This window comes from Aotus nancymaae, unplaced genomic scaffold, assembly GCF_030222135.1.
Source record: "Aotus nancymaae isolate 86718 unplaced genomic scaffold, 86718_ANA_hifiasm-v0.15.2.pri h1tg000029l, whole genome shotgun sequence".
NCBI lineage: Eukaryota > Metazoa > Chordata > Mammalia > Primates > Aotidae > Aotus > Aotus nancymaae.
Window position 1 is genome coordinate 75,484,466 of NW_026988442.1, and position 129,480 is coordinate 75,613,945.

A 129,480-nucleotide genomic window follows, 5' to 3' on the forward strand; every position below is an offset into this window, starting at 1 on the left:
CTGAGCATGTTTAAGTTAGGCTGGGCTAAACTGTGATGATCAATAGGTTAGGTTTATTAAATGTATATTTAATAAATATTTTTGACACAATATTTTCACCTTACGATGGGTTTATCAGGACATTCAAGACATAACCCCATCATAAGCTGAGAAGCATCTGTACTATCTTATTCTTCAACTGTGTCCCTAATTATTTTAAACAAACAATGAGAGAAGCCAGCATGGCATTGATGATCTCAGCATCAGGTCCTGTGGGCTCCTGAGATGAAGAACAAGACAGAGCGAGCTGGGGGAAGATGGAGAGCTCTAGACTTCCCTCTGTCACAGGCCTGTGAAAGGAAGAGAGAACAATCAGACAGGAAAGAAGAAATGGGACAGACAGGAGCAATAATCCATACTGGAGCTGGTCAACCGAGACCTTCTAAGACTGAGTCAGCTTCTCTCTGAATTGTTCCCAAACAAGTCTGCTAGCTATAAAACTCAGAGTTCAGGGATAACAAGTATTATTGACAATAATGTAAAACACATGATACAAAAGTGTCCCACCATAAGGGATGGCTTAAATAAAAATAGTATATCTATATATAGAATACTGGAAGACATTTAAAAGGATGTTAAGAGGGCTATTAAATAACATGGAAAGGCATTTAAAGTCTATTTAGTTTAAGGGGAGTAAAAGGGGAGAACCAAAAAAGGAGAGTGTACAACAGCATGTACAGCATACCTTTTGGTTTAAAATTATATATGCAAAATAGTAAAACTATATACATATATATGTGCATAGAAAAAAGACTGGAAGAAAACAGCTAATAAGTAATATTTAAATTGTCTGTATTTTTAAAATGACCTACAATGAACACATATTCCTTTCATAATAAGCATAAAACAATAAAGGGGCTGCTGTTATTTTATTTTAATTTATTTTTAGACAGGGTCTCACTATGCCACCCAGGCTGAGTGCAGTGACATGATCATGGCTCACGGCAGCTTCAACTTTCTGGGCTCAAGCAATCCTCCCACCTCAGCCTCCTGAGTAGCTAGCACTACAGGCAGGCACTACCACACCTGACTTTTTTTTTTTTTTTTTTTTTTTTGTAGAGAGGGGTCTCCCTGTGTTGCCCAGGCTGGTCTCAAACACCTGGCTTCATGCTATTCTCCTACCTCAGCATCCCAAAGTGTTGGGATTACAGGCATGAGCCACTGCACCCAGCCTTAAATTTTTAATTAATAAAATGAAAGGTACAATCATAGGTGCATCCCCTCATCTTCATTCCTGCTTCTCAGTCCCCATCCTGTTACCACTTAGGATAGAAGAAAAGGGCATGTCTCCAGTAAAAGATAAATAAGGTATAACAGTTAATTATCCCAGCCACTCCTGCTGTGGGATAAATTGTGTATCGCTGTCATGGTTACTCAATTTGGTAATATACGAAATGTCTACCTGCATTTCGAATTTCATTGCAAGCATTTAAATTACAAAAGATTGACACATTAAAAGAGCAAAACTATCATTTTTATTCAAGTTGACCAACCTCTACCAGAAGAGCTTCAGGAGTTGTCTTGATACCACATTGTTTTAGTAACATTCCAAATTTGGCCATCTCCTTCTAAAGCTGTCAGACAACGAAACAGACATCCAAATGCAATGTGTGTCATGTGTATCAAAATGCTGGTTTCTAAATTAAAAGAGAGCTCTGAATATGGACAACATAGTGGCTAAGATCAAAAGGAGCACTCCCTCTTCATCAGGGTGAATATAAACTGGGACAAACATTTTGGAAAACAATTTGTAAATATGTATTTCAGCCTCAAAAACTGATCCAGAGGCTGGGCCAGTGTCTAAAACCTGTAATTCCAGCACTTTGGGAGCCCTAGGCGGGTGTGTCCCCTGAGGTCAAGAGTTCTAGACCAGTCTGAACAATAGGAGAAACCCTGTCTCTACTAAAAATACAAAATTAGCCGGGCCTCGTGGCACATGCCTGTAGTCCCAGCTACTCGGGAGGCTGAGGCAGGAGAATCACTTGAACCTGGGAGGCGGAGGTTGCGGTGAGCCAAGATCACATCATAGCACTCCAGCCTGGGCAACAAGAGCCAAATTCCGTTTCAAAAAAAAAAAAAACTGACCGAGAGATTCTTCTTCTGAGAACACAATCTGAGAAAATTGTTGAAATGCAGAAAAAGACATTGAAACATTATATATAATGCAGATCAGGTAAAGTGTTTAATCCCAAGGGTGGGATATTACACAGACATCAAAAAATATGTTTTCAAATAATTTTAATGACACAGCAAAATGGTTATGTTATGATTGTCATGAGAAAAGGATACCCAGTTGTATAATCTCAATTATTTAAACAAAATGCATAGAGTAAGTGCATTTTGGGAAATACATAGTGTAAGTGCATAGTGAAACTTTCCCCTTGGCCCTCCAAAGTCTCACTGAAAAATCAACTTACAAAAGGCAGATCAATTGGAGAAAAGGCATACAGATTTATTTAATGTATAGACACAGGAGCCTTCAGAATGAAGACGCAAAGATACAGGAGAAATTGTCCATTTTTATGCTTAGGTTCAACAAACTAGGGACAGCCTTGTAGAAATATGATTGATTAGACAAAAAAGGTATGAGCTAATGCTAATAGACTGAGTGGGGAAACCCAGCAAGGCCTGTCTGTCTAGATTCTTCTTGGCCTCTCTGAGCAGTATTCCTTCCTTCTGGGCGTGGGCAGGATCCTCTCTGGAATGTGGTCTTACGATCTCCACCAAACAAGGTAGGTCAGATAATTTATTTAAGGCCAGTTTTTACACAGAAACAAGTGGGGAAAGTTAAAGTAATATTTTTAAGTTTTATGGCTGGCTTTGGGGAGAAGGGGTGCTGGTTTCCATGACACATCTTGGGACAGAGGGATTCTAGTTCCTATGGCCATCCTTGGGGGAGAATAGGACTGAGAGACAGGAAGGCAGAAGAAGGTCAGAGATGAACTTTTGCTTCTGAGGCTCTTTCTGAGGCTCTTTCTGAGGCCTTCATTTCGGGGTATTGTTTTATGAGCCCCCATATTGGCATATGTGATGGTTAACTTTAAGTGTCTACTTGACTGAATTAAGAAATGCCTAGAAAAGTGGTAAAGCATGCATTCTGGGTGCGTCTGTGAGGATCTCTCTAGAGAAGATTGGCCTGTGAGTTGGACTGCATGGGGAGGATCTGCCCTCAATGTGAATGGGCACCATCTAATCACCTGGGAACCTGGAGAGAACACAAAAGGCAGAGAAAGGGTCTTTCCTCTCTCTCCTGGAGCTGGGATGCTCTTCTGTTACCTGCCCTCAGACATCAGAACTTCAGGTTCTCCAGCCTTTGTACTCCAGGACTTAGACCAATGGCCTTCCAGGTTGTCAGGCCTTTGTCCTCTGACTGCGAGCCACACCATCGGGCTTCCCTGGTTCTGAGGCTTTCAGATTCAAACTGAATCATGAACCAGGTCTCCAAATTGCAGATGGGCTGTTGTGGGATGTCTCAGCCTCCAGAATCTTGCAGGCCAATTCTTCTAACAATTCTCCTATCATATATTTATATCTATATCTATATTTAGATCAATATATAGGTATCTATCTCATTCATTTTGTCTCTTTGAAGAACCCTGACTAATGCCACATGAAAGGTGAGAAATTCATCAAAACATTAATCATAGTTTCATTTGAGCGGTAGAATTATGGAGGATTTCCATTCTCTTATCTAGACTTTTCATGTCTTCTGAGTTTCTGATAACTGAGAGATGAAGTGGCATTCCTTAGTTCATGGGAACCAGCGAGTGCCAATGTTCTTAAATTTATTCATTCAGAAGTGCGGTCATAAACTGATTCTCCAGAAACAAACAAAATCTTAATGTATAATATTTACTGTTTCCATGGTGTAAATGCTCCCACTGTGTCCAATTCCATGCGTCAAACAGGAGGCCTCTTACAGATGGGCTGGAGCAGGGCAGAGGTGGCGAACACCCAGAGCAAAGGAACCGAACCCTAGGGCAAAGGGAAGGAAGGAACTGGGAATAGGTTGCTCACTAAGCACGCCACCCCTACCCCCAGGTTTCCTCTTCCACTCTTGCAATCCAGCTAAGAGTCACTTTTACTTGTAGCTGTGACAAAGAACACTGAAAAGTGAGATTTTTCAGTCCTGAAGGTAGATTCCAAAATGTTGGATGGTACAGAAGCCAAACCAAGGACCATGTGGGTCAAAACCTATGATTAGCTGGGGTCACCTAGAGAAAGTAGGTAATTAACAAGGAGTCAGTCACGTGTGAAGTTCAGCTGCCTCCATTTACAACTCTGAATTCCAGAGTAGGGGATGGGATGGGGGTGGTTTAAGCTTGAGGTTCCACACTTGGAGGAATATTAGAATTGCCTGGGGTCAGGAGGGTGGGACTTGCTAAATGCAGATCACTGGACTCTACCACCATGGCTTCTGATTCCTAGTATGCCTGGGGCTGGGCTGAAGAATGTACATTTATGACAAGCTCCCAGGTGATGCTTATGTGCTGGTCCAGAGCACACGTTGAGAAACACTGCCCTGGATGGTTCAAATTATCAGCAACAAAGGAAGAGGATTCCAGTAGGCGAGTGAGTGCAAGGAGTCCAAATATAGATTCAAGGAAGGAAGACAACTTCTGTTCCTTCTCAACACACAATTAATACAGTGGTTTTCAGTTCATGTCTTAATAATTTACAGGCCTCTAAGACAGCAGTTCCCAATCTTTTTGGCACCAGAGACTGATTTCATGGAAGACAATTTTTCCTTGGACCAGAGGAGGGGGAATGGTTTTGGGGTGATTCAAGCACATTACATTTACTGTGCACTTGATTTATATTGTTATTACATCATAATATATAATGAAATAATTATACAACTCGCCAGAATGTAGGATCAGTGGGACACCTGAGCTTATTTTCCTGCAGCTAGACAGTCCCATCTGAGAGTGATGGGAGAGTGACAGATCATCAGGCATTAGATTCTCAGAAGGAATGCGCAACCTGGAATCCTCACGTGTGCAGTTCACAATAAGGTTTGTGCTCCTATGAGAATCTGATGCTGCCACTGATTTGACAGGAGGCTGGCCTCAGGCAGTAATGTGAGCCACGGGGAACAGTTGTAAACACAGATGAAGCTTCGCTTACTCACCTGCCTCTCACCTCCTCCTGTGTGGTCCGGTTCTTTTTTTTTTAATTGCATTTTAGGTTTTGGGGTACATGTGAAGAACATGCAAGATTGTTGCATAGGTACACACATGGCAGTGTGATTTGCTGCCTTCCTCCCCATCACCTATATCTGGCATTTCTCCCATGCTATCTCTCCCCAACTCCCCACCCCCTGCTGTCCCTCCCCTATTTCCCCCAGACAGACCCCAGTGTGTGATACTCCCCTCTCTGTGTCCATGTGTTCTCCTTGTTCAACACCCACCTATGAATGAGAACGTGCGGTGTTTGATTTTCTGTTCTTGTGTCAGTTTGCTGAGAATGATGGTTTCCAGGTTCATCCATGTCCCTACAAAGGAAATGAACTCATCGTTTTTGATGGCTGCATAATATTCCATGGTGTATATGTGCCACATTTTCCCTGTCCATTCTATCATTCATGGGCATTTGGGTTGGTTCCAGGTCTTTGCTATTGTAAACAGTGCTGCAATGAACATTCGTGTGCATGTGTCCTTACAGTAGAATAATTTATAATCCTTTGGATATATACCCAGTAATGGGATTGCTGGGACAAATTTCTATTTCTAGGTCCTTGAGGAATCGCCACACAGGCTGTTACCAGTCCATGGCCCAGGGGTTGGGGATCCCTGCTCTAAGGTAATTTTTTTTTTTATCAGACTGGACATATATTTGGGAGTTACTGTAAATCTCCAACAGCCTCCAGCTTAGCAAGAAAAATAATTTGAAGTCATTTTGAGAAATTTACACTGATAGGATGTAGTTGAGCCTCCTAGAAATAATGAGGTTATTATTGTCACAAGTAACATCAGCACACGCAGCCTCAGAGAGGGCCAGTCATCCCAGATCACTTAGCGAGGCAGTGTGTGGGTCAGGCTGGGTTAGCTTCTGTGTCCCTCCTCCCTCCACCTCCATCCTTTCCCCCACAGGTCCCCTCACCCCCACTGCCCCACCAGTCTCACCGATTTTAGAGAAGGGATTAAGCTTTTGAGTCTTCCATGTTTTGTGTCCTCTGGCATTCTGGAATCTCTGAACTTCTTCTCACCGTAATGCTTTTCAATGCCTGAAATAAAATACCCAAGATTATATAGGAAACCAACTATATTGAAAGATTGTTATCAAAATAGTATTAGAAAACAAAATTTTGATATAGGGATGTGTAGCAATGGCAGATATTACCGTATATTAAAGTACTAACAACAAGACCTAGGGGCTGGCCCAGTAAGTGTCAGAACTCTGAAGTACTGAAGTCAATAATAGTTTGAGGTATCTGTAATAATTTCAATGTGCTATGGAAATAGCTGTGGTTTTTATTGATGGCAACATTATAGGTTTGCTAATGTTACTGTGGCTTGTCACCTACCTTCATAATTAAAGGACATGCCAATTTTCAATTAGCGGTGTAATTATTTTTTCCTATACAAGTTCATGTGCCCTCTGAATTCTTAACACGTACTCCTTGGGGGACAGGGGACCCATGGACACCAGTTAAGTCAGATTCAACAAATCTAAAGAAATCTTTAAGACACTAAAATTTATATTTCCGTCTTATTTCTCATATTCTTTTAAAAAATATGGCTACATGATTCCTTGCTTTGTTTTTTTATTTTAAAACTTGGAATGAGTTATTCTTATTCAGTAATTACCCCAGGATCCACTACATGGAACACAAAACACACTCATATTCCTGTCTCAACAGGACTTCCAAATGTCATCGATCCAGCGTGCTTCCTAAATAATATAAAACATCACTGGCTAAAAAGAAATCGCATTTTGACTCACAGGCCCATCTTTTCAGAATCATAAACTCAGAAATCTTGCCTGTAGGGTACTGCCCAAATCAGATCCAGAACTAACAGCAAAACATTTTTGGCTTCTTAGAACACATTTCATTTCATTCCCTAATGCATCTTAATTAATGCCCAAAGTTTTCCCCACCCCCAGAACAAAAACATCACACAAAAAACTTTATTCTCTTTTGGGAAGCCAAATGCCGAAGTTCTCTATCATAGCTGTAAAGGTAAGAAAAAAATAACAGTGTTTATTCTTTTCCCACACTCCATGACTCCACACGAACACATCGAGGTAACTGGAAGTTAAATTTCTACTTTTTAATAGTCTTGGGCATCTCTGCAGAGCATGCAATGCCTGGGCATTCACATTTCGTTTTTTTTTTTTTTTTTCATTGCATTCCCCAGGCTCCTGCCCTTTCAAACATATATGTAAATGAGGGGGCCCACAGAGCTATGCATGCAAATTTCTTTAAATAAGAATCCTGAAAACCAAAAGGCTGTTGGTGGTTTCAGAAAATATCTTGCAGGAAAATGCTGTGTCCATAGTGAACTGTCACTGCATGACCCTGGGAAAATTAACTTGTGTGGAGGGAAAAACAAAGAGCTGTGGTTGGAGCAAGACACCTCCATCAGTCTCCGCGCACAAAACTGCAGCTAGGCTGCTGGGGAGGAAGGTTTGAAATGGCGATCATTAAAAACTCAGGAGACAACAGATGCTGGAGAGGATGTGGAGAAATAGGAACACTTTTACACTGTTGGTGGGAATATAAAGTAATTCAACCATTGTGGAAGACAGTGTGGCGATTCTTCAAGAATTTAGAATCAGAAATACCATTTGACCCAGCAATCTCATTACTGGGTATATATTCAAAAGATTATAAATTGTTCTGTTATAAAGACATATGCACACGTATGTTCATTGCAGCACTGTTTACAATAGCAAAGACTTGGAACCAACCCAAATGTCTATCAACGATAGACTGGATAAAGAAAATGTGACACATACACACCATGGAATACTACGCAGCCATAAAAAACAATGAGTTCGTGTCCTTCATAGGGACATGGATGAATCTGGAAACCATCATTCTCAGCAAACTGACACAAGAACAGAAAATTAAACACCGCATGTTCTCACTCATAGGTGGGTGTTGAACAATGAGAACAAGTGGACACAGGGAGGGGAGCATCACACACTGGGGTCTGTTGCGGGTGGCTAGGGGAGGGACAGCGGGGGATGGGGAGGGTGGGGAGGCATAATGAAGGGAGGAATACCAGGTATAGGTAATGGGGGGGATGAAGGCAGCAAACCACCTTGCCATGTATGTACCTATGCAACAATCCTGCATGGTCTGCACTTGTACCCCAGAACCTAAAGTACAATTAAAAAAAAAAAAAAGAAAAGAAAGGGGATTAGGAGGGGCACCGATTCTTTTCCTTTCCATAGACTCGAGTATTATTTTTTAACAGAAAATGTCTCTAAACATTGTGCTTAATAACATGAATAAATGTGTGAAAGGGTCTTTCATGGAGAGATGAAATCCCTCCACCTATCATTGGAACCTGAGACCACTGTGCTAATATCACTAGAAAGCCCTGAAACCAAAGGTTTCACTGGATCAAAGATTTCACTGGCCTTGCCCCACATCTGAGCTCTGCCTGCCACCAGGAAGCTGGTTCTGTAATTTGCATGTCAGAGCCACTTCATGCCCAGGGCTTTTCCTGCAGGGCAGAGGGACAGGGCTTTGTCATCACGTGGAATCTGTTGAGAATTTGCTTCTCCCTCAAAACACAATGTATTTTCACATCAGCATATCCTTAGATCAAGAAAGAGATCTTCTGTAACCAAGACATTGGGAATCCAAGAGAAGAGAAACTAGCACTGGGTGAAGCAGGCAGGCCTCCGTGGCTTAACCTTGCAGTACCTCTGTCTCATTTGGGAAAGGACGGATAATATTAACAGTACTTGCCTCACGGGATGTTACGAGTAGCTTTCAATGCAGGGTTGAGAAGTGTCTGGAAGAAACCAATGAATTTTATGATGTCTTTTAACCCATCCCCAAACACCTGAAAATACATACCTTTATGGAAAATTATTAATTTTGTGAACATGTATCAATTGCCTAGAAAGTATAGGACCTCGTCCATTAGGACCAATTGGTCATTTTTCCAGAAACCTGCATTTCAAAACTTTTCGAAGTGGTAGAAAAGGAGCACAAATGCTACTGGGAATCCTCCCACTTGTCTGTAACCACAGGCAGCTGCCAGCCTGCAATCCCAGCACTGCCAGGCTGGAAGGGGTCTTGGGGAACCCACCTCAACAACACTCTGGTTTGTAGATGAGATGCTAAGGACCAGAAACACCTACCTGTCCACAGTCACCCAGCAGAGCCCACTCCAGAGCTCAGTGACCCTCACCCCCAGCCCAGAGCTCACTTTCCGCTTCACAGGGCCCTCAAAACTGCGAGGTGACCCTGATTCTCCACCCTCCTTTCCAAGTGCATTCCAGAGTTGCTGACAGTCGAAGACGCAGTTTAAACTTCTGAGTTGCCTTTGAATTTAGTCTCTTGAAGCCATCTGAACTCAGAAGCTAGAATTAGAAACTAGAAAGCCAGAGGTTTGAGGGAGAAATTTTTCCCTGAGAACTGTCAGCACGCATTTATTATTAAGGTCCAAGTAATTCCCTTTACCTCTCTCAATAGGTTTCACTGCTCCATTAATTTTAGTACCTTTGAAAGGTCTAAATGCAACCCTAGATCTCAACTCCAAATAGCCCTTTAAGGAACAGGAACCCTTAGAAGGCAAGGTACTTAGCACAGTTGGCTTCGACCGTATGTTAGGTACATATTCACAGGCAGCCTAAACCACATGTTCACAGCTGCCAACCTCTAAGTTCACACACCAAAGCCCAGACAAATGCTTAGGGGCCCACCACATATATTCATACTCTACACACTGGCCTCAGACACATGCACACATCTGGCACGCTCTGCACACACAAACCCTACATACACATATAAGTACCATAATCAACCTACCTAAACATGTGCTTACACACACACAAATGTGTGCACACATATGCACACATGCACATACATTCTCTTTCTGTTTCTCTTGCTCTCTCTTACTTTGTTCCCTGTCTGATTGCTAATCCGGCAAGTCTTGGCTCTGTGACCCTGAACTTCAACTCCCAGGCCTGGTGCTATGCATTTCACATTTACCCTTGGATCCAGCTTTGAATATGAGCTGACTCTAATGGTCTTTAACATAACTTGCTTCAGTTCTTATGAGGTCTGCAACCTGAATCTGCAACATCCATGTTCTAGCTCAGACCTCTGAGGAATCCAAATTCTGACACCTCCCATTTAATCAGAGATCTAACCCAACCCAACCGGACCCAACCAGCCCAGCCTGGGGCAGCCCCTCTTTTTCCATCACCACCTTGCTCCCAAAGCAGGAGGACAAAGTGAATGGATCAGGCAGCACAGTCCCAAAGGACATCAGAATATAAAACTTACCTACTTGAGTCAGATGCTCCATTCAGTTAACCTGGAATTCCACATCTACAGAGTGGCTCTGAATGATCTTGCCACAGGACTACGCAGTCACTGCACCACTTCACCCCTTAATGAAATCCATAGGGAATTGACCCATCCTTGAATGTCTTGAGTTTACTTCAGACATTGGGAGTTTTTGTTTGTTTTTGGTTTTTGTCAGAGACCAGCTTGGCACCCTCACTTGCCCTTGGCATGATCTAGAGACAGTGGAGTGGGGCAGCCATCCACAGCAGCCAAAGAACAGTCTGGCACAATCCCTCCCAGTCTCCCTGGCAGCACCTGCCACCAGAACTACTGAACAGGAAGAGTGTGGCTGTGCTGGGCATGCCCTTAAGATACCCACTGCCCATCCATGTCTTAATTTTGTCCATATTTCCCAACCCCATCGTCTAGTTCCAGGCACTGCACATAATTGAGGTCTCCAAGAACATTACCAACTGAAGTTTGGCTACTTTTTCCTCTATTGTTTTCACACAGTTTTGCTCCTGAACCCAGACAAGGGGGAGGGTAGAGGCAGGGGAGTGATCTTGGATCCCACACAGAGAGCATTCATTTCCAATGACGCCTCTGCTGCCCACTCTTAAACCCACTCCCAGAAGAAAACAGAGACTGGAGTCCAAGTTCTACAAAACAGCCATGGGCATTTCACATGCACACAAGTGACTCACCCTCCCCCACAGAATCCACAGTCATCTTAATAGCCCATGACCTCATTTTAATTGAAACCCATCCATTGCTGCAATGAATGAAAATGGACTTGGGAAGAGCAGCCCAATCCCATTCTCCTTTCTTGCTCCTGCCTCTGACCAGAAAGAGGTATTGATGCAGGTCAGCCACAGTGGATTAGTGAGCAGTTAGCCTCCAAGACAAGCAGATCCTATCCCCAGACTCCTAACCTCTAGGTGAAATGTGGGAACCCAGGGGAGACTCGGGACTGGGTATATTGTTGAATTGATACTTTGCCAAATGATTAGGAAACAAACTTTATTATCTAAGCTCAAACATAATGATAATATTTAATTTTTGTTGATTGTTATATAGAATTGTACATGCAGCTATACATACATAAACATATGGATGAATTTTAATTGCCCGTGTTCTGCCTATTTACAAAAAGATTTGAGATGGCTGAAAGCTATATACAAAAGTATATATATATATATATATATATATTTTTTTTTTTTTTTTTTTTTTTTTTTTTACTAATTTCAACTTTTGTCTTAGATTCAGGGGTATATGTGCATGTTTGTTACCTGGGTATGTTGCATGATGCTAAGGTTTGGGGTATGAGTGATCCTGTCACCCAGACAATGACCATAGAGCCCAGGAGTGAGCTTTTCAACCCTTCTCCTGATCCCTCTTTCCCACCTTTAGTAGCCCTAGTGCCTATTGTTGCCATGTTTATGCCCATGAGTACTCAATGTTTAGCTCCCACTAATAAGTGAGAACACGCTTATTTGGATTTCTGTTCCTCTGGTAATTTGCTTAGGATAATGGCCTCCAGCTGCATCCATGTTCTTGCAGATGACATGACTTTATTCTTTTTTATGGCTGCATAGTATTCTATGGTGTGTATGTACAACAGTTTCTTAATCCAGTCCACTGCTGATGAGCACCTAGGTTGATTCCGTGTCTTCGCTATTGTGAACAGTGTTGCAGTGAACATACAAGATGTGTCTTTTGGTTGAATGATTTATTTTCAAAATTATATGTTTTAAAAGAGTAATGAAACAATTCAAATGTCTATCCACTGCTAAATGGATAAACAAAATGTGATATATCCATCAAAGTGGAATATTGTTCAGCCACAAAAATCTGTATAGTACTGATACATGCTACAACATGGACAAACCTTGAAAACATTATACTAAATGCAAGAAGCCAGACATAGATATGTGTATGATTCTGTTCATAATTGACAAATAGGATCTAATTAAAGTGCTTCTGCTCAGCAAAGAAAACTAACATCAAAGTAAACAAGCAGCCTACAGAATGGGAGAAAATTTTTGCAATCTATCCATCTGACAAAGGGCTAATATCCAGAATCTACAAGGAACTTAAACAAATTTACAAGAAAAAAACAAACAAACCCATCAAAAAGTGGGCAAAGGATATGAACAGACACTTCTCAAAAGAAGACATTTATGTGGCCAACAAACATATGAAAAAAAGCTCATCATCACTGGTCATTAGACAAATGCAAATCAAAACCACAGTGAGATACCATCTCACACCAGTTAGAATGGCAATCATTAAAAAGTCTGCAAAAAAAGTCTGGAAACAACAGATGATGGCAAGGCTGTGGAGAAATAGGAACACTTTTACACTATTGGTGGGAGTGTCTGACCACTGTGAAAGACAGTATGGTGATTCCTCAAGTATCTAAACCCAGAAATACCATTTGACCCAGCAATCCCATTACTGGATATAAACCCAAAGGATTATAAATCATTCCACTCTAAAGGTATATTCACATGTATGTTTATTGCAGCACTATTCACAATAGCAAAGACTTAGAACCAACCTATATATCCATCAATGATAGACTGGATAAAGAAAATGTGGCACATATATACCATGGAATACTATGCAGTCGTAAAAAATAATGAGTTCATGTCCTTTGCAGGGACATGGATGAAGCTGGAAGCCATCATTCTCAGCAAACTAACACAGGAACAGAAAACCAAACACCACATGTTCTCACTCTTAAGTGGGAGTTGAACAATGAGAAGACATGGACACAGGGAAGAGAGCATCACACACAGGGGCTTGTTGGGGAGTTGAGGGCAAGGGTAAGGACGGCATTAGAACAAATACCTAATGCATGTGGGGCTTAAAACCTAGATGACAGGGTTGATAGGTGCAGCAAACCACCATGGCACATGTATACCTATGTAACAAACCTGCACGTTCTGCCCATGTATCCCAGAACTTTAAATAAAAATAAAAGTCCAGAATAGGCAAATCCATAGGGATAAATAGCTGTTACTGATTGCTGAGGACTTGATGGGAAGGGCAAATGGGGAGTGACTGTTTAATTGTCAAGGAGTTTCTTTTCGGGATGACAAAAATGTTCTGGAATCAGATACTAGTGACACTGGCACAATATTGTGAATGTACAAAAAGCCACTGAATTGTATGTGCCCTTTGAAATGGTTTAAATGGTAAACTTAATGTTATATGAATTTTACCCCAAAATAATTTTTAATAGTCATCAGGCAAGACAGAGAAACCAAAGGCAAGACATTAACATGAAGCCTGGAAGAGCGGGGAATAGTGATTATTATACAAGTGCAAACCGTAGTTATAAGGAATGGGCTGCACCGATTTAACCATGATTCCTGGAAGAGAGAGCAGACCAAGAAATCCAATCAGTTAGGAGACCCCCACTTTCCACAAGACAAAAAAGCAAACCAGTTAGTGAGGAGAGAAGCACAGGTCTCCCGGAAGTGGGATACAAAAGACCTCCTTCTACGAATCTCTAGAGAGGAAGCTCTGTGATGTGTTGGGCTGGTCTTCCCCACACCCTTCAGCAAACACAACAGCAAGTCTCACCTACATCTCTCAGTGCAGGCTTAAGGCAGAATGCCAAAGCACTGTTGAAAAAAGACACGCCCATTATCAAACATCCATACACTGTGGCTTACGTCCTTTGGACTGTCTTTCAAGCCAGTGTCTCGAAGGATCTTTTCACCTTTTTCTTCCCTGTATTTTTTAATACATGTCTGTAGTGTATGTATCTTTTCAGACACTTTAAATGCTGTATTAGTAGCACTGAGAATGCTTATGAAAATGCAAATTTCAGGACTTTCTGATAAACTAAATGTAGATTCAAAGTCTTTAAGGATAGCATCCATGAATATGCAGCTTAATAAATTCTCCAGTTGATTTTTATGGACACTAAAGTTTGAGAACCCACTCCAGTTCCTGAGGACCCTGAAGAAGGCCACACTACACAGGCAGCCAGAGCAAGCCATGGTACATCTCCCTCCTCCTTCCCTCAACCCTTCTCTCCAGCCATCTAAGGTCTCCAATTCCTGTTTAGAAGTAGAATAATTTTAGGGAAAACCAGATGCATGTGGTATCTTCCAAGATCACCTCTTGGCCCCTTTCAAAGTCTCCTGCTTTGGGTCAGTCACCCAAGGGGTCTCCAGAGCTCTGCCCTCAGAGCAGAAGGATGTTGATAGGCTCATCTACCTTAAAGCATTAGGACTCCTTCTGGGTACTTTAACTGAGCAAAGAGGAATCATCTCCTCACTCCCAGTTCAGCCCATCTACCCACAGAAGCAGCTGATTTTCAGTGCAAAGTCCAGCCTCTCTCTCCCCAAGCTATGAGGGAAGCCTTGGTCTGTGTTCACCACTCTGTGCTGGACAGCTCCAGCCAGAGGACCCCAGGGCACCTTAAACCCAACAGACCCAAGCTGACCTATATCCTACCATTAACTTTAAAGGCAGAATGGAGTGAATCTCAAGATTCTGCAGGTAGGCATTCCTTCTGTTCCTTCATTTAATCTGTGCCAGTGCTTCTTAAACATTACGGCAAAGGCTTGTATGCACAAAATCATGTACACTTTACTTAGGGGACTTAAGATATCTATTAAGGATAATTTTTTTTTTATTTTAAAGAAAGAAAGAAAGAAAAAGAATGTAGAAGAGGAAGAAAAAGGAAGAGAAAGAGAGAGAGAATGGAAGTATTGCTTTCTTGCCCAGGCTAGAATGCAGTTCAGTAATGGGTATTGAAAACCTCTTTTATACCAATAATTATACTTGATGTGGACAGGAAGGAATAAGGGAAGAAAATAACAAACAAGCAGCCAACCAATATTTCATTTAAACCTATGAAATGCTATGCAATTACTGAAGAGTGATTTACTTCCAATTATGTAGTCACTTTTGGAATAGGTGTGAGGTGGTAATGTATGTTTTGTGTGTTTGAAGTGGAGAGTTCTATAAATGTTTATTAAGTTTACTTGTTCCTGGTCTGAGTTCAAGTCCTGGATGTCCTTGTTAATTTTCTGTCTCGTTGAATTATAAAATCGTTAGCTCTTCTTGTTACATTGATCCTTTTGCCATTATGTAATGTCCTTCTTTGCCTCTTTTGCTCTTTGTTGCTTTAAAGTCTACTTTATCAGAGGCGAGAATTGCATCTCCAGCTTTTTGTTTATTTGTTTATTTTTACTCTCCGATTGGTTGATAAATGTTCCTCCTTCTCTTTGTTTTGAGTCTTTGTGTATCGTTGCATGTGAAATGGGTCTAGATGCAGCATACCGATGGGTTTTGGCTTTTTATCCAATTAGAATATATATAAGTTTAATACTGGCATTTGACACTAGCTGGCTGTTTTGCCCATTAGTTAGTGTAAATTCCTCATTGTGTTAATGCTCTTTTCTTCTTGATATATTTTTGGAAAGGCTGATATTGGTTGTTCCTTTATATGTATAGTGCTTCTTTCAGAAGCTCTTGTAAAGCAGGCCTGGTGGTGGTGAAGTCTCTAAGTACTTGTTTGTTCGCAAAAGATTTAATTTTTCCTTCGCTCATAAAGCTTAGTTTGGCTGGATAGGAAATTCTGGGTTGAAAGTTCTTTTCTTTAAGGATGTTAAATATTGGTCCCCACTCTTTTCTGGCTGGTAGGGTTTCTGCTGAGAGATCTGCTGTAAGTCTGATAGGTTTCCCTTTATGGGTAACCTGACCTTTCTCTCTGGCTGCCCTTAGTATTTTCTCCTTCATTTCAACCCTAATAAATCTGGCGATTATGTGCCTTGGGGTTGGTCTTCTTGAAGAATATCTTTGTGGTGTTCTCTGTATTACCTGGAGTTGAATATTACCCTGCCTTGCCAGGTTGGGAAAATTTTCCTGAATGATATCCTGAAGAGTATTTTCCAACTTGATTCATTCTCTTCGTCACATTCAGGTACACCTATCAAACGTAAATTAGGTCTTTTCACATAGTCCCATATTTCCTGGAGACTTTGCTCATTCCTTTTTATCCTTTTTTCTCCAATCTTGTCTTCTCGTTTCATTTCCCTGAGCTGGTTCTCGACTTCTGATGTCCTTTCTTCTACTTGATCAATTCGACTGTTTAAACTTGTGCATGCTTCATGAAGTTCTCGTGTTGTGTTTTTCAGCTCCATCAATTCACTTATATTTCTCTCTAAATTGTCCATTCTCATTAACATTTCGTCAAACCTTTTGTCAAGGTTCTTAGTTTCTTTGCATTGCATTAGAACAAGTTCTTTTAATTCACAGAAGTTTCTTATCACCCACGTTTTGAAACCTGCTTCTGTTATTGGAACACACTCGTAATCCATTAAGCCTTGTTCCGTTACTGATGAGGAATTGCGATCCCCTGTAGAGGGAGAGGCATTCTGATTTTGAGTATTCTCTGCCTTTTTACGCTGGTTTCTTCCCTTCGTTATATATTTATCCGTCTGTCATCTTTGTAATTACCGACTTTCTAACTAGGTCTCTGAGCAGACGTCCAACTTGTTGATTCCCAGCGCCGAAATCTGAGCAATCCGCTGTGCCGGCCAAAACAGCGGTGTTAAGATTGAAGGTGCTTTTCTGCCCGGGAATCTCCGGACTCTGCACCAAGAACTGGCGCGCTAAGGCACCAGCAAAACCGCCGCACCAGCCACAAGAGTCGCCCTGGCAACCTGTGGGGCTCCTCTGCTGGGCATCTCCTGGTCCATGAGCAACAAATATTCATCTAAAAGTGTGGCGTCCTCTCATTCTCTGCGCTTTCACTGGGAACTACGAGCCCGAGCTGCTAGTGATCAACCATCTTGGATCTTCCTATTAAGGATAATTTTGACCCAGTTGTCTACCACCAAACTAAAGAAACTAACACAAGAGTGATGTGACACCTTCGTACCTGTTTTTGTTTGCTGCACTTACAACACTTATAAATGGGTTTTCCCACATTGCTAAATTCTGAATGCAAGCCAAGGACCAATATTTTTTCTGGGAATAATCTGGTCCTCTTATCTACCTATTTTTATATGGGATATTTTTTGTTCTTATTGGTTTATAGTGCTTTTTACATATTATGCATATTGAGACCAGTTAATTGGCATGTATGGTACAATTATTTTCTCCTACTCTACTGATTAATTTTTAATGTTGCTTGTGCCACCTTTCATTATAGCAACACTGTTATTGTTTTCATTGTTGTTGTTAATGCTACAGACACTGTTCATCTTTTCATTCTTGTGCTCCAACCTTCTAGAACAGTGTTTGGCATGTAGAACACTCTCAGTAGACACCTGTGGATTGAATTAAATGAATAAGCAAATCTGTGCTGATAACAAGGACAGGAGACGGAAATTCTGGGCAAAAGAGGGTGGTTTTCTGGCAAGGGCCCCACCCTCAAGCCGAAAAGCCTAATACCAAGCCCAAAGTGAGAACATACATCCCTATTTTCCTGCTTGAGTGTTGCCTTTTCCAAAACCACCTGTGGCCCACCCCACCCCTCATCCTGTGCCCATAAAAACCCCTGCCTCAGCCAGCAGAGAAGAGAAGCAGCCGGACATCAGAGACTACGGTTTGACGTCAGAAAGAAGCAGTTTGACTTTAGAGAGACAGCTTGATGGTGTAGTTTTGGAGGCGAGTCCAGCCAGGGATCGCCAGACTCCAGGGGAAGATTACTTTCCTACTTTGTCCCCTTTTCAGCTCCCCTTAGCACTGTGAGCCACTTTAATCAGCAATAACCCCCACCCCCATTTACCATCTAATTCATTTGTATGACCTCATTCCTCCTGGATACCAGACAAGAACTCAGGTGCCATGAGTGTGGGTGCAAAAGGTTGTCACACTGACCCTCCACTGAGCTGTTAACACTTAAGCCACCTGTGGATGGCAAAGCTAAAAGGGCATTGTAACACTCCTTCTGGGGCTTCAGGGGTCACAGCACCCATCCTAGATGCTGCCTCACAGCCCATATGGAGTTTTGCTCCTGCTGGCTCCCAAAATCACTCCCCCTGGCTCCTGCGCCCACTCACCTGTGCTGCTTCACTGATAAGGGGCGAAACACAGTGGAACCCAGAGAGTGGAGTCCACTCCTTCTGGCACCAAAGAAGCCAGCTGGTTCCAGCACCCGTGAACTCCAGTTCCTGCCCATGAAGGGGTCAGGGAAATATCCTGCTTCCCTGATGGGAGATGTCTAAACATCACTAGGAAAATTCTCATGTTTGGAGGTGAAAGTCTGAAAGAGGAGACTTTCAGCTCCAAACACTTAAGTCTGCTCTGAGATTTTTGTTCTTGTGAGCTCATGGGCTGCTGCTGTCTACCTCCTCTTTTCACAAAGTCTCAGCCTCCAGGAAAGGTGCAGAGTAAACAGATGCCCACTGTCTGGCACAATTGCAGCCTTTTCTCTCTGAACCACTTACTCATGGCTCCCTCAGCCACTAAAGAGCACAAATGAAATTGCTCAGGTGGCTTGGAAGTGGCAGCATGTCCTGCCTTCCTGCCACGATCTCAGAAACCTACAGAATTTGGTTCGAACCACACAAACAACACACACTGCGACTTGAATCCTAAACTTACAAGCCATAGTTTTGTTCTTTCCCCTCCTCTGGCCAGTCCTCTTTTTCTAACCTAATTGGAAGCTTACTGAGGGAAATAAAGCCCACTATCTTTATACACACATACCACACTTAGTTTCCAAGGACTGCACCAAGAGTATAGTGCTGAGAGCATAGCTTTCAGAGTCATGCAGACACACTTTCAAGCCCTGGCTCTGCTGCTCTCGTGCTATTTAATCCCAATGTAGCCTGACTTCACTGTGCCTTGGTTTCTTCATCTATAAAACCCTATTTTATGGGGTGGTAGAGAGGATTAAGCAAATACATATCTAAGTGCTTATGGTCCTGGCTAAGAAAAAACCCTTGAGACTTTCAGATAATATGAATATACACTTGTTGTCTTGAGTCTTATCTGGAAGGGAAGCTTTCAGGGGTGGTGCAAGAGGATACTGTAAATTAAATCTTCCATTCTAAAAAGAGATATGGTAGCTGAACACATACCTGTGCTCTCAGGGCTAATTTGGCCTTTTTGTTTTGTTGTGTTTACTTGAAGAGGTTGTTATCATACATCCTATTTCCTGAAGCTCATTTCAGACCAACTGGGAAGGAATAAATGATACCAGGATTTAACCTGGGCTCAAACAGGAAGATTGGCCAGACCTAAGACCACCTGGGGAGTCAGGGGTTGGAAGATCTGGCTTAGTCAACAGCTGTTCTGGGCAGTCAGATGCTAGAACATCCTGGGTGCTCCCTGCTGCAGGTCTGGAGTTGGGTCCTGTGGTTGCTTTTTTGCAGTGGTTTCAGCCATTCCCCTGGGGTCCTTGCCCCCAAGGTAGAGAAAAATCCAGGCCTGATTTTACCAGAGCCTTTTTCTCTCCTAGGTCAGAACAGAGTTTTCTCTCAGTTTTATCCATTTTTCATTTAAAAGTTGACATTCAACTTAACACAGCAAAATCTCACTCCCCAGAGAATTAGAAAAATAAGCCACCCAAATCCTATTCAATAGGGTAAATATTGGGATAAGATAAACATCTGAGCTGCCTTAAAAAGACCATTGTATTCAAGCAAACTACCATTTCCTTATCTTAAGGAAGGCTCTGAATTCAGAAAGCCTGAAGCTCTGAGGAGAGGACCCAGCTATGGTAAAAGAAGGGTATTTTATTTTTTTAATTTTTTCAATTTTTTTTAGAGACAGGGTTTCACCGTGTTGGCCAGGATGGTTTCAATCTCCTGACCTCAGGTGATCCACCCACCTCAGCCTCCCAAAGTGCTGGGATTACAGGCATGAGCCACCACGCCTGACCAAGAAGGTTATTATTACAGTCACCTTTAGCCAGAGCCGACTAGTGACAGGTTCCAATTGGTTTACCCATCCATTTAGGAACCCTACAGAGTTCCGATCTCTATCCCTATTTCACAAAGCCCCCACTTTCACCCCCTTTTCACCAAGACTTTGTGGCTGCCTCCCTCTCATGCCCGATGGATGGACCAAGTCAGAGGAGCTGACACCATCTTGGTTCAATCTGCCTTGACTTGTGTTGGGGCTCAGAAAATGACACCCCAAAGTATGGCGCTTGGGCCTGCTGAGTACTTTGAACTGAAGGAAATTGGAAGGCTTCAGAGGCAAGGATTCTCTGACCTTCTCCTGCCCTCCTATCTCTTACCCTCTTTATTTTCCCCGCCAAAGCAAGTCATAGAAACCAGAATCCCTAAGGTGGGTCATAGAAACTAGAATCACTTTCCCCAAAAGCAAGCCATAGAAACCCAGAAAGGTCACTCTCTGCCTTCTCCCTTGAAGACCCTCATTTCAGAGTTTCCTGACTTATACCCCATGGGAGGGAATGTTACAGAGAAAATCAAAGAAGAATCTGAGTAGACCTTGCTGGGTCTCCGGCTTCACGACCATTAGATCACACCCTTTTGTCCATCACATTTCTATACATCTGTCCACTTTTCATGAAATCTAAACATAAAAACAGAGTTTTCCCTAGATTTTTGGATCTGCGTTTCTGAAGGCTCCCATGTCACATAACATTTGATCAAATAAATTTGTTATGCTTTTCTGTTGTCAGCCTATCTTTTGTTATGGTGGTGACCCTTAAGACGGGTGAGAGATCACACCTTTCCACCCTACACTTTGCAGCATGACCTTAGGCTCATGGTTCCTCCTTTAGCTTCATTTTCTCCATCTCTGTCTTTGTATTTGCGGCCTTGTTTTTGGGCTGATAAACAGATCAACAGTAACAGTGCTGGTTGCATTTCACTGAGTAACTTCCCACGTGGTTCTAAACCCTTTGTATGTATTTATATATAATTTAATCCTATAAATTTGTTACTATTAGGTTGGTGCAAAAGTAATTGCAGTTTTTGATATATAAAACTAATAGCAAAGACCACAATTACTTTTGCACCAACCTAATAGTATTAACCATGTTAATACTATATAAAGGCATAGGAGGTCCAGTAACTTACCTAACATGCCAACTTTAAATCCTGTATTTTTAATCAAAATCGAAGGCAGACAGCAGATAGGAAGGGCCAGGGAGCAGTCTTGGCTTCTTTAAGACTGAAGGGTGAAAGTCTGGAGCAAAGTACTTTGAAAGGCTTGAGATGTTAAAAAGGCCATTTGATCTCAGTCACTAGAATTCCAGAAATTTCCTTAGGGTGCAAAGAGGGGCAAAGAAAGAGGAAAGGAAAGAGAAGGGAAGGAAAGGGGAAGGGGAAGGTGGGGAGGGAAGAAAGGAAAGGGGAAAGGGGGAAAGGAAAAATGAAAAAGGAAAGGGGAAAGGGAAAAAGGGAGGGAAGGAGAGAGGAAGGGAGGAAGGGGAAAGGAAACGGGAAAAGAAAAAGGAAAGGAGAAAGGGAAGGATGAAGGGAAAGAGGAAGGACGGAAGGAAGGAAAGAAAAAGTCTTCTATTGGTTCTGGATAACATGAAGGTACTTCATGGAACGAGCTGGGTGTTCAGAAGCCCCAGTCGAAGGCATAGTCCCAAAGGGGCCAATGGGAAGTGGCAGCTTCTCTATGAAAAGTGAAGTAAAGTACAGGCTAAGGAGGTGGAGAGAAAGGTGACAGTTTTATTCTTGTTTTGGAGGTTGGGTGGTGAGTTTTGTTTGCACTAGTTGTTGGGTCTTTTTAAGTTTCTCCTGAAGCTTGTGTTTCCAGATGACTATCTCCTGAGCAGTCAAGCAAACGAACAAACACATTAAGGCAAAACCAAACATTTACATAGCCAGGGAAGTCATTTCTCCCTATTCCCCTAATTCACAGGACCATATCCATTTAGGAATTAAAACAAGCTGACTTTTTTTTCTGAGGAGAGTGAATTCTTTCCAGAATTCCCATACTCTAGAGAGCAGGAAAGGAACAAACTTTAATGACATGGTTCTTTCCTTCCTTTCCACAAACGACCCAATTCTGATGAGTAATGCACTTTTTACTGTTTGCAGCCTCATTATGATCCAGCAAATTAACCCCAACAATTAGCCTCTTCATTTCCATTAGACCATGTCCTGAAACTCCAGAAAGCTGCTATGGGAGGCAACCTTATATATATATATATATATTTTTTTTTTTTTTTTAATTAATCTAGCTGGGCTCTGGCCAGTCATTAAAACTAGGAGGCTAATCATTCCTTCCTTCTTCTTTAAAACCATATAACCCATGTAGAATGAAAATTACAGAAAGTTCAAGCTGATAGGCTTCTTAGGGATCATCTAGTACAGAATTTTCGAATAGAATCATTAGGATCAGGAAGTCAATATAATGAGTTATAACCAGCATTAAAAAAAAAAAAAAGACAACACAGAGAATTTCGTGTAGTAAGAGTAAGCATGGCTTCAAGAAACTTATGTGTCAATTATGTATATGGTTCTGAGAGTAGCAATGTAAAATTGTGGACGCTTCTTACTATGGATCCTGGTCTAAAAAGTTTGAAAATGCTACCTCCCTGGTCTTACAGATGGGAAAAGTGAGACCCCAAGAGAGGCGGTGACTTACCCAAGATTCTGTTGCAAATCAGCCCTTCTCCACCCACTTCCTGGCATGCCAACACCCATGGCTGCCTCCCACCCCTTAGCACACAAATCAGTGTGCATCAGGTCCTGCCTAGCGCTGGGTCCATCCACGTTTAGCTCCTTTCAGACAGCAGACCCTCTAGAACACCCTATGATACCCCATGTTTTTGTCACCCCATAGCACTGAGCACAGTGCAACGCACCTGGCAGATGTTGTACGTCCACCTGGTGAATCAGCAGAAGCAGTCTCAGGAAGAAGAAAGGGTTAAAAAAAAAATGCCCAGAAGTGAGAAAAGCTTTATGGAAAAGGCTGCCATGTTTTGAGCTCCCGAACACTAATGGCAATGACAACAGTGGTTCCAAAGACGGCTCACTACCAGCTTTCCCAGGAGCTGGGCTGAGCTCTGTGTAAGCAATACCTCATTCAGTCCTCACAACAAGCTAGTAGAATGCTACCGTTGCAGGACCTACTGAAGTTTAGAAACCAAATCATTCAGCTAATCAGGATTCAATCCCCAGCGGTATTGTTTAGATGCGGTTTGTCTTCACCATAACTCATGGTGAAATGTATTTGCCGATGTGACAGTGTTGAGAGGTGGCGGAACTTTTCAATGGTGTTTGGGTCGTGAGGGGTCTGCCCTAATGAAGGAACTAATGCAGTCTCAAGATGGGGGGAATGAGTGCGTTCTTGGTCTCTCGGGAACGGATTTGTTACCACACAAGTGGGCTGATATAAAGCAAGGCTACCTCTTCTGTTTGGTCTCTTTGCATGCACCCATTTTCCCTTCCACTTTTTTTACCCATGAGCAGCACAAGACTTTCACCAGATGGGCTGCCCAGCCTTGAACATCCCAGCCTCTAGAATCATGAGACAAATAAACTTCTTTTCTTTATAAATTACCAGTCTCAGGTATTCTGTGGCAACACAATAGGGACTAAGACAGGAAATCCCAAGCAATCAGGCATCCGACTCCATGTTTTTAACCATTCCAACCCACACCTCCTCCTGACGAAGCCCTCACAGAATGTTAACTGTTGCAACAATGATTAAGCACCTAATGAATCTGTTGAAAGACTGAATGAGTAGATGAAGGCAGAAGGGACGCAGCACTCTGCCTTGCTAAGAAGCTGAAGGCTGAACAGAGAGCTGCTATGGGAGAGCAGGTCTAGCCTGGAAGAACAAGCTAGCACATGATAAACATTCTTCAAACGGGGGACAGATGCTCCTGGAACAGAGAGGAATCTGAACCATTCTCAGCCTTCCTTCCATCCTCCTGTTGTCACCCTTTGTGCCTCCATTGCTGACAAAACCAAAGGCTGCAGCCATGTCCTCAGTCTAGTGGCCTGGAGTATGGGTTTATAACCCAGTGAAGAAATCTCATGAGGCTCTTCCCTAAATCAACACCTTTCCAAAATTCCTGATTTAAAAAAAAAATGACTTAATATGAGGTTGAGCTGGGAAGCAGAAAACCAGCTCAGCTTTTCATCAGCTTAGACTCCTGGGATTGTCAAAGACAGAGTGTCAATTAAAACATACTGCAAAAATAAAGAAAAAATAGAAAGCCTGTCTCTGAGAGAGAGAACCTTTTCTTCTTCTTCTTCACTGTCGAGGAGGCAAAGCTGGTTTGGTTATTCTTTTTAACTCCCCTTGAGAAATTCTCAGTATGATTGGCAAGAAATCAGGAATAACAAGATAAAGTGGTGATGTAAATGCCAGTGGAAACAGTAGATCCTTTGTGATGACCTTGTCTGAGAAGTCTCAAAGTGAAAAGAAAAGCTGGGATCTGGGCTTTGAAGCAGAGCCCCTGCATGTAAAATTTCCAGTATCCTTCCTATCGGAAATGCTTAAATACTTTCCCTACAGGTATTTACAATCTGTCTCAACATTTGGCTGACTCCTGGCAATTTTCTGTTTCATTCACATTAAGTACTTAAAGGAAAACTCCAGGGTAGCATTTTGAGTAGCACGTTGAATTAAAACAAAGGATAAATTACCAAAGAAACATTGAAGGGTTTGGAATGCAGTCATCATCTAAGGAAAAAAAAATCATTATTCTTCACAAATACAGAACAATGGCAACACATTGACAGGGACCTAGAAAGCTGAGAAAACTAGTCCAGGCAAAACTGCATTTGAAACCACAATACCCCTCTCTTTAAAACTTCCAAAGCTCTGACATTCCATTGTCCTGCCTCCATTCGAATTTAGAACCTCTTTAATAATCACAATAGACACAATCCTTCCTGTGTCTGGCTCAATCTCTCCAATTGCAGTTTAATTTGAGTTTCTTGTGTCTATGTTCAATAGAAAGAGAAATGCTATTTGCTTGCATCATAAAATTTCCCAAGGTTCTGGGATGCTCGCCTGGAAGCAGTCTCAAGACTCCTATTTTATGTTGTGAATTTCATTCCCGAAACCAATATCCATGTGTGTTTTCACATGAAAGCACTGTTTTCAGCTATCATCGAGTTAAATGGACACACTAGGAAAATACACTGTGTTTAGTCACTGAATGTATCCCCCAGCGCACTGGCCCATGTCCCCATGAAGAAGCCCAGCTCTGGATGAAGACTCTATCCATTCAAATGCTTTCAGCTGCAAGTAACAGAATATCTCACTTACATTAACCTAAACAGTGAAGAAAATGTATTGCTGCACATCAAAAATTCTGGAGGTGGGCAGTGCAAGGTTTTTCAGTGCGTCAAAAATGACACCAAGGACCAGGCACTTGGTAGCTTTCCACTCTGCCAAGCTCCTTGTGCCGTGCGTCCTCCCACAGAACATGATGGTCATCATGGTTTAGGCCTTCTGTATCAATGTAGTAACATCTGGTTGAAGAAACTGGGTGCTTCCTCTTATGAACCATGCTTCATTGGGGGAAGAAAACCTTTTCCCAAAGTCCCCAAGGAAACTTTCCCTCAAAGTCCACTGGCCAAAACTGGACTGCATACCACGCCTTAGTTGCAAAGGAGGCTAGAAAAATGGAAAATCTGATACTTTTAACTTCTAAAATAAGAGGTGAACTCTGCCAGCAAGAAGTAGATGGGATGGACACCTCACAGCCTGCTGCTAGGCAGATGCCCAGAAGGATCTTCCACAAAGCCCCTTCTTCCCATAGGCTCAGTCCTTGTGAAAGAGAGGAGGGATAGCTAGATACAACCGCTCTGAATGAGCAAGACTCTGGAAGGACCCAAGTAAGTAGCCCTAGGAAGAGTAGCCTTTTTTGCAAGATTTTTGTAAAATTCTTTCACCCTAGTTTTCAGTCCCTTCTCTTTTTTTGTTCTTTTTAAACAGATGCCATTGTGTATATTTGAGGTTATAGCATAATGTTATGGGACACATATAGGCAGCAAAATGGCTACTACAGCGAAGACATTTTACTCGTTACTTTTTTGTGACAAGAGCAGCCAAAACCTATTTAATACAGATTCCTAACACAGGCCGGGCACGGTGGCTCACACCTGTAATCCCAACATTTTGGGAGACTGAAGTGGGTGGATCACCTGAAGTCAGGAGTTCAAGACCATCCTGGCCAACATGGTGAAATCCGTCTCTATTAAAAATAAAAAATTAGCCGGGCATGGTGGTGTGCGCCTATACTCCCAGCTACTCGGGAGGCTGAGGCAGGAGAATCGCTTGAACCCGGGAGGTGGAGGTTGCAGTGAGCCGAGATTGCGCCACTGCACTCCAGCCTGTGTGACAGAGCAAGACTCCGTCTCAAAAAAATAAAAAAAAATCCTAACACAATACAATTTTATTAACATTAGAGCTCCACCACGAATCTGCTACTTTACATCCTTTGACCGGCCTCTCCCCATTTCCTGTCTCCTCTTTCAGTCCTTTCCAGTACACTACTTCTGTCTCCCCATGTCTGTCTCTACCTGGCACTAGGGCCAGGAGGTACTCCCGGAACAGCTAGGATCCCCCTTTCTCCCATCGGATCGGGACCCAACTTCAATGGCACAGCCCTTGCTTCACATCGAGGTCACCAGCTCAAACGCCTCCAGGTGCATATTTCCATGCACACTTAGAAATATTTTCCTACCATGGAGAAACTAAAACACAATTCAAAAATAAACAACAAATGACACTTAACCTCAGTGATGGGGACCTACAGGGAATGAAGCAAACTGAAAAGTCACTGCCCCGTCTAATAGGGACAGCAGTGAAGCTGCCCTTTAGAAATTCAGAGGATTGCCAGATGACCCTATTTTTCTACAGAAGTTAGAAATCTCGATTTTTTTTTCAAACAACATTTTAAATGTTGGCTCCGTTTTTTTTTTAATGCGTAAGTCAAACACAATATGCACCTCTCTGCTTCGAGAGCTCCTCCACCATGTCCCCGTCAAAGCACATGCCTCTCCCTAGGGGACTTGCTAGGTCTAGCAGGGCCATCCCTTCATGTCATGGCTTTTCTTGAAGGCTGTCCCTCACCACGACCTAGTTCTTCATCCTGGGATGACTTTAGTCCATATTATTATTTCCAGCCGCCTAAGGATTCTCAAGACTTTGACATCGTTATTGATATCACATCAGGCCTCTTGACCCCAGAGTACCTGGATCATGGCCTCATTGCACATTAGTATTTCTGGGCTGGTTTCTTGTTAAGGAGCCATCCAGCCTCTCCTTCCTAATAACATCTTTCCACTTTGTCACCAAGGTGACAGCTCTTCACCATCGCCAAGACCTCTCTGGACTTGACCCCTCTACCTACCCTGTGTGCAGCTATCGGCATTGCAGACAGCAGGAGCTCTCTGTTCTCTGTACTCCTGTAACTATCCTCTTGGTTTAAAGAACAGGTCCTAGTCCTGGACCCCCTTGCCTGGCTCTGTGCTGTCTGGTCCTAATCCTGAGCTGGAGACATCAGCTCTCCTAATCCCCAGGCCACCCAGAGCCTGCCACTGTCAGCGAACGATGAGGCTGAAGATGCGAATGATGTGCAGAGGACTGTCTACTGAAAGCCTCTGCAGTATCTCATTTAATCGGCTCTTCAAACTAGACATTATCATCCCCAAGTATAGATGTGGAAACTGACAGTCATTGGAAATACCTTAATTGCTCAAGATCAAGTGGAATCGTCTGAGGCATGGAGTACATCAACGGTCACTGGCGCCAAAGCCTCGCCTTTTCCCTTCTTACCTGCTGAACTGGCTTGGCCAATCTCCCTCTACCCTTTCTGGACTCTCTATCTTTGGCCTCCACGCCATTCTTTCTCCCTTCCCCTGTATCTCAGGGGAAAACTGATTTCTCTTTTCTGGGGCTAACAGCCATCGTATGCCCATTATTGCCTCGTCTGTGTTCCCCTCCCATGTTCTCTCGGCTCTTGATTCTTCCATTTCTACCTCTCTACTCAACACTTCCTGAGTCCCTTCCACCAACTGCTTTCGCCCCACCCATGGTCAAGAACTGAGATCCCTATGCTGGAAAAACCTTCATTCTCCTCTCTACCACCCATTTATGTCTCCTCTTCTTTCATCATCATTTTCTAGATAGTCCCTAAACTGACTCGAGCTAAGGTGTTAATGGACGATATCCCTTCTAAAAACTACATTTGTTTTATGAAAGCCTTTGGAACTTTACTCAAAGAAAGAACAAGTTTAGGAGAAGAAAAGTTCAAGGACATGAATTTGAGTTGGGTGATAACAGACTAAATGGATGGGGCCTTCACGTCTTTTATATTATGGAGAGAGAGCGGGGGATCCCCTGCCGGATCACACATACAAAGGATGCATTCCAATTTCTTCCCAGACACGCTGCAGATTTTGATCCTCACAACCCATTTGAGGCAGGTATTATGGGCCCTGCCTTGCAGTTTAGGAAACTAAGGTCCAGAGAGATTAAGAAACTTGCCCAGAGTCACACAGCAAAAGAGTAACACAAACTGTGATTTAAACCAGTTCACCTGATTCCACAGGCCCAATCTTTTCATAAAGCAAAACAGTGTCATTGGGAAAGTCAAGGTGCTATGACTGCGAGTGCTAACCCAGACTCACAAGACAAAGCACTAAAGCTCACAGGCACCACTTCTGAGTTCTACAAGTAACCGCTAGCCCCCTGCCTCCCCAGACTACCCTCAGACTGGCATTAAAGGGCATGGGCGAGCTCGTGGTCTCCTTGGATTTCCATCTCTTTCCCAGATATAAGCCCTTCCAGGTAGCACCTCGATCTTTAAGTACCAGAAGCTGGAAAGACCCAGGAGCAGTGGCCCAAGGGATCGTGGCTATTATGATTCAATCTGGGAGAAGTCAGAGGCCTTACAGGTTGTGCAGGCCATAAAATCCCATGTGAAATGTTTGTTCTGAGCTGTTACTAGGGCACATTTTAACATGGGCCTAGCTTCTTAAAATCCTACCTGTCCAAGGGTTAAGTGACCCCAGGGTTCATCTAGCCCTGTGCTGATTAGGATTATCTGGTGCTAGTCCAAAATGCTCTGAGGGACCTTTTCTTAATGCCCAGGTAGAAATTCAGCAGACTTGCTTTTACAGAGCCTGAAAAACACAGAACGTCAAAAATGTTCTTAGCATCAGTACATATGTTTTCACACTAAAAGCAGAAGCGGATCAGACAAGGTGTTGGAGCAATGTTCCTATTGCAAGTCTTTACAGATAACATCTTCAGATAAGACTGAGAAACCCAGGATGCAATCACTGAAATAATTGTTGCCATGAAACCCCGGGGCTGTTAAGAAAAGAAAAAGAAAGAAAAGACTCTCCACTATACTAGCAAACTTTCTAGGCTTGCCTGCTGCAGGGTCTTCCAGTGCAGATTCAGAGCTCATTGCACAATGAGCTTTGTGTGAAGCTCATTGTTAAACAGGGCAGCTACTCCAGCAAAGGAACCACTGTCGGAATTCTAGCTTCCAGTGAAAGGCTTATCAGCAGCTATTGTTTTAATGTTTCTCAATTTGCACTGTTTAGGGGAGGAAACGGCCCTCTCCTTGATGGCACCAATTCATTAAAACATATTGGCCTCTTTCCCTGGGATCTGGAATAATTTGCCATTTATGAAATGTCCTCTCTTCCGACAATCTGTGCAAATACCGAGTTATGCATTTGAAGTTCATGACCCCTTTTTTCTCTTTATGTTCCCGGCTCTCCCTCTCCCACAGTTTGCTGAGCTGTAGGACAAGAAAAGCCCCTGTGAAGTGCCATGCCAGAGGATCCAGGCATGCCTATCTTCCTCCTCCCAAACATACGGGGTCTCACTGTTAGCATAAAGAACAGCCCATCCTGCACCACCCCCCTGCCCCTCTTCCACAGTCCTGCTCTTCTCTATCGCCTTATTAAGGAAACAATGAGGCGAATACACCAGGATATTCTGGTGCGGACAGTGATCTCTAGCAATGAATTACTTCCTCACTTAGTGGCTTTTATGGGTCAGGGAAACCATATGGCCCATGCAGCTGACCGTAGGTCAAACTCAGCAAATGCAATGCTCATACATCTCACCCAGATCATATTAAAAGACTGTGGGGGTGCCCAATACTAAAGTTCTTCAGCCCCCCACACCCTAAATGCATGCAATTGACCTTCAGTGACCAAGCTTCCTCCCTTCTTCGCTCAGTTGTCATCCCTATTGTCCCCGCTTCTCAGCCTCTTGACTCTGGTGCTTGGCTAGCCCTATCGGGCTCTCCTTCTGCCCGCAACTTTCAGGCACAGCCTGCTGCAGGGAATATTCCTTCGGGATTTGTTGCCCTGACTGAGGTACTTCTCCACGTCTTTCTCTTGCCTTCTCCTCATCTTGGTGACAGGAATGACACAGCATGTTTCCCCTAGCACAAATTTACCAAATTAGACAGGGAGAGCCTGGCCCAGTTTACTTAGCCCCCGATTCCACTCTTTCACTATGGGGGCCTCAGGGCCACCCCTTTGTAACACCGCATTGACTAGGACATTGCTCCCTAGCCCGCTGCTACTTCGAGGGCTCTGAAGCTGTGCTTCTCAAACTGGAGTTACAGATCCTCAGCCGGCAGCAGTGAAAGACAGGAGGATCGGAAGGTGCATGAAGCCACAGGATAAACCAGCCACTTCCTAGGGAATGTCAGTTGGAAGAAGAGGACTGGAAGATATGTAACCAGTAGGTAAATTAAAATATCTTCACGTCAGGTCCAGTGGCTCACACCTGTGATCCCAGCACTTTGGGAGGCCAAGGTGGGAGGATCCTTTGAGCCCAGGGGTTTGAGAATAGCCTGGGCAACATAGCAAGACCTCATCTCTACTAAAAATAAAAATTAAAAATGAAATTATTAGCCAGGCATGGTGGTACATGCCTATAGTCCCAGCTACTGGGGTGGCTGGGGTGGGAGGATCGCTTGAGCCTGGGAGGTGAAGGTTGCAGTTAGCCATCACTCCAGCCTGGGTGACAGAGTAAGATCCTGTCTCAAAAAATAAGTAAACAAAAAAATCTTTGTGCTAAAATAGGTCTGAATTTACCATAGACTGGAATGCAAAAATTTGTGTAAGTTTACACAAACTGATTTTTCATCTGTAGAAGGCCACACTGGGTCATTACTCTCTCCTAACTCCCACGTTTGAGATAAGTTTCCCTCTTCCGTTCCCAGAAGTACATTGATGAAAAGTGTGAGTCCTGGGCTAGGCGGTGATTCTCCATGCTATTTACGAAGATAATAACAGTTATTACTATTTCCTCTGAGATGATTTTTCTTAAGCAATGTTATTACCACATTTGGGGGGATGGATTAATAATAATAATTAGCACCTGCTATGTGCCTTCTCAAGGAAGAGATTAAGGGATTATTATTACATTTTACATTTTACATTACATTTTTACATTTTAGATTTTACGGATGAGTAAATTGAGACTTAAGAAAAGTTAAGTAATTTCCTCAAAGTCTTTAGTTAGTAAGTGGAAGAAGCAGAATATGAACCATTTCTAGCTGACCCCCCAAACTACTTTTTGTTGCAGTGGGAAAAAAAAAACGCACACAGTCAAACTTAAAAAAAAAAACAGGAGTCTTGGATTCTTAGGTAGTTGCAAGATGCTCTAGCATCTAGAGGCCTCGATTTTACATCCATTGATAGGAGACCCTCCAAAATTACTTCCAAATCTCAGATAAAGAACCTGGTACACTGCTTATCAGAGTTTACAGTCACGACCTAAAATGCTCAAAAGATTGGTATAGTACATGCCATCCAGGGGCTGCAAACTGGTGGTCTCCTGGTTGAATACAATTCACAGACATGCAGAGTTGGGTTCTGATAGTGCTTAAAAATAAGGAAAATTCACCTTTAAAAAATCCAGGTTCTTGCCTATCTCAAAATGCAAACGATCTACCCAATCAGGGCTGCAGTCCAGCATAGCAACCCTCAGCTGAGGCTCAAGCTGAAGCTGTTTCTCTTAGTCAGGTGTAAACCACCAGTTCTCCATAGTCCCCACCACTCCATATTGTCTTCCACTTACATTACCCACCGCCTCCTCACAGACATTAGCATCTGCAACTCCTGACTATCCAGGCCTTTCATTTCACAGAGGAATCAAAAAGGCCCAAAAGGGTAGAAATACTTGCCCCATTCAGAATGATATTCTATCTGTTTGTTGTTTCTGGTTTAGGGGAAAGGGGCTTCATAATATGCTAACTTTTCTTCTTTTTTTAAATTATCATACAATAAAATTGACTTGGATGGGTATATAGTTCTATGAATTTTAAAACATATATAGATTCAGGTACCATTACCACAATCAGTACGTAGAACATCCAACATCAGAAAGGCTGTCCCTAGCTGACCCTTTAGAGTCACTTCTTCCTACCATCCCTAATGCCTGGCAACCACCGATCTGTTCTCCATCATGAGAGTTTCATCTTGCAAGCCTGTCCTAAAACTGGAGTCACACCTTATGCAAACCTTTTAAGATGAGCTTCTTTCATTTGGCACAATGTCTTAGCTTCATTTGAGACATTGGGTTATCCTGTTGGGTGTATTCCTACTTATTGTCGAGTGAATTATTCCTCTGTATAGATGTATCACCATTTGCTTACAAACTGAAACTCTTTATTTGAAGTCCAGAGGGATTTTTTTTTTTGAGAGGTGGAGCACTGTGGAACCAGAGATGTCTCAAACTGTCTTTTGAGAGGTGATTGTTAAAGTTTCAGAAATTGTGCCAGCTGGTTTTTAAACAGCTGATTATTAAACACAGCCATTAATAAGTTAAATAAAATGTCATGAATAGAGAGATCCAAGATGGCTGACCACTAGCAGCTCGGGATGGTAGCTCCTAGTGAAAGTGCAGAGAACAAGAGGATGCCACGCTTTCAGATGAATTTTTGTTGCTCACAGACCAGGAGATTCCCAGCGGAGGAGCCACACGGGTCGCTAGCGCGACTCTTGTGGCCGGTGCGGCGGTTTTGCTGGCGCCTCAGCGCGGCGGTTCTTGGTGCAGAGTGAGCAGGACTGGGTCCCCTTTTGGCCAATTCCTGGGCAGAAAAGCACCATCAATCTTGACGCTGCTGTTTTGGCCGGCACAGTGGATTGCTCAGATTTCGGCACTGGGAATCAACAAGTTTGACGTCCACTCAGAAACCTAATCTGAAAGTTGGAAATCACAAAGACGACAGGCGGATAAATTTACAATGATGGGAAGAAACCAGCGTAAAAAGGCTGAGAATACCCAAAATCAGAATGCCTCTCCCTCTGCAGGTGATCACAGTTCCTCATCAGCAACGGAACAAGCCCTGATGGAGAAAGAGTGCGTTCCATTAACAGAAGTAGGCTTCAGAAGGTGGATGATAAGAAACTTCTGTGAATTAAAAGAACTTGTTCTAACCCAATGCAAAGAAACTAAGAACTTTGAAAAAAGGTTTGACGAAATGCTAACGAGAATAGACAATTTGGAGAGGAATATAGGTGAATTAATGGAGCTGAAAAACACAACAAGAGAACTTCGTGAAGAATGCACAAGTTTTAACAGTCGAATTGATCAAGCAGAAAAAAGGATATCAGAGTTCGAAGACCAACTTAACGAAATAAAATAAGAAGTCAAGATTAGAGAAAAAAGGATAAAAAAGAACGAGCAAAGTCTCCAAGAAATACGGGACTATGTGAAAAGACCTAATCTACGTTTGATAGGTGTACCTGAATGTGACGAAGAGAATGAATCCAAGTTGGAAAATACTCTTCAGGAGATTATTCAGGAAAACTTTCCCAACCTAGTAAGACAGGACAATATTCAACTCCAGGTAATACAGAGAACACCACAAAGATATTCCTCAAGAAGACCAACCCCAAGGCACATAATCGTCAGATTCACTAGGGTTGAAATGAAGGAGAAAATACTAAGAGCAGCTAGAGAGAAAGGTCAGGTTACCCACAAAGGGAAACCTGTCAGACTTACAGCAGATCTCTCAGCAGAAACCCTACAAGCCAGAAGACAGTGGGGGCCAATATTCAACATCCTTAAAGAAAAGAACTTTCAACCCAGAATTTCATATCCAGCCAAACTGAGCTTCAAAAGCGAAGGAAAAATAAAATCTTTTGCAAACAAGCAAGTACTTAGAGATTTTACCATCATCAGGCCTGCTTTGCAGAAGCTTCTGAAAGAAGCACTACACATATAAACGAACAACCAGTAACAGGCTTTCCAAAAATATATCCAGCTAGCATCAAATGGCAGTATTAAACTCATATATATTATTAACTGGATAAAAAGCCAAAACCCATCGGTACGCTATATCCAGACCCATCTCACATGCAACGATACACAAAGACTCAATGGGACAGAGGAAGATTTACCTACCAAATGGAGAGCAAAAATAAATAAATAAATAAAAAGCAGGAGTTGCAATTCTCACCTCTGATAAAATAGACCTTAAAGCAACAAAGATCAAAGGAGGCAAAGAAGGACATTACATAATGGTAAAAGGATCAATGCAACAAGAAGAGCTAACGATCCTATATATACACGCACCCAATACAGGAGCACCCAGATACATAAGACAAGTTCTTAATGACTTATAAAGAGACTTAGCCTCCCACACAATAATAGTGGGAGACTGTAACATCACATTGTCAATATTAGACTGATCAACGAGATAGAAAATTAACAAGGATATCCAGGACTTGAACTCAGACCCAGAACAAGTAAACTTAATAAACATTTATAGAACTCTCCACTTCAAATACACAAAACATACATTCTTATCAGTACCATATCACACCTATTCCAAAAGTGACTACATAATTGGAAGTAAATCACTCCTCAATAATTGCATAGCATTTCATAGGTTTAAATGAAATATTGGTTGGCTGCTTGTTTTTTTCTTCCCTTATTCCTTCCTGTCTCCATTGTTAAGCATAATTATTGGCATAAAAGAGGTTTTCAATTCCCATTTTTAGACTGTATTCTAGCCTGGGCAATAAAGCAATATTCCCATTCTCTCTCCCTCTTTCTCTTCCTTTTTCTTCCTCTTCTTCATTCATTTTTTTTTTCTTTTTTCTTTCTCTCTCTCTTTCTTCCTTTAAAAAAAAAATGTCATGAATACTCAAAAGGCCTCACTTTCTTATTGTTACTGCATTTTGCTATTGTCCAAGCTTGTGAGGTGATTTGATGGACTGTGTGGAGGGGGGAGAACTATGTAATGACATACAAGTGCCTATCTCTTCCCAGCTTCCAGCTCAGTGACTTCATGTTGGTGACAATAAATCCATCATGACAGGACTATTTACACCGCAGAAATCTGCAAGTGCTGGAGGACCCCTCCCTCCCTGCCTCTTCCTTCCTTCCTTCCTTCTTTCCTTCCTTCCTTCCTTCCTACTTTCTACCAGTCATCAAACATTTACTAGCATGCCACCAGTGGGGAAAGTTAGAGCCTAAGTCCTCCCAATAGAAGAGGCCTCACCACCGTCCTCCATTGGGCCACTGCATCCCCCCAGCTTGTCTTATGGATTCAGGTTGGGTCAAAGCATGTCTCCTTTTTGGGAGAAAATAAGTGACTGGACGAAGTGAAAACCTGACACTACACTTGACCTAAAAGCTGCTAGAAGCAGTGTGTTACAGTGGGAACCACTCTGAGCTGGCAGGAGATACCAGGGTATTTATTGCTCTGCCTTCTTCACAGAGGCTCTCTCCCCACAGGGACATGAAACATGATTTTTTTTTCCTATCTCTCCATCTTTTCCCTGAACAGGAACCCTACCTAGGAAGCCCTCTGTGGAGACCAAAGCAACTCCATCTTGGGTGCTAATCAGCCATGTTAACTTCTGATTAACCCCAACTTGGGGAAGGCCTCTAAGATTTCCAGTTTATCTGTTGTTCCTTGTGTAGGAGGGGTACTTCCCATAAGTCCTGCTCTTAGGTCAAACAGCCTTGATGTTATGGTACTCACCATAAACCCAGCCTTTCAGCAATTGTCCTAAGCATACTTTCTCTGTGATATTTGAGCCTTGGGTCCAGGAGGTAATGGCACAAGGATCCACTATCTTGCCTTGGAGCCTCCACCAGAGACAACACATAGCTTCTGTTCCTAAGTCTCTATTAAATGTTTCTTTCTGAGAAACTGCATTTGTCTGCCTCTTTCTTCAGCCTCTCAGCTTCCTCAGACTTTGGGGGTGGGTTTGCACAGGCCTGCCCACCACAGAGCACCCTCCTACTCAAACCCCACTCCTCATGCTGGCCTCCTCCGTGAAACGGGGGGACTAGGTGGAATCAGTGTCCAGGTGGTGATCAGGAGAACTCTAGGTTCAAAGGCTCACCTCCAGGGATCCGCAGATAGAGACAGCAGGGTTGAGGGGAGGGGGGCAGGGGGCTCTGGACCCCCCACCTCCTACTTCAACTAAAGCCACTTCCCTCGTGTCCTTCACTTTAATGCTTTATAGATGAGAAATCAAGGTAAGATTTCCTTTGAAAAACAGTTCCTGTGCTAAAATAAAAACTTTCTGAACATCAGCGACTAATCCTGAGAATCCCGAATCTGGACAATAGCGAAAGCCTCCTGACCACTCCCCCGGCTTCAGGTCCTGCCTACTTCTTCCCGCCTTGCTCCCCGTGGCTCCCACCCCCAGAAACAGAGCAGTCACAGCATTACAATGCAAATCAGATCATGGCACTTTTCTCCTCCAAACTCTCCAACAGCTTCCTGTAGTAGTCAGAATGAAATCTAAAGTCTTTAACATGTCCTATAAGGTTCTACAGGGCCTGGTCCCCAGCCTGTCTGACCTCATCTTCTCTCTCTCTGACCTCCATCTGCCCTCCACGAGGACCACAGCTGACCTCTGTTGTTCCTCACAGGCTCAAGGACATTCCCACCCATTCCTCTGAGTGTCTACACGGTTTGCTCCCTCAAAGACCTGGCCAAATGTCACCATTAACAATGCCCCCCACCCCCAAATCCTCCTACGAAAACTAGCATCTTTCTCGCTTGAGCCCAGAAGGTAAAGGCTTCAGTGAGCTATGATCACGCCACCACACTCCAGACTGGGCGACAGAGTGAGACTCTGTCCCTAAAAAAAAAGAAAAAAAACAAAAGGAAACTAATATGTTTCTCTTTAACTCTCTCTCCCCTTAACCTAAAATATGAGTGTTTTATCATTTAAAAACTAAGCCATATTCAACGTGGATGAATCTGAAGGACATTAAGTGAAATGTTCAAGCATGGAAGGATAAATACTCCATGTTCTCACTCATATATGGGACTTTTTAAAAAATGAGCTGATAGAAATAGAACTCTAATAACTGTGATTATTAGAGGCTGGGAAGGGTAGAGGGGAGGGAAGATAGGAAGAGGTTGGCTGAGGGATACAAAATTACAGCCAGATTGGAGGAATGAGTTCTAGCATTCTATACACTGCCGGATGGTTCTGACTAACAACAATTTAGGGTACATTTTCAAAGAGCTAGAAGAGAGGATTTTAAATGCTCACAGCACAGAGAAATGATAAATGTTCCAGGTGATAGATATGCTATTTACCTTGGTTTGATCATTACACATTATATACATGTAATGAAATACCACTCTGTATCCCACAAATATATACAATTACTACATGTCAACTAAAAATAGAAAGAAAAAGGCCGGGCGCGATGGCTCAAGCCTGTAATGCCAGAACTTTGGGAGGCCGAGGCTGGTGGATCACAAGGTCAAGAGATCGAGACCATCCTGGTCAACATGGTGAAACCCCGTCTCCACTAAAAATACAAACAATTAGCTGGGCATGGTGGCGCGTGCCTGTAATCCCAGCTACTCAGGAGGCTGAGACAGGAGAATTGCCTGAACCCAGGAGGCAGAGGTTGCGGTGAGCCGAGATCGCGCCATTGCACTCCAGCCTGGGTAACAAGAGCGAAACTCCGTCTCAAAAAAAAAAAAGAAAAGAAAGAAAGAAAGAAAAAGAACAATGTTCCAAAGGAAAATGCATTATTAAAATTAATGACCATATGGTGCTTTTTAAAAAGTAAGCTATGTTCATTTTAGGAAATGCAGACAATTTTAGAAATTAAAATTTAAAAATGAAAAGAATCTATTATCACAAACAGAGATAAACAACTAACATTTTACTATATTTCTTTCTTTTTTATTATTATTTTTATTTATTTATTTATTTATTTATTTTTTGAGATGGAGTTTTCGCTCTTGTTACCCAGGCTGGAGTGCAATGGCGCGATCTCGGCTCACCGCAACCTCTGCCTCCTGGGTTCAGGCAATTATCCTGCCTTAGCCTCCTGAGTAGCTGGGATTACAGGCACGCGCCACCATGCCCAGCTAATTTTTTGTATTTTTAGTAGAGACGGGGTTTCACCATGTTGACCAGGATGGTCTCGATCTCTTGACTTCGTGATCCACCCTCCTCGGCCTCCCAAAGTGCTGGGATTACAGGTGTGAGCCACCGCGCCCGGCCTCGTTTTTATTATTTTTTAATAATAATTTTTATTTTGTAGAGACAGGGTCTTGCTATGTTGCCCAGGCTGGTCTCCAACTCCTGGGCTCAGCAATTCCCCTGTCTCGGCCTCCCAAAGTGCTGGGATTACCGGCATGAGTCACTGCACCCAGCCTATATTTCTTTCTAGTGTTTTCCTTTTCTTTGATTTTGGTCTTATTCTTTTTTAATGTGAATCATGCAGAGTTTGCACAATTAATTATATCTACAAAGTTTATTATGAGAAGCAGCAATCTCCTATCCCTTCCATTTTTCCTATCCAGAGTCAACTATATTCAATAACTATTTTTTTTTATTTTTAATTTTTGTGGGTACACAGTAGGTATATTTTTATGAGGTACCTAAGATGTTTTGATAACAGGCATGCAATGCATAAAAATCTCATCATGGAAAATGGGGTGTCCATCCCCTCAAGTATTATCCTTTGTATTACAAACAATTCAATTATACTCTTTTAGTTATTTTAAAATGTGCAATTAAATTAATATTGATGATAGTCCCCCTGTTGTGCTATTATATACGAGGGCTTATTCATTCTTTCTTATTCATTTTTTTACCCATTAACCATCCCCACCTCCTCCTTATTCCCTCCCACTACCCTTCCCAGCCTCTGATAACCATCCTTCTACTCTGTATCCATGAGTTCAATTATTTTGATTTTTAGATCCCACAAATAAGTGAGATCATATGATGTTTGTCTGTGTCTGGCTTATTTCACTTAGTATAATTACCTCCAGTTCTATCCATCTTGTTGAAAAGACAGGATTTCATTCCTTTTATGACTGAATAGTACTCCGTTGTGTATATGTACCACATTTTCTTCACTCATTCATCTGTTGATGGACACTTAGGTTTCTTCCAAATCTTGGCAGTTGTGAACAGTGCTGCAACAAACATGGATGTGTGGCTATCTCCTGGATATACTGATTTTTTTCTTTTGGGAATATACTCAGCAGTGGGATTGCTGGCTCATATGGTAGTTCTATTGTTAGCTTTCGTTTTGTTTTTGTTTGGTTTGGTTTTTGATTTTCAACTTTCTTGAAACAGGGTCTTGCTCTGTTGCCCAGGCTGGAGTGCAATGGCATGATCTCGGCTCACTGTAACCTCCACCTTCCAGGTTCAAGGGATCCTCTCACCTCAGCTTCCTGAACAGCTGGGACTTACAGGTACATACCGTCATGCCCAGCTAATTTTTTGTATTTTTTGTAGAGACCCAGAGGTTTCTCCATGTTGCCCACGTTCAGTTGGAACTCCTGGACTCAATTGATCCAGCCACCTCGGCCTCCCAAAGTGCTGGGATTACAAGTGCGAGCCACCACATCCAATCTATTTTTAGTTTTTTGAGGAACCTAGAAATTATTCTCCATAGTGGTTGTAATTTACATTCCCACCAATAGTAGAAGAGGGTTCCCTTTTCTTCACATCCTCACCAGTATTTGTTATTGCCTGTCTTTTGGATAAAAGCCATTTTAACTGGGGTGAGATAATATCTCATTGTAGTTTTGATTTGCCTTTCTCCGATGATCGTGATGTTGAGCACCTTTTCATATGCCTACTTGCCATTATATTCAATGACTTTAACTGATATTTTTCTTGTTGATATCATTGCCTCCAAGTCTCTAAAAAAGGGGAAAAAAACAGTTACCTACAGGAATTATTTACTGACTTCTCAGTATAGAAACTGATGGTTTTGATTCTTTCTTCTCTATGTCCCCATCACACATGCACACAGTTTCCATCCCTCTGTCCTCCTCATATATAATATTTTTGAATAAGTTAACATTCAGTGTTACATAATTATGACTATGCAAATGCAATCAATGAGCCATATATAATTCCATTATTACTTTTTCTTTCCAATTGTTTCTGTTTTGCCTGGAGTTACCAGTTTTACTGTTTTCTATTTGCTTAGAGTTCAGTGTTCATATCAGTGATGAAACCTAAATTTCACCATTTCCCCAAATCTTCTCAATAGATATCATATTTATTACATGCCCTGTCATTTCAATTTCTGACAGTGCTCTCCCAACTACACCTTCTGACATGGTGCAATGTAGAATGGTCACCCAATACATCTGGTACATTGCTAACATCCTGGAATCTCTCTTTACCATCATCTGAAGACTATTCTGTTTCCTGACTGTAGCATATTTATTTTTCTTGGTTTACTCCAAGCATATGCTCCAATACCTTCCTGAGAAAGACTGCATGGAAGACACATTTTTTTTTTTTTGAGATATTGCACATCTGAAAATGCTTTTCTTCTGTGCTCACAGCTGATTTAAAATTTGGCTGGAAGTAGAATCTTAAGTCTGAAAACATTTTCCTTCAGAGTTTCAAAGGCATTACTCCTTTAAGTTTCTGCTCCCAAAGTTTCTATTGAGAACTGAAACCATTCTAAGTAATGATCCTTTGTAAGTGGCATATTTCTGCCCTCTGCAAGGTTTTAAGCTCGCTCTTTAGCTTCATGTTCTGAAAGTACACGATGATATGAATGTACGACTATTTTCACCCATTGTGTAATTATGATGGTCACCTGGTGCCTGCTTTTCAGTCTAGAAATTCATCTTTTTCCATTCTGGGAATTTTTCTTGGATTCTTTATTTGACCATTCCCTTCTCTTTTGTTCTCTCTTCCCTTTCTGAAATCTCTATTATTTAGACCTCCTGGACTGCTCCTCTCATTTTCTCATCTTTTCTCTCTTGTGTTTCCATCTCTTTGTCTTTTCACTCTACTTTGGGGAAGGCTTCTTCAACTTTCTAATTGCTCTACTGAGTTTTTCACTTTTGCTATTACATTTTTAATTTCCAACTGCTCCTTTTAGTTCTCTGAATACTACTTTTTTAGCATCCAGTACTTATTTCATTATTGCAATATCTCTTTTTTATCTCTCTGGACATTTAATGATAATTTTCTCTCTCTCTGTCTCATAAATTTTCTTCTCCTTACATAATCTCTTCCTTCCAAGTTGTTTCTTGTTTGTTTGTTTGTTTTTTATTTTTATTTTGTCTTTCCTATTAGAATCTTTTTGTAGATGTCTAGTAATCCTTGGCCATCGCTCATCTGAGAAACAGGGAACTAAAATGCTGATTGGTGACTGGTAGCTCTGAATGCCCAGGTGCTGCTTGTTGAGTGAAGAGTTTCACTATATGGCATGGTCGCACTGCACCACTTGGTTGGAAACACCAATATTCATACCTTTGGATCTTTCTCCCTTGACATGGTCAGACTCTTCAGAGAGAGTTCTCCAAACTCCTCCTGGAGGTTCCAGGCCTGGTCGCCGTCTTCCTGGGGCATCTGTCTGCATGCACTCACTTATCCCTTTGTCTGTGCTCAGTCCTCCATTCTCAGCTGGGCCTGATGCCATCTCCAAAGAATAAAGCGCCTGTCTCTGCATGGGTGCAGAGGAAGAAGAGACTGTCTGGAGAGCTGACTGCTTCTTCAACAAACTCTCAACTGATCCTCTTTGTTTCCTGCTCCCTTCACACACACACACACACACACACACACACACACACACACTCTACTCCAGATTCACCTGATGCCACCAATTTCTTTTACACCAACTAGCGTAAAACCAGGTTTATACTAATCACTTTCTCTTCTTCCCACTTAAGATGTATTTTTCTCAAGTTTGCCATCTTGCTCCCACCTTTGTTACTGTTGACTTCTCTCCCCTTTTCCTTATCTATGAGTATTGCCTTTAAAAAGTACCTTTCTTGGGCCAGGCGCAGTGGCTCATACCTGTAATCCCAGCACTTTGGGAGGCCGAGGCAGGTGGATCACGAGATCAGGAGTTTGAGACCAGCCTGATCAACATGGTGAAACCCCACCTCTACTAAAAATACAACAACAAAAAAATAGCCAGGCATACTGGCGCATGCCTATAATCCCAGCTACTCAGGAGACTGAGGCAGGAGAATTGCTTAAACCTGGGAGACGGAGGTTGCAGTGAGCCAAGATTATGCCATTGCACTCCAGACTGGGCAACAGAGTAAGACTCCGTCTCAAAAAAATAAAAAAAAATGTTTTAAGTACCTTTATTGGCATTCTCTGATGTGTCAAGAAGGAGCAAAAGTAGATGTGTGTTTTCACCCTGATATCTATGTCCAGCAGTCCATTTTCTATGTCTACTTAATGTCTGTCTTGCCTTTCTAGAATATCACCTCCATATCCTCAGCACATAGAAGAGTGCTCCTGGCACATAGCAGAGCTCAGTAGTTGTTGAAAAATAAATGAATAAAGGTCAGAAGGAAAGAAGTTTCCTCCAGTCTATTTCCATTGTGTGATTTCTTTAGTCCTCATTTCCCAAGTTCAGTATGACTTTTTTTCTTTTGAGCTATGCCCCTTTCACCCAAAAGACCTCCCACATCACTGTTTTCCAATCTTTGTTTTTTCCTGGCAGCTATTTCTTTTTCTTGGCCTGCTCTTAACTTTTCCTCTCTCTTCCTGCTACCTGGCATTGTCTTCAGTCTTGTTTTCCATGAGAGTGGTTGATTTTTCACCCAGTAAAGCACATCCCTACATTTGTAGGCACTAGGGGAACACAAAAAGAGAAGACTTGGTCCCTAGATCCTCTAGAAAAATGTAACTTAACTAACTCTTTTTTTAAAATAAAGATTTCTATTGAAGACTCTAATTCAAGCTAGGTGAAGAAAAAAAAATGAAAAGGACAACCAAATTACCAGAGTGCCTGGAACAGGTGGGTTAATAAGACAAGATCTGGGAAAAGGGAATTTGAAGGATTATTGGAAAGGAAAGAGAACTAAGCTTCCAGACAAAGGAAAGCCAAATTAATGTAGTGTTCACATTCACCCTTATCCTTCCATGCCTGTTAGTGAAAACCAGGGCTAAACTGGAAAATAATAAAATTGTTCATTTTTTTCTTTCATTAAGAAAATACTTATTGAATTTTCCAGTATGTCCCAGCAGTAGGTGAACAAATCATATCTGCTTCAGTGATAGAGCCTAGTGGGAGATTCAGACTATAAACCAGAAAACAAACAAAATAAATATTTACAAACAGTAGCAGGTGCTATGAGGGAAGGAAGTAGGATTAGTAGTAGAAAATAACAGAGGGGATTCTTTAGATGGGGGTGGTCAGTGAAGGCTCCTCTGAGAAAATATAATAAACATATTTTTTGGATGCATTCCCAATATTTATTTCCCACTTCTTCTGCCAAAAGTACTGTCCATCCTCTGGGAGTTAAACCCTCCCCAAAGTCGCCATGTTGTTTGGTCCTGCATAATTCCATCATCAGCTCTGGGGGAGGTGGGAGTGTCCTGATTGGCTTAAGCAAGTTTAGTCCCGCCCCCTGGAGTGTCCCTCTCCTAAAGTGATTGGTTTAGCTGTGGCATGTGATACAGTTTAGGCCAATGAGGGAATGAATCTCTGGACTTAAGAAGGAACTACCAAAAGGGTCTCTCTTTCTCTGGAAATTATGAGGTCTTCTGAGGCATAAGTGAAGCCTATCTTGAGGCCAGCACTATTTCAGGACTTGTTACATACATAAGTCGGTAGATTCCCTTTATTATTTAGGGTATTTCAAGTGGGAGTTTCTCATTTGCTATCAAAACAAAATCGTAACCGCCAGACGAATGGCATTTAAGCAAAGGACTGAGAAATAGCTAACCAGGAGAGAAGAGAAAGTAGTATTCCTGGCACAGGAACCAGCCAAGCCCTGTGAGGAGAAAAATCTTAGTGTGTCAGGAAACTAAGAAGAGGCCCCGGTGTGGGAATCACAGCGAGAGAGGGTGAGCTGTGACCAGATTGGCAGGCAGGGGCCAGCGCATGCCTTGTGGGTCATCAGAAGGAATTTGGATGTTTGGATTTTATTCTAAGGAAATAGGAAGCTCCTGATTCGTGTTTCAGAATGATGTGGTTGCTGAGTGGAGAATGATTGGATAGACATAAGAATGGAAAAGGGATAGCATAAGGGGGTTCTGTGGTTATCCAGGCAAGAGAAGACAGTTGAATGAGTTAGGGTAGGGGTAATGAAATGGAACATAACAAGAAACTGGAAAGTGTTGTGGTCATTTATTGTTCATTCATTTATTCAGCCACAGGTATGAAGAGTTTGGGTACTATCGTATAAAACTGAGAACCTAAAGATGAAAGTACACTTTCCCTATCTACAAGGAGATTTCCATTTAGAGGAAAACTGCTAGGCAAAAAAAAAATTAACAAAACAAAAAAGTGCTGTGATGGAGATAACGACAAGATGCAGTAGGATCATGGAGAATAAGCCATTAAGTTGGCCTGGAAAAATCAGCTGTGGCTTCTCAGAAATAGAAACTTGGGACCAGGCGTGGTTCACACCTGTAATCCCAGCACTTTGGGAGGCCGAGGCAGGTGGATCACTTGAGGTCAGGAGTTCGAGACCAGCCTGGCAAACATGGTGAAACCCCATCTCTACTAAAAATACAAAAATTAGCAGGGCATCGTGTCATGAGCCTGTAATCCCTTCTACTCGGGAGGCTGAAGCAGGAGAATCGCTTGAACCCGGGAAGCAGAGGTTACAGTGAGCTGAGATCGTGCCACTGCACTCCAGTCTGGGCATCAGAGCAAGACTCCATCTCGAAAAGAAAAAAGAAAGAGAGAGAGAGAGAGAGAAGGGAGGGAGGGAGGGAGGGAGGGAAAGAAAGAAAGGAAAAGAAAGAAAGAGAGAGAGAGAGAAAGAGACTTGTGTTTGTAAGAGTCTGTCAGGTTGGCAAGAAGGGTATATGCTTGGCAGAGTGGAATGCCTCAGTGGAAAGACATAGAGGCTTAAAAGAGTTTGTACTCACGGGACAAGTAGTCAGATAGTTCCACAACTGCAATTGCAAGGAAGGGCCATGGCAGAAACAACAGTTTTCACCAAACATTCCCTGGCACTTCCCAGCCCTCTTGCAGTTAGATGATAAACTCTGGCTGATGAAATTGGACACTCTTTCAGGCTAAATCACAGAAGATTCATTCACTACATGAGCGCTATTATCTCCTCTCTTCCTCCTCCATGGCAAGGAGGAAACCTCGTGAAAATGGAAAAATCGTATGGTCAACAAAACAGCCTGGATCTCTGAGTCACCATATAAAGAATAGTTCCACTGGAGAGTCAGCCAGACTTGCAGTGGACTTTTTATAAATATAAAATAAATCTTGGTTGTGTTAGGCCACTGAGATTTTGGACTCGTTTATTAATATATCATAAACCAGCCTGACTAATATACAGAGTGATGAAGATAAGTCTAGACAGGAGGGCAAGAGTCAGAACACAAAAATAACTTGCCACATGTCCAGGTGGAAGATTGAACTTTATCCTATAGGGATTTAAGAATCACCAAAGAGTAGAGAAGAAAGTGACATTATCAGATCATTCTGGCAGTAGTGGGAGGAATGAAAGAAGGAGGGAGGGAGAGAGAGAAGGAGGGAGGGAAAGAAGCAGGAAGGGAGAGAAAGAAGGAGGAAGGGAGGGAAAGGAGGAAGTTTTTACTTCCTTAAATTCCTGTATCCTTCATTCTTAACCACTATGGATTCAACCATTGTCAGTGACAAGAGGACCAGAAAGAAAGCTGAAGGAGAAAGTTTACTGAAGTCGTGGCAAAATGGAAAAGCATTGACCCATAAGCTAGAGAAGCCAGAAGACCAGATCTTGTCCCTCTGACTTGGAGAAATTCATTGTCTCTCTGAATTTCAGTTTCTTTATCTGTAAAATGAGATCATTAGATTTTAAGATCTCCAAGAGCTCTTTCTATTTTAATGTTCCTTAACTCTCAAAAAGAAAACAAAGGAGAGCAGGCATGGTGGCTCATGCCTGTAATCCCAGCACTTTGGGAGGCCAAGGCAGGCGGATCACAAGGTCAGGGTTCGAGACCAGCCTGACCAACATGGTGAAACCCTGTCTCTACTAAAAATACAAAAATTAGCTGGGCATGGTGGCACTCACCTGTAATCCCAGCTACTCAGGAGGCTGAGGCAGGAGAATCACTTGAACCTGGGAGGCAGAGATTGCAATGAACCAAGATCGCACCACTGCACTCCAGCCTGGGCGACAGAGCTAGACTTCGTCTCAAAAAAAACAAAAAGAAAACAGAGGAACAAGGAAGGAAAAGTAGCAGGTAAAGAATCCAGGTAGGACCAACAAAGGGAAAAAAGGAAGAAGGGGAAGTAGAAAAGACCAGGGTGTGATTGTTCAAAATGAGATCCTTGGATGCTTAGTTTACCCCCAGCAACCCATCAGTTCATCTAGCCCAACATTCACTTACATGGTGTGTATTTTGTCTCAGATAACATATGTCACTGTTTTCATTTCTTGAATTTGTATCTTCAGGTGTTAATGTTGTGATTATCCCTAATTTACAAAAATGCATCAATGGATCAAAAGTGATAATGATGAAAAGAGTAGCATAAATATTATAGCTCAAGATGATAACATCTTGACTGTAAAGAGAGAACAGGTTCAAGGACCAACAAAGAGCAGTGAAGCAGTATTTGCCGGGAGAAGTAAGAACATGACTGTGACGATCTTACACAAGCTAACAAAAATGTAAAACTATAAATCAAGAATACGAAATATGACCAGAAAACTCTGAAAACTGGGTTGTATTGGCTGGTAATATGTTTGCCGTTAGACCTCCAGGGTGGCATCTGTTATAAAAACGTTTTTCAATAACAGCAAGAAGCCACAAAAGCTTTAGTGTTGTTTTCCAACAAAGTACAGTCACTTTTCGGATAGAACCATAAAGTTTTGCCAGAACAAGTGCAAGCATTACAAGTGCTTCCCAATACAAAATTGAAGAATTTTGTTGCTAAAAGTAGTGGAAAACACAATACTACAGAGGCATCATAAAATAGGTACATGCCACCCTATTGCCAAAGAGCTTGTGAAACCAGCTACAAAGGTAATGATAAATATTATGTTTGGAGAAGAATCAGAGCTACCAACAAAATTTCTTTATCAAAGAACATTGGCAGATGTTGCATAATACCAATGGTACGCAATGTGGGAGACAGGTAGTATTGTTTCTGTGCAGAGATTACACCTTATATATTGACACAATTTGGTTCTGGTGGAGCACATATATGAAAGAGAAACTGTTGATTATTTTCCCCCATAAGGCTCTTTTTTTATATTTTAAAAAAAGCTTCATTGAGATATAATTGAATGACACAAACCATACAACTCATTCGCTTAAAGTACACAAGCCAATTGTTTTTGGTATATTATGATTGATTTTTTTTTAATTGTGGTAAAATATAAAAAATAAATAACATAATTTTCCATTTTAACCATTTTAAGCATACAATTCAGTGGCATTCATTATATTTACAACGTTATGCAACCATCACCACTATCTTCTACAAGACTCTTTAGTTTCTAAGATATGATTTATCTCACTATTTATCACTGAAAATCTATACTCCAAGAGAAGATGATTTTCATATGGTCAACACTTATCTCGTGAGCCACGATGTGAAGTGGGAGAGTACATTGGCATCAGTTTTCGTGGAGTTCCAACTCTGTGTGCATTAAGGAAGGCATTCCCTGTGAATGAAGAGGGCATATCTGTACACCAGTCAATTTACTGCTTCCCCTAAAGAAATCAGCGGGCTGTCAACAACATGCCTTTTGGTTTTGATTCCATTTTGAAGGCATTCCTTAGGAAGCAGTCTCTGAGATGGAGATTAGTATATAAGATGCATATTAGACAACAAAAAGGAAAATTTCAGGCCAATATCCCTGATAAACACTGATGCAAAAATCTTTAACAAAATACTGGCAAACAGAATCCAGCAGCACTTCAAAAAGCTCATCCACCACAATCAAGTTGGCTTCATCCCTGGGATGCAAGGCTGGTTCACCATATGAAAACCAATAAATGGAATCCATCACATAAACAGAGCCAATGACAAAAACCACGTTATTATCTCAATAGATGCAGAAAAGGCCTTTGATAAAATTCAGCACCCCTTCATGCTAAAAACTCTCAGTAAACTAGGTATTTAGGGAACGTATCTCAATATAATAAGAGCTATTTATGACAAACCCACAGCCAATATCATACTGACTGGACAAAAACTGGAAGCATTCCCTTTGAAAACCAGCACATGACAAGAATGCCCTCTCTCACCACTCCTATTCAACTTAGTATTGGAAGTTCTGGCCAGGGAAATCAGGTAAGAGAAAGAGATAAAGGGGATTCAATTAGGAAAGGAGTAAGTCAAATTGTCTGTGTTTGCATATGACATGATTGTATATTTAGAAAACCCCATGGTCTCAGCCCAAAATCTCCGTAAGCTGATCAGCAACTTCAGCAAAATCTCAGGATCCAAAATCAATGTGCAAAAATCACAAGCATTCCTATATACCAATAACAGACAAACAGACAAATCATGAGTGAACTCCCATTCACAACTGCTACAAAGAGAATAAAATATCCGGGAATACAACTTACAAGGGATGTAAAGGACCTCTTCAAGGAGAACTATGAACCACTGCTCAAGGAAGTAAGAGAGGACACAAACAAATGGAAAAACATTCCATGCTCATGGATAGGAAGAATCAACATCTTGAAAATGGCCACACAGCCAAAAGTGATTTATAGATTCAGTGCTATCTCCATCAAGCTACCATTGACTTTCTTCACAGAATTGGGAGAAAGCTACTTTAAATTTCATATAAAACCAAAACAGAGCCCTCATAGCCAAGACAATCCTAAGCAAAAAGAACAAAGCTGGAAGCATCATGCTACCTGACTGCAAACTATACTACAAGTCTACATTTAAAAAAGCAGCATGGCACTGGTACTAAAACAGATATATAGACAAATGGAACAGAACAGAGGCCTCAGAAATAACACCACACATCTACAACCATCTGATCTTTGACAAACCTAACAAAAAAAAGCAATGGGGAAAGGATTCCTTATTCAATAAATGGTGTTGGGAAAACTGGCTAGCCATATGCAGAAAGTTGAAACTGGATTCCTTCCTTATGCCTTATACAAAAATTAACTCAAGATGGATTAAAGACATAAGACCTAAAACCATAAAAACCCTAGAAGAAAACCTAGGCAATACCATTTTTAGACACGGGCAAAGGCTTCATGATTAAAATATCAAAAACAATGGCAACAAAAGCCAAAATAGGCAAATGGAATCTAATTAAACAAAAGAGCTTCTGAACAGCAAAAGAAACTATCATCAGAGTTAACAGGCAACCTACAGAAGGGAGAACATGTTTGCAATCTATCTATCTAACAAATGGCTAATATCCAGAATCTACAAAGAACTTAAACAAATTTACAAGAAACAAACAAACGACCCCATCAAAAAGTGGGCAAAGGATACAAACAGACACTTCTCAAAAGGAGACATTTAAGCAGCCAACAAACATATGAAAAAAAAGCTCATCATCACTGGTCATTAGAGAAATGCAAATCAAAACCACATTGAGATACTGTATCACGCAGTTAGAATGGTGATCATTAAAAAGTCAGGAAACAACAGATGCTGGAGAGGATGTGGAGAAATAGGAACACTTTTACACAGTTGGTGGCAGTGTACATTAGTTCAACCATTGTGGAAGACAGTGTAATTCCTCAAAGATCTAGAACCAGAAATACCATTTGACCCAGCAATTCTATTACTGGGTATACACCGAAAGGATTATAAATCATTCTACTATAAAGAAACATGCGGGAGAGAGATCCAAGATGGCTGATGATTAGCAGCTCGGGCACATACCTCCCAGTGAAAGCGCAAAGAACGAGAGGACGCCACACTTTCAGACGAATATTTGTTGCTCACGGACCAGGAGATTCCCAGTGGAGGAGCTCCACGGGTCGCCAGGGCAACTCTTGTGGCCGGCGTGGCGGTTTTGCTGGTGCCTTAGCACGCCAGTTCTTGGTGCAGAGTCCGGAGATTCCCGGGCAGAAAAGCACCATCAATCTTAACACCGCTGTTTTGGCCGGCTCAGTGGATTGCTCAGATTTCGGCACAGGGAATCAACAAGTTGGACGTCAGAGACCCAGTTAGAAAGTCGGTAATTATAAAGACGACAGACGGACAAATATATAATGAGGGGAAGAAACCAGCGTAAAAAGGTAGAGAATACTCAAAATCAGAATGCCTCTCCCTCTACAGGGGATTGCAATTCCTCATCAGTAACGGAACAAGGCTTAATAGATTACACGTGTGTTCCAATAACAGAAGCAGGTTTCAAAACGTGGGTGATAAGAAACTTCTGTGAATTAAAAGAACTTGTTCTAACCCAACGCAAAGAAACTAAGAACCTTGAAAAAAGGTTTGACGAAATGTTAACGAGAATGGACAATTTAGAGAAGAATATAAGTGAATTGATGGAGCTGAAAAACACAACACGAGAACTTTGCGAAGCATGCACAAGTTTAAACAGTCGAATTGATCAAGCAGAAGGAAGGATATCAGAAGTCGAGGACCAGCTCAGTGAAATGAAACGAGAAGACAAGAATGCAGAAAAAAGGATGAAAAGGAATGAGCAAAGTCTCCAGGAAATATGGGACTATGTGAAAAGACCTAATTTACGTTTGATAGGTGTACCTGAATGTGATGAAGAGAATGAATCCAAGTTGGAAAATACTCTTCAGGATATCATTCAGGAAAATTTTCCCAACCTGGCAAGGCAGGGTAATATTCAACTCCAGGTAATACAGAGAACACCACAAAGATATTCTTCAAGAAGACCAACCCCAAGGCACATAATCGCCAGATTTATTAGGGTTGAAATGAAGGAGAAAATACTAAGGGCAGCCAGAGAGAAAGGTCAGGTTACCCATAAAGGGAAACCTATCAGACTCACAGCAGATCTCAGCAGAAACTCTACAAGCCAGAAAAGAGTGGGGACCAATATTTAACATCCTTAAAGAAAAGAACTTTCAACCCAGAATTTCCTATCCAGTCAAACTAAGCTTTTTGAGCGAAGGAAAAATTAAATATTTTGCGAACAAACAAGTACTTAGAGAGTTCACCACCACCAGGCCTGCTTTACAAGAGCTTCTGAAAGAAGCACTATACATATAAAGGAGCAACCAATATCAGCCTTTCCAAAAATATATCAAAAAGCAAAGAACTTTAACACAATAAAAAATTTACATCAACTAATGGGCAAAACAGCCAGCTAGCATCAAACGCCGGTATTAAACTTATATATATTCTAATTGGATAAAAAGCCAAAACCCATCTGTATGCTGCATCCGGGCCCATCTTACATGCAACAATACACAAAGACTCAGAGAGAAGGAGGAAGATTTACCAATCAAACAGAGAGTAAAAATAAACTAATAAACAAAAAACAGGAGATGCAATTCTCGCCTCTGATAAAGTAGACTTTAAAGCAACAAAGATCAAAAGAGGCAAGGAATGACATTACATAATGGCAAAAGGATCAATGCAACAAGAAGAGCTAACGATTCTATAGATCAATGAGATAGAAAATTAACAAGGATATTCAGAACTTGAACTCAGACCCGGAACAAGTAAACTTAATAAACATTTATAGAACTCTCCACTTCAAATACACAAAACATACATTACCACCTCACGCCTATTCCAAAGGTGACTATATAATTGGAAGTAAATCACTCCTCAGTAATCGCATAGCATTTCATAGGTTTAAATTAAACATTGGTTGGCTGTTTGTTTGTTATTTTCTTCCCTTATTCCTTCCTGACTACATCATTAAGTATAATTATCAGTATAAAAGAGGTTTTCAATACCCATTACTAAATTGCATTCTAGCCTGGGCAAGAAAACAATACTCCCATTCTCTCTCCCTCTTTCTTTTCCTTCTCCCTCCTCCCCATTCTCTCTCTCTCTTTCTCTTCCTTTTTCCTCCTTCCTATTCTCTCTCTCTTTCTCTTTAAAAAAAAAAAAAAGAAAGAAACATGCATATGTATGTTTATTGCAGCACTGTTCACAATAGCAAAGACTTGGAACCAACCCAAATACCCATCAGTGACAGACTGGATAAAGAAAATGTGGCACATATATACCATGAAATACTCTGCAGTCACAAAAAAGGATGAGTTCATGTCCTTTGCAGGGACATGGATGAAACTGGAAACCATCATTCTCAGCAAACTAACACAAGAACAGAAAACCAAACACTGCAGTTTCTCACTCATAAGTGGAAGTTGAACAATGAGAACACATAGACACAGGGAGGGGAACATCACACACCAGAGTCTGTTGGTGGGGTCGGGGGCTAGGGGAGGGATAGCATTAGGAGAAATACTTAATGTAGATGATGAGTTGATAGGTGCAGCAAATTATGATAATAATAAAAAAATTATGATCATAATTTTTTAAAGATATGTATTAGTGAATAGGCTCAGGACCAATACCTGTTAAAAGGAAAGAAAGGAAGCAAGATTGGGCAGAGGAAGAAGCAAGATTGAGAGAAGGTGAACTGCGGTACATCCCGACAAAGTCCTCAGCCAATCTTCCAGGGAGCTATGGTTCTAGGGGAAAGCTCTTCAGAGTTTAACTGAATTGAGGTGAGGAGACCAAACCTATATGCCCCATCATTGGTCAGTTATTGAATGTAGATTTTCCCCTGGTCAAGGCAGTTTATCAGCCCAGACATTCCCCTAAAAAGACTGGGAGCCATCTTTCCAGCAGCATTCCCAGTAGCAAGAGGAATTTATCCTTCAGTCTTAAAGGAAGATCTGACAAGTGCATCACATATCCAGTCCACTCTGCCCCTTGCATTGCTCAGATTCCACTCCTCTAGAAGGATTCCTAGAGAAAACTTAAGAGAGAAAGGTTAATGAGATGAACTATGGCCCCTGTCACTGTAGCTCATCTCTGGGCTGCAACTAATACTCATCATTTCCCACCTCTACAACCCCTTCCCCTCAGTCAGCTCATCACTTGTTCTCACTGGCTTACCTGGTGGCATGACCCAGAGCCTCATAGGAGTCTGAGTCCCTGGTCACCATGCCCTTCTCAGTCAGGGTAGCTGAACTTGTCAATCTACTGTCAGAGTTGGGCAAGGAGGTTCAAAGAGGTATCAAAGGGAATCACCTGGGTGTCACATTCCTCTTTGTCCTCATTGTGTATCAGTAGCCCTCTATGATGATCAGAGTTAACTACCCCTGCCAGGATGGCGACCCCTCTTCTCATCTGCTAATTTCTTGGCTCAAAGAACCTGCAGTTTGCAGGCAGCAGTCATAGCTTATAGTACAATGGGACTCTTGCTTCGTACCCTAGCAGAAGTATTCATGATCCCCTTTGGGAGCCAGGATCTCTCAATCACAAATCCCAGAGTTCTGGGGATGAGAAGCACAAATTTATGTGCTATTGTGCCCCCGCACAACCTCTGTCTCCATCCCAGCCTCCAACCCTATCACCGTGGCTGCTTTATTCATGACCCACTGGAGCAGCACTGGGGCAGTTGATAACAGAGGCTGGCTGATATTAACTGGCCAAGTCATTTTGTCTACATGGTTGTTTAGTGCCTCTGCCATGGTGAATGCTCTCTAGTAGGCTTTAACATGAAAATCAAAAATATTTCTCCTCCTTTCTTACTCCCATAATGTTCATCCACATGTGTCTACCCCAGACCTTCTTGTTTCTGATATTCCATTCTTTCTCCTCCCAGGTCCCTGAACAGCCAGCCAAGCCATTCCCCACTGATCTTGAGTCGGTATATATTATAAACTCTGAGCCACCTCTCCTTCCATACAAAGATGAACCACTCAAAGCTCTGCCCATTGGGAGCATTTTCCTTCACTGCTTCCTTCAAGGCCTCCCCAAGAAGGGCTGTTGGGCAACCACCACGATTTTCAGCTTAAACACACATATCAAGTCAAGCCATCCACAAACCAAGCTCAGGGTTTTTTCCTCTTCCATCAGCTGGTCATAAAGGATCCTTTTGCAATCACAGAAGTGAGCTAAGGGAGGGACACTGGTGCAGTCATGGTAGGTGACATGGGGCTCTGGATGCCCTGACTCTACAGCTGTTTTGTGTCCCCTGGTCCTATTCATGCTTAGTCCTGGATGAACCTCTTTCATGTTGCTATGTACGGTTATTGGGCCTTCCCAACCTTATGAGTCTGGAATGATTCAGCCCATTTGGGGCAATTCTGGCTTCATAATCACTTGGTGTGCTGTGTATTAAGCACAAAGTCTCTACAAGAGCACAGAAGCTATTTTTCAAAAGGCATACAATTTTCACTGCAGCTGACATTTCCTTGCTCTAGAAACCTATTGGTCTATACTATAATTCTCCTACTGGATCTGCCATAAACTCAACAAGGCATCTTTTCTACCACTGATACCTCCAATACTATAGAATCTTCCTGGTCATACAGTATAACCCAAGCCTGTGCCTGCTGCAGGGCCCTTTTCTGCTCTGGGCAACAGTCAAAACCGGCATCCTTCCATGTTACCAGCTACATGGACTAGGTCAGCACTCCCAGGTACGGAATATGCTGCTTCCACAACCAGAAGTAGCCTACCGAGAGTTGTGTGTTATGCTTCATTCTCTGTGGCGGAGGTATATGATGCACTCATTTGTCCTTTTACTTTTGAGGGAATATCCTGGCAGGTCCCAGAATAGGAGCCCTAAATATGTTGCTGATGTGATAGGTCCCTGAAATGTGTGGGGTTTATTTCCCACCTTCTGGAGTATATGTGTCTCACCAAGGTATCCACAGTACTGAATATTTTTTGCTCATCCAATCTGATTAACATGATTTCATTGATATAATGGACCGAAGTGATATTCTTTGGGATGGCAGTTAGTACAGACTATCATATGACAGAGGACAGGGGAATTAACATAGCCCTGGGACAAAACTGAAAATGCATACTCTTGTCCTTTCCAAGTCAGAGCACTCTTTTCCAACAGGGTTGGAAAGGAAAGCACCAGCCAGACCAGTGACCACATATCAGATACCTAAGGCCATGGTAGTCTGCTCAACAAAGAAGTTGCAGTTGGGCTACTATTTGGTTAAGTTTGCGGTGGTCTGCTGTCATCCTTCAGGATCCATCTGCTGTCTTCAGATGTCAGATTAGTGTATCAAATGTAGATATGATGGAGACTCCTACCCTGCATCTTTAAGAGTGGTGCTAATATCTCCCATTACCCCCAGCTCTAGAGTGCAATATTATTTTTAATTTGCTATCTTGCCAGTGGGTAGGATGGAAAGAAGCCACTATGATGGCTTCCACTTGACCTTCCCCGTCACTTTTGCTTGATCTCTTATCCCACAGGCCAATTTCCCCATTGCAGGGATTGTGCCAACTACCAAGCATATCTACTCCAATTATACTTCTAGGAACCAGGGAAATGACCACCAGGTGGGTCTGTAGATCCAGTGAACCCACTGTGAACCAGACCTGAACCAGAACTTTATTCATTTTCTTACCTCCCTATATCCCCGCTCTAATAGGGGTCCTATGATGATGCTTCAGGTCTTCAGTGTCCTAAAGTCTCTCACCCTGAGCCCAGCAGTTTTCAAAAATGTTTGGGCCTTCCCCTTTCCACAACATAAAGTTCCAGAATATACAGTCATATATTCCTTAGGGGAAGGACTGGGAGACTCATTTATAAACAGACTTACAATGGTGTTTCAGGATACTTCCTCCTTGGGACCTGAACACTCCTTTGGTCAATGAGTTCCTGGTCCAAAAACTAACTCAGGTCCAGAAATTGGGCAAGGGATCATGAATTTTATTGTGGCAACATCTCTTAGGCTTTTGGTCATCCAGCCATGATTTCTTTTGAGCAGTACTTTCATGGACTGGCCACCTATATTGCCCTTATGGACACTGAGTTCTATTAACTATCTTCATAACCATCTACAGGTCAGGCCCTCTTAGATGCCATTTGACCTTGTTGCTCATTACAATTATTGTACCTACCTGGCTTCTGACAGGTAATGCCGCCACCTGGCCTCTTATGGTTTTGGGTTCCCATGATCCACATTGTTATCTGTGAACTCAGTTCTGTAACAGCATCTCCTATTGTCAGGCCCGGGATACAGGGGAACCATACTACTGAACTTCTTAGCAATGCTGGTGCCCCCTTTTCCAGCACATTCCTTATTGGAGTGGTCAACGATGTGTCTTCCTGGCTTTTCTGTAGAACACAGTCATCTTGTGGGTTTTTCACCCTTCTATAGTATATCCACTCTCACATGCTCACTTCACTGAGCCTTTTCATTCCTTCTTCCACCACCTGCCACAAAATGTTGTCATTTTGGCTTCAATTAGTGTAGACCACCACATTTTCATGCTTCCAGGAGCCATCCTAGTAATGTGTTTGTACCATTCCCTGGGAGTTCTTCCCAGGGTGTTAAACCCTATATCCCAGGAGAGAACTCCCATATCAATAAACTCTCTTTTATCAAATGGATGATCTGCCCTCATCAGTCCCACATCCTCAGAATCCACTGCTCTCCTGGGTCTTGCTGTTACAAGTTGGCTAGATCCTGCAGTTCTCTGGGGGCAGAGCCCCTTCCCTCTCTGGGAAAGCCCAGCATGTCCTCAGCTTATGATTTAGCCCTCATCATTGACCTAGTAGACAAAAGAAAGGAGAGGGGAGATCCTACCGAGAAGGAGCACATGTCCTGCAGGGAGAAACCTCGAAATCATCTTTAAGCCAGAGGGAAACACCATTCTTGATAGGGAGATATGGGCTACTTCAGGTTCAGAAGTTTCCGGTGAATCTCAGGATTCAAGATTTTTGGATCCATCAACCCAGATGTCCTTATCCTATATCTCAAAAGCCATTCTTTCCCAACTAACTTTGTAATAGTAGACCAGCCTCGCTTGGGACTTTAGCCTTTCTGGGAGCTCGGCAGCTCTTCTACTTAAATTCTGAGCTTGATCCTTGGCTCCTTCTCCTGCTGAAGGAGATAAAAGCCTCTTCATATGCTACCAAAGAGACTGTCTTGATTTTACACTTAGATTTTAATTGCCAATTAGTCATGCTCCACTTTTCATTATCTTTTTCCAAAGCAGAGTTTAGTTAACAGCCACCAAATTCCACTGTCCTTAAAGTTCCCATTTCTGCCATATTTCTCAAAAGCCTAAACATTGCATGAGCTATCACATTCTCTTCCATGTGTGTGCCATCCCAGTCTATAACTGTCAAAAGTTTTTTTGTGTGTTTTTGTGGGGTTTCTTGAGACAGGGTCTCACTCTGTTGCCCAGGCTGGAGTGCAGTGGCACGGTCACTGCTTATTGCAGCCTTGACCTCTCAGGCTCAAGTGATCCTTCTGCCTCAGCCCCTCGAGTAGCTGGGACTACAGGCACATGCCACCATGCCTGGCTAATTTTTGTGTTTTTTTGTAGGGATGTGGTTTTTTCATATTGCCCAGGCTGGTCTGGAACCCCAGGGTTCAAGTGGTCCTCCCACCTCAGTCTCCATAAGTTCTGGGATTACAGGCATGGGCCACCATGCCTGGCTGGCAAAAGTTTTAATAGCTATACTGCCACTGAGCCAGGGGCCTTCTGTACTTCACCTACCACCAATGATGGGAGCCTCATTACCACCAGACAGCTCATGACCTAGACCTAAAAATCCCATTCCAATGCACACTTTATCCTATCTTGTCTGGGGCCAGCTATCACAGGTTGGGTTCCTCAACATGCAGGAGGTCTTTCGGGGCTTATTCTTGGATTAACAGCTATGGAAAGGAGATAAAGGAAGCAGGATTGGTCAGAGGGTAAATTTGAGCTATGATCAGGTCCTAAGCCAGCCCCTTAGGGAGGAGTTCCTGAGCAGGGATGACCCTTCAGAGGTGCTCTCAGTTGGGCTGAGGGGGCTGGGCCTCTCTGCTGCACAATGATCAGTCAGCCCCCTGGAAGGAGGTGTGACCTTGGCTGAGGCACTTCAGCCCAGGCATCCCCAGAGAGCACTGACAGCTGAGAGCTGTCTTCTAGCAGCATGTTCAGCAACTTGGGGCTGGGGGAAAATACATTTTTCATTCCTGGAGGGGGATCTTGGCAGTAGACATCACAGCACCCATCACCACAAAGGAAATGGTGACAACTGGGAACATGAGGAAATTGCAGCCACTGAGAGATAGTGACATATTCTGGCTATTCACAAGGAAGGAGGTTTTGAAATGAGAGATGAGATAAAACATAATTTCTTCATGGTCATTTCTATGGTTTCACGTGACTTGCTATAAGGGCATATCTCACTGAGATAGTATCTTGAACACCGTGAACCTGCATGGCCATGTAAAGAATGAAATAAAGGGATTCTTTTAAAGGCTGAACCATGGTGTAAACAGCTCAAAAATACAAAAAAAAAATTAAATGCTTGTTCCCAGCATTTAATGGCTATTCACACTTGTTGGAGAGGAAAACCTATTATGTATTATTTTATGTATTTAAAAACACACCTAAATGTGGCAATAAAACATCAATAAATACTTTCAGAGCCAAATAGAACCCAAGAATAGACCAGGAATCCATTTGCTGTTATCTCCTGATGTGCAGCATCCAATCATCCCATATTTGATGTGATAAGCTCATCCTCTGAGCACCTGACGAAGCACTGAACATGCTCTTTAGAGAGAGCCCTTGCCATAATTTCTGGATCTGTGTGAGACTAAACTATCCAGAAACCAATATGTGTGCCTTTTCTCACACCTTCATAATTGCAAGCTATGATTTTCTAGTTTAATAAAAATAGGAAAAGAAATTAAAATATAAAAAAGATGAAATGAAACAGTAAGTATAGAAATTGACCTAGTGCAGACTCTGATCAATGAGTCAAGTGAATGACACAAACAGATTATGGATATCTTCATGAGAGATTGCCAGCAATATTATCTACCTCATTACAACAGAACAATTATCACTTAAATTTTTAGCTTATTTTTCTCTTATGACTGATACAATTTATAATCACTTTGTTACAATTTACCTAGATCAGTGGAGAGGGCTCTGGCACCAGCATACACACACAAACACATCCACACACTTGCACACACATACTCTAATATCAACTAGAGCAGATATGCTTTTCCCTGTAGTCTATATTGAGGTTTCCCTATAGAATATGTATCTTCAACTGAAAAAAATATAGGCTCTGTTGTTAAAATCAAGTTTGAAGACCACAACACTAAATTATCTGGAGCTCTATTGTTAGGCTATACATTTATCTAATTATTCTGTCCATTTCTATCACATTCTCCTGTATTATTGTCTCTGTAGCTCTTTATTACCATCTCACATCCACATACATACTTGTTTATTGCATGTCTCCCCCACTAAAAGATAAGCTCGCTGAGCACAAGACCATGTCTCTTTATCCCCACATCTCCATCACCTAGAACAATGCTAGGTACATGGTTCTTATTTACTAAGTATTTGTTGAATAAGTGGATGAAGACTTTACTTATCCATCTATCCATCTATTTATTTAACCATTGTGTACCTATTCATCCATTATATGAGAAAGCCTGCATACTAGTGAGTTTGTTTTATCATCTACTTAGTTTTGTTATCTGAATATGGTTTACACATTAAATAAATACAGTATGTGAAAAAATATTCTAAAGAAGTCCTAAGGTGAAAGTCCATAGACCCAACAAACTGGTAACTCAAGGAGTCAACTTCCACCTCCATTTCCCCAATCCTCCCAAGTAGTGATGACAACAGGACAGCCAGCAAAAGAAAGAAAGAGGACCTGAAGCAGGCACTGCTGGGAACTTATTCAGTCAAACCTATATGCTTTATGCTGCCTTCCTATTTTAATAACCTCCTCCCAAATACCTTGTTAACCCAGCCTAAATCACCCCTTTGTAGAATACAGAACATACCTCATGCTCAATAATAACTTCTTTGTTCTGCCCACCCCCTACCCAGTATAGTTCCATTTATTATCTAATCTTACACCGGCGTTTTCAACAATCTTTTCATGTTCCTCCACACACATTTTCTAAAAAGCCAGCTGTGCAATTTAGACTATCCCTGGAGATTATTGACCAGGTTGGGTTTGCATTTATGAGCACATAACTGAAGCTGACATGGCCCTTACAAGAATTAATAGCTCTTGGAACAAGTTGCCTTCACAGCACTTTACAAACAGCTTCATAATATATCCGAAAGCAAGGCAGGTTTTAATTAATGCCATTAATAGCTAAGTAATCAGAAGTGAAAAAAAATGGCTGGACCAATAGGAGCAAAGAGTGGAAGGTGAACCTGGAGTCTGTGCAGGTTCAAAGTTTCCACCTGTCTTTGGAGCGATGTTGGGGAGTGTTTTGTTAGCACTGACCAGGAATTACTTACTGCTGTCAAACTTGGTTTCTATGCACACGATATCATTTTGAAACACCCAATGCTTCCTTCCTCCCACCATCTCTCTTTAGTTTCTCTTCTTATTTAATTATGGTTGCTCTATTTTATAAGCAAGGCAGCTGTCTGAATGGGGAAGAGGTGCAGTATTCACATTCATGGTTTACAGTTTGCTAAATGTAAGCCTGCCTAATCCGTTCATATCATTGGATTACTCTCCTCAAGCAAATTTTCCCAGCTTTCATCATGAGAATGGGCTCCCTGCCAAGAAAGCACTCATCCCAGCTCAGGTCCACCTGGCCTTTCCTGATTGTAGACTCCTCAATTCAAGGCCATTAAAAGGCTTTCAGACTGAATATATGCACAATCATTTCTGCAAGTCAAATACAAAGTCTTTGTTTCATGGAATCCTAACCTGTATGCAGAATTCTGTTCTGAGTTATTTTTAAAAAGAGAGACAAAATGCCTTTGATCATTTGGTCAGTTTTGTTTTAATATCATCTAGTTACACAAAATAAATTTATGGTTTATTTAAATGTAAAGTTTGAACAATAACCAAGGTCAGATCAGAGGATTTAAGGAAGACTGTACACCTATTAGAACTAATGCCACTCTACGGGTGGCTGCATTTGAAAGGTAGGTGAAAAAGCCATCCTGAAATTCCTACACACTTCATAAACTCTACATCAATTAAAGTTTTAGCCAATTATGAAAAAAAAAAGTTCATGGTTATTTGCTGCCTAATTCCCTCCACAAGCCAAGAAAAGGGGACCTTCTTGGATTTCAAAAGGAAAGGCTTCTTTGTGACTGCAAAACAGAACAAGAGGTTTGATTCACACACACACACCCCCTCTGTCAATCACGTCTAATATTCTGAGCATGTGTAAACTCTGGCAGACAGGACAATAGCACCTTGCCATTCGATCGCTGATTCTGATCCTGCCTCAGCTAAACTTTAACAACTGTAAGCAAGCAATGGGAGTGGGGTGGGAGGCAGTGTTGGAAAGAGCCCCTTTCAGACTCAGGTCCCCAGACTCCAGGGATTTAAGGACCTAAGGATCACATTCATTGCACAGGCAGACACCCCGAATTTCACCTTGAACGCTAAGTCTGTTTAAAGTATTATGGAAACAAAAGGTTCTTCTCTACCTTTTCTGCTTTTACACAAAACCTCCCGGAGCCTGAGCAAATGAAGCATTTGATATGTTGAATGTGCACTCAGGAGCAATACATTGGGTGGATTTCCATTACACTATTTTATTGATCTACTAGAACCCAGCATATCAAAAGTGTCAAGATAGAAGAATACATTTTTGGTGGTTCAGGGTCTCCCTTCCCTTCACACTCTCTGGCCTTCACATTGCCTCGCAGAGCCGTCACAGCCAAGGGAGGAGGTAAGGGGCACTCTTACCATGCGCCTTCACCCACATAAGCGATAATGTTGGGGGAAAGTGCTCTGCCGCCTTGCCGTCACTACTCTCCTTCCTCCAATCTTCCAGAAGATGAGACAGGGAAATATTACAACCCACCCTCAAAAGGCAGCACGTCAAAATAATAAAACAGAAAAAAAAAAAAAAAAAAAACAGATGGCACCTTTAGTTTAAATAAATAGTCCAGGCCAGGTGCTGTGGTTCACACCTGTAATCGTAGCACTTTGGAAGGCAGAGGTGAGTGGATGATTGATTGACCTCAGCAGTTGTGAGACCAGCCTGGTCAACATGGTGAAACCCTGTCTCTACAAAAAAAAAAAAAAAAATACCAAAAGTAACCAGGCATGGTGGCTTGCACTTGAAGTCCCAACTATCTGGGGGGCTGAGGCAGGAAGATTGCTTGAGCCCAGGAAGTGGAGGTTACAGTGAACCAAGATCATGCCACTGCACTCCAGCCTGGGTGACAGAGTGAAATCCTGTCTCAATAAATAAATAAATGAATATAAATAAATTATCCAGAAGAGCATGGAACTTTGAGGAGAAGAGTTAGAAAATGCCATGCTATTTGGTGGCTGACAATATGTCTTATTTTAAAAACAAGTTCCTTTGGGACAAGGGAGCATATTTTTTATGAAGAGAAGAGGGTGACATCTAACAAATGGTCTATGCTGATAAGAAGTTCAACTGGAACGCAGCTTCCATTCTTAGAGGTCTGTTTGGCTTGAAATGCACTGATACTTCCAAGTTTCACTTTGCATTTCTGGGTTCATCAAACCCTCAGATTCAGTGTTGAAAGTCAAAGTGAAACCCTCCCCAAAGAAAACCACACTGATTTCTACCTGCTTTAATGTCAATGTTTTTGACAAATTCTGACAATAAATCAGGCCAGCTCACTCCACACTCACCTTTTGGGGCAGACTGTCTCCGACTTAGGATGGCTTGACTTATGACTTCATGATAATGAAAAGGCAATATGCATTCAGTAGAAGCCATTCTTTGAATTTTGAATTTTGATCTTTTCCTGGGCTGGCAATATGCAGTATGAGACTCTCTCACGATGCTGGGCATCAGCAGTGAGCCACAGCTCCCAGCCAGCCAGGCGATTATCAGGGTCAATGACTGATACTCTACAGTGGACCAAGTGGTCAGTGGTTTTGGGGATATTGTATTTTGTCTTTTCAAATCCCATCATGTCTACGAAACACTCATCTGTGTCTCCTGCTTGCAGTGAGAAGAAAAGGAAGGCAATTATTCTTGAGATAAAACTCAAGAGAATTCCCAGGATGAAGGCAACAAGCCAGGAGTGACCATCAACCATTTAAATGCATTTTTGACTCCCAATATTTTCAACATACTTGGGTTTTCGTCACGGTGTAACCCCGTTGTAAGTCGAGGAGCGTCTATATATAAAACACTTCCATTAAGTGTCAGCAATTTGACTTGTTTCAGAAAATGTCCACCAATGAGAAGATTTCAAATAAAATCAAAAGCCTTCATGGTTATTTAAAAATGTTTTTAAGGAACCCTGACTGAAAGTCTCGATTGAGCCAAATAGTTAATGGTTAAGAGAGAAAAAATGAGGCACTTGTAAATATTAACCTATTATAGATGCTTTCTGAAAACTTAAATGCCCTGAGTCCCTCAAAACAAAGGCACAATGTAACTATGCACATTTCTCCATTAATAAGCATACAATAACACTGTCAAAAAAAGGGAGAAACCGGCCCAAAGAGTAAGGGCAGACAAGAGGGGAGACAAATGTTGGAGAAGCCTGGGCAACACGGGGAGACCCCATCTCTACAAAAGAAATTGAAAAAATAGCTAGGTGTGGTGGTGTGTACCTGTGGTGCCAGCTACTTGGAAGGCTGAGGTAGGAGGATCACCTGGCCCAGGAGGTTGAGGCTGCAGTGACTTATGATTGTGCCATTGCACTCCAGCCTGGGCAACAGGACAAGACCCTGTCAAAAAAGAAAAGAAAAGAAGAAAGAAAGAGAGAAAGAGAAGGAAGGAAGGAAGGGAGGGAGGGAGGAAGGGAGGAAAGGAGGAAGAAGGAAAGAAAGAGAGAGGGGGGAGGGGGAGGGAGAGAAGGGAGGGAGGGAGGGAAGGAGGGAGAGAAGTAAGGGAAGGAAGGAAAGGAAGGAAGGAAAAGAAGAAAGGAAAAGAAAGAATGAGAGAGGGAGGGAGGGAAGGGAAGGAAGGAAAGGAAGAAAGAAAGGAAAAGAAAGGAAGAAAAAGGAAGAAAGAGAAAGAGAAGAAAGAGAGGAAGGAAGGAAGGAAGGAAAGAAAAATGTTGGAGAGGGAAAAAGGTCCAAAGATGAGTTTCTTTGTATCCTTTATTGGAACAGGTAGAACTTTCACCTGTTACTGGAAAATGAATGACTTGAGATGCTCATCTGATTAGTAATGTTCAAATCAGACCTGGATCAAAATTGCTCTGTCCAACTTGCCTGGCGCTGAATTTGGTTAGTTCAGTTTACTGAGGGGAGGGGGGGCATCTTCATCACACCTGGACATTATCCTTTGGTGCTCTTCTGTCACCCTAAGGGACAGGGTTAGCCTAGGTTCCATGAGCCTCAGCATTGCTGAGAGCCAAAGAGAAAAACTAGCTAGAAAGCCAAAATGCTGGGAATGTACAAACAGCAGAGCAGGAGTGGCCAAGTTAAGGACCAAGGTCATAGTCACAGAGCCAGAGCAGAGCTGCGCGAGGTGGGAACAAGTCAGTCCAGAAGATTGGGGCAAAGAAGGGGGAAGTTGTGGGGGGAGGTGGGGGCAGTTCCTAGAGACCGTCTGAACTACCCACTGTCATCGGCAAGAGGCTAGCACCCTAGTCATGCTGATGAGTGGTTCTGGGACTCAGAATGTAGCAACCCAGAGTACGGCACTTGGGCACGCTGAGTACTTTGAACTAACAGAGATTGGAAGGCCTCAGAAGCAAAGTCTTTCTAACCTTCTCCTGTCCTCCTGTCTTCCACCTCTCTTCATTTCCCCGCGAAAGCAAGTCATAGAAACTAGAATTCTCCTTCCCCAAGGTGGACCATAGAAACTAGAACCCCTCTCCCTTAAAGCAAGACATAAAACCAGAAGGGTCACTCTCTTCCTTCTCCCTTGAAGACCCCTCTTCCATAGGGGTCCTGACCCCATACCTGGGAGAAAGGAATGCTGTACGGAGAGGCCAAGAAGAATTTGAACAGGCAGCTTCCCTGGATTTCCCCCTCAGTCTATCACCTTATACCATACCCTTTCTCCAGTCACATTCCTACACACCTGTCCATTATTCATCAAACCTAAGCATAAAAACAGTTTTCTCTGGGTCTTTGAGTCTTCATTCTGAAGACTTTCATGTCATATAAACGTTGATTAATAATTTTCTATGTTTTTCTCTTGTTAACCTGTCTCTTGTTATAGCTGTGTTGGCTGTAACCCTTATGATGGGGAGGAAGGCATCACACCTTACCACCCCTACAGTGGTTATGCTGCTCATGACAGAATGCAACTCATCTAAAGCTTGAACTCAAAACTTGACAATCTTAAGGCCTTTTTGTGGCAATGAAAACATTTGAATGCCTTGCAATTCTCTTTTTTAGAAAGAAATGATAACCCTGGGCTTTAGTTTGCTGTCTTCGCTGACACACTTCAAAAGGCCCCAAGTGGGAATTCCATGAAGGTGAGGATGGGAAGAAACAGGTTGCTTGCTTAACCCACTGTACTGCACCACCCAATCTGTCACCAGCCACCTGGTGGTGATCTCCTGGTGGGCAGTGGCTTCTATCTCTCTGTCCTCAGGTGTGATTTGAAATGTCTCCCAGTGCCTGGCACTTGGTAGAAAGTCAATAAAAGGGCTCAATTCAATGACTAAGTGGAAAATGGTCATGTGATTTGATACTTTCAATCCGGAGGGTCTTCAGATGTGTTTGAAGCATTTGTCCCCAGAGTCAGTTATGTCCAGGAAGCTCCATGAGTGCTGCCTTAGGCTCAGTCTTCCCCCTCTAGAATGAAAGCAGCTGTCTCTTTTCTGGAAACATACAAGGAAGTGTCTTAGGGGCACCGCATCTTCCCGCCTTTTTGCCTCTGTAACAGTCATCTCTCCTTACTTCAAAAAATATAGTACGTGTGTTTTCAAGCTGCAAAGAAACCGTTGAAAATTAAACCACAAAACAGCATTTTAATGAGAACAGATTACCTAACATCCCACTGTGGTTTCAGATGGCTTTGTGCCAACCTTCCAAAATGTTGCCAGAGGCCTAGAGTTAAAAAAAAAAAAAAAAAAAGGCAGGGAGGGGTGGGGGTAGCGGGGAGAGGGGAAAATAGTGATTAGCATCCCCTCAGTGAGGGTAGCTTTCTTAGATGGTTTCCAAAATGATCTTTCTAGAAGGTCATAGGTTACTGGTGCCTGCAGTTGAAGAAAACTTTCTTCCTGTTTTGAAAAATTTAAGAGAGACAAAAAGGGGGAGGAACCCTTGAGTTAGTACATGATGTCCTGAACTAGGTGTTTTCAGCACCAAAGTTCTGCCGTGAGTGGCTGTACCCCCTGTCTAGCTCATCAACTTGCCTTCTGCGCACCCACTTGCTATTTCTGTCGCTAGGTTACAAGACCGCAGGTGTGAAGGCTGCCGGGTGGAAGCTCTGCAGGCCCTCAGAGCAGAGCCCAAGCAAGCACTGTTCCTCCCTGGCTGGTAGCTTGAGCTGGGGGCTCCTGGTGGTGGGCACGGAGGCCCTAGGGCTCACATGGGCTCATTCCTCAGGGACTTCCTTTCCTTAGACTCCAACTAACCCAGCACTTAATGTATTCAGGGCTGCGGTTTCATTTCCACATTGGGTTTCCAGACTTAACCCCTGAACTGACTTCTGCAGTCGTCTTCCCCCTAGTTCAACGACAACCAGATGGCCCTGCAAGGCCACAGGAAAAAGCAGATGGCAGAGCTAGAAGATGCTGGAGTGGAATCTTTTCATTCCACCGACAAGGAAATCAGGCCCAGAGGAAGTTTAGAGATTCACCCCAAATCACACACCCACTCAGCAGGTGGAGACTAAACTACAGCCACCATCCTGATTTCCAGGCTGTGGGACTGCCTTAACCGTATGGCTTCCAATTCTTTTCAGTAACACAGTAGCTTTTATCTCTTGTACACAAAGTGATACAGAACAGGCGCTCCTTAAATGCTACTTTCCTTCCTTGCAAACTATACCATAGTGTGCTAAAACCTGAGAAGGATAAGTGGAAAAAGCACCACACTCTCTGGCTCTCAAGGAGTTATAGTACCTCAAAGGTAACCGACAGCATGCCCACATTGGGCGCAGAAACAACACAAGCCGGGTGCTGGAAGATGCTTAATACCACGAGTGTGAGGAAAAGCAAGACACCTCACTTTACCCCCTTCACCTGGCTAACTCCCATTTACTTGCTTTGTCTTAGTTTTGAGGTCATCTCTTTTGGAAAGCCTTCCAGGTTTGGTTTAGGTTGGACTATAAGTGCGGGTGCACTTGTCAGGGTCCCTGTGAGCTCCATGAGGACAGATTCCTGGCAGGCCTTGTGCGCTGTTGTATCCCCATGTCTAGTGCCTGGGACAGAGTGCTCAGCAAGCATTTGGAGAAGGAAGGAACTGAATATCCATCAGGAAACTTTTAGCCAGGACTTGGGATGGAAAATGGGCTCTAAGATGAGAAGGATTTCTACCAATGCAGAAGGTGTGCAGAAATGAGTAGATAATAGCCTCCAGAGAAAAATCACTCCTGGCTCAGGCACAGTGGTTCACACCCAGAATCCCAGCACTTTGGGAAGCTGTCAAGGCAGGAGGGTGACTTGAGCCCAGGAATTCGAGACAGCCTGGCCAACATCGTGAGATCTCGTCTCTAAAAACATAAAAAGTTAGACAGGCATGGTGGTCTGTGTCTGTAGTCCTAACTACCGGAGAGACTGAAGTGGAAGGATCACTTGAGCCCAGGAGGTAGTGGCTGCAGTGAGCCATGATCATGCCACTGCATTCCAGCCTAGACAACACAGCAAGACCCTGTCTCAAAAAGGAAAAGCAAGAAAGGAAAGAAAAATCACTGCTGCAGTCTGTGTGAAGAGACGTCAGGGAGGAGACCACCATGGATACAGCAATGGCCTTTGATAAAAAGGAGCCGGAAGGTGCTATTCGGTAAATCAAGTGAGGCCAGACTCTGGGAGGTCAGGAATGCTAAGAGGATGATGGCAACCAGAAGGATGATGGTTTAAAAAAAAATTAGGAGAGAAAAATCCAAGCCACTAGAAAGCTGCACATAGCAAACCACTCAGCTCAGTGTTAGAATCTGACCTTGGAAAGTGTTTTCCTAGCCTTGAAAAGAATGCTTTCGGGGTTCCCTTTGGTAGCTGGGTTCCCCCCCTCCAATCCCCACCCCCTCAACTTTGAAGTGTTGACTCTCTTTCTCAACACCTGAAAAGACAGCCTGAGTTTCACCTTGGGAAAATGCAAAATAGTCAGCTGCAGCGAAGAAAAAATGATTTGCAACCTCAGTCACAGATTTCTTTGAAACACTGTTGTAAAAGGAATTCTGAAAGGACCACTGACTCATTTCAGACAGTGAGCCAGGGTGAATGTTTAATGTGGTGAGTCAGTGACCGAAGAAACCACTTCTCTTTTGGAGCTGTTCATTCTGACTCTTCTTATCTGGGTGCCTTTACCAAACAAACAAGTATCGTCTCTCACATGGGGACACCTGGTAGGCATTTACAAAAAGAAAGGAGTTCCAAGAAGAACTAAAATTATCAACAGCAGAAACAGCTCAGTTTCTGCTATCTGTGGGTTCACTCACAGGGATATCATAATCAAGAAGCAAAGTGGGCCAGGCGCGGTGGCTCATTCCTGTAATCCCAGCACTTTGGGAGGCTGAGGCAGGCAAATCATCTGAGGTCAGGAGTTCGAGACCAGCCTGATCAACATGGAAAAACCCTGTCTCTACCAAAAATACAAAATTAGCCAGGCATGGTGGCTTATGCCTGTAATCCCAGCTACTCAGGAGGTTGAGGCAGGAGAATTGCTTGAACCCAGGAGAAAGAAGTTGCTGTGAGCTGAGATCACACCATTGCACTCCAGCCTGGGCAACAAAAGCGAAACTCCATCTCAAAAAAAAAAAAAAAAAAAAAAGAAGCAAAGTGATCAATTTGGGAAGTGAGGGGTGAAGGAACAAAGATTCATAAAGACCAATGGGATTAGAGGTATAAAATATGCCCTGCTCCCCATACCCAAAATGGAAAGTGCCACCTGGTAGGTGGCTGTGTGTTGCATAAAACACAGCAGACAGCTATGTCACCCCCAACCCTTCTAGCAAGACATTAACTTAGAGGAAACACCAGGAAATGGAGAGGCTGGAAGAAAGAAGAGGTGTATTCCTATGGACAGCTAGCTGAGAGGTCGTCCTAGTCTGTTGCTGGTACATTCTACTTCAACTTAGAGCAGACCGAGTAGAAAAGTATGACTTATCTCTAAATAAGATCCCTGGACAGGCTAACAATAGTTCTGCTGCTCCCCAGAGAAAATCACCTGGCGGTCATAGGTTTGGAGACCTTACCAGGCTGGCCCATGGGCCGAGATGCCATTGTGCAGGGCAGCAAGGCCCCCTTAGGTGAGAATACACCACATGATTGGCCTCACTGTAGAGGCCATCCTGCACTTGGAAGCCATTTGGAAGTAGATGTGAACTTCTAAGTGGCATCTCAAACAGCCCGAGTCCCAGTGATCATTAAGATCCCTGTGACCAAAAGAAAAATCTCTCCTAATCACATGTGCACTCCTCAGGGATCAGGCAGGAGACATGGGGGCTGGACTGCTGCCTTGTAAGCAGTCCTTTGTCACCCGCTCACACTGGAGCAGCTGTAAGAAATGGGTGGCTGCTGGCTGAGTGCAGTGGCTCACACCTGCAATCATAGCACTTTGGGAGACTGAGGCAGGAGGACTACTTGAGGCCAGGAGTTCAAGACCAACCTGGGCAACAGAGTGAGATCCCATCTCTACAACAACAACAACAATAAAAATTAGTTGAGCATGGTGGCGCACACCTGTAGTCCCAGCTACTCAGGAGGATGAGACAGGAGGGTTGTTTGAGTCCAGGAGTTCATGGCTGCAATGAGCCATGCTCACACTACTGCACTCCAGCCTGGGTGACAGAGTAAGATCCCGAAAAAGAAAAGAAAAGAGAGAGAAGAGAAGAAAGAAAAGATAAGGTGGCTGCCATCTCCCTGCTCACCATCAGCTTTTGGGGCAACCCAGTGTGGCGCCCAACTGCTGTGGCTACAAGGGAGAACATCCAGCATCTGGCTTTCCTGATCCTATGTCCCTTCACATTAAGAAGGAGATGAGCTTCTGATGCTCTTGTCCTCCTCCTTCCCCCATAGTCTCTACGTGGGCTTTTATCTTCTAGAGACAGGCATCCCCAGCCCAGGACTGGTGCCAAGCAGGTGCATCACCAATGTTGATATTGATGACACGTCAAAGGAGGAGGTAGGCACTATTATTATCTCCACTTCACAGATGAAGAAACTGAGGCCCTAATCCATCAAGTAACTTGCCAAAGCCCCTCTGCTAGTGAGCTCAGGTCTCTTAGGATGAAGGGAGGAACTGAGTGAGTCAGAAGCTCTTAAACAGCACTTCCCCTGCCCTGATTCCAGCAGCATCAGTCTCCTGCCGCTGGGCTCCCGCCTATTTGTGTTTGCAATCTCACTTGTGGGTTTGAAGTCACAACTGTCTGTCCCTCCTCAAGTGCTCGTCACACCCATTGTTCCCTGGTTTCATTTGTACATTGGGGTTCCAACTGTCAGTCCCCAGCCGGCACACAGGTTTCACTTCCCTGAGCCCTAATTCACTCATTTTTGAAATAAGGATCTATCTACCAGAGTGGGTGTGAGAAATAAGAAACAAAGTGTAAATATAAAGCCTGCAGGAGCCCCACCATGACGCTGTTCACGCCTCAGCGAGCACTTCACAAACAAAAGGGACTGTGATGAGGTATTTGGGTCCTTTCATAACAGTCTTCTGTCTACTCTGGCTGACATCAGAATCACCTCCAGCATATTTGAAAAGACAAATGCTCAAAGCCCCACCCGAACCCTGCCAGATCAGAAACAACCAAGGTGGAGGCCTTGGAATCTGAATTTTATTTCATAGTGAGCTACCTGTTGTGCAGGGACCAGGGCCAAGCTAATGCTCATCCCACAGAGAGTTTCCATAAAGGATTCCTGCCCAGAGTGGGAAGTAGGTTTAGAGGACCTGAAAGCTCCTTCCCAAATAACAACCCCCTTATCTGGTTGGTTCTCGGTTGATAGCTCCCTACTACTGCAAGCTGGGTAGTGATCAGTGTACAGAGAAATATTCTTTCCATCCTATTCCACACTGGTCATCTCCCAAGCTCCACTCTCTGGCTCCCCAGGTAGGGGTAGATAGGCTCTGGGCACCAGACAAAAACTAGACTCCCTCTAGGGCTGCCTTTCCTCTACCTAACATGAAGCTCGCTTTTAACAACCACAAAGTTTCATGAACCACCAGATGAAAGCCGATCATGCTGGTAGTGTGGTAATGTCTGCTGAAGAACAACATTCGTTTTTGGTTTTTTGGTTTTTTTTTTTTAAGGGTCTCACTCTGTCACCCAGGCTGGAGTGCAGTGGCGCAATCTTGATTCACTGCAACTTCCACATCCAGGGTTCAAGCAATTCTTTTGCCTCAGCCTCCTGAGTAGCTGGGATTACAGGTGCCCACCACTACGCCTGGCTATTTTTTGCATTTTTGGTAGAGATGGGGTTTCACCATGTTGGCCCGGCTGGTCTCAAACTCCTGACATCAGGAGATCCACCTGCCTCGGCCTCCCAAAATGCTGGGATTACAGGCATAAGCCACTGTGCCTGGCCTGAATATTCTTAAACACACACACACACACACACACACACACACACACACAAAAAACTCTTATGACTTCAAGACGCTTCCAAACCAATTCCATATTTTATGAATCACAACAGCATCCACATGCATTCCAAAAATTGTAGCAGATAATTTTTTCAATCTGCAGAAAGATTTGGCACTTGGGGATATTTAGACCCTTCACAATAACTTCCCCTGGGGTCCACTGCTTACAGATTGAGAACCAGCCTGCATCACCCTGACAGAGTCAAAGGTCAGTGGTTGGCCCACCTGACCTCCACATCCCCCTTTCTGGTAAATCACCCTGAAAATCCAACTGTGGAAGAGAGTGCTTAAGGTGAGCCACCAGTGAGTAACCAAAGGGCCAGAAACATGATCTGAGGCCAAGAAGGAAAGAGAAAATGGGTCTAAAAACAAACAAATGGGTGAGAAGGAGAAAGCTGAGGTGTAGAGACCAGGCAGAAATTTATTTGGATAGCTCAGGTGGAAAGTTTTAAAGGTCTGGGCTAGCCACACAGTGGTGGGAATTACAAGGCTGCTAATGAATAGAAGAGATCTTGGAGAACTAGGATCTTGTGACTCAATGATATGAGAAAGAAGGAGGAGGTGAAAGGAGACTGGAATTTCAGCTAAGATATGAAGAATGGAGCCGCACTCTGAGAACCTAGATATAATAACAAGTTATATCTAGGGCCAGCCTGGAACACACTCTGAGAACCAAAGTTGGATGCTCAAAAGTAGATCAAGACACTCGGCAAAGGAACAGTTACAAGGGACAAAGGTCTAAAAGTAAAGGGTGCCTATTTTTCTTAAGAACAACTGTGGTTGGCCAGGCGTTATGGCTCACGCCTGTAATCCCAGCACTTTGGGAGGCCAAGGTGGGTAGATCATGAGGTCAGAAGATTGAGACCATCCTGGCCAACATGGTGAAACCTCATCTCTACTAAAACACAAAATATTAGCCAGGTGTGGTGGCACGCACCTGTAGTCCCAGCTACCTGGGAGGCTGAGGCTCCCCGGAAATCACTTGAACCTGGGTGGAGGAGGTTGCAGTGAGCCAAGACCGTGTCACTGCACTCCAGCTTGGCAACAGGGCAAGACTCCATCCCAAAAAAAAAAAAGAATGACTGTAACAAAATGTACAGATAAAGGCATAAGTCTAGGGTAAGTTATTTTCCATGTTCTGCTAAAAACTATGTTTGCAGTTAAGGAGTCCTGAAATTATTTTAATTTCGGGTACCTTGGTATGACATTACAACAATGTGCCCAACCAGGAAGTAGCTGGTGTAGTGGCAATGTGGCCTGTCATCACAGGTCACAGTGACGACAGGACACTTCATTGTCACAGCTCTGAAGCTCAGCTTCAGAGTCCATCTCTCCTGCAGAACTTTCCCAGGGCACATTGGTTGGAACAACTTGTTTCTCATTTCAATTCCTGAGCCCCAACCCTGATCATTCTGATTCTATTGGTCTGATGGTGGATGCCATCAACTCCTTATTTTCTGTGTAATTCATCTTTAAATGAAACTTGCACATGATAAGAGAGATCCAAGATGGCTGATCACTAGCAGCTCGGGATTGTAGCTCCCAGAGAAAACGCACAGAACGAGAGGATGCCACACTTTCAGACAAATTTTTGTTGCCCACGGACTGGAAGATTCCCAGTGGAGGAGCCCCACGGGTCGCCAGGGCGACTCTTGTGGCCGGCGTCACAGTTTTGCCAGCCCCCCGGCGGGGCGGTTCTTGATGCGGAGTAAACGGGACTGATTGATGTTTGGAGCTCCAGGAAGGCAGAGTCGCCCATTTACCTGATTGAAGAAGGGACTCAAGAGGGAAGCCAGACTGGAGATTCCCGGGCAGAAAAGCACCACGAATCTTGATGCCGCTGTTTTGGCCGGCGCAGTGGGTTGCTCAGATTTCGGTGCTGGGAATCAACAAGTTGGACGTCCACTCAGAGAACTAATTTGAAAGTAGGCAATTACAAAGACACAGGTGGATGAACTCACAATGAAGGGAAGAAACCAGAGTAAAAAGGCTGAGAATACCCAAGATCAGACTGCCTCTCCTTCTACAGGTGATCACAGTTCCTCATCAACAAGAGAACAAGGCCTGATGGAGAACGAGTGCATTCCATTAACAGATTTAGGCTTCAGAAAGTGGATAATAAGGAACTTTAGTGAACTAAAAGAACATGTTCTAGCCCAATGTAAAGAAACTAAGAACCTTGAAAAAAGGTTTGACAAAATTCTAATGAGAATAGACAATTTAGAGAGTAATATAAGTGAATTAATGGAACTGAAGAATACAATATGAGAACTCCATGAAGTATGCACAGGTTTTAACAGTAGAATTGATCAAGCAGAAGAAAGGATATCAGAGGTCGAAGACCAACTTAATGAAATGAAACGAGAAGACAAGATTAGAGAAGAAAGAGTAAAAAGGAATGAGCAAAGTCTCCAAGAAATATGGGACTATGTGAAAAGACCTAATTTATGATTGATAGGTATACCTGAATGTCATGAAGAGAATGAATCCAAGCTGGAAAATATTCTTCAGGATATTATTCAGGAAAACTTTCCTAATCTAGTAAGGCAGGACAATACTCAACTCCAGCTAATCCAGAAAACACCACAAAGATATTTCTCAAGTAGAGCAACTCCAAGACACATAATTGCTAGATTCACTAGGGTTGAAATAAAGGAGAAAATTCTAAGGGCAGCTAGAGAGAAAGGTCAGGTTACCCATAAAGGGAAGCCTATCAGACTCACAGCAGATCTCTCACCAGAAACCCTACAAACTAGAAGAGAGTGGGGGTCAATATTCAATATCCTCAAAGAAAAGAATTTTCAACCCAGAATCTCATATCCAGCCAAACTAAGCTTTATAAGCAAAGGAAAAAGAAAATTTTTCACGAACAAGCAAGCACTCAGAGATTTCATCACCACCAGGCCTGCTTTACAAGAGCTTCTGAAAGAAGCACTACAAACAGAAAGGAACAACCAGTATCAGTCATCCCAAAAACTTAAAGAGTAACATAAAGAGTATCTTTACAATGAAGAATCTACATCAACTAATGGGCAAAATAGCCAGCTAGCATTAAATGACAATATTGAACTCACAAATATTAATATTAATTCTAAATTTAAATGGATTAAATGCCCCAATCAAAGACACAGACAGGTAAATTGAATAAAAAGTCAAAACCCATCGGTACGCTGTATCCAGATCTATTTCACAAGCAACGACATACAAAGACTCAAAACAAAGGGATGGAGGAAGATTCACCAATTAAATGGAGAGGAAAAAAAAAAGAAAGAAAAAAAAAGGAGTTGTAACTTTCGTCTCTCACAAAATAGACTTTAATAGTAACAAAGACTAAAAGAAACAAAGAAGGACATTACATAATGGTAAAAGGATCAATGCAACAACAGGAGTTAATGATTATAAATATATATGAACCCAATACAGGAGCACCCAGATACATAAGACAAGTTCTTAATGACTTATAAAGAGACCTGGACTCCCGCACAATAATAGCGGGAGATTTTGACACCACATTGTTAATATTCGACGGATCAACGACATAGAAAATTAATAGGGACATCTACGATTTGAACTTAGACCTGGAAAAAGTAAACAGTGAATATTTATAGAATTCTCCACCCCAGGTCCACAGAACATACATTTTTCTCAGTATCACATTACACCTACTTTGAAAGTGACCACATAATTGGAAAATTGGAAGTAAATCACTCTTCAGCATTTGCATACCATTTCACAGACTTAAATGAAATATTGGTTGGCTGTTTGTTTGTTATTTTCTTCCCTTATTCCCTCCTGTCTCCGTTGTTAAGCACAATTATTGGCATAAAAGAGGTTTTTAATACCTATTTTTAGATTGCATTCTAACCCGGGCAATAGAGCAAGAATCCTGTTCTCTCTCCCCCTTTTTCTTTCTCTTTCTTTCTTTCTCTCATTAAAAAAAAAAAAAGGAAAGAAATTGCAATAGATACTCCCACTCAAAAAGAGGGAAAATAAAAAGTATGTAACACTCCCTCATCAATAGCAATTCTAAAGTCCAGTTGGGCACATGTCACTAATTGCTTGATTAGTCCTGACAGTGCTTCTCCTTGTCTCTTAGCTGTACACTCTGGCTTCTTGGCTGCCTTCTCTGAGTCATTCCTCCACATGAAATGGCCTATGTGTAGAGCTCAGTAGCTTTTCAGCTTGCTTCCTTTCCATAGGAGGTTAAAGGCCTGAACGCTTTTTTTCATTATGAATTATCTCTGACCCTTTCAATCAACATTCATACAATTTCTTTTAAAACTCTGTGAGTTTCTCATGTATCAAATTTTAATAAATTCCAATAGACAAAAGCCACATCCACATTTCCTCTGGAGAGGACCGTCTCTACCTTGGGCCTCACATAAGACTGCTATGGGACAAGTCCTTAAGATTTCTAAAAACCCCAACTGTCTAATTGAGTTATGTGAGCCATACACACAAGATTCTTATAAGCCTTTCAGTCTAATTAAAGACCTATGAGGCATCACTTTAAATTATCTGAGGTCATAGCAAAGGGTCTTACAGTATTTTTTAAAAGGTAGTTATTTTATTTGTTAAAAGAATTTTTAAGTCAAGAGATATTAATAAATAATTACCATAAAAATATAACTGCAGGCAGCTTTGAGACCCTCCTTCATGAACATAGGAATCTAGAGAGAGTTCTCTAAATCTTTATTAAATAACAATTATCTCATTTATTATATAAATCACTGCTCCCTGTATTTAGATAGATTAAATTGCTATTATAATTTGGCACTAGGAAAGTGGCTTTATACCATACTCTCACCATGTAAAAAGTGCTAAATTTTGTGCTCAAATACAGTAACTAGCTTCAACATAGGTTTACTGGTTCGACCACCTTCTTGCCTTTGAATTCAAGGCTCTTGTTTTTACAATTTTGCTTTAAAGATTATATGTGCCTTCTATTGCAAAACACCTAAAATCTTTTTTGGCTGTGATAATGGGAGGTGAGGAGGTGACAAGAAAGAGTAATAAATAAACAAAAGTTAAAAAGAAAGTAGAAAGTTCCATTTCTGACTTGGGAAAATGAACTACCAATCCCCCAACCTGTCAGAGCTTAAGGGAAAAAACTGCCTACAGGACATTTTTATGTGTCAACTTGGCTAGGGTATAGTCATTAGTTATTCAACACTGATCTAGGTGTTGCTGTGAAGGTATTTTGTAGATGTAAAAAAAAAAAAAAGCAAAAAACTTGCACATGATTGTACTGAGACTATTAATACATCACAGATTGGTTTGAACTCTTATTTAAGCTCCTTGCAACACTTGCTTCTTTCCTTCTGCCTTTCTTCCCATAGAAAAAAGTCCCCAGCACTAACTGATAACCACATATTGATTTCTTTGATCTAACAAGTGTCCTTCCCCCTAAAATCCAGATTTGGCCTTACCCAGGTAGTGACTTGAGAAATGTAAGGGAAGGATCTCAATGTCTACATTTTTTGTCTGCCAAGTTTTGCCACCTCTGATGGTTATCTTTTGAGGTGTGAAAGGAGATGAAGTCACTTCGATGACATCAGTAACGGGATATCATCGTGCTGCAAAAAAGCCCACAAGTCAGATGCAGGTGGTGGTTGAGAAACCAACAAACTTTGAAAAATAAAAGGGTAAACCTTCAGACTTTCTCTAAACACAATCCCCTCCCCTCCAAAATAGTCTCTCCCCTTGACCTCCATTCTTCACATCTTAGCTGAAATTCTAGTCTCCGTTCATCTCCTGCTTCTTTCTCAGCCCCATGTCAGTGAGTCACCAGATGCTGGTTCTCCAAGATCCATTAGCAGCCTTGCAATTCCCACCACTGTGTGGCTAGCTCAGACCTTTACAACTTTCCACCTGAACTATCCAAATAGATTTCTGTCTGGTCTCTCCAACCTCAGCTTTCTCATTCTAATCCATTTGACACTACATTTGTACATTAATTATTCTAAAGTCAAGCTCTGAGCATATTATTCTCCAAACCAAAACTTTGCAGTTTTCCTGTTATTTGATAGAATAAAGCCCAGACCTCTTAGCCTTGCCTATAAAACCATCTATGCTCTGGCCTCTTGTACCTCTCCAGACATAACTGCAACCTATGTTCTAGCCAAACTAGCTAATCCCTGTTTACAGCTCCAACCTTTCATTCATGCCTTGTCACTTGAGTCAGGCTGTCCTCCTTCTGGCTCAATACTTTCCAATCAAAATATTACCCATTCTTCACATGCCTCTCCTATGTGAAAGGCCTCCTCTTTCCCTGCTGGGCCTTGTTTGTACCGCACTTGCACTGCCCATCCTGCTCTGGCTTATATCACAGTTTTTTATGGCCCTATTTTATCTCCCATACTGGACATAGGTGTCTTGAGGCTAAGGACTCTGTGCTATTCATCTAGCGTCTCTTCCAACACCTTGCAGAGCTCTGCACATTGTAGGCACTCAACATAGTTTGTGGAAAGAAGGAAGGGAAGGAAGGGAGGAAGAGAAGGAAAGATAGGAGGATGGAAGGATGGGAGAGAATGAAGAGACCTCAGAAATAAAAGGGAAGGAAATCAAAAGGGACTAGAGAGAGCAGGAAGAGAAGCCACTGAAGGAGAAGGCAGGTCATGAAGATAAATGGAAAAAATAAAATGCTGTAGGACAGATCCTGGGCCGTGTGAGAGTATGGGTACCAGATTTGCAAGGGAGAAGAACTAAGGAAACCTGCTTGCATCATGAGAAGACTCAACACCAGCCTTGGTTTCCTTCAGTAGCAGACTCAATCATCTTATCTCTCCCACCTTTCACAGCAAGGCTGGGGTTTTCAGGCTGAAAATTGGTTCCTAAATGCCCATCGACGATAGACTGGACAGGGAAAATGTGGCACATATACACCATGGAATATTATGCAGCCATCAAAAATGATGAGTTCGTGTCCTTTGTAGGGACATGGATGAACCTGGAAACCATCATTCTCAGCAAACTGATACAAGAACAGAAAATCAAACACCACATGTTCTCACTCATAGGCGGGTGTTGAACAATGAGAACACACGGACACAGGGAGGGGAGCATTACACACTGGGGTCTGTTGGGGGGAAATAGGGGAGGGACAGCGGAGGATGGGGAGGTGGGGAGAGAGAGCATGGGGAGAAATGCCAGATATACGTGATGGGGAGGAAGGCAGCAAATCACACTGCCATGTGTGTACCTATGCAACAATTTTGCATGTTCTCCACATGTACCCCAAAACCTAAAATACAATTTAAAAAAAGTTAAAAAAAAAAATGAAACAAACAAACAAAAAAAAAGAAAATTGGTTCCTATGATTTATGAAGCGAGAATGGGTAGATGCTCACCTTCATCTTATACTTAATCTAGATTTAATTAAAACATTTTATCTTTATGATAATTAACATTTTTTTAAAGACAGGGTCTCATTCCACTCATTCCATTACCCAGGCTGGAATACAGTGGCACAATCTCAGCTCACTGCAACACTTCTGCCTCCCAGGTTGAAGCAATTGTTGTGCCTCAGCCTCCAGAATAGCTAGAATTACAGGCATGTGCCACCACACACGTCTAATTTTTATATTTTTAGTAGAGATGGGGTTTCGCTATGTTGGCCAGGCTGGTCTCAAACTCCTGACCTCAAGTGATCCGCTTGCCTTGGCCTCTCAAAGTGCTGGTGTGAGCCACTGCACCCGACCTAATAACTAACTTTTAATTAATGTTATTGTAGTTTACAAAATAGCCTTATAGATTACCCGGGACAGTTCTCATAGCATTCCTGCTGCATACATAGTCAATGGGATTCCCTGAGAGCTGCCTCACAGCGTGCGGTGAGCTCCTCGTCTTACACTGCTGTCTCATTTGCTGCTCACTCAAGTTGCCATTACTCCCTTAACACCAAGTCACACTCAGAGAGATCTGTCTACTCCAGTTTTCAGAACGCAGCCTGCTGCTTTACATGTCCAAGTCTTTGCCCAGATGGTTCCCTGGGTAGAATTCTTTTTGAGTCCTTCAACTTCTTCACCTCCAGAAGCCAGGTCTTCTGTGGAGAGAACCAGAGTAGCACTACCCAAGGAACTCTTTGGGGTCCTCCCCTGGGGGTTAGGGGTGCCCATCACCAGACAGCCTAAGCCTGGCACGCTGGGGCTGCCTCAGCTTCTATGGAAATGCTGGACGATGACACAGGACCAGGGAGATTACAAGGCCTGTACTACTGCCTCTGGCTGGTGAAAAAACACTGATGCGTCTGCCCTCGGCGCACCCCACCCCAGCAACACAGAGAAGGGAGAGCTTGCACAGTAAAACCCACTTCCCCCGTTAGCTTGCTCACTGGGAAGAGCAGAGGAGAGCTGTTTATACTGACAACAAAGTGGGACAGCAGGAGGGTGGGAGCGAAAATTCAGACCTTGTATGTATTTGCTAATTCCTGATTCATAGGGATGCTTCACACTCCCCCATTTACAGTTCTTTCTTCTGCAGAATTAATTCAAGACAACCTGTTCTGTTCACGGGGGACACAAAGGCAAGGGCCGGAAGACTGCAGACGGCAGGTTAGAAAACCAGAGCATTCTAAGTTTCTCTCTGATTGAAGGTGGGGATAAAACAGAGATTTTTCAAGAAGAAAATGAAGCATACAGTTTGAAAAAATATAGATCAAATAATGTACCTTTTAACCTTTGGAAAACAATGTTTTCACAACACAAACTACTGAAAGTAAGTGAAGTTCAACAAACATGTCTTGATTGTTGGAGACTGGTCAGAAGAAATATCTTCCACGTATTCATGCTTCCAAGAAAGAGGCTGACGAAGTCTCCTAGGACCTGCTGGAAAACCGGATCAATTAAATGTTTAGGTTTAGCATAAACAGGCACAAGAGGTCTTTGCCTTCTGGGACCAGGGAGCCCCTCTCACTTTCTGGGCCAGTCTGGAGACCCGCAGCACCTGAACTCCTAGGTAGAAGCCTGGAGAGAAATCACTGCAGTGCCTGAGTAGGATTTCCCCTCTCTAGAGTTGAATGGGGGATAGCAGCAGGCAAATGACAGAGGAGAGAGAAGGCAAAGCCAAAAATTCAGCCGCACAAGAGATCTGGGCTTCCTGGAGTGACTGTGATCTCACGTGTGGGTGCTGTTGTGTGCACACGTGTGTGAGAAAAGTTCGCAGGGGAGGCTTTGGTTGAAGGAGGGAGGGTGGTTCTTTTTTAGCCTGGAAAATTGCCACACTGCGACAAAAACCTTAGTACACCTCATATGGGTGAAAGGCAATAGGAAAAAAAAAACCCTTCTCAGAAAAAGTAACCAGCTGCCTGAACCCTAACCCTGAAGTGAAAATTTACCTGGCCAAGAACAAAAATCCTATTCAGTCTGGAGAAGCCTAATCTCAACCTGCGTGGGGGCGATGCTCGCCAATGGAGCGGGAATGCCCTGCCATTTATCACCTAAGATAAAGCTCTCAGCAATCCCCACATGCAAATGGAAACCTGTTTGTAGAAAGGATTAATCTAAGTTGTTCAGCATTGTTCAAAGTGTGTCTGTGGAGGTCGTTCCGTCTCCCCTGCCCCCGAACAAGCAATAAATTATCCACCTGTGAGCCAATTTCCCAACCAGAAAGAGACAACGTGGGCAGAAGCGGACTTCTGATGCCCACTCTCTGGGAGGGGCTGCCCCACCTGGGCTCAAAATAGTAAGCAGGCCACGGAGGGCGGCCCTAGGCACACAGGCCAGGAGTAAACACAGCCAGGAGATTATGCTGCAGCTGGTTAACCACAAGGGTAAACGAGTGGACACACTAGGAAGGAACACAAAGCACTCTACTTCAGTATTTTTAAATGACACTGAAAACAATTTCATGGCTTCCATTTAAAAAGAAGCTGCTCAGACACAGAGCATCCCCAGTTTACCAAGATTCCAGGAAATAGCCTGAGCTTTTGATTGGAGGGGGTTTCTGGGGTGACCAGATGATACAGAAACGCTTTCTCCAAGTAGCCATTGGCACCTGTTAAAAAGAAGCCCATTGAGGCACATATCTTCAGATAAATTTTTAAGTATTCATTTTAACCTGCTTTTGCCTCACATAAAACCAAGCAAAGATGGGGTTAATCGCCTTCTTTATTAACCTGCTTCCAGAGCTGCTGCTTCCACACATTTTCTTGCCAAGGTAAGTGTATCTGAAAGTCTCAGGAGGCCTTAAAAAGTCCAGCACTAAATCTTCTGAGTCACTTAATCCCCAGCTCTTCTACGTTTGGAGATAATTTCCTTTATGTAAAGAAACTCTAACGTGGCCAGATTCTCCTCTCAGACTTGCTAATGGAACAAAGAAGCCTCTCATTAGACTCATCCCTGTGGCTGCAGAAATAAGTGTCTCGGAAAGCACAGCTTTTGCTTTAGCCTCAGGATGGTTTTGGCTGCCGCAGTCTTTGGCTTCCTCTCATGGCATCTCATCCAGTCAAGCTCTAGCTAAGTTAGACTTACAGGCTAGAAAACAGGAGAGACAGGTGCCTGACCCAAAAAAAAAAACTGTCTAGTGATTAGTGATCAAGTTTGCCCAGCAGTGGCTCCTTTCCAAAGAGTGAGCTGCCCATCCCAGGAGTGTCCAGCGACAGGACCCCCTGCTGTAAAAGGAGCTCCTTCCAATGCCCGTAAGATAATGAGACCAAATGGCATCAAGGACCCCTTTCAGCCCTAAATCTGAGACTCCCAAGACAGGAGGGGCTCTCAAGGCACGTATGAGAAATTCTTTATGACTTCTCTTTCCTTCCCTCATCACATAGATCTCTCTTCCGACAACAATTAGAAGTAAGAACACTTCACACTGTGTTTAAGACTCCATTTCCCTTTACCTCATTTCAGTGGGTAATGGTGGAGAAAGCCATTTGTCTGGTTAAGCAAAGCCCTCTACCAACAAGAAAGACATTTCAGCAGCAGAGATAGGAACCTATATTAGTAATATTAAGCACTTACTATGTGCCCCACACTATCCTAAAGTATTTGCATAAATATCATATTAATCTTCCCAATAATCCAAAAAGTAGAATGTTATTGTTATCTGGATATTACAACAAAGGCCACTCAAGCGCCTGTCTGAGCGGACTCCAGCGCTGTGCTCTGAACCACAAAGCTGCTCTGTCTGGCTTGTAATCCTCCCTTCTGCTGTTGCTGCCCCTGTTTAAACAGAAAAAGGAAGAATGTTCTTCTCCCAGAAGGACCTTGTCCTACAATAACTGAAAGAAAAGATGGGCCCAGTGCTCATGCATCGAGATAGTAGAGAAGGCATAGGGCCTGGGGGTGGGAAAGGGTTGAGGAATGTAAGAATCACACAAAGCTTGTCAATTTTCTTCAGGGTCCCCAACATTAACCTGCGTGCAGTTACGTGCCACAAGGGAGAACTGACCTGGAAATCCCAAGTGACTAATTTCAGTCTCAGAGAGACAAATTATGACAGAGACCACCCCAAGAGGATTCTGCAGCCAGTTCTTGTCCATGTGTATCTGTTCCATCCTCCCAAGTCTCCCAACTGCCTAACCTCATCCTTTCTTTTTTTTTTTTTTCTTTTTTTGAAACAGAGTGACACTCTGGCATGCACGCTGGAGTGCAGTGGTGCAATCTCAACTCACTTTAACCTCTGCCTCCCAAGCTCAAGTGATCCTCCTGCCTCAGCCTCCCAAGTAGCTGGGACTACAGGTGTACACCACCACACCCAGCTAATTTTTCTGTATTTTTTTGGTATAGGTGGAGTTTCACCATGTTGCCCACATTGGTCTCAAACTCCTGAGCTCAAGTGATCGGATCAGCCTGCCTCAGCCTCCCAAAGTTCTGGGATTACAGGTGTGAGCCACCATGCCTGGCCTCATACTTTCTTTTGATGGCTAGCATCAACACCTTAGGTCAGTGTAAACTGGAAAACTAGAAGCTAGTAGAGTTTTTGTGTTGGTTTGTTTTGAGCCAATATTTTTATGTTTAGAGATTTCATATTTAAAAATCAGGATTTTCGATTTCTCTTAAAAAAATTGAATAGTATGGCCCAAATTCCCTCAAAAGGCAGTGGAGGATAGTGGTTGCTGCTTTAGGACAGGGCATGTACCCTTTGGCTCTCCACAGTCCCCACCACTCCCTATTGCCTCAGTCCTTTACTATATCTGCAGGTTTTTAGATGTCTTAGACCTACAAGTAGCTCTAAGATCATTCCCAAGTGATTTTTTATTTAAAGAGACTATTTCTCAAGGGGCATGTAATTCTAACAGAGGGTTACAAATCTGAAAGACACAGTTTGGTATCTGACAGATAGCTTTAGACTTAAAAAACTGCTCAAGCAAAACATTGGATCCCCCTACACACACACACACACACACACACACACACACACACACACACAAATAATTCCCACCCTGTTCTTTCACTAATATAATGTTCTTGGGAGAATGACCTCGGAAGGATCTCAAAGCCCATCTGGGCAGTCAGATCACCACATTTCTGGGAGCACCAAGGCTCTGCCATGGGATGCACAGTTCTCTTTACAAAACTTGATAGTCCACAGGGTTCTAGGCGCTTCCTCTTTTTATATAGCTGTCTGAGGTCACCACCAATAAATTACTGGTTTAAGGAAAACAATGACAAGCCTCTTCCATGGAGAACAGGGTTTGCTCACTCAATTATTTCCTAAAGTCGTGCCCTCCTTCCCAGTTTGACACCATAATTTTTTAGGCAACAGTAATGAGTCTGTTTGTTGCTGTTCTTTACTCCCACAGAGCCACACAGCACCTGCCACAGGAGCACAGCAAACTTTTCGGACAATCATCCTCCTGGCAGTGGAACTAGTGGAGTAATGATCATTGCACTGTAATTAAGTGGCTGTTTTGTTTAAATGACTTACCAGGGTGGCTCTAAATTGACTATATTTGTTTTTCAGTCTAGTTTTTTCTCTTTGTGTAGGAAATTTGTTGACTAGTCTTGACTGCTGTAAATCATTAATGGAAATCACTAATCATCTCATTTTAGTGAAGGCAGAGCTTTTAAACATTCAAGATATAACTTAAATCTAGGGTCTAAATGGCTCCACCACCCCCCCCCCCCGCCAAAAAAAAAAAACAGTAATAATTTCCTAAATTAGTATAGAGCTGTAGAATGGAAGGTCTGGGTTTGTTTTCAAGCTCATTTTTCATCTCTAAGTGTTGGGGACAGAAGGATTTAGGGAAGGAGGAGAAGGAGAGGGCTGGGTGTGGTTAGGCAAGGGACAATTTCTTCCACTTAACGCCAGCTTAGAAATAGTTGACATTTGATACCATTGTCTCTTTGAGATTTGTAACCCTGTGTTAGAATTACATGCCCCTTGAGAAACAGTCTCTCTTTTTTGAATCACTTGGGAAAACATTAACTTTATCTTTAAGTATCCCTAACTACTATCGAGGAAGTCTGTACTTTCAGAAACAAATCAATCCATCTTTTCCTTTTTTTTTTTTTTTGAGAGACAGGAGAGGGGCCAGCGAAGGGACTAGAAGACCCTGTATATTCTGAAGGCCTTTAATGCCACCTGCCATCCATCTCCTCCTGGCACCTCCTCCTTCCTCTAGCCTCCTGCCATCCACCACTGGGAAGAGGTCTGTTCCTAAGCTTTCTGCCTGGCTAACATGGAGCCAATTTAGGGACAGAGTACAGCTTTCCATCACACACACACAGATACACTCACACTCACACAAATCAACCAGCTGCAGAGCGAGCAACAGGAGGTGGCAGGATGCTTGCCACTGTGTCACTGGGTTTGTAAGCATCCCCTCCAAACTGTGGCCAAGGCTAGTTATTCCCTGGGCTGAAGCCAACCTGAGAAGTTGGGGACCCTGCCAAGGCCCTGACAGCCCCTAAGCCTGACTCTGTTGCCAGAGCCACATAGGAAAGTCATTCATTCTTTAAAGAAAGATTCAGTAGATTAAGAAGCCCTGTATTTGTTCAACAGTGGACTAGCTGGATAGAGGATATCTGGGCATTCACTTTAAGGAATCTAAAATATTGGGGGAATAGAGTATGACATGTACTCATTTAAAAGTTGAGTAACATCACAAGGGATGCCAGTCAAAGCAGTATGCAACTAAATGCCAAATGACCCGGGCTTCAGAGCCAGACAGTCTGGGTGCGGATCCGCACTGTGAAGTCACAGGCCAGTTCCTCATGCTCTTCAGATCCTAATTTCTTTACCATGTAATAAAGGTAATGGCACCTGCCTTGTAGAGTTATTGAGGGGATTATATGAGGTCAGTTGCACATAACAGGTGCTCAATACATGTTTGAGTTTTGTTTGTTTGTTTTTGAGACACAGTCTCGCTCTGTCGCCCAGGCTGGAGTGCAGTGGTGCGATCTCAGCTCACTGCAACCTCTGACTCCCTGGTTCAAGCTATTTTCCTGCCTCAGCTTCCCAAGTAGCTGGGATTACAGGGGCCCGCCACTGAACTCAGCTAATTTTTTTTTTTTTTTAGTAGAGACAGGGTTTCACCATGTTGGCCAAGATGGTCTCGATCTCCTGACCTCGTGATCTGCCCACCTCGACGTCCCAAAGTGCTGGGATTACAGGCATGAGCCACTGCACCCTGCCATTTTGTTTTTTAAAGAACATCATAGAATAGTTGAGAATAAGGTTTAGGTAGCCCAGTGGTAATAGAAGTTTAAGATTAGCCCAGTGGAAAACAAGCATTCCTTGAAAAGGGAAAAGGATTATTGTGGAAAAAAGTCTCACATCTAGTAGATACTTCAGAAATGGAAACATATATGATTCCTTTTTTGTCATAAAATTTGTTGGCTTTTTCATTAATATGAAAATGTTTCATGTCTATTACAGAAAATCTGGAAATCATAGAAAAACGCCAGGAAGAAAGCAAAAATCAAATATAATTCTGCACCAATGAAAACCCCCATAAACATTTTGCTTTTCCTCCCCATATTTTCCAAATGCCTATTTTAACATAACTGAGATCACACTATATTCACAATTCTGAATCCTGCTTTTTGCAATTAATATTTCATAAGTATTTTCCCATGTCACTAAAAATTCTTCACAAATAATGTTTGCAATGTCCACATGGAATATCAGATATGGATGAACCAAAATCTTGTCAACTATTCCACTAACAGTGGTTATTTAGGGCTATTCAGACATTTTGCTATTTTAAAAAATGCTTCCACAAATACCTCTGTGGCATAAGTTCCTGTGAGTGGAATTATTGTTCTAAAGTTTCTGCTGAATACAAAATGCTTTCCAGTGAGGCTGTCCCAAGCCACATTCTCACCAGTGACAAGCGAGAGACAGCTGGTCTTTTCAAATCGGGAGAGCAAATATTATCTTTGAAAAAAAAAATGGATTTTTGCCTAATTTGGTAGTCACCAAATAGCATCTCATTGTTCTTTTAATTATCTGCTTCCTTTTAATAGAGATCCCTAAAAAAATCTGAAAGGAGTCTTCAGATAAAGGAAGGAGCTTTCTTTTGTCTGCCAACAATCAACAAATATTTATTATGCAAACCATTTTGCTCCGAGTTTTATCCTCTTTCCCTTTTTGGACAGATTTAGGAGATTTCACCTTTCAGGTTTTAGATAGCCTGCAGCGAAGAGTTTTGAGGTACAATGTAGCTTACAGTCCAGGATAAAACACACTGATTCTGCCACTACCAGGCTTTGTGAAAAGCAAGTCACAAAAACGTTCTGAAATTCCAGACCTTCAATAGATAGGATCTACCGTGTCTATAAAAATATGAAGATCCTGAAGTTTTATTAAAGATTTGAAAGAAGTAAAAGTGTTTTTACGGTTTTGTTTTCATTTTTATTTCTTACTTTTATCGTTTATTATAAAGGATATTATAAAGGATACAGATGAAGAGATACATAGTGCAAGGCCTGTGAGAAGAGGTGTGGAGCTTCCGAAGCCTCTTTCAGCCACTACCCTCCAAGAATCTGGAGGTTTTTTGTTTTTTTTTTAATTCTACATAATGTAATATTATCATCTATTTATCTCGTGATTAGTGTATGTCCTAACTTGTTCTTTTCTGAGAGTCCCATCTCCTGACTCGGATATCATCTTTCCCGTATCGGTGAAAGTGCAGAGTAGATGAGGACCTTCACCCAGAAACATTAGAGAGGGGTCCCAGACAAAGGAGGAAAGTCATGTTCTGTGGAGAAAAGGTTCTCAGCCTCCGAACTACCTCTGGAACACTCCAGACTGAAATGTTATCTCTTTTGATATAGAAAACAGGAGTCGTGTACAGGGTGCAGTCTGGGCAATTCCTCTCCTCGGGACCGGGGCGGGGTGGGGGCGTCTCGGGTCCTTGTTGCGGTACAGGCACCTCGGCCCCAGCTATCCCCTCAGCGGCCACTCAGCCTGCGGGCGCAATTTCCCGGCCCCGCCCCACACTCGCTCCCGGCCCCACCCAGACTCCGCGCCGGCGGGAAGTGGCGCGAGGTGGAAAGCACTGTTTGCGCGCCTACTGCAAACCTCAGCCTGTCTGGGATCGCTTTAAACGTCCGACCCCACCCCTACTCCGCCCCGCTCAGTTCTTCAACCTAATTTCTGATTCGTGCCAAAGCTCGTCCTCCGCTCAAAATCGTGGAAGACGCCGAGTGTGGGGACTGAAGACCTGGGTTCGAGCCTGGCTTGGAATGCCTGCCCATCTCTGGCATTTCATCTCTCTGGGATTATTTGCTGGTTCCTCCGCGTGCGGGTTTTGTCGGGTTCACGCTGGATTCCCAGCGCCTAGAACAGTGCGTGGCACGCAGTTCGTCCTTCTATAAATATCTGACCAAATGCATCTCTGTGATGGCAGTACCCACACGGTGTTGTGAGAATGAATGAGTGATTCTGTGCAAGTTCCTCGTGATCTGTTACAAAAAGTACTGGTCGCTAAATTAGTCTTATAATAAAGCATACTTTTAGAATAATAAAGTACTATTCACGAATTGGTTACCACTATTATGAAATTACTGAGCAATACACATCTACGTCTGATCAGTCTTCAGAATTATGCCAAATCCTACCTTCTACTGAAAGTATCTGCACCTGACCCTGGTGATGTGAATTTGCACATATAGTTACATCCTCCGAAGGAAGGATCTTATTTTATCTTCCGAATGGGCTGCGAGTGCGGAAAGCGCGGAGAATGGCGTCGGAAACTTGGCCCTACTTCCAACATTGCCGCCTACTGGTTGGGTTACTCCCGCAAGTCACTTCCCCTCTCTGGGCCTCAGTGTCTCCACTGTAGCATTCCCAGGTCTTGAACTGCATCCATGTTAGCAAGGATGGACGCGCCACACGGAGACGCGCTTCCTACCTGCCTTCAGGCGTATCCCGCTTTCCCCAAACTTAGGAAACGCCTCTGGGAGGTCCTGTCTGGCTCTGGACTCGCTCCGCGACCACCCGAGAACAGCAGGGTCCCCGAGGCTTCCCTAGCCGCGCACCCCTCCGCCCCGCCCCCGCGCCCTCCTCCCTCGCGCCTGCCCCTCTCCCCCACCCCGCCTTCTCCCTCCCCGCCCCAGCGGCGCATGCGCCGCGCTCAGAGCGTGTTTTTATAAAAGTCCGGCTTCGGCCAGAAACTTCAGTTTGTTGGCTGCGGCAGCAGGTAGCAAAGTGTTCCCGAGGACTTGAGTGCTCCAGTGGCCACCGCGTCTGGAGAACGAGCGGTTACCATGGAGGGCATCAGTGTAAGTCCAGTTTCAACCTGCTTTGTCATAAATGTACAAACGCTGGAACTCAGAGCGCAGCCCTTCTCCGAGCGGGCAGAAGGGGCCAGGACGTTGGAGGTACCGGCGCTCCAAAAAAGGGTCACGGAAAGGAGTTTTCTTGACCATGGCTATATGGGCGGGGGGACAGGATTGGAATCTTTTTCGCTGTAAGTAGAGAAACGACTGGAAAGAGCGTTCCAGTGACTGCATGTGTCTCCCCCTTGAGTCCCGCGGCGCGCGGCGGCTTGCACGTTGTTTGCAAACACAAGAACATTCTGTGCACAAGTGCAGAGAAGGCGTGCGCGCTGCCCGGGGACTCAGACCGCCGGTCTCTTTCCTCCGGGAAGCGGGGATTTCTTGGAGCGAGTTACGTTCTCTGGATTTAGAGGCAGAGGGCGGCGCGCCTGGGCTGAGTTCCCAGAAGGAGATTGCGCCCCTTTTTAACTTAGGGGATAAGCGGCTGTTACTGTTTTTGACGTTGGGTGTGTGTTTGTTAAACTCTGTGCGGCCGACGGAGCTGTGCCAGTCTCTGGGCACAGTAGGCAGAGGGCGGGAAAGGCGGGTGGACCCACCGCACCGATCCTCTGAGGGGATCGAGTGGTGGCAGCAGCTAGGAGTTGATCAGCCCGCGCGCTTGGGGATTGAGGGGGAAATCTTTCGGGCGTCCGAAGCGCGGCGCTTCCCCACGACCGCGAGTGGGTCCTGCAGTTCGAGAGTTTGGGATCGTGCAGAGGTGGTGGGATCAGAGGGGTGATTTGACCTCCCCTTTGACACCGCGCAGCTGCCAGCCCCGAGAAGCGGGCTCCGGGGACTGGGGGTACCGAGGCGGTTAGGACCGCACCTGGGCTACCCGGTCGCTGCGGCGAAGACGGGCAGGTGCAAGTGGGGAAACCGTTTGGCTCTCTCCGAGTCCAGTTGCGATGTTTAACCGTCGGTGGTTTCCAGAAGCCTTTTGAAACCCTCTTGCTAGGGAGTTTTTGGTTTCCTGCAGCGGCGCGCAATTCAAAGGCGCTCGCGGCGGAGCCGCCCTGTCTCGCCCCAGCACCCTGTGGGACCGAGCCTGCTGGCGTGTCGCCTAGCGGAGCCCCTGCAACCCTGCTTGTGGGCGGTAGGCGTGGGCGTGGTGGGCAGCCGTGGCGGTCCAGGGCTGGACGACCCGGCCACCAGCGTGCCCACCGCCTGGAGGCTTCCAGCTGCTCATCTCCGGCCGGGTTAACTGGATCAGTGGCAGGGTAATGGGAAGCCACCCGGGAGAGTGAGGAAATGAAACTTGGGGCGAGGACCACGGGTGCAGACCCCGTGACCTTCTCCACCCAGGAAAATGCTGCGTTCCCTAACTTCCCAAAGGCGCCAAATGATAAACACGAGGATGGCAAAAGAGACCCACGCCCGGGAGGAGGGCCCGCTTGGGGGAGGAGGTGCCGTTTGTTCATTTTCTGACACTCCCACCCAATATACCCCAAGCACCAAAGGGCCTTCGTTGTAAGACTGTATTTTCTTTACACACTACGTGTTGCTTGAAGCGCAGAATGGTTGTGTTTAGGCAGGCGTGGGAAAATAATGTTTTTGCGCCTTAGGAGAAAGACTCTTTGGGACGCCCCCTCCCTCCCCCCGTGCTCCTCCCTCCCCTCTTCCCTCCCTTGGGGAAAAACTTCTTACAAAAAGTTAATCTCAGCCCCTTCTCACTGCAGCCACCCCACCCCCCACGCCGCCTGGGAGTGGCCTCTTTGTGTGTATTTTTTTTTCCTCCAAGGAAGGTTTTTTTCTTCCCTCTAGTGGGCGGGGCAGAAGAGTTAGCCAAGATGCGACTTTGAAACGCTCAGCGTCTCAGCGCCCTTTTGTTCTAAACAAAGAATTTAGTAATTGGTTCTACTAAAGAGGGATATAACAAAGTCACTATGGGAAAAGATGGGGAGGAGAGTTGTAGGATTCTACAGTAATTCTCTTGTGCCCTTAGCCCAATACTTCAGAATTTCCTGAAGAAAGCAAGCCTGAATTGCTTTTTTTAATTGCCTTTAAAAAAAATATTTTTTTTAACTTGGATAATGCTTGCTGAATCGAAAGTGAGTGTCCATTCCTTTGCCTCTTTTGCAGATATACACTTCAGATAACTACACCGAGGAAATGGGTTCGGGGGACTATGACTCCATAAAGGAACCCTGCTTCCGGGAAGAAAATGCCCATTTCAACCGGATCTTCCTGCCCACCATCTATTCCATCATCTTCTTGACTGGCATAGTGGGCAATGGATTGGTCATCCTGGTCATGGGTTACCAGAAGAAACTGAGAAGCATGACGGACAAGTACAGGCTGCACCTGTCAGTGGCCGACCTCCTCTTTGTCATCACGCTTCCCTTCTGGGCAGTTGATGCCGTGGCAAACTGGTACTTTGGGAAGTTCCTGTGCAAGGCAGTCCATGTCATCTACACAGTCAACCTCTACAGCAGTGTCCTCATCCTGGCCTTCATCAGTCTGGACCGCTACCTGGCCATCGTCCACGCTACCAACAGTCAGAGGCCAAGGAAGCTGTTGGCTGAAAAGGTGGTCTATGTTGGCGTCTGGATCCCTGCCCTCCTGCTGACTATTCCCGACTTCATCTTTGCCAACGTCAGTGAGGCAGAAGACAGATATATCTGTGACCGCTTCTACCCCAATGACCTGTGGGTGGTTGTGTTCCAGTTTCAGCACATCATGGTTGGCCTCATCCTGCCTGGTATCGTCATCCTGTCCTGCTATTGCATTATCATCTCCAAGCTGTCACACTCCAAGGGCCACCAGAAGCGCAAGGCCCTCAAGACCACAGTCATCCTCATCCTGGCTTTCTTCGCCTGTTGGCTGCCTTACTACATTGGGATCAGCATCGACTCCTTCATCCTCCTGGAAATCATCAGGCAAGGGTGTGAGTTTGAGAACACTGTGCACAAGTGGATTTCCATCACCGAGGCCCTAGCTTTTTTCCACTGTTGTCTGAACCCCATCCTCTATGCTTTCCTTGGAGCCAAATTTAAAACCTCTGCCCAGCATGCACTCACCTCTGTGAGCAGAGGGTCCAGCCTCAAGATCCTCTCCAAAGGAAAGCGAGGTGGACACTCGTCAGTTTCCACTGAGTCTGAGTCTTCAAGTTTTCACTCCAGCTAACACAGATGTAAAAAGACTTTTTTTATATGATAAAGAACTTTTTTTTAAGTTACACATTTTTCAGATATAAAAGACTGACCGATATTGTACAGTTTTTATTGCTTGTTGGATTTTTGTCTTGTGTTTCTTTAGTTTTTGTGCGATTTAATTGACTTATTTATATAAATATTTTTTGTCTCATATGAATGTGTGTCTAGGCAGGACCTGTGGCCAAGTTCTTAGTTGCTGTGTGTCTGGTGGTAGGACTGTAGAAAAGGGAACTGAACATTCCAGAGCATGTAGTGAATCACGTAAAGCTAGAAATGATCCCCAGCTGTTTATGCATAAATAATCTCTCCATTCCCATGGAACATCTCTTTCTTTCTGTTCTTAAGAGGTTGGGTTACACTATGTGATTTTGCTGTAGAAGATGGCACTTATTACCAAAGCCCAAAGTGGTATAGAAATGCTGGTTTTTCGGTTTTCAGGAGTGGGTTGATTTCAGCACCTACAGTGTACAGTCTTGTATTAAGTTGTTAATAAAAGTACATGTTAAACTTACTTAGTGTTATGTTCTGATTTCTGTTGACATTTTTTTGGCTGGCAGAAGACAAAAATAATAATAGATACGTTGATAATTTGCAAAGTACTATCCTAGGTATTTCACTGCAATGTTTTACTCAACCCTTACCACAACTCTGATAGATTCTGTTACTAATTACATTTTATAGAAGAGGAAATGGAGGCGCGGAAAGCCTAAGTAACTTGGTCAAAGGCATGTAGTGAATAGCAAAGCCTGTATTTCAAACCAGGTAACATGACTTATGAATCCGAAGCCTTAACCGCTTTAAATTCAGATGGAAGTTTAGAAATGGCCAGCTAGCACCCATTTGTATGAAAGATCATCTTTCAGAAGGATGAGCCTGTGTAGAGAGGAAAATGTATGCAATAGTGTTTGGATTTTACTCCACCATCCACTTGTGAAACCCAGGTGTGTGCAATGCCAGGCCTTGTGTGCTTTCTCATCCAGTCTCCTTGGAGTAGATAACCACCACTCCCTTGTCCACAGACAAGTGAACTGAGATTCAGACTCTTCCCATACATCGCACTTTCAAGGGGGCAGAGCCAACAACTAAATCTGTTCATTGTTCCAGCCCTTGCTCTTGACTATTACCTACTATTGTCCTTCAGAACACCTGGGTATAAGTCAACTGAACTGCTAATAAAGAAGCCAAAAGTGAATGTTTTCTTCATAAAATTAACCATGACCAAAATATCACTTCTTGCAATATCTTCTATGCAAATCTCAACACTTTTATTCTTAAACTATTACAACACCTAGCACCTCCTCAAGGACTCAGCCAAGCAGCTACAAGCTGACATTGGTATTTATTCGAGTCAGAAGGAAGGTCCACTGAAGCAAGCTCCCTGTTGCTCATATTTTGCACAAGATTTTGGAGTCTTATGTAACCACCCATAGCTATTTACACGACCATTGTGCAAGCCCCAGGCTCTTGAGTAAATTTCAGCTCCGGTTTCCATTTAAAGATAATTTCTAAACCAGCCATACCTACCTCACGTTGGAACACAAACAGGGTACTCCAGGCATGCACTCAGATAATAAGTAGGATATAATTACAGCAATATTTGGTCTACTTTTAGTAATTGTTTCTGGCACAGAAAATCCATTTTGGAGGAAAAATTGCAATGCCTTATCTTTCTGAGGCAAATCACATTTGTTCAAGGCAAATTATAGGTCCTGTGAAGGGAAATAACTTAATTACTTAAAATAGAATCCAATTTGGCTGTGCATTTTTGCTGCCGTCTATGGATCTGGGGTAATTCAGAGTGGTATTCCTATTCCACTTGAGGATACAATTAGATTTCAGATAGGAAATTATCTTGAGGTTTCTTGGTTTTCCCTGGGAAGCCTAATTGGATCACCCTTCATTTAAGCATAGTTTTACATGTACTCTCTCAAAGGCTTAGTCTTAAAGCCATGACCGTTGAGACAGACTTCACTTGAACCCTCTCTATAAATATTTATTCTCCAGTAGACAATAGAAGAAATCCTTGGAAGGCATGCTTTTTCTTTCTCATCTTGGCTTGAAACCTCCCTACCCCGGATTCCTCTCCTTTGCCGTGGAGTCACAACAAAAGGAACTAAGCCGAAACAAAATTCCCAGTGTCACCAGTCTTAATGGATACTTCATTCTCCTTGGAACAAAGGTGGGATAGCTCTTTTTCAAAAAGAAAAACAAGCTTTGGCTCTCTCCCTGCCCCAAAAGTGTGTCCCTCACCCCCATCATTCTCTGTCCCAACCCTGCCATGTTAGAGTGTCTCCAAAGCGTTCCCTGTGTGGTGGTTTGTCTGACAATGCGGGGAAACCCGGTCTGCTAGCCAGCCCTTGCATGAAGTAGCTGATTGTTCCCTCTCTTCATCCCTTATGAATGGGGCCCTTGAAGGTCAGTCATGTAGATCCAGTTGTATAATGGAAGCTAAAATATTTAAATTGTATGCATGCTGCCAACAACCGAATTAATATGACATCTAACTTATTAATAACATTAAGCCTGTAACTAGGGGGGAAAGTGGATTTTTTTTTCTTGCAAAGCCTTTGTTTTCCTAAAATGACACTTGACAATTTATCCCCCCCTACTGTGGGCTTGCCAGCCCCCTTTTACAATTATGCTTACGTTAAAATAATGATTCTGGGATACTCCTTTGGGGAGATACCCTACAGGCTTTACTGTAATAACTGAACTGTTTGTGACATTCTCCTAGCTATTGTCATATATTAAATAAAGGCTCCAAAACAGTTAAGCTGTCATTATTCCCTGATAATACTCACTTAGGAGGGGCAAGAATCCCTGGAGACAAACTTTAGATTACTTTGGAAAACAATCCAGGCATCCCCTAACACCTAGAAATGTTAAAATGCAACCTTGCAGCCTGGCATCGTAGGAATTTGTTCCAGCCATGTTGAGGAAGTCTCACCCCTGGCTGCCAGTGTGACTTGGCCAGTCAGTGCTGGAGAGACTCGAAAGCAGCCAGATAGATAGCATTCCCATGGGCACAGGCTCAGAGGGAGGCTGGTGCCTTAGGGGCCAATAAAATAGTTGAATTCTTTAATCGCAATGGTCATCAACTAGGGAGGAATTTGCCCACCAGGGAACATTTGGTAAGGTCTGGAAACATGTGGGGTCATCATATTGAGGAAGTAGGGGGGCACAGAGAGGAGCAGTAGATGAGGTGCTAGTGGCATCTAGTGGGTAGGGGCCAGGGATGCTGCTCCTGTTACTAATTCTGCTTCTGTTACTAATTTACATTTTATAGAAGAGGAAACAGAGACACAGAAAGCCTAAGACATCCTACAACACACAGGACAGCTGCTACAACATAATCATCTGGCCCAAAATGTCAGTAATGCTCAAAATTGAGAACCCCTCTTTTAAGGTGATAATAATTATCAAAATAAGGATATAGCCAACCAGTATAATTCTCTGAAATAGCATGAATCCATAAAAAGCTTGGTGTTTGCTATGGTCTGAATGTTAGTATCCTCTCAAAATTCTCATGTTGAAATCCTAACCCTCAGGATGATGGTATTAAGAGACAGGGTCTTTGGGAGGTGATTAAGTCATAAGGGTGCAGCCCTCACAATTTGTAGTGCCTCACAATTTGTTTTATCTACACAATTTGTAGATAAAAGAGATCCCAGAAATCTAGCTAGCCCCTTCTGTCGTATGAGGAAACAGCTAGAAGGTGCCATCTATGAACCAGAGAGTGGGCCTTCACCGACCCAAAATTTGCTGGTGTCTTGATCTTGGACGTCCAAGCCTTCAGAACTGTGAGAAATAAGTTTCTGTTATTTACATGCCAGCCAGTCTGTGGTATTTCATTATGGTAGCCAGAACCGACTAAGACACTATCACTGGACAGGGTTCCAGGGTGAGTCTCACTTCAACGCATTCTACTCGTTCCCACCTTACTTAACTCCCACAATTCTCTTCCACACTTATTTCAGTGTTACTTTGTCATCATGACATCTTTCTCTTTGCTTGTTTTCTTCTCTCATGGGAATATCAGCTTCTCAAGGGCAGGGACTCTGTCATTTCTTCTCTGTTCTCTGATGGACTGCCACATGCTGTGCTAGGAAGCCATCAACAAGGGAAAAGAAATGGTAAAATGCTGGGGATCATCATTCTCATCAAATACCTGTCTGTCTAAAGCCCACGATGTTTACTCATTTAATCCTCACCACTGCCTGTGACTCAATTTGGAACACTTCCCATTTTTCTCCTTTTATTTAAAAAAATGAGTGATGAGGTACCGGACTATTGTTCCATTGTCTGCAACTGTCTTGGATTAATTTAAATCAATTTTATCAAGTCCAACAATTAAAATATTCTAAAACCTTCTGAAAATCCTTCTTTCAACTGAAAATGCAAGCTGGCTACAGGCTGACTTGAGGGATCCATAATGTGAAGAAGTCACAGAAGGGACAGAGTTTTTCAAAATCAAACAAACAAAAGGTGCTCAACCAAGCTACACCAGGTGCTGTGTGTTTATCTGGCAGAGTCAGTCCACTATTAAGTTGATTTACATATTACAGTTCAATTAACCAGAACCCAACTCATCAACACTCTTAATTAAAGGGAATTACTTCCTCGTATTTGACTCTGTCTGAAGAAAAGTAATGTATATTGAAATTCCAGGCACTCTCATATATAAGATGCAAGAGTCCCAGCGATATTGCCAGCTCCATTTTCAGGCGAGGGCACAAGCAAAGTTTAACTACAAATAAAGGGGTTAATGTTCTTTCCACTACTCACACTGTAAATGTGAAACGAAAACAGGACAACCAAGTTTTAGGGCATGTCTTCACATTCTCAATATATTCAGTGTAAACTCCCCTATCTTTTCTATTTCTAGGTCGAGTCCTATGTGATAGCAATAACAGTTAACATTGACCTTGAGGGCTTACTACACTCCAAGGGGCTTTGATTATTTAATCTTCATAACAGCCCTACACAGCAAGTATTATTATTTGCCTATTTTACAGATGGGCAAACTGAAGCATAGAACAAAGCTTAAAATTGACCCAAAGCCTGCATTTGAACCAGGCAGTCTGACACCAGAGTGTGCCTTCCTAAGCACTACAGGAACTTCATTATTTACCATGATGTTAGTCAATATTCAGGAAAATAAATAAGGTCAAAAACATACTTCGTGTTCTTCAGTACTCTTCAGAGCTGAAGACTAGACACTCACCTGATTGTCCTTTTGTAAGTGACAAAGTAGACACTGTCATTTTAGAAAGATTTTCACTATTCGTGGTTGAAATAAAATGGGTTTCAAGTTAACCTGATACACTATGCCTGGCATATAGCAGGAGCTTCATAATATTTTGTGGAATAGGCAAACGAATCAACACCCATAAATTTCTATCCTTGGGAGCACATAAAATTCTCTAAATTTTGTTTTGTTTTGTTTTGTTTTTGAGACAGGGTCTCACTCTGACACCCAGGCTGATGTGCAGCGGTGCAAACATGGCTCACTGCAGCCTCGAACCTCCTGGGCTCAAGCAAGTCTCCCACCTCAGCCTCCCGCACCACCACGCCCAGTTAATTTGTATGTTTGTTTTGTTTTGTTTTGTCTTGCAGAGACGGGAGTCTCACCATCTTACCTAGACTGGTCTCAAACTCCCATACTCAAGCGATCCTCCCACCTCAGCCTCCCAAAATGCTGGAATTAAAGGCATGAGCCACCACACCTAGCCCCAAGTATTCTGATTAATGTTCCTGTGTGTGATTTGACTTCCTTCCTTTGCTCCTTCATTCTTTCACCGTCACTCACTTACTGAACCATTTACTGAACAACACTCTGGATCAGGCAAGTATGAAAGCTGCTCGTGATAGAGTGGCAAATGTAGTCCTTTGATGTTCTAGACAAGGTGGAAAATGAGCTAAAGACCTCTCAGACTTTCCAATTTCCAACATCTTAAGAACTCCAAGATACCACCCACCCACCCACCCAATTTTCCCATTATTTCATACCCCTTCAGTCTTGCTCCCACTCATTCCCCATTTAAGAGGTATCACATCCCAGCCCACCTCACAAGCTGGGTGAGAGGCCCCCAATCCTTGTCTTCCTTCCTGCTTTACCAGCCCAGGGGAAGCTGTTCACGTCATGAAGATAAGAGCAAAAGTCCTGCCAAGCCATAGGATGTGGGAACAAGCGCTGGTGGTAGTTCTTCGGCCTTCTATATACAGAAGACAACTTGTTTGGCTCCTGGGATTGAAGAAGGAAATCAAGACCATCATTTTGGACCACATCCCACTTCCTTTGGCAAGCCTACTCTGTCTCTATCAGTCCAAGTGAGCTTTTCCATCCTAAATTCTTAGCTCATGAAGTCTGAGACATGGGAAGATCCCACAAATAAAAGGCTTTTGAAAAGTTAAAAGAAGCTTTTGTAAATGCCATTAGCTTCTTTGTTAATTTGTAGACGTTGTTTCCTCAACCAGTTTAATGCCTTCAGTGCCAAGACCTTTGCAGTCTAACATAGTTAATTAATAGATACTCGATTTGATTTGATGAAAAAAAATCAGATTCCATATGGCTGTCCCAACGTTGACTAAAATTATATAAGGTTAGCTCAGTTGTTTAGAACTTAAGGTTTCCAAAGCCAAAATCAAGGATGCCAGTCCCCCGGGGCCATTTTTAAAGCAAGGCTACACCTGAATGTAAGCTCTGTGAATGTAAAGACTAACTCTGTTTTGTTCATAGCTATATTTTCAGTGTCTAAAACATTGGTCCCAAGTTTTTTCTGTAAAGGGCCAGAGAGCAAATACTTTAGGCTCAGAGGGTTATGTAGTTTCAAGCACAACTACTCAACTCTGCTGTGGTGACAAGAAAATGCATAAAAAAGTGACTGTCGCTGCTGTGTCCCGTTAAAATTTTATTTATGGACACTGAAATTTGAATTTCATGAAATGTTCACGTGTCATGAGGTATTATTCTGTTTTTTTTTTTCCAATCATTAAAACATGTAAAAACCTTTCTTTGCTTCTGAGCTATTAAAAACAGAAACAGGTGGCAGGCCAGATCTGACCTGCAGGCTGTGGTTTACCGACCCCTAGTCTAGAATAGGCTTGAGCGATAGTAGAAATTTGATAAAAATGAACAAGTGAAACTTGAAATATAGGAAAGTTTACTCTTTAAACTTCAGGCACTGAAAGCCCCAGAGAACTAGTGACTTTATTCGCATAAATATGATACCTACCATTTATAAGACACCTTTTCTATGGACAAAATACTTTCACAGGTAACCCTCAAAGTGGGTCTGGGTACTGGTTTGTCATATTGCTTGGCAAAATCTTTCTTCTTTACTGGGTCTTTTATTTTAGAATGAATGGTCTGGGTAAGACAGTCACTTTTTCTAATCCACCTTTGTGCAGCTCTGTCACTTTCATCTCCCAGAGTGCCAATAAAGGTGGCATCTCTTTCTCTTATAACTCCCTGAAGCAAAAGCAGTGATGGCTCCCTAACGAAAGTTGTTGAGATGCGCTGACTAACCTTTATCTGCTGTGAGCAACATCAGCTTTGCTCCTCCAAAGTGATAATCACCAATCACAACTTTTGGCAGTGACTCCCCACACAGTCGGTAAATAGGACAAAAGAGAAAGCCATAATCCATGGCAATGAATAGTGTTTCATGGCCACAAGCTGAGCCACAAAAGCCCAAGAAAAATCAATGGTGCAGAAAGCGTTTTTGGACCTGACCCCAGCTTTTGGGGGAAGGAGGATAATTCTGCCGATTTCTTTTAGCCTTCAGGTGCCTCATGGGAATATCAAAATTAATCTCCAAGGGGCTGTTCTGTTCTGCCGCTTACTAAAAAATCTCCCAACAAATTTATTACTTTATAGAACATTCTTCCCAAGATGAGAGGCCCAACTTCGGTTTCGGATGAGAAGACTCTAAGGAAACTGCCAGGTGCTTTCTGTTTGAACGTGGGTTTTCTGCTACATGTGGATGACGGCACAAAAGCAGCTGCTCAGTCCCCGTGGTCCAGAGTAAAGAAGGACACACCGTCTGGGCTAAGGTGGCCCTGGAAAAAAATCCCACGCCAGATGGAAACCCCATCCATATGGAGTGGAAAAGAAGAGAGATGTGTGGAAATAATAAATAAAATAAGAAGGGACTCAAAGTATCCCTTCATAAAAGAGGAAATAAAACTGATAAACAAAAATATGAGGAAACGTTCAACCTTACTGGCAACCAAATAAATGAAAATCAAAACAACAACACCCTGTTTCTTACTTATCAAACTAGCACACATTTTCAAAATAATAATGTCTCAAGGGCCGAAGTACAGTGAGCCAAGCACCACTGAGCCCTCCTGGTCAGACGTAGGCTGGCCAGACCTTGCCAAAGCCAAGGGCAAATGTCTCCGGATCCTCTATGCTCATCCCCTTTGATACAAAGAGACCATTTCTAGACGTCTAATTTCAGGAAACATATCCTAAATCTTAAAAATGTTCTGTGTACAAAGTTGAGTATTACATTTGTAATAACAAAAAAATGGCATTTGCCTAAATATCTGACGGCAAAATGAGAATGAAAGAAACTATGATGAATCTACAGAATGAAATATTATCCAGCTTCTTAATCAATGTTTACAAAGAAAATGTTTTTAAATATTCCTCCCTTCTCCACATCTTTTAAAACAAGCCACCATGCACAACTGATTGGCAACTGGCTTGTTTTAAAAGGTATACAGAAGGGAAGAAAGTTTATTAGAAATGTTCACGATGTGTGAAATGAAAGAAACAGGTTTAAAAGTCTTTGCATATATTTTTAAAATATATATATATATTTTTTATTGCACTTTAGGTTCTGGGGTATATGTGAAGAACATGCAGGTACATACATGGCAATGTGGTTTGCTGCCTCCATCCTCATCACCTATATCTGGCATTTCTCCCCATGTTATCCCTCCCCAACTCCCTATCCCCTGCTGTCCCTCCCCTACTCCCCCTCAACACACCCCAGCATGTGATGCTAGCCTCCCTGTGTCCACGTGTTCTCATTGTTCAACACCCACCTATGAGTGAGAACATGAGGTGTTTGATTTTCTGTTCTTGTGTCAGTTTGTTGAGAATGATGGTTTCCAGATTCATCCATGTCCCTACAAAGGACACAAACTCATCATTTTTTATGGCTGCATAGTATTCCATGGTGTATATGTGCCATATTTTCCCTGTCCAGTCTATCATTGATGGGCATATGGGTTGGTTCCAGGTCTTTGCTATTGTAAACAGTGCCACAATGAACATACATGTGCATGTGTCTTTATAATAGAACGATTTATAATCCTTTGGATATACACTCAGTAATGGGATTGCTGAGTCAAATGGAAGTTCTATTTCTAGGTCCTTGAGGAATTGCCACACTGTCTTCCACAATGGTTGAACTAATTTACACTCCCACCAACAGTATAAAAGTGTTCCTATTCCTCCACATCCTCCCAGCATCTGTTGTCTCAGATGTTTTAATGATCGCCATTCTAACTGGCGTGAGATGGTATCTCAATGTGGTTTTGATTTGCATTTCTCTAATGACTGGTGATGATCAGCATTTTTTCATATGTTTGTTGGCCTCATATATGTCTTCTTTTGAAAAGTGTCTATTCATATCCTTTGTCCACTTTTGAATGGGTTTGTTTGTTTTTTTCTAGTAAATCTGTTTTAGTTCTTTGTAGATTCTGGATATCAGCCCTTTGTCAGATGGGTAGATTACAAAAATTTTTTCTCCTTCTGTTGGTTGCTGGTTCACTCTAATGATTGTTTCTTTTCCTGTGCAGAAGCTCTGGAGTTTAATTAGATCACATTTGTCTATTTTGGCTTTTGTTGCCAATGCTTTTGGTGTTTTAGTCATGAAGTCCTTGACTGTGCCTATGTCCTGAATGGTTTTGCCTAGATTTTTCTTCTACGGTTTTTATGGTGTTAGGTCTTATGTTTAAGCCTTTAATTCATCTGGAGTTAATTTTAGTGTAAGGTGTCAGGAAGGGGTCCAGCTTGTGCTTTCTGCACATGGCTAGCCAGTTTTCCCAACACCATTTATTAAACACAGAATCCTTTCCCCATTGCTTGTTTTTGTCATGTTTGCCAAAGATCAGATGGTTGTAGATGTGTGGCATTGCCTCCGAGGCCTCTGTTCTGTTCCATTGGTCTATATCTCTGTTTTGGTACCAGTACTATGCTGCTTTGATTACTGTAGACTTATAGTATAGTTTGAATATCATACTGAATGGGCAAAAACTGGAAGCATTCCCTTTGAAATCTGGCACCAGACAAGGATGCCCTCTCTCACTATTCCTATTCAACATAGTATTGGAAGTTCTAGCCAGAGCAATCAGTCAAGAAAAAGAAATAAAGGGTATTCAATTAGGAAAGGAGGAAGTCAAATTGTCTCTATTTGCAGACGACATGATTGTATATTTAGAAGACCCCATCGTCTCAGCCCAAAATCTCCTGAAACTGATAAGCAACTTCAGCAAAGTCTCAGGATACAAAATCAATGTGCAGAAATCACAAGCATTCCTATACACCAATAACAGACTTAAAGAGAGCCAAATCAAGAATGAACTGCCATTCACAATTGCTACAAAGAGAATAAAATACATAGGAATACAACTAACAAGGAACGTAAAGGACCTCCTCAAGGAGAACTACAAACCACTGCTCAATGAAATAAGAGAGGACACAAACAGATGGAGAAACATTCCATGCTCACGGTTATTTTTTTAAAAAGATGAAATGTTGTCAGCAGTAGTTAAGTAATAAGCTTTGGGACAATTGTTAAATATTTTTTTCCTTTGATTTCTCCATATTTTCCAAACTTACTATAATGAATAATGAAAAGATAATTGGCTTGATTTTTGTTGTTGTTGTTATTGTTTGTTTGTTTTTTGAGACAGTCTCACTCTGTTACCCAGGCTGAAGTGTGGTGGCATTATCTCGGTTCACTGCAACCTCTGCCTCCCTGGTTCAAGTGATTATTGTACCTCAGCCTCCCAAGTAGTTGGGATTACACGCATGCAGCATCACACCTGGCTAATTTTTTTTGTGTGTGTGTATTTTTAGTAGAGATGGGGTTTCACCATGTTGGTCAGGCTGGTCTCGAACTTCTGATCTCAAGTGATCCACCCACCTTGGCCTCCCAAAGTTCTGGGATTACAGGCATGAGCTGACTTGGTTGTTTTAAAAGGTGTAGGAAAGGGAGGAAAGAAGTGTACAATCCCCAAGCCCCTTCCCAGGCTATAAATACTACAAGAAAGAAGCCTCGTCTCTTTCGTTTGTTTGTTTAATCAACTCAGGACCCCAGTAGGCATTAGATAAATGATTGTTGCGCTTAACTGAAAAAGGCATTTATAGGATATTTAAAGAAAAAAAATCAGACATATATATTATCCTCAAGGTACTTAGAATATAGTAGAGTCATGTACTGCATAACAGTGTTTTGATCAAGGACAGACTGCATATCTGATAGTGGTCCCATAAAATTATAACATCATACTTCCATTGTACCTTTTCTATGTTTAGATGGGTCAATATACAAAAATACCCTTGTGCTACAGTTGCTATGGTGTTCAGTACAGTACCACACTGTGAGGTTTATAGCCCAGGAGCATTAGGCTGTACAGCCTAGGTATGTGGTAGGCTGTACCATCTAGCTTTGTGTAAGTATGCTCTGTGATGTTTGCACAATGATGAAATCACCTCACCACACACTTTCCAGAACACATCCAGGTCATTGAACAAGACATGACTATACTAGTAGGAGAAATTGTAACATTATATTCCCAGTAGTGCCTTTGACGCAGTCTAGTATTTCTGAACTGAAGGTCATGATCACAAGGAAGCATTCTAGAGAATTCCCAAAGTACAAGAGAATGCAATTCAGGGCTGTGCAGGAGCAGCCACAGGCCAGACTGAACTTAGGGCAAGTAAGCCCATTTCAAATCAATACATACTCATGGCAGCATCTTCACAAGACCAGCCTGTTAAGGCTTTAGTAGAAGCAATGCAGATCCGGGATTTCTCAAAGCACTTCTCCCAGAGAGGTCAATTCTTTCAAAATCCACAGGAAAGTAAATATACTAGAAAGCCCTAACGGAAATCTCTGAAAGGGTTAGGCATTCACACATGACGGCAATAGTGTGGGGGTCTGAAATGGGAACAATGTGTGAGTGGTCAGCCCTAAATATTCCATTTTTGTATTGTATTAGAAAGGAAATGTCATGTTGGGGAAGAACTTCCTTATTCGAATCAGTCCTCAGAATATAGCCGCACACAACAATGGTGATTTGCAGCATGTCACATATGCAAGGTTCTAAGGTGGGAAAGGCCAAAAAGACCAACGCTCACTTTGTGGAGAGGATTCTGCAAGTCTGTTACTTTTATTACTTGAGATAGTCTCAGGAAGCAGATCAAAAACAGGGACTAGAAAGGAAAAGCTAACATTTTACCTATAGTTAAAATAAAATTAATTTATTGGTCGAGCACGGTGGCTCATACCAGTAATCTCAACACTGAGAGGCCAAGGCAGGTGGATCACCTGAGGTCAGGAGTTCGAGACCAGCCTGGCCAACATGGCAAAACCCCGTCTCTAAAAAATACAAAAATTAGCCAGGCATAATGGTGCGCACCTGCAATCCCAGCTAGTCAAGAGGCTGAGGTGGAGAATCACTGAAACCCGGGTGGCGGAGGTTGCAGTGAGCCAACATTGCACCACTGCACTCCAGCCTGGGTGACAGAGTGAGACTCCAGTTCAAATAAATAAATAAATAAATAAAATTAATATGTTAATAAGGAACATGTTAACAATTTTTATTATTATCCTCAAAAACAAATTGTCCAAATGTGGCTATAATCTTTCCTAAAAAGTATATGTTTTAATGATAAAGATATTACCTATTTTGATTTAGATTTTGAATCCACACGGTAAAGACATTTCTATTCATAGTTTCAAGCGTATGGTCATTTATGACTTGAAATTTGTTTCTTTGTTACAATGTATGACTTACCTGGTCAAGCATCACAAGTCTACCTAGAATTATAAAGGAATTTTGTCTTATACTTCATTATACTTATAGATACACTTGTATAACTCTTTGGCTATAAATTAAACACTAAAGGAAGGATATTAATTATTTGCTTTGTTTCATATAATTTTTATTTTTGTTTTATTTTATTGCATTTTATTTCTATTTTGATTAGCATCCAACACAAGTTAAAACACTTTAAGCTAGGCACAGTGGTGCATGCCTGTAGTCCCAGCAGCTCAAGAGGCTGAGGCAAGAGGATTGCTTGAGCCCAGGAGTTTGAGACCAGCCAGGGCAACATAGCAAGACCCCATCTCAAAAAAAAAAAAAAAATCTTTACACAAAAGAGTTGCTTACTGGCTGTTTTATGGGCCTCTGTTATGGGTTGAATTGCACCCCCACCTAAAATTCATTTCTTGAAGCCCTAACCCCCCAGTACCTCAGAATGTAACTGTATTAGGAGATAGAGTCTTTAAAGCATCTACTATGTGTCAAGTGTTGGGATAGGACATTAACAAACACAGTGTCAGTCCCCATGAGCTTTCAGGCTAGTCACACAGCAATGATTCTTTTTCCGGAATTATTCTTTATTTCAGAAATAGGTCTTATAAATTGGCCTATAAACTAAAAATCTTCATAGAGAATGAACTAGGAAAGGAAAATTGACAATAAAAAAAACTAAACTCCTAACATTTTAATGTTACATCAGTATATTGCTGGAAGCCCTCTGCATCTGTTGTATCTTTTGGGAAGCAGATGCTGGACACAGTTAGGAGTACGAGAGGTTTATGAGAGGGTATAGAGTACGAACGATGGAAGGGGAAAGAAAGCAGACTATGACAGACTAAGAAGAGAAAGGCTTCAGAATGTGATCTTGGGGAGAAAGCAGGATTGGGAAGAGAGAGCCTCAGACCACAGTGCAGATTCAACAAAGTCTTGGCCAACCCAACTGAGAGCTCCCAAGGAAAGGGTACCTGTTAAAAAGTCCTGCGTTGCGCAGAAATGGCCCTCAGATTTCAACCATGCTTCATCATTGGCTGGGGGCTGCCTGGGAAGAGCAAGCACAGATGCCTCTGCCAGAAAGAGGCGCTCCCAGCTGGAGACTGTTGGCTAATTGGGCTCATGAAAAGTTCTTTCCTAATGGGATATCTGAGCAGCATCTCCTCAATGGTCATAGATTCCAAAAGGTGATATTGGGACCTGGTTTTCTAGAGAATTTTTTTTTCAGTACAATCTATTCCTTTACACTTAAAATATAAGAACAACTCTCAGCAAGTGCTTTAACAGGCAAAATCAAGGTCTGTAAAGAAATGTATTTTTAACACCTGATATAACTTTAACTTGCCAAATATTTATAGAGCAGAAATAAAATTTATATTGTACGTTTTTGTTAAAGTGTGATATGTCTCTATAGGCAAAAGCAGTGTTTGCCCAAAAAATAAAACTGTGCTTTTGAATGCAACTTTGGGATTTGGAAACTAAAGAAGTCAAATATTGGGAGTTTGAGCTTGTACTCATTCATTCGTTCCACTACTACATTTCAGGTGCTATGCTAGGTGCTTAACACAGCGAAACCTACATAGCCCCTGCTCTTATGAAACCTAGAAGAGGGGAAATAGATGTTAAATAACCTGGGGAATAAACACACATTTATAAACTGAGCACAGGGCTCTGAAAGGAAAAAACAAACTGACCTGAACTGGTTTAGACTAGGGGTGGGCCAGGGTCAAGGAAATGTTACTGTGCTGGCATCTGAGGGATGAGTGTGTGTTTGGAGAGGGTAAGGCATGTAGGAAGTGATGTCATAAAGGACATGTGCAAAGGCCCTGTGGCAGGAAGAAGTCAATGAAGCTGAGACTCTGTGACCAGATCTCTAAGATCAGAGGAAAAGTGGTGCCAGGAGAGGCCAGAGAATCAAGACAGGGTCACCTCCAGCCTGAATCCGCTAAGGTACATCAAGGACTTTGATCCTTGCTCTAAGAGCAATGGGAAGTGTTTTAAGTAGGAATGGCCACCAAGATCCAGGTGTATTTTGAAATGATAACTCTGACTGTAGGATAAACAAGAAATTAGAAGGGCCCTGAGTAGATCTGGAAAGGCCATCGAGTAAGACAGTGTGTGTGGTTCAGGTAGAGATGACAGTCCCAGTCACAGACTACTGTTTCCTTAACTTCCACAATGCATGTTCCAAAATGGGCATTCTGGGGAGGACTCCATGGCCTGGAAGATGACCCTGTCATTGAAATTAAAAGGTCATGGGGTTTATAAAACAGACACATAAAATGACTTAACTCATCCGGGTTTACTTACCAAAGTTTTACTGTTCCAATGTCACCTCAAACCCAACGTCCAAAACAGAAGGGGTTCCCACAAACCAAATCTGGATCCAAACCACTTTTCTCCCATCCACCACACCATCTTGCCTCCTCATCTGTTACCTGTGGAATCTGGATGCTACCTGTGGCACTTCCTTCTCCTTCATCCCTGTGTTCAGCATGTCACTGAGTGACCCTGGCAGGAAGAACCTGCTGGCAGGTCCCCAGCACCTTCCACCTCATCCTGCACCCCCTGCTGTAGGGACCGGGCCACACCCACATCTCCATTCAGCGGAAGTGTAGCTTAGAGGAAGAAAGACAATCGAACCTTGTTTACTCATTGTACTTCACAAGTGCAGCCATCACGTTCAAACCTTGTCTCTTTTATGAAAGTTTCCTGTCTACCTTGACCACCTTCTCCCCAAATTCTTAAAACCAGTAGTCCATACTACGCAATTTATTTTTGAATTACTGTCCTGCTCTTTAATTGGCTACAATTTCCTAAATGTTGAAGTAAGAGCTATGTGGCACAACCGATCTTCAAATAATATCTTATGTGGATACCTAACATAAAAAATATAAAATAATAATTGTTCTAATTAAGCAAGGGGTAGTAGACCCGGAAAACCTCTCTTGTTCCCCCTACTTCCTGGCCACCCCTGAGGCACCTCATCTGAATGACATAAGAAGACTAACCTGAGAAATTCTATGGTCTGTAATTTCTTAAATGTCACTTGGCTTTATCCTTTCCGCTTAATTCTGACTACAACACAGTTCGGGTCTTTTTCACCTCCAGCCTGAAAGATAGCAAATTGGTTTCCTTATACCCCAAGTATTCTAGGTGGAATAGTGTCTCTCCAAACACCCATGTCCACCCAGAACCTTAGCCTGAACTTACTTAGAAATAGGGTCTTTGAAAATGTAATAGTTAAGATGAGGTCGTACTTAAGAAATGTAGGTCATAAATCCAATATGGCAGGTATCCTTTTAAGAATAGGAGACCCAGAGAAAGGAGAGATACACAGGGGAACACCACATGACAAGAGGCAGAGATGGGAGTCATGCTGCCATAGCCATGGAACCCCAAGGATTGCCAACAAGCACCAGGAGCTAGAAGAGGTAAGGAAGAATCCCCCTAGAGACCTCAGCGAGAGCATGGCCCTGTTTCAGACTTGTGACCCCCAGAACTGTGAGAGAATAAATTCCTGTTGTTTTAAGGTCTCTAGTTTGTGGGAATTTTCTATGGCAGCACTAGGAAATTTATCCATCTAACTAAAATCCATTCTACACATTTCTTCCAGATTTATTTTTCTTAACCTCTGCTCTCATCTTGTTTCTCTACCACTTATTTCATTTCAGGAAGTACTAGATTTATTGAGCAACTACTATGTGGTAGGCATCCTGTTGAAGCTGGCTGTATGAAGGTGAACAACACCAACATGGCCCCACTTCCATAGAGCTTCCGGTCTAGTAGGGAAGACAGGTATTAAACAAACAGAGGCCAGGCTCAGTGGCTCACGCCTGTAATACCAACACTTTGGGAGGTTGAGGCAGGAGGATTGCTTAGATCCTAGGACCAAGACCAGCCTGACAACATAGTGAGACCCCATCTCTAAAAAAATTATCTGGGCACAATGGCTCATGCCTATAGTCCCAGCTACTCAGGAGGCTGAGGTGGGAGGATTGCTTGAGCCCAGGGGGTCAAGGCTGCAATGAGCCATGATTGTGCCACCACATTCTAGCCTGGGTGACAGAGTGAGACCCTTGTCAAACACACACATACACACACACACACACACACACACACAAAAGAGCCTCCATTTAATGTAGATAAATGTGATATAAATTTATAAATTGTGATGTAAATAGGTTGTTATGAAACACAATTGGAGAGCTGAGGAAGAGGGAGTTAAGCTGATGCCTGAAAGAGAAACAGGAGCTGAACTGACAAAGCATGAAGAAACAGACATGGAGATGCAGACACAGCATGTGAGCAGAAGCCTGGGGTGGGAAAGGCCCTGGCATGCTTGAGGAACTGAAATGGAAAGAAGGTCACTGTGGCTGAGACCTGGTAAGCAAGGGGAAAGTGACACACAGTACAGTTGGGGAAGAAAGTAAAGGCCAGATCATAGAGGATCAAGTTCAGAACACTTGGGACTTTATCTTAATGAAAGGAGAAGGCACTGAGAGGTTTCTAACAGGAACACAACATGATGCATTCACATTTTAAAGCTGTCTCTGGCTGCAGTTAAATGAAGGGTCAAAAGGGGACAAAAATAAAATGAGGTGACCAGTTAGGAGGTAATACAGTAACTGTACATGAATTTGGATTGTGGATGAATCTCAATTATACTTTTTAGGTAACGCTAGTAGGACATGCTGATACACTGGATCTGAAGAAGGATAGGGTATTCACTGCTTTCTGGCTTAAGAAATTAGGTGGATGGATATGAAATTTATGAGATAGGGAAGACTGGGTATGTTAGTTAGGGGTACAGCCTAAGCTCCTGTTCGGAACGGTCCCCAAGCACAGTGGCTCAAAGAAGATGGAAACATTTCTCTCTCACATAACAAACTATAGGTAGAGAGTCCAGGGCTGGGACGGCAGCTCTGCCATCCTAAGCGCAAGGTTTCTGTCTTTAGATCTAAGTTAGGCGTGTTAGGCTTCAGCCCTTACAACTTCATCCCAGCCAGGAGGGAGAGGACAAGTTTAGGGCCACGATCGGAAAGTGGCCTGCATCCCTTCTGTTGACATCTTGTTGGTCAGAGCCTAGCCACAAGATCGCACCTAACTGAAATGAAGGCAAGAAATGAAGCCTCTGATTGGGCAGCTATATAACAAACTAAAATTGAAGAGTCCTTTTACTAAAGGAAGAAGGATAGACAGGATGTTGGTGGGCAACCAGCAGCCTCAGCCTAACTAGAGTGGGGTCAATATGTAAGTGGGAATAAAGAACATGTGAATGGGTGGTTCCTGGGGGATGTCTTAGTGGAGACGTGAAGTAGGCAGATGAAAATATGAGTCTAAGGCGCTCCAGGGATAGGAAGAGGCCAGAGGTAGGTATTCGAGAGTTATCGCCATACAGATGACATTTAAAGGGGTTGAGGTTAAATCAATAGCCAGATAACAAGGCCAAGGACTGAACCCTGAGTACTTATGACTCTTAGAGGCTGAGTGGAGGAGGATGAACTTGCAAAGGAGACTGAGAAGACGGTGAAGCTCAAGAAAAGTCAAAAATGTAGGCTTCCATAGAAGCCAAGAGCAGACAGCATTTCCAGAAGGATGGTTCATTGTATGACATGCTGAGACAGTGAGTAAGACAAGGATGCAGATGCTGATAATGCATCTCCACTGCTAGTCTAACCTTTTCTACTTTCCATTAAAGCCTTTTTTTTTTTTAAAGAGACAGAGTTGGCCGGGTGCGGTGGCTCACATCCGTAATGCCAGCACTTTGGGAGGCCAAGGCAGATGGATCACGAGGTCAGGTGTTTGAGACTAGCCTGGCCAATATGGTGAAACCTTGTCTCTACTAAAAATATAAAAATTAGCTGGGCGTAGTGGCACGCACCTGTAATCCCAGCTACTCAGGAAGCTGAGGCAGGAGAATTGCTTGAACTGGGCAGGTGGGGGTTGCAGTGAGCTGAGATTGCACCACTGTACTCCAGCCTGGGCAACAGAGTGAGACTTCATCTCAATAATTAATTAATTAACTAGTTAATTAGTTAAATTAAATGAAGAGACAGAGTCTCACTCTGTTGCCCAGCCTGGAATGCGATGGTGCCATCATAGTTCACTGCAGCCTCGACCTCTTGGCTCAAGTGATCCTCCCACCTGAGCCTCCCAAGTAGCTGGAATTACAGGGGTGAGCCACTGCGTCCAGCTCCATCAAAGTCTTTGGAATCTGTTTTTAGCCAGTCTATCCAAACGTTTTTCTCTCTACCTCCCATTCTAAAAACATATCCATATTCTTAGTTCCTAAACATGCCAACTGGTTCCCACCTTTCATCAGACTCTTCCTTCAACCTGAATTGATATTTCTCCCCATTATCTAGTTACCCGAGTTGTCTCCATTCTTCAAGGCTCCCAACTCATGAAGTCATCTTTGACTGTTACAGCCCAGAGTTGAATGCTAAATTGCTTTCTCGCTGCATTTTATGTGTTATTTTTACTCTCTAACTTGTAAGATTGGAGACTGCATGACATATATTCCATATTCCCAATAAACTAATAGAGTTAGCCAGGTACCCAAGTTAATGGGTACCCAATATTACTAGCTCAGGTGCAAATAGAATACTTTATAGGTACAATAATTGGGAATAGATGCTTAGCATTTTAGCTGTAGATGGACCTTTGAGATTATCTGATTCAAATCTCCAACTTATCCATGAAAAGTCTAAAGTCAAAGAAACAAGAAAATGTTTTCTCTGTATTTAAAACAGACTGCAAGTTGACGTTCAATCAGCATCCTCATCAATGAGTGCCACTGAAACACTGCTCCACTAAATTCACTTTTCACTCAGCATCCCTTTGCTTCAGTTCCTTCTGTAGTTCCCCCTCAAGCATGTATTAGGCACCTGCTATGTGTCAGATTCTGATTATGAACAAGGTGAAGTCCTGACCTTGGAATCTCTGTAGATACCAAAGCTGGAGTCTGCATTGATCTCTCCTTTCCAGGTAGGTATCCAGCTATGTGCCACTTCCCCAAGGAACCCTAAGTTATACGCCCAGAAATAAAATAAAGCCCCATCTTGACTTAGTTAATAAAAACAATTTCACCTGCATGAACTGGCTTTTACCTGCCTCATCACAACTCCACAACTCATACACTGAAAAGTATGATAAATTTAGTGTAAACCTTATCGAGTAAATAAAAATATTTAACTCTTTGGAGTCATTTGGTTCTTCTGTAATTTAAATGACGCTTTATGAATCTTACTGAGGTAGGTCAATCATCTCATAAGCCATATGATTGACTTATAAGCAAATGTTTGCCATGGACCAAAGATGGTCTTAACCAGGTTTTAATCCTTTCAGTATTTTTTTTCAGCACTGCAGAAGAACCATTGCTCTTGGGTGCAATTCAGAGAGGAAAGAGAACTTATTACACTCTAGAAAGTTTCCAGGGAAGAGTGGAGGACTCTCCCTTCATGATAATCCTTATGAACACTTTAAGAAGCTTTTTAATAACTGTAAGGTACCAGTTTACACTGACCTAGCTGTGAGGTTCACAGGAAATACGGGGCTAACAGAGTGCAAGCTCTCAAACCAGCTTACACCTGGACTCCTGGGACCCTCTGCTCTGCAGAGGAGCCTCACTGGTGAGGAGTCTGTGAGATCACATGAAAATGCTCATGCAGAATCTATGCCTCAGGTACTCTAGACCATGCTCTCGGTACCCAGGGCCTCGTGAGTCCATGCCCTGATAGCCCTAAACCCGTGGCCTGGGCCTCAGAGGCCCCTTCCCTGGGTCACCTTCCTGAGGGCAGGACATATCACAAGGATGCACATTCTCAGGCCCAAGGACAGCCAAGACACATTTGGGGTAGGGAGAAAAATAGAATTTGAATGTGCTAGCTGGGGTGTCCCCAGGTCTAAGGAAGAAGAAGCCCCCTGAAATGTGGAATGGAGCTGAAAGTGGAAAGAAAAGCGTGGGCTACTTTTGCCCAAAGGTGAGGGGTAAGACAGTTCAAGTCCTAGTACAAGGAACTGCATTCTGAGAACGCCTAATGCCCCATGGCTGTATGACTCTCCATGACAGATCTCCCCAGGAGTTGCTCCAGCAGAGGACAATCATGACAGGGAGTCTGCTCAGGAAACGGTAACTGGACACCCATCCACTTTGGCACCTCGTCATCGGTGGGCGTGGAAAGGAGTCTGCCTGCCACGGAAGAATTTGGGGTGTGGGTTTTGATTACGGCTCAAGGTTATTCACTGGCCTTCATCTCTGCCTATCCCTGCCCAATAAGCCCAAGCCCAACTTGCTGAAATGGGTTTTGCATGGTACAATGTTGCTTGCAGCTTTCATTGTTTCCTTAAAATTTTTACAAATACAAGTTTAAAATTTAAATTTTGTCTAAAACCCTACTTTCAAAGTGAATTTAAATGTTGGCCAAGATGCTTATTCTTTTATACTTAGGGTAGAATGTGATATTTTAACTCTTGAAGGAAGCCCTTTAATTGCTCCAACAAAATAATAATAATAATTTCATAATAATAATAATTGGAGCGTTCAATATTATTATCTGACAATAGTGGGCCTATTTTCCCTTTGTTCTTTCCCTCCCCCTGCTCCATCCTTCTCCCTTGTTTCCCTTCCTTTCCTGACTGCATACAAGTGGCTAGTGTGCACAAGCTAATGAGTCGCCCCAGCACTTAAGGATCTTAATCCCAAATCATAAACATCCTAAGAAGGACCTCAGCTGTCATCCATAAATTTTTATTTAAAGCAAGATAAAAGTGGAATTAATTCAGTGCAGAGCTAGTGCAGTGAGCGGGGGAAGAAATTAAGCGTCAATTCAAAATACTTCTGTGTATCCCTACCCTTCCTGAGCTCATAACTTCTGCATATGCTGAATAGGTCATGTCATAGTTAATGTTTCTTCCTTCCAGGAATGCTTGTATAAACCCCCCGAAATCCAGTTATTGCAGATGATTGGGAATTGGAGACAGAGAGGCGACTCCCTCCTTTCTCTAATTGGAATGGCTAATTCAGCCATAACAGCAGTTCCCTCCAGATGCTCAGATTTGGTTCAGAGTATGGAAATCTGTAGTGAGGGGATTTACCAGGATGCTGAACAAAGAAAGCCATCATTATCTGTGTTCAGGAAAAAGTATTCTAATTAGTGTTAATATCCTCCTGCTGAGCTTCCTGTCATCCTCATTTTGATCCCTGTCCTTGGGTTTTCCAGGATCTGGTGTCCTGGCTACATGCAGACAAGGGTCAGGGTGCTGCCATGGACAAGCCTGAAGCTGAGGCTGGGGTACTGTCCAGAGGAAAAGAGTTCACTTCGAAACACCACCTATATTGACTCTCCAGGATGAGATCTTTCTAAAAATTGGCTCAGCAAGTGTAAGTCTGATGTACTCAATTTATAAACCTATAATAACAGGTAGCAATTGAATAAAAGTGTGAGAAGTATATGTGGAACATTGTCTTCAAACATTTGAATCGCTGTTAAGCCTCATCTGCAAATGAATCCAAAACACTTGGATACCCATTAAGGTCTGAGATTTCTCAACAACAAATTTAGACTCCAGGGGAGATGACAGTGCTTCGTAAATCCCTTTTGACAATATCAGTGACAGGAAGAGATGCAGGTGGGCTTGCGCTGGATTTCTTTCTTTTCATTCACCCCCTGAAGTCAGTGCCCTCATGGGCTGATTTGAAAGCCCTAAACACAACCCTAAAGACAAACTAAGGAAGAAAAACTGGATGCACCAGTCCCGTGTGGAAAGGGGAGAAAAGAAACATCCTAGCAAGTCATAAATTTCCAACATAGTTGGCACACATAGTCCTTTAAAAACTAAAAGATTCAACTGACCCAGCTGAAGCCCTCCATATGAGGTGTTTTGAGAACTGGGCAACCTGCCATTCACATATTTCATGTCACATATGACATGTGAGGCTCATGGTCAGAGCCAGGCTGGAGGAGAAGCCAGGTCGGCAGTTGTCCAGGAGGGGTAATCCGAGGAGTGAAAGGGAAGGTTCTCCCCACCTCCTCACCCTCTCCTAAAGTAAAAATGACTATAGCATTCTATGACCACACCAAAACTGTCTGAAATGTCTACGCTAGAAAGTCATCCATCCCTCTGACTTAATTCTTTTCTCTTAGCCTTAGAGGTGAAGAGCAAAAGATAGGAATAATAAAAAAGCCTTCTGGAAAAATCCAGGTTCATCTCTTGATTCCAACTGATGTTTACATGCTGTGGTCCCTGACCAAAAAGGCAAAAGGAAACCTACCCCGTGTTTGGCCATTTTATGACAAAACTCCAATCTGAATCCAAATATACTCATTTATCATGCTATATATTTTTTTTTCAAAATGAAGCCGTGTAAGAAAATGTTGATTTTGTATTTTGTTCCTTACAAAACCTAGCGATTAGCTCGCTAATGATGGTTGATGAGAAATAAGAGGAAGATTTCCTTAGGTGTACATCTGATTAGAAAAGAGTATTTTTCACTTAAATTAACCAACAAGTGAATAAATAGAATTCTGATTTTCAAGTGCAAACCTTGTTGCCATCGCTTTCTGTGTAATTTTTCTGCCCATTTAGATCTAAGATTAAAAAACAAACATGAATAAATAAAGGAAATGTTAAAGGTGAATACCGAGAAGCCAAGATAAATATCTGAGGTAAGAGCAGGGGAAGGAAGAGAAAGGAAATCTGAGAAACAAAGCTTTGCTGTTGTTGATGATGATATTGATGGTGGTGGTGGTGGTGCTTTTGATGGAGAAAATCCAAACAAACCAAAGGTTTTCCTTGCATAACTGCACGTGACGAAAAGGTTTTGGGGTGGGAGAAAGAGGAGACTAAGAATTGAGGTAGAAGAAAGAAAATATAACAATATCTCCACAAATAAAGTCCTTTACTTTCACCTGCCAGGCTTCAGTAAGTGCTAATGTATAATGAAAGGAATTAAGGAAAGTATACAAACAGCAAAGGGCACCTTAGCCAATCGATGTGTGTGATAGCTTCTTCTCAAGCTCTTTGCTTAGCTAGCTGCACTGTAAGTAAAATTAATGAAATTCATTCCCTCTTTCATTCAAGAAATATTTTTTGAGCAAGAACCATTGGTATGTAGCAAGAACCATTCCAGCCTGTAGGAATTTAAAGGTGAGTCAGATAGAAAAGATCTCCTCCTATCTTCATAAAACTTACATGCTGAAAGAGAGATAGGAAATAAACCAATAAGCCAGAAAAGACAATTTCTGTGTTAGGAAAAACATAGAACAATAATATAAATGAGAGCGACTGGGAAAGCTGTTTACAATTGGATGATATCTAATCAATAATTCATCCATCTTTCAGCAAATATATATTCAGGGCTTAACTGGTTAGGTTTTTTGAGGGGGGGGATTTGTTTTGGTTTTGGTTTTAGAGACAGGGTCTTACTCTGTCACCCAGGCTGGAGTGCAGTGGTACAATCATAGCTCGCTGCAGCCTCAGTCTCCTGCACTCAAGCGATCCTCTCACTTCAGCCTCTCAAGTAGCTGGGACTACAGGCATGTGCCACCACGGCCCGCTAATTTTTTAAATTTTTAGTAGAGACAGAGTCTCACTATGTTGCCCAGGCTGGTCTTGAACTCCTGACGTTAAGTAATCCTCATGCCTCAGCCTCCCAAAGTGCTGGGATTACAGGCATAAGCTACCACGTCCACCCCAAACTTAGTGGCTTAAATAGCACAACAAACTACCCCAAACTTAGTAGCTTATGGCAATCATTTCTTTTCTTTATAAATTCTTTGACCTTTTGGGATGGGCCCAGCTGGACAGTTCTTCTGGACTCAGCTAGACGTATGCATCTTTGGTCAGCTACTGGTCATCTAAGCAGCTACTCTTCTGCAGATTGGCTGGTTGTCAGGGCAATGAGGGTCACTAGGCTTTGTGTCTCCTACCCTTCATCAAACCAACCCGCGCTTGCTCCCATGGAAGCTCCACGAGGTCCCAGTAGAAGAGCAGAGTCTCCTGAAATCTAGGCCCAGAACTGATGCCATGTAGCTTCTGCCACATAGTATGGCCAAAGCAAGCCACAGGGGCAGGAGCTGCAAAGTCGTATTGCAAAGGCAGAACACAGAGGGAAGGAGAGAATTCTTGGGGCTTTTGCAATCTAAATAGGTGTCTAAAGGTAAGGCAGGCACTGAGAATGTAGTGGTGAGCAAAACAGACACGACCCCTGTCTTCTTGACACTTACGGTCTATTATCTGACAGAGCCCCTACTGGGGGAAATGCCTGCCTGCAGCTCCAAGAGAATGAATGCAGAATGGTTGTTTACCTGTGGGACATAAATGTTGATTTCATTAATTGGCACTTGGCACCTGAGACAGGGGATTCTGCCTGCTCAACATGGGACCTATTAACACGCCTTATTGTGAATAGAACTAATTACTAAAATTGGATTCTAACCAAGCCACCCTCGGTGGCTTCTTTGCAGTGTGCCAATCCTATTGAGCAAAGGACAGCCACAGTTCTGTCGAATCCTATTTTCTTTGAAGACAAAGTCGTTTGTGCATTTGTTCATTGCCTCAGATTCCCAGTTGCATCTGGTGCCCCTGGACCAGAATTATTTGTCCAGAAGGTGACCTTCGCTGCTGTGGCTTTCTCCGGAAAAATGGCTTCCAACAAACATGCGGCACGCCAAAGGGCCAAGAGGCCCGGCCAAGGCCTGTTGGTCGTCCACCTCCCAGATGTCAGAGCCCAGAGACAGAAGGCGATTGTCTCCAAATGGCCTCATCTTCCGGCTCTGCAGGAGAGCAGCCATGTGGTAGACATGACAGACCCCCGCCCTGCCAAGGCAGAGCTTGCCATGAGCCAAAACTGGTAAGAGAAACTTGCCAAATTCTGGCAGAAACCCTGAGTGAAGCTCTTCATGTGCTTTGTCTCAATTTATCTTCCTGGAAAATGGGGTTGCTACCACTTTTTTCATATTCCCAGATTATGCAGAACAAATGTCCTTACGCATCTGTTCTCGTTGGTGCTGTCGGTCAACAAACTCCCATGATGCACCACAGAAGACTTACAAGAATATCAGGCCCTGTTCTCTAGACACCTGTTGGCCTGGAGGTGTGTACAGTGAAGTTTCTTAAGGTCTGGGACTGCCACTAGAAAATGGTTTTATTGAATGTCACACAGAGAGAGCAGGCTCTTTAAAAAAAAACTAGATGTTGCCGACAATGATGCTAACTAATGCTTCCTGTGACTTAGAAGGAAAGACCTGCTCTGAACTGAAGGAGTTAGTGTTGCCTTTGTCATTCTTTTTTGCCAAAATTCTCCAGCCAGCAGGTTAAAAGCTTTGTAAGAGCCTCACTGTACAGATATTACTCCTTTAAAACTGGAGGAAAGGAAGGCTTTGTGTGAGGAAATGGAATTCCTATGGCTGAGTAAGGTTTTATCTATTCCCTGAAAGAGAGAAGAAACAAAGGTAGGCGGGCTGTTGTCTGTCCTGTCCCCTCCCCTTGCACCCCGTTTGAAACATCCCATGGTCTGCACCTCCACACCCTTGTTGGTGCTGTTCCCTCCACCTAGAATGGACTTTGTTTCTGCATAGCCAGACTCTAACTCTACTATAAAACTGAGCTGAGGCCAGGAGTGGTGGCTCAGCACTTTGGGAGGCCAAGGCGGGCGAATCACCCGAGGTCAGGAGTTCAAGACCAGCCTGGTCAACATGGTGAAATCCTGTCTCTATTTAAAAAATACAAAAATTAGCCAGGTGTGGTGGCGTGTGCCTGTAATTCCAGCTACTTAGGTGGCTGAGGCAAGAGAATCACCTGAACCCGGGAGGCGGAGGTTGTTATGAGCTGAGATCATACCACTGAATTTCAGCCTAGGAGACACAGTGAGACTCCATCTCAAAAAAGAAAAAAAAAAAAAACTGAGCTGAGCAGAACCCTATTCCGTGAAGCCTTACCTGAAAGACCCTTATGAATCCTAAGCTGGCCATTTTGTGTGGCAGTCATCACTCCCCAAAAGTTCCATAGTATGCATCTCTAACTTCCGGTGCCATTTCACTTTGTTTTCCTCACAATGCCAGATGCACAACAGGTCTCAATACCTATTTGTTGAAAATGAATAAATGAAAGAGAAGGAAGAGGGAGAGAGGAGGAAAGAACAGAGGGGAAGAGAAAATGAGTGAGAATGAACCAAATATTCTCTACAGGAACCCTAGAGGAGAGCCAGAACCACTCTGAAAGAAGGATCAGGAGAAGCACCCAACCTCCTTATTTTAGGGAACTAGCAGTTTCCATCTCCAGATTCAAAGCCTTTCTGAGTACATAGATCTTTCTAATCAGGTTTCAAATCCAGCCATTCAAGGAGGAGCTGCAGCCTTTCCCCTTAGTTCTGAAATGTGCAGTGACCCAGGATCTGCAACCAGTGAGGGATGCCACTGACACAGAAGAATCTGCAGAGACAGCTGTAAACTGAACATCAACACTAGCGGCCCCACAAGTGCCCCAGTCTAACTCCAGACAGTGCAGGCACTTGCTCATTTTAACAGAGCAGGGATGTGGGTCCTCGGCTGGAGCAAAACTTCCTCTGGGTGATCAAACGTGATAATTTCAGGTCACTCTCAGAACTGAAGCAGGAAGAGGGTAGGAGGGGACACTGCAATGGAGAAGCTGAGAATCTCCCACAGAGCCCCATTTTATTCCAGCATCAGGTTTTCTGCATTTCCTTTGAGCCATAGCACACCACAAAATAGCTAAGAGAGGGGAGAAGTGGCAATCACACTCAAGACACAAGAGGATTGTCATCCAACTGCCCCAGGCCTCGCTGCTCTGCTAATCATTAAATCAAGGCCCCTCCACAACCCCTTCTTGCCATCTGTATGTTAAGTCCACAGGCCTCTGATAGCATTTCTCAGGTGCCAAAAGCATTCTCTACGCCTTCTCTCGATATGTGATTTTCTCAACAATCACAATCTGCTTTAGTAGAGGCAACCAGTGGTGTTATTTCTATTTTACAGTTGGGAAGCTGAGAGCTGAAAGGTTAAATGCCCGGTCCAAGATCACAAGCAAGTAAGTGGGATCCAGTATACCTTGAGGACGCTGTCTCTGAAACCCTGTATTCTGTGAATTCCTCTCCCCAGACACTCTGTTCCTCTTCCTGGTGCTCCCCTACCACCCTGCAAGCATCCCCATGGCAGATTTTCAGCCTTCAGTCAGTCTCTTAGGCCAGACCCTGCCTTAGCCTGTTATCCCCAGCTCACAGCACAGTATCTGACTCATACAAGGTGTTCAATAAATATTTGTTGAATAAATTGAACTAAACCCAAGACTTCCGACTCTAAACTCATAGTACTGGAATCTATTCCAGCCACATCACTGGCTGTAAGAAGTATTCTATATTTGCTGAAGATTACTTGGAAAACAATGATAAATATTTTAAAAATTTATAAAGACAAATCTCATTATGCAGAGATAATTACAAGCTACATTTTAAGGTATTTCCTCCAGCTTTTCTCCCATGAATAAGTGTTCTATAGACTGAGATTATAAATTATTTAACATTGAACTATAAACATTTGTTCTCATTATCATATTTTTTTGAAATCTTCATTTCCAGTGATACTTGGAAATTATATTTCAATATTCAAATATATTCCAACATTATAGTATTCAAACATATATAAGCATCCTAATTTATGCAGCCTTTCTTACTGTTGTTTCTGACTTAATTATCATTTATAAATCTAAGATTAACATAGTTGTGGATAAATCTCTGTTCAGATTTCTATTTCTGTAGGATAAAGTTCTACAGGTAAAATTATTTTGAGTCTTTTATACATTATTGCTTTTTTTTTTTTTTGAGACGGAGTCTCAACAAGAGTTTCACTCTTGTTGCCCAGGCTGGAGTGCAGTGACGCAATCTTGGCTCACTGCAACCTCCACCTTCTGGGTTCAAGCGATTCTTCCGCCTCAGCCTCCCAAGCAGCTGGGACCACAGGCACGTGCCACCACACCTGGCTAATTTTTGTATTTTTAGTAGAGATGGAGTTTCACCATGTTGGCCAGGATGGTCTTGATCTCTTGACCTCATGATCCACCTGCTTCGGCCTCCCAAAGTGCTGGGATTATAGGCGTAAGCCACCGAGCCCAGCCTATACATTATTGTTAAATTGCTTTCCTGAGAGAATATAGCCTGATTTCTTTTTAATGACATCAGGCAATTAATAATATAATGGCCAGGCACAGTGGCTCACGCCTGTAATCTCAGCACTTTGGGAGGCCGAGGCAAGCAGATCACGAGGTCAAGAGATCAAGACCATCCTGGCCAACATGGTGAAACCCCATTTCTACTAAATATACAAAAATTAGCTGGGTGTGGTGGCACGCACCCATAGTCTCAACTACTTAAGAGGCTGAGGCAGGAGAAGTACTTGAACCCAGGAGGCAGGCGGAGGTTGCAGTGAGCTGAGATTGCACCACTGCACTCCAGTGTGGTGACAGAGCAGGGGGGACAAAAAGAATATAACACTGAGAGGAAGTTTAAGAATTATCTACCAAAAACCAAACTAAACCATGTTATGGATGGGGAAACTAAGGCCCAAAAATGGTTTGGAAAAAGTCACACTGACATTGGGTTAACATATTTAAGAGGAAATCAGCAACAAAAAAAAGGGGGGAGGGGGAGTTCACATTCTTAAGATGTAAGTGGAATCACATATGCCAGAGAAATTAGTTTAAAACATGGGCCATGCTCATCCGGCCAAGGGCAAAAAGCACATTTAACAAAGCTCTCTGTTTCTAGCTACACAGTCCTCCTCTTCCCAGTAACTTGAGTTTTCTTCTGCCTCTGACTGACTCTCAAGAAAGTCAGCTACAGTCCTAATATCTCCCTTGACTCCTGGCCAAATTATCAGTCCACAAATATCTTAGGACAGGAAGCTTTAATTGAGCACCTACTAGGTGCCAAACCTTGTGATAGGTATTGAGGATACAGTGGTAGGCAAGAGAGACTCAGAGGCTCTGCCCCTAAAGGGCTTTTATGCTAATGTTAGAAAACTGTCCACAAAATATAAATAAGGTAAGTTCAATTAGTGATCGATGCTATTACTAAATAACATTAGACAAGATATATTTGCCATGATGGGGAGAGAGGCTGTCTTGAGAGTGGTCACGCATTACTTTTCTGGGAAGGTAACATTTTAGTTAAGACCCAAATGATGACAAGGAACAGCCATTGAAAGACCTGGTGGAACCCATCTAATCCAAAGACTGAGCAGAAACAAATGGCCTATCCAAAGAACAGAGGAAAACAAGCAGAGACAGAGGCGAACTCAGGCAGGGCCTTGGGGGCCACAGTGGGCACTTCGGGTTTTACTCGGATCACTGTGGGAAGCCGTGTGAGAACCATAAGCCCGGGAGCCGAGTGCTGTGCTTTCTACCTTCCGGCTGTTGGGTTCACCTGTGAAGAGAACGTGGCTACCTGAGGAAGGCGGTCTGAGGATGAAGCCCCAGAGAACCCAGACCTGATAGGCCTTATAGGCAGGTGAAGACGATAAAGGAGACCGACATTCGTCTCATCTAGGGAGGAGGAGAACCAAGACACTGTGGTCTTCAAGAAGCTCAGGGAAGAAAGTGTTTGCAGAAGGAGGATGTGACCAACAGCCTCCAATATAGCTGAGACGATGAACTAGGTCGGGACATTTGACCACGGGCTTTGGCAAAATGAAGATCATTAACGGCTTTGCAAAGAGAGACTACAGTCAAGTAGTGCATGTGGAAAGACTGGAGTGGGCTGAGGAGCGAAAGGGAGGTGAGTAAGGAGGGATAATAAGTAGACCCAACTCTTTCAAAAAGTTTTGCTGCGAAGAACAACAGGGAAATGGGGCAGTCACGAACACGGAGTGTGGCCAAGGGAGTTTTTGTAGCAGCGCCATCCAGTAGAACCTTCTGTAATGATGTGAATGCTCTGTATCTGCTATCGGGCACTCGGAAGGGGGCTGGTAGCAATGAGGACCAGAAGTTTAAATTTCATTTCATTTCAATTAATTTGGATTTAAATAGCTACGTGTAACAAGGATTATAGCTAGTGTTTTGAGCAACAGAGTGTATCGTCGTCATTCTTTTAAGGAATGCTATTAAGACACACCTGTATCCTGATAGTAATCATTACGTGCATTAACTCGAAGGGCCTGAGTAACTCTGGATTCTGGGTGGCTCCTTTGGCCACCATCACCTCAACATCCTTACATCTGTTCGTGTTTGACTCATAGCTTGTGTTTTACAATAAGAAAACAAAATCCATTCCTTATGGTCAATTTCGTGAACTGTTACAGTCCCAGGTGAGTCACTTTAGCCTCTGTGTGCCTCAGTCTTTCCATCTAGGACCGACATTTGGCATGAGACTACCTCTATTCCATTTTCTTTCTTTTTTTTTTTTTTCTGAGACGGAGTCTTGCTCTTTCACCAGGCTGGAGTGCAGGGTCACGATCTCGGCTCACTGCAACCTCCGCCTCCCAGATTCAAGCGATTCCCCTGCCTCAGCCTCCTGAGTAGCTAGGACTACAGGCGCACGCCACCACGCCAGGCTAATTTTTTATATTTTAGTAGATACAGAGTTTCACCATGGCCACGATGGTCTCAGTATCTTGACCTCGTGATCCGCCTGCCTTGGCCTCCCAAAGTGCTAGGATTACAGGTGTTAGCCACCGTGCCCGGCCTCCATTCCATTTTCTAAGGAAAAAGGAGTTGGTGTCCTTATTGGGTCTAGTGAGAATGGCAGTATGGTAAGCGATTAGGGACACAGGCTTTGGATAGAGCAAGCCACAGGGGTTCAACTCCCAGTTCTTCTAGGTATTAGCTATGAAAACTTAAGTGAACTACATGCAATTCTCTCAGTTCTACATCTGCCAAATGGACATAATAAGAGTATAGGGTGTGGCGAGAATCAAATGAGAGCATGTGGGCACAGTGCCTACCCGGCGTATGGTAGGCATTTAAGCAGACATTTGAGAGACCAACTCTGGAAGCACCATCATGCTCTCATTCTAGTGTTGGTTTAAGGAAGCTAATGCCTCCGTGTATTTGTTTATCATCTGAAAAGTAGGTGCATGGTTTACATGACACCTGAATAGCTCGATTTCCTAAACCAGGTATCTTGGATTAGGAAAGTTTCTCTAATTTGCAGCATGGGGTTCCTTCTTGAGGGTGAGTGCAAAGACAGGAGGGCGTGGAGGGCTTCTCCGATAAACATTACCTACTACTGGATGACTTGTTTTCCCCAGACCCTTATCCACCAGCCCTGGCCACTTAACCCAAGAGACTTACTGATAATGCTGAGCCCAGCTGCCGGCCCAGCAGTCATCTGTTTAGAACTTCAAATGAATGCCCCCCCCCACCCCCCACCCACCCTCCTCCAGACTCGCCTACTTTCTCCACATAGTGCTGCAAGATAAGTCTTCCTTGCTTCTGATAAAGGCTTTGAAGAACATCTCGCCTGTTAACAAATAGCTTTTGATTTTGCCTGAGTTTGATCTTTATTTTGTTCTTATTCATCAGACCTCTCTAAATGGGTTCTTTCACACTCCTCAGATTAGCCTAAAGGAAACCTTCTGAAACAATGGGCTCGATTCTCCCTGGAAGAAGGGAGTGAGTTGTCGAAAGACCACACAGGGCCCTCCTGCAGTGCCGTGAAAGACAAGAAGGGTTGGTGATGCTCCCAGCATGAGTGAAAAGTGAATTTGTCCAGCTTCAAAAGACGTGACCTAGAGGGGAAAGCAGAGCTACAGCACAGAGGCCTTGGGTCCGCTAGGACAAGCCTCACAATCCCTCCAGAGGAAGCTTGCTTCCCTTAGATGCAGAGCAGTCTCTTCCTCGGAAAGGCCAGGGTCATCATTCCTGTCTAAACACCAGAGCTCACCTCCCACTGGCAGAACAGGGAACCAGCCCGTGTAATTTCAAAAGGTGGAGTGTATGCTGGACCCTAAAGCTGGTGTGTTTCTGAAACTATTCTGTTGAGACTTTTTTTCCTTTGGGGAATTGGCTCTCCTTGACCTCGTGGGACAGTGCCCATTTCTCCTGCCTTGGCACCAGTTACATAGCCTAGCCCAGATCATTAGACTCCCATCCTTCAGGACACTGATTGGTCCAGTGAATAATTCACCCAGGACCAATCAGAATGCAGAGTTTTGTTGGAGAGAGAGAGAGAGAGAGAGAGAGAGAGAGAGAGAGAGAGATAGAGAGAGAGAGATTGAGAGGGAGATACCTCCATCTTTCTCCTTTCAAGGCCAGGTAGCCAGAGTCTATCTTTGCTGCCACACGAAGGGAGTTAGGAGATGAAGACAGACACAGCCCTAAGGACATAATCTGAGCCCCTGAATACAGCCACTCCTGAATACCTAGAGTTTTACTTACTCATTTGGACTTCATAGCTATGTCAGCTTATAAGTAATCTTTTTTTGCTTATGCTACTTTGAATTAGTGTTCTGACACTTGCAACTGAGGGGACATAAAGCTGAAAGAATAATATGCAAGGCCGGGCAGGGAGGCTCACACCTGTAAATCCCAGCACTTTGGGAGGTGGAGGCAGGCAGATCACCTGAGGTCAGGAGTTCAAGACCAGCCTGGCCAACATGGTGAAACCCCATCTCTACTAAAAATACAAAAATTAGCTGGGCATGGCAGGAGCCTGTAATCCCACCTACTGGTGAGCCTGAGGCAGGAGAATCGCTTGAACCTGGGAGGTGGAGGTTGTAGTGAGCTGAAATCATTCTATGCACTCCAGCCTGGGTGACAAGTGCGAAACTCTGTCTCAAAAAAATAAAAATAATAATATCCAAGAATTTTTGGACAGAGATGGACATGATGAAGGCAGTGTTTTAGGAATATGTGCTTGACAATGGTTTTTAAGATAAATAGTAGTATGGGCACCAGGTTGGGAGCCTGTTGCCATAATCTAGGCATACGTCTTTTTCTTTTTAAGCAAAGTCAACTTTAAATGATTAGGTAGAAAGGGAGTTTAAAAGATACGAGAGACCCAGGCTCTACAACTTGCTCAAGTCATTTCTAACATTTAGATGACCCCACTCACAAAGATATTTTCTTGTTCTTCAAAGTATTTGGACTGCTATGATTTCAACAGACATAGAAATATATTTATTTTAAAATGTGTTATAGACATATTTGTCACATGAATCATATTGAGTAATTATTAATACCAAATAAGCTATAAGAACCATATTAGTTTTCTCATGTATCATAAACATCACATGATATAGGGCCAAATAAAATTGTTAAGAAGAGTAGAGAATACTCTTAAAGCCAGACTTCTAGAAATAGTGCCCACTTCCTTGCAGAACCGGTCCTATGAGATCATCACAACTGCTACTACCAACCACCAGGCATGCCAGGTTGCACTGACATATATGTACCACTTCTGAGTAAGTCTTGAGCCTGAACTCAAATTTACGACATCTCTGCTGCTGCCAGCCACATTGTAACTTCCAAACCAGGAACGATGTGACCTCGGCCTCTGCCATTGTTGCTGGCATAGTATCCTTTCCTCACTGGCTTCTGAGTCTAAGCCTGGCCCCAGCATGGCTGATTGGTACACTGTTATGGACTGAATTTTGTCCTCCCAAACTTCAGCTGTTGAAGCCCTAACCACCAATGTGAACTATATTTGGAGATACGGCCTTTAAAGAGATAATTAACATTACATAGGGCCGTAAGGGTGGGGCCCTAATCCAATATGACTGGTATCCTAAGAAGAGAAAGAGATACCAGGGGTAACTGTACACAGAGCAAAGGCCACGTGAAGACACAGCAGGAAGGTGGCCATCTGCAAGCCAAGCAGAGAGGCCTCAGAGACATCAGCTCCACTGGCACTTGTCTTGGACTTCCAGCCTCCAGAACCGTGAGAAAATCAATTCATGTTGCTTAAGCCAGCCAGTCTGTTATGAAAGACCCTGTAATAAACAAATACAGTGGATTGAGGCCTGTGCCTTAGCTGTAAGGAGCCTGGGAGGTAACAGCACTGGTAGCATGAAGAACAAATTCAAGAGACGTCAAAAATGAGGATAAAAGAGGATTTGGTGATTGATTTGGGGGTGGGGTAGTGAAGGCAGAGAGTGAGTCAGAGAGATCTCTCAGATTTAGAACTCAGAGGCTGGAAAATTGATAGTGACATAGTGAAAAGAGAGAGAAGTTTCACAAGGAATTAACTCTGGGAGGGGTTCCATTCTGTACATTTTGAAAATACAGTGGTATCCAAATGGAAATTAGAAGTGGGGGTCTGAGGCAGGACACACAGCTGAACTCTAGTGTGTGGAGGTAAAAGCTGATGCTGTAAGGATAGCAGTTTTAGGGGCAGAGATGCAAGATCTTGAGAAAGTCCAGGGGAGGTGATGAGAAGGGACAGATCAGCTCCATCAGATAGAGTGATCTAATCTTTGTTGCGGTAACAAAAAGTCCTAAAATCTTAGTGGCTGTAAAGATTTATTTCTCATACTGGTTCATGTGCATGAATGTTGGCTGTTGGCTTCGCTCACCGTAATCCCTCTGTGCTCCAGGCTGACAGAGGCTCCATCTCGGAGTGTGCTCCCGAGATTACAGTGATCATTGTCAGGGAGAAACGAGTGTGGCAAATCAGGCACAGGCTCTTCAAGTTTCCACACACAGAAGTCATGTCATTCGCGTTTTATTGGCCAGAATAAAACATACATCCACACTCAGTCTCCAGGGGATTAGAAGGTATAATCCAATCATATACCCACAGGAGTAGAAATGGAAATATTTGGTAAACAGCATTGATGACAACCACAGGAGATGAGGAAGAACGGGAACCAGTAGGAGAGACTGTCAGATGGTTTAGACTCTACATTTTAGAGATAGGTGGTAAAACAGCTCAATGTAGGGGTTACCCCCGCAAAACAGAAACAGGATCACTCATTATTTTGTTTACTGGAGGAG

General features: G+C 42.9%; 1 protein-coding gene and 1 long non-coding RNA gene across 4 annotated transcripts; one reads left to right on the forward strand and one right to left on the reverse strand.

Moving 5' to 3' along the window:
* Nucleotides 1–5,448: 5,448 nt before the first annotated feature.
* On the reverse strand, nucleotides 5,449–90,028 carry LOC135276945 (uncharacterized). The gene is made up of 3 exons (XR_010344503.1): nucleotides 89,917–90,028; nucleotides 6,165–6,265; nucleotides 5,449–5,533 (listed from the first exon to the last, which is right to left on the reverse strand). It is a non-coding gene; the product is annotated as an uncharacterized LOC135276945 (long non-coding RNA).
* A 243-nt stretch (nucleotides 90,029–90,271) lies between these two features.
* CXCR4 (C-X-C motif chemokine receptor 4) lies at nucleotides 90,272–93,985 on the forward strand. 3 transcript variants are annotated; one of them, NM_001308529.1, is given in 2 exon segments: nucleotides 90,272–90,286; nucleotides 92,402–93,445. In NM_001308529.1, coding segments are annotated over 2 exon segments (1,059 nt in total).
* The last annotated feature ends 35,495 nt before the right edge of the window (nucleotides 93,986–129,480 follow it).